Raw genomic sequence first — 142,559 nt, forward strand, 5'->3', positions numbered from 1 at the left:
CTGTTTTAATGGAGTTGCCAGGGCTGGCTTAGACTTGCTGGGGCCCAGGGCCAAAGCCTGAGCCTCACTGCCTGCGATCGAAGTCCGAGGGCTTCAGCCCTGGGTGGCGGGGTTCAGGTTACAGGCCCCCTGCTTGGGGCTGAAGCCCTTGGGCTTCGGCTTTGCCCCCCTCCACCCGGCGTGGTGGGGCTCAGGCTTTGGCTCCCCCCCCCGACCCATGTGGGGCTCAGGCAGTCTCAGGCTTCGGTCCTTGCTCCTGGGGTCATGTCGTAATTTTCGTTGTCAGAAGGGGGACACGACGCAATGAAGTTTGAGAACCCCTGGACTAGATGATCCTTGTGGTCCCTTCTAACCCTGTGGTTCTGAGCACATGCACGCATGTCAGCAGAAAAATCCCAAACCTAGCAAGACCCATCAGAAATAAGGATCTGTTCTCTGCAGAAGAGTTCAGGTTGGGCCCAGCACCCACTGCAGACAGCATGCTGGACCCCATTGCTAGCAAACCCTCTGAACGGGTGTCGAAAACAGCCAGGCTCCAGCTCCAATTGCTGTTTTCAAGTCAAGCTGTTTTCAATACCACTTGAGGAGGGACCCAGTGGTGATTCCGATTGTCAACAATGGGCCATTTTCCTAGTGTTAGGAGGATCCGGAGAGTCTGGCTGTCAGAACGGGACAACAGGTGGGTATGGGGAGGAAGAGCCATGAATGTGAGGGATTCATGAGCCACAGACACATGGTGGCTGTTAGATTCCGAGAGGAGACAGCTGTTTGGGCACCAAGGCAATATAAGGGCCAGCAAAGGGAGGTGGGACATACGGGTTCAGCACCATTTGGCTCTCCGAAGGAAGTTAGGAGATGGGAGTGGGCACCTGAGAGATGGGATACAGGGAGTTACGGTTGAAGAAATGAGCCCTGGAGACTTAGCGTGGGGCTGGGAGAGAGGTTAGCCTGCAAGCGTTTAAGGTGGAAGTGCTATCCCAGGGCATGGGGGGCTAGTGAAGGAATTGGTGGGGGGGCAGGGCAGCTGCAGTGAAAGATCACGCAAAACTTCTAAGGCAGAGTCATCCCAGGCTAAGTCCTGGACAAGTGCCATGTGTGCAGCCCAGCCCAACATCCCCTGACCTCAACAGGAGCTTGAGCAGGCCCAGTGGTAGATACGCTGGAGGGTAGGGATAGGATACAGAGGGACCTAGACAAAGTAGAAGATTGGGCCAAAAGAAATCTGATGAGGTTCAACAAGGACAAGTGCAGAGTCCTGCACTTAGGACGGAAGAATCCCATGCACCGCTACAGACTAGGGACCGAGGGGCTCGGCAGCAGTTCTGCAGAAAAGGACCTAGGGGTTACAGTGGACGAGAAGCTGGTATGAGTCAACAATGTGCCCTTGTTGCCAAGAAGGCCAATGGCATTTGGGCTGTATAAGTAGGGGCATCGCCAGCAGATCGAGGGACGTGATCGTTCCCCTCTCTTCGACATCGGTGAGGCCTCATCTGGAGTACTGTGTCCAGTTTTGGGCCCCACGCTACAAGAAGGATGTGGAAAAATTGGAAAGCGTCCAGCGAAGGGCAACAAAAATGATTAGGGGCCTGGAACACATGATTTATGAGGAGAGGCTGAGGGAACTGGGATTGCTGAGTCTGCGGAAGAGAAGAAGGAGGGGGATTTGATAGCTGCTTTCAACTCCCTGAAAGGGGGTTCCAAAGAGGATGGATCTAGACTGTTCTCAGTGGTAGCAGATGACAGAACGAGGAGTGATGGTCTCAAGTTGCAGTGGGGGAGGTTTAGGTTGGATATTAGGAAAAACTTTTTCACTAGGAGGGTGGTGAAGCACTGGAATGTGTTACCTAAGGAGGTGGTGGAATCTCCTTCCTTTGAGGTTTTTAAGGCCCGGCTTGACAAAGCCCTGGCTGGGATGATTTAGTTGGGGATTGGTCCTGCTTTGAGCAGGGGGTTGGACTAGATGACCTCCTGAGGTCCCTTCCAACCCTGATATTCTATGATTCTAACGGAGCCCAGACCTCGAGGGGCCAAGCCCTGAATGAATTAAAAGAGCTGGGGGCTCAGCAAGAGTCTGGCAGCCACGAGACCCTGCTGAGAGCTGGCCAGAGTGACCAGAGCCATCGCAATAGGCCTTGCCCTGCCCAGCCCCAATGGCCACAACTGGCCATGCCCTGTCCTCCACCCATCCCCTCTCCTCATCCCACAGGGTGGGGCAACCACACTCTCTGCTTCACCCAGCACCTTGCCCCTTCCCCAGACATTTAAATTCCTTCCTTTCCCCAGGCCCCCACCCTTGCTCCAAGCCCTGGGTCGATTTGGGGATATCTGAGTTCCTGGAGCGGAGCCAGCCCTGTCTCTCATAGCACGGAGCATTACAAACACACTGAGTCATGTTTGAATGCTCAGCTGTTGCGTGTTTCTGCATGTGGTGTCAGGCCCGGTCAAGTGGCTGCAAACCTGTGTCTGACCCTATAATCCTGGCCAAGCAACAATACTGTGGCCTGTGTGTGCAGGGAAGAGTCCTGCCCCCTTGGCACCACTCTGGCATTTCTGTCAGGACCCAATGCAGGGGAATCCCAGTCACTCCCAGCTCATCCCCTGCTCCCTTGGAATCGGCCATTCCCCCCACACCTCACCCTTTTCAGCCCCCTCCACTCCCACTCTCCCAGCTCTGGCTTCAAACCTTCACCATAACTGGTTTTGTGCCCCACTCCTCCCTTCAGGGTCCCTGGGCAGACTCAGGGACAGGGCCCACCCCATCACATTCCCTGGCTTCCACTAGGCCCCATCTTCTGTGTCTGGGGCCACACAGCGTCCCCTCTTCCACTCCCCATGGCCTGGATCCTCTCCCCAGATGTAGCCACGACAGAACTGAGGACAAAGGGACAATGATAACCCAGACCAACTGTTTGGAAAACAAATGCGAAGGTGACTGAAAGCTGTCAAGCAGCCAGTGACTAATAAACCAGCTCCTGCCTGGATCCAAGGGGAAGGAAGGACAACCTCTCAGTGCTGAGGACAACAGCGGCTGGACTGCCTCATTCTGCCAGAGACACTGGCCAGCTCAGCATGGAGAGGACCTCTGGAAATCACGGGTGCTCCTGGTTCACACAGGTCCCACACAATGGAACCTCTTACTTGGGTCAGGCAGGCTGGGGCTAGTGACAGAAATCTGGCAGATCAGGGCGAGGCCCCTTCCAGTTGTTGCGGTGGTGTTATAATGTGTCTCTTGGGTGTTCCCCTCAGGACTAATTCCCCGTGCGGTAGAGCGCGCTCAGCAGGTATGTTGAACTCATGCGAAAGTCCTATGGCCGGCGCTATGCGGGAGGTCAGAGATGATCACAATGGTTCCTTCTGGCCTCAGAATCATGAATCTGTCTGAAAACAGGGCAAGGGGGTGTTTACGGAAGGGTTAAGTAATGGCACTCTGATCTCCAACACGACCTCTGTCCCTGGCTTCATCCCATGGCCAGAAGCATTCAGCGTGGGAGACCATACGGGTTGTTGGGGTTCACCTGAGGCCTCTTCCACTTGGCACCTACGTTCCTACACAGGTGAGGCCTGAGGCCCTGAGCTCCTAGGAGAACAATTCAGACAGCAAGTCCATCAGTGCTACTAAATAGCTGAAGGTACATCGGTGAAACCAAGAGAGCTGTGGAGAACCTCAAGTGGCCCAAACACCCAGCCATACAGTCGCTCCCCTTCCTGCTCTAGGAGCTGCTCACCACTTCCCATTCAGCCCAGCTTGTGGCTAGGTGCCACCCTCTGCTCCCACGTCATCCATTGCTTCTCTCCTGGTGTCTAACCTCCTGAGGGCCGTTGGTTTATTTCTCGGCCCTCACTGACCGGTGTGACTTCCCCCAGTCTGCGAATGCCCCCAACACGCTGCTTCGTTCAGAGAGAGATCTATGGCCGACCCTGGCTAGATTAGACACCCTCACACAACCTGCCCCTCTGCTGGTGACTGTGGTCGCAGGGGTTTGCCCTGGTTTCAATAATCCAGTGCCCTAGGGACGAATGGCTGCTGATACAGCCTGTTTGCTGGAAGAAACGCCAGCCTCTTGCCACCATGGGGGGCTGTGCAGAGCGGATTAAGAGCAAAGGAGGGCAGCCGATGTCTGGCTCCTCCCCACCCCTTCCTCAGCTGCTCCTAGGTGTGAGAGTGCAGAGTGGACCAGCTCAGAGGAAGGGAGGTGTACTGCCTGCTTTAACCCTCCCTGGGGGGCTGAGGATGTGCATGACCCATCTCACCGCACCCCACCCTGCCCTCAGGCCCAGGAGGGACAGAGACACCGTGTGGGGGGCAGGCAGGATCCATGGGATACTGGGGGGCAGGTACAGCAGGGGCAGACCTTGGGGAGAGAAACTGGGGGATCTCCCTGAGTTGATGGAAGCTGGGGTTTCCTGGGGGAAAAGCCAAGCCCCTTCTGAGGAAGTGCAGAAGCCTCATGCCGCCATGGGGCAGATGGGCAGTGAGGGGGTACAGGCCCCCCCCCAACAAGAAGACAGCCACATCATGGGGAGGGAGCAGAGGATTGGATCTTCCCCAGGTTCTGGTAAAAGACTTCTCCAAAACCTCTGACTACGGGCAATCACCGACAGTGATTCTGTGCTAACACCAGAGGGCAGCCGCAGCCTAATTATAGGGCTATTGGTCAGTATCTCTGCATTTCAGCCCAATTCATGATTGTCCCAGAGAATCAACCTCCCAGGTTGGGTGTAGTTCTAGCCATGTTGGTCCCAGGATATCAGAGAGACAAGGCGGGTGAGACACTATCAGTCTGGGGGCATTTCCCACCCACTGGGAGCTGGTGTAAATGAACTCCAGGTGCAGGGCAGGGGGAATTAGGCCCTTCTCTTGCCAAGAACTCACTAAGCCCCGTTCAGTCCTGGTGTAAGTGGCTGCACTGGGATCTCCAATAGCCTCGCTGCATCCGGGCCCATTTACACCCTGTTTGGAGAACCGTCAGTGCTGCTACTTCTGAGTTCTCCAGGGTAAAACCATCCCTGGGGTAACCCTGCGTGAATCCACTGATGTCACAACAGGGATGCGTCCGGCCTCGAGGTTTTCAAACCCGAAGGGCTAAACCTTAGTCCCAGCTCATTGTCCATCTCTAGCGCCGACTGACATGGCGGGGTGCTTTTGCTGATTGAGGGCGGAGTACCAGCTGAGATCAGTTTCCGGGGCGTGACTCTCTATAATTAGCATTGCTGTGATCCTTCCATTCCACTCCCCCATGCCCATATTGTCTCTCAAATTTCTTTGGGGGCGGGGGTGTCCCCTGAGGCAGGAGAGGCATTCCGGGATGGGGAGAAGGGGATTTCCAGGAGATCCTTTTCTCTGTGTTTCTTGGCAGCAGATGGGCCATTCTCATTTTTTGGACTCAGCACTAGCTCAGAATCAGTTGTCTGGTCAAACCTTCCTTGCGGGGACCAGAATACAGGACAGGGAGAATGGCATACCAGAGCCTGTCTTCTCCCTGCATTCTCCTGGTGAGCTGGTTTTGCAGGAGTGTCTCGCCGGTGGGGAAAGGCAGAGCGATAACAATGTTTGAAGGGTTTGAAAATGCACCAAGTGGTCTGAGGAACAAAACTCTCTAGCTACACCTCAAAGTAGTGCAGCCTGCCCCAACGTGTGCTGTGAGCACAGTCCTGGGGGTGGGGGGGGGAGGGAGCTGTGCACATCTCTGGGGTCAGGGCCAGGAGGATGAAAGTGGGGTGAGGGTGGGCCCTAGGGCCGTGGGAGGTGGGTGACTTGTTTCTTTCTCTACCAACCCCGGTGCCCTGCCCATTCTAGTGTAAGCAGGGTCTGAATGAACTCATCCCCTGACTCATCCCACTAGCTGGGATGGGGATAGACTTCAGGAGCAAACTGTATTTACATGAACACACCTACTCTGCCTGAATATCCAGCAGATAGTGTTGCTCAAAGTGATGAAGTGCTCAAAGGCTGGTGTTGGGTTACAAATCACTGTAGTACTCAATGCAGGGGGAGTGAAATACTGTTGTCAGTGTTGTTGTCTTTATTGTATGAATAAAGGGGAGCAGAACTGTGCTTAACCAGTCCTAAATGAGGGGGCCACCCTCAGCTTGAAAGGACCCCATTAAGCCAGGGGCTCAAATGCCAGACCCTGTGAAAGTGAGAGGGGTGGGGACAGGTGTCCCTGCCAGGTGGTGTGGACACTCCCTAAGGGTCCCCAGTCTGGTTTAACCTGTTCCTCCCCACTGTTCAAAGATAGAGCTAAACAGGCTTCATTAGGAGCCTTTTTTTATTTTAAATGCTGAAATCACTTCTGGTGGGGCCGTGTTTCTGCTGAGAGCTAAAAATCACAAAAGGACTGACCTATAGAGGTCACAGCAGAGAGGCAGGTGGCAGCAGAAGGTAACTGATGGGTTGCCTGTGGGAGCGGCCAGCAAAAGTGGCGAGCAGTCAGCCAGCGGGAGGAAAGGAACCGCAGCTGGTGGGGCGCCCAGGCAGTGAGGAACAGCGGCTGACAGAGCGGCCACCCAGAGCAAGTGCTCAGATGATGGAGCAAGCCAGGTGTCGTCTTCTTCCCTGGGTGGGAGGTGAACTCACACAGCTGCACCTCTGAACCCTGGGTCCTCACTGACCAAGCACAGCCACCGTGAGTGGGGTGGGATGAGGGGGGATGCCCTACTCCCACAGAACAGGGGTTGAAAGCAGCCCTGGAGAGGAGAAAAAGAGTGAAAGCAATTGAGGGAGTAGCTGACCACAGCTGTGGCCAGCTCAATTAGGGCCCAGCTGGCCCTGATAAGAGGGCTGTGGGCCAGGAGCAGGAGGAGTCTCACTCTAGCCCTGGAATAGGAAGGGCTAGCTCCCTGAAAGCAAGGTACCTGAAGCAGAGCAATGCTGGGGAAGGGTAAAGGGGGCTGGGGAGCTCTAGCCTGGTAAACCTGCAGGCTGCAGGCCTTGCTAAAGACCAGGAAAGATACTGGGGCTACAGAGGTGTAGCCTGGGAATAGGCAGAGGCAGCAGGTCCTAACCCTCTTGCCAATGATGAGTGGCCATTATAGACTGTAGTCTGCCCCAGGGAAAGGGGGCTAGATGATGATGATGACTGGCAGTAGCCACTGAGGCAAGGTGGGTTTAGAGAGTTGGGGGTTCCCCGGGGAGGGGAGACCCAGAGCGTGGGAGTACTGCTGGGGGTAGAACCCTGAGGTAAAGAGGCATTGGGGTCCAGGAGGGACACGGGGCCTGAGGCAGGTGAGACACCGGCCTGCAGAGGACGCTCCGTACGCTGGAAAAGAGCTAATTCCCAGATGACCAGCAGGAGGTGCCGCATCGGTGCGTCGTCCCTTTGCTACAGGCACGGAAAAGGAACTGTTGGTTGCAGAACACGCGGCAGAAGGCTCTGCCCCACACACTGTGGTGTGGACGTCCTCCTCACGGTTTTATGATTATGAATCCTGTGTGTGGCATTTTCCCTAATTAATGTCAGGTGACTTCCCTCCTTTCATTAAATGTTTCTTTTCTACACTCTGTGCTTGTGAGGGGGGAAGTATGGCCTCTCAGAGGCGCCCGGGTGGTGTGTAATTTTCCCAGGTTACTGGGTGGGGGCTGATGCCGGTTCTATGTTGTATTGTTGAAAAGGAACCCCGAGATATTGAACCGGGCCCTGGTTGGTGTTGGCTTCACCTGGCAGAAGGTTACACTAAGGAAAGGGCAAGTTGCTCTCGGCAGCTCCTAGCCCCACAGCTCAGCTGTCAGCCCTCTGCTCCTCGTCCTACACTGGCTGGTGCAGAGAGGGGCAGGAGCCACTGAGTGATGCCCAGAGCCAGCCGGCATAGTTGGGGCTCACACAGGCTCCCCCTGTGATGCGGGAGGAAGACTAAGGAGAGAGAAAGTGGATGAGAATAAGGGTGAGGGGAGGGCTGAGGAGAGAGGCCAGGAGAGGCTGCTGGACACAGCCAGAGCCTGAGGTGCTCCCAGGTTCACAGTTTCCCCCCTCTAAATCCTGGTCTGCCCCTAGCCCTCGTGGGCTGGAGGGCTGAGTATCTGTGGGCAGCAGGCAGAGGCTGGGGCAGCTGGGAGCGAGGGGTGGGTGGGACGTCCCTCGCAGTCGCACGTGGGAGGAGGAGGCCATGGGTAAGAGGCTGAGGATGAATCCAGTCTCGGACAGCAGTTGCTTCTGAGTGCCAGGTGCACTGGCCAGGACTCTGCCTTCAAAGCCGACTCTTTTCTAAAGCCTCAGGAGCTGTTTTAAAATACTGGCCTGGCAGCGCCGGAAATGCCCTGCGTATTCATAGTATCGGCACTGCACAAGCATCCATCCTGCCCCAGTGGGAGCAGCACCTTTGGGACCTGTGGAGGGGGTGGGTGTTAGCCCGCACGCCCTGCCCAACCTCCGCCTCCCTGCTAGGAATGTTACTGAAGATCTGTGCATTGAGATCCCTGCTCCCATGACAGGGTGCAGGTCACTAAAGAACCATCGAGGTGGCCTAGAGATGAACGATGCCGTCTCCCATTACTGATCCTCTCCGCTCGCCTGTCCCCAAGATGATGAGAACTTCAGCCTGGCTGGAGACAGGAGCTCAGGCAGACGGCTTACGGGAAGGACAGCAGCCCCCGCCGTCCCTGCGCTGCTGTATTCCATTAGCCCAAGCTGTGGGATGTGATTCCAGTCTATAGAGATTGTTACCCCTGAATGATGGGCTATGTACCTTTAGCATCCTGTGGGCAAGGTAGAGCATCACCAACCAAGCCATGCTGATGTAGTGGGCGCTGCGTGCTCCTCCCCCCGTTGGCACTTCCGGTTTCCCCTGGTTACAAAGGCCAGAGAGTTTCTCAGAGAAACATGCCAAAATTTTTGTTTCCCCTCTATAATCCCACCCCCACCCCCCCAGTGCAAAAAATTTCCCTAATTATCTTCCAAGCTAGCGGTTTCTCAGCATGAGTGCAGAAGAGACCCAGTTAGCAAGGTTCTGGGAAATGAGCATGTTCCCAGGACGCTCTTGCCCAGTGCTTGTGTCACAGCTGGTCACTTTTGAGTCATTTAGTTAATCGTTGCTTGTGAAGAAATGGCTGATGTGAGCAGAATTTCTTGGCAGCCGAAGGCTCTGTCTCTCAAGACGTCTCGGGGTGAGTTCAGAACCTTGCGCTCCGTATGTGCCAGGAACCATTTCCTACACCCAGCCCACTTGGCAATGTAGCACTTCAGACTGAAACAGGTAACTAACATGCATGTGTTTCGGTAAAGGCCTTCAGGCCACCTCCTTCTGGTAAGACAGAGGCTCACGGTTCATTATCTGGTTTATTGGTAAACGTTCCTTGGAGAGTAAAATCCGGGAATCCGAGGCCCCGGTGGTTGCTCTGCTAATCCCCTGTGGTGCATTGTTAGGCTAAGATAGGACTTGGGAGTTACTGCAGCCACCAGAGTGCAGCTGGGTTTGCCTTTTTTGACAAGGTTAATTCCGTGGAGACGTTCAGTCCAAGTTCCCCCGTTGAAACAGACGCGTCTGGGGTAAGCAGGAGAGCGGCAGGGTTATTGGTCCTTTGGGGTCTACTCTGAGCAAATATAGTTGTGGGGAGAAGTTCAGGACTGACACCGGCAAGGCTAAAGCTCCTTTTTGTCTGTAGAGTCAGCAGCAGAGCGAACGCCCTCCATCCCCTGCCCGGCCTCTGCCCTGAGCTGGAGGGACTGTTTCTGGCAAATACCAAGCAGTTCTATCTCCTGGGAAGGAGCGCTTTGATGGGGCCTAGCCTAGCCTAATGTACAGCTGTCTGCTAGGGAGTGGGTTGAGACCATCCAGGTTTTGTTCACAGTTCTCCTCCACACAGCCAGACATGGGCTACTGCAGAGCTGAGGGAGTTAGCTGGTGATCTACAGGAGAGAGGCCCTGGATGAAGCTTAACTAGCAACCCCTGGGCCATCACATACACCCACTGCATTCGGCAATGGACACACAGAGCATTCTGTGGTATACACGTGTGTGCACACAGCATTCCCTAGTGTGTATATACACACACAGAGCACAAAGTAGTACACAGGCAGATGCGTGCACACACACACAACACACACACGCTCACACACAGCATTTGGTGGTTCTCCTCTTAATCAGACTCCTCCAAGATGCATTTTGAGTAACTGTCCCAGGGCTCCAATGTTGAGACTGAGAATCCCTGGTGCAATGGCCCTGGCCCCAGGCCACACTCAGCCCAAAGACAGTCCCCACCCTCAGAGCAAGGCAACCCACATCCCTTCCTCTCAGCTTTCGCTTTTCCTCAGGGCAATACCGCATCCATAAGCCTGAACAAACTGCCAGCCCCTAACCTGGAGAGGAATGCTGAGGAAGCAGCCCAGGGCAGCAGGTAGGGGAGAGGTGACGTAGGAAAGATGGAGAGCATTGACCTGGCCCTCCCATAATCTCTGTTCAGTTCGCAACTCTGCCACAGCCCTGCTGCATGACCATGGGCAAGTCACTTAAGGTACGTCAACACTGCAAAAAAATCCTGAGGCAGTGAGTCTCAGAGGCTGAGTCAACTGACTCTGGCTCCCACTACGGGGCTCAAACTAGCAGTGTAGACATTCCTGCTTCAGGTCGGAGCCTGGGCTCTGACACCCTTTTGTCTGGCCTGTTGAAGACGGGGAGTCTCTCAAGTGCAGCGTCGCGTGCAATGGGGCCCTGGTCCTGTTTGTGTGCCTGGCTCGGGGACCCACAGGCAGAGGAATACCCTGCAGAGGAGAGCTGTGATGCAGGAACTGCCCAAACTACGGCACCTATTAAAGGGAGGCAGTCCTAAAGCTGTGTGAAAGAGCCATTCAGCCCAGGAACCTGGCTGCGGAGAATGCTGGCATATAGGCAAAGAAATGAAATGGGCCAAACCGAGCAAAACAAAGCTGCTCTCTAATCTCCTTCTGGCTGAGTGACCCCGGGTGCCCTCCAGAACCACAGGAGGTAGAAATGTTCTCAGAGAAGAGAGTTTTAAGCCACCGAATCCTTCTTGAGTTGCCTTTATGGCCTGTCCGTCGTGTGTGCCTGGCTTGGGAACATTGATACGTGGGGCGAGGATCTGGCTTCCTCCACGGGAGCGAGGGCAGCTGAACAATGCACACTTGTGAAATAGGCTTACAACAAAATGGACAGATCTTTCGTGACTATCTTTGCAAGAAACGTGATCCAGTTTTCATCCCTCTCTCTCTGTCATCAACTCCCCTCCAGGGGTGTGCTGTGGAGGCAAGCACTGTAGTACTTCCAGGCCAAGACTGGGGTCTACGGGCCCCCAGAGACGCTCACATATTCTGGGTAACAGAGGATTCCTCTACTGGGTGCCAGCCACTACAAGCTGTGAATGCCCCCCACACAAGGGCTTTGTTACAATAAAACAGCACAACTGTCCCTAGCCCAGCCCAGGGCCCGGCTATAAGGGAACCATATCATAGAATATCAGGGTTGGAAGGGACCTCAGGAGGTCATCCAGTCCAACCCCCTGCTCAAAGCAGGACCAATCCCCAATTAAATCATTCCAGCCAGGGCTTTGTCAAGCCAGGCCTTAAAAACCTCTAAGGAAGGAGATTCCACCACCTCCCTAGGGAACCCATTCCAGTGCTTCACCACCCTCCTCATAAAATAGTGTTTCCTAATATCCAACCTCAACCTCCCCCACTGCAACTTGAAACCATGGCTCCTTGTTCTGTCATCTGCCACCACTGAGAACAGCCAAGCGCCGTCCTCTTTGGAACCCCCTTTCTGGTATCAAATCCCCCCTCACTCTTCTCTTCTGCAGACTAAATAAGCCCAGTTCCCTCAGCCTCCCCTCATAAGTCATGTGCCCCAGCCCCCTGATCATTTTTGTTGCCCTCCGCTGGACTCTCTCCAATTTGTCCACGTCCCTTCTGCAGTGGGGGGACCAAAACTGGACGCAGTACTCCAGATGTGGCCTCACCAGTGCCGAATAGAGGGGAAGAATCACTTCCCTCGATCTGCTGGCAATGCTCCTACTAATGCAGCCCAATATGGTGTTAGCCTTCTTGGCAACAAGGGCACACTGCTGACTCATATCCAGCTTCTTGTCCACTGAAATCCCCCGGTCCTTTTCTGCAGAACTGCTGCTTAGCCAGGCAGTCCCCAGCCTGTAGCGGTGCATGGGATTCTTCCGTCCTGGGTACAGGAATTTGCACTTGTCCTTGTTGAACCTCATCAGATTTCTTTTGGCCTAATCTTCCAATTTCTCTAGGTCCCTCTGTATCCTATCCCTACCCCACAGCTTATCTACCTCTCCCCTCAGCTTAGTGTCCTCTTCAAACTTGCTGAGGGTGCAATCCACACCATCCTCCAGATCATTAATGAAATGTTGGGGGAAAAAAAACAGCCCTAGGACCGACCCCTGGGACACTCTGCATGATACCGGCTGCCAACTAGACATTGAGCCTTTGATCACTACCTGTTGAACCCAATGATCTAGCCAGCTTTCTATCCACTTTATAATCCATTCATTCAGCCCATACTTCTTTAACTTGCTGGCAAGAATACTGTCGGAGACCGTATCAAAAGCTTTGCTAAAGTCAAGGTATATGATGTCCACTGCTTTCCCCTCATCCACAGAGCCAGTTATCTCCTCATAGAAGGCAATCAGGTTGGTCAGGCATGACTTGCCCTTGGTGAATCCATGTTGACTGTTCCTGATCTCCTTCCTCTCCTCCAAGTGCTTCAAAATGGATCCCTTGAGGACCTGCTCCATGATTTTTCTGGGGACTGAGGTGAGGCTGACCTGTCCGCACTTCCCTGGTTTCTCCTTCTTCCCTTTTTTAAAGATGGGCACTATATTTGCCTTTTTCCAACTGTCTAGGACCTCCCCCGGTGGCCACGAGTTTTCAAAAATAATGGCCAATGGCTCTGCAATCACATCAGCCAACTCCCTCAGCACCCTCTGATGCATTCGATCTGGACCCATCGACTTGTGCATGTCCAGCTTTTCTAAATAGTCCTTCACCTGTTCTTTCACCACTGAGGCCTGCTCACCTCGTCCCCGTGCTGTGCTGCCCAGTGCAGTAGTCTGGGAGCTGACCTCATCTGTGAAGACTGAGGCAGAAACAGCGCTGAGTACTCCAGCTTTTTCCACCTCCTCTGTCACTAGATTGCCTCCCCCATTCAGTAAGGGGCCCACCCTTTCCCTGACCACCTTCTTGTTGCTAACATACCTGTAGAAACCCTTCTTGTTACCCTTCACATCCCTTGCTAGCTGCAACTCCAATTGTGTAACCCCACGTAACCTCTCCATAATCGCCCCACCAGTTGGCCACTGCCCTGTTTTGTCCTGCCAGCCACAGGTAATGGGCTGCTTCCTTGTCCAGTTCCCAGCCTGCTGCTCCTGTGTGAGGGCTTCTGCCCTGCCCTGCCCTGAGTCTGGTCCCCTCGGATCCTCCGGATGCTACCACCTGTTCCCATACACTGCGGGCTGTGGATGGATGCTCGGTTTGGTAGCACAACACCCTCTACTGGCCAGATCCTTTCCCTCCAGCTTAGCCCGGGCACAGGGAGATATCCAGGAGGATCCAGCAAGTTTATTCCACTATGCAGCATTTTGTATCATTGCTGGTAAGTTCTGGAGCCCGGCCATTTGCAGGAGCATACGCAAGGGACAAAGTTAATGTACTGTGGGAACTTCAGCACTGAGTGTCTCTGGCTTTTGTGTCATAAAAATGTCCTGTCTTGGAATCCATAACCTCTCAAAACTGCATGACTGCAGCAGAGCTCGGAGTCCTAGCTCTGGAGAAGCTGGCTCTGTAGGGGAAAGGCTAGAGTACCCTTTGGAGCTGGAATCCACTGTTTCAGGTAACTTTGATTCCGAGACATTTTTAGATGCGAAAAGCATCAAAAGCTGAACGTCAACAGCATAAGAAAGGAGGCTCCACGCAAGGGGAGGTTCCTCTGGAAACAACCAGTTCACTCATACCTTTCACTATGCAGCCAGGGTTTGGAAATACCCCGTGATTGTAATAAGGGGAATTAGCCAGGGCCAATGAGAGACTCAATCCCAGACTCAACTTCTTGGCTGCGCAGATATTGCAGAGCTTAGAGGGATTCACAGAGAGCTCTGTTATTAAGAACAGCGTCTCTTTGCTGTAGAATGTCAGTGCGTGAGGACTGGAGAAAGTGCCTTACAGGGAGTGAACCAATGAGCTCAGTCGGTTTCATTTATCAAAAAGCTAATAGGGCTTTTGAGGGAAATGGATCTGTGTCCTCCTCACGCCACCTACTAGTACCTGACAGCAGTCAAGGAAGCTAATGATCCAACCGGCGAGCTCAGCGAAGCCCAGCACTGTCATCACCAACAACCCCAACGTGCAGCCCGGTGACTTCTATGTCGTTGGTCCAGCTCTACGCTTGTTCCAGCTCAGTGTGGAGGGTTTGTCAGCTGCCAAGCGTGATTTACTCAGCGTTCTTGCTCATTGACATACTATTGACATCATTTGCTTGCAAGAGAGACACATAACTGCCGAAGCCGGGCATTCTAGTATCGATGGCTTCAACCTGTTGTGCCATGTGGCACACCCGAAGCACGGCCAAGTCACATACATTTGGTCTGATATTGCAGATACATCAGCTGAATGGTCTACTGAATTCCGTGATAGCATCTGGGTTGGCGATTTCTGGCTAGCAAATGTTCACAAGCCTCCAAGCATCAGCTGGAACCAACAGGTTCCAGCAAGCCTGCCACATCCAGCTGTCTACGTTGGACTTCAACAGCCATCACACAGACTGGGGGTATGAGGCGGTTGACACCAATGGTGAACAACTTGCAGACCGGGCATCTTGAAATGACCTCGCCCTTATTCATGATGCTAAGCAGTAAGGCACATTCCATTCTTCTAGATGGGATTGTGACTACTCTCCTGACTTGTGCTGGGTCAGTTCAGTTCATGGCCATCCTCAGCCAGCAACATGCCAAGTCTTGGACAACTTTCCACACAGTCAACACAAACCGTCGCTGATCCATATTGGGCTACAGCTCCCAGTTGTCAAGAGTTCCAAAAAGAAGCAGTGAAATTTCTGAAAGGCCGACCAGGAAAAATTCCAGGAAGCGCTGGAGAAGAGTGTGGTGACAATGCCAGCCCGGCGTCTCTCTGTAAATGAGACCTACTGTCGCTTCTGTGGTGCTATCTACAAAGCAGCCTGCAGAGCCATCCCACGTGGTTGCCACCCCTCCTACATCCCCCCGTCTCGACGGGGAGAGCGCTGCCTTGCTCAAGCAGTATGAGGCATCTGCTGTCCCAGATGTCACCGAGCATCTGACAGAATCACTGAACACTACTCCCCATGCCAGATGGGAGGAGACGACCGAGAGGATGAGCTTTACCTGCTCCAGCCGCACGTGTTGGAGTCTGCGCCGACGGCTTGGAGCAATGCAGCAGCAACCTGCACTCTGCCGACCCTCAGTGACACCCAGCCAGGTAGCTGGACACCTATTTAAAGTGGTCAGAGCACTTTTGGAGAAACGGGTGCAAAGACAAGTGAGGAACGAATGGCGTGCATTTAAACACGTACACCAGATCAGAAGCTGCCCAGAACCATTCACTGGAACAGACACTGGGTAGCATCAAGTGTGGAACAGCTGTGGGCTATAACACATTTCCTGAAAACCTTGGCCTCTGTGCTCGGCTTTGGCTTGCAAAATTCTTCACCAGGGTCATCAGTGAAGGGAGGCTACCAAAGATATGGCGCACTGCAAAAGTCATTGGCCTCCTAAAGCCCGGAAAGGACCCAAGTCAACCATCAAGCTATCGTCCCGTATAATTATTGTCGGTGTGCTTCAAGGCACTAGAGCGCGTGATCCTAGAGCACATATCACCCGCCATGGAGAGAATTTTGAGCCCTGACCAAGCCGGCTTTCGCCGAGGCCGTAGCACATGCGACCAAGTACTCGCGTGACCACATTTGTTGAAAATGGCTTCCAGAGACGCTTGAAAACAGGGGATGTTTTCATCGATCTAACAGCGGCATACGACACGGCATGGCACACTGGCCTGCTTGTGAAGGTATCACGGGTCCTGCAACCTTGGGTCACAGGCGTTCCTGAACTGTTCCTCCGCGATAGGCAGTCCAGAGTCCATATGGGGGAGAAGACGAGTGCTTGGAGACGACGGAGCAACAGGTTACCCCAGGGCTCTGTTCTTTCTCCCACCCTCTTCAACCTTTACACCAGTGACCTGCCAACAACGGTGTCATGATAGTTCACTTATGCAGATGACATCTGTTGTGGTACCTAGGCCTGGACGTTCCACGAGCTCGATGCCACCTTAAACCGGGACATGGTAAAGTTACCTGATTACTATAAGACTTGGCTCCTCCAGCCAAACGCCATAAAAACAGTCTCTAGTTTGTTCTATCTTCATCACGCCAGCGCAACCCGAGAACTGAATGAATGTTTATCTGAATGGTCAGAAGGCGAAGCTTGAAGTAGAACCGGTCTATCTAGGTGTGATCTTAGACTGCACATGGAGTTACCATGCCCACCTGAAGAAGACCGTAGTTAAAGTGAAAACGTGCAACCGTCGTCTTAGCAAACTGGCAGGTTCGTCATGGGGTGCTCGCGCTCCAACTCTGCGGACGTCCGCTCTTGCCACCTCGTATTCGGTGGTGGAGTCCTGTGCACCGGTGTGGAGTCGATTTGTCACACACCAAACTGGTGGATATGCAGTTACCTGCCGCCATGCGCATAATCTCCGGCACCCTGGGTCCGACTCCACTCCCATGGCTCCCAGTTCTGAGCAATATTGCTCCTCCCCATGTCAGATGAGAGGGTGCCACTGGCAAGTTACTGGAGAAAGTACGCGCCAACCCAAGCCCGCCGTGGCACAATGACCTTTTCCTAAACCGCCAGCTGCATGTTTGCCGTCACGTCGCCCATTATGGTCTCATCTGCCACGCCAGGATGGTAGGGCGGAAACACTCTGGCGAGAGGAATGGATATCTGTTATAATCCCCAACCAGTCCCTTGTCGCCGACCCCACAGTCTGCCCGCCTGGTTTGGACCTGCCCCATTGCCAGTGGTCCCTGTTGGACAGGTTCCGGACCGGGCAAGGTCTCTGTGCAGCCAACCAGTGTCGCTGGGGCCTTCGGGACAGCCCTTTGCGCAGCTGCGGGGTGACACAGACCATGACGCACATTGTCGAGGAATGCCTGCTGACTAGGTTCAGCGGTGGCCTGAAAGAACTGCATCCCACCACTGAAGAGGCCATTGCTTGGCTAGACAACTCTGCACACTCTAAATCAAATACAATCAAAAAGCTTTCAAGATGACCTGATGATGGTGTGTAGGTACCCTCTTGGGGAGAAAACACCATGTGCTAAAAGGCTCTTTAAACTAGTGGAGAAAGGCAGAGCAGAGCAAGAACCAACGGCTGAAAATTTAAAGGCAGATCAATTCAAATTAGAAATGAGGCACATCTTCAACAGGGAGGGTGATTAACAAATTCCCCAGGGAAGCGGTGTATCCTCCATCTCTTGGTGTCTTCAGATCAGGGTTGGAAGCGATGGTGCAGCTTTAGCCAAACCCAGCACGGTGCAGGGGTAATTGGATTAAATTCTCTGGCCTGTGGTATACAGAAGGTCAGACTAGATGATCGAATGGCCCCAACTGGCTTTAAAAGCGGTGAGCCCTGACAAACGTGAAGAGGTCAGTGTGCGTGGAGGACATCAAGGAGAAGCTGCAGAGCACTGGGATGCAACACGCCCTGCTGTATCAATCAGTTGCAGGAGCTTGTACGGCTTCCATTACTGTAATATCCGCACACTGTATTTATTCTCACACTCCTCTATCAGGCAGGGCCGGGCTATTATCCCCATTGGACAGATGGGCAAATGAGGCATGGGGGGGACTAAGTGACTCACCCAAAAAATCTGTAGGTGAGTGGGGACTTCACCTCATGTCTCAAGTCCTAAACTAGTGCCTCCCCATTAGCCCATCCTTCCTCTCTAGCTACATTGTCCTCCTCTCTGCCCAGATCCCCTCCATGTCCTGTACAGAGCACAAAGACCTTTCTGAACCCAAAGAAGTCACCAGTTTCCTCCAATTCACAGCTCTGGCCCCACACAAAGTTGCCTTTGAAGATGCTGGACAAATTTATGAGTGTGGCTGCCTGCCGGGGTCATAGGTGCTGGAGCTAGGGGTGGGGGTGGGGTGCTGCAGCACCCCCTGGCTTGACGTGGTTTCCATCATATCCAGGGTTGACAGTTGGGTTCGGTGGCTCTCAGCACCTCTGCTGTACACATGGTTCCAGTGCCCCTGGCCGGGGTTGCTTGAGACAGTGGGGAGCAGGGCTCGGCTGCCCTGGGGCTCCCTGCCCATTTGTCTTGCATTCCTAAAAGCTCATGCTTCAGGGTTTCAGATGGCCACTGGCAGGGGTCAGGACGGGATTTTTCCCTCTCTAATGAATTCTAGGTTGTTGTTGGTTGTTTTCGTTTTTTTTGGTCTCTTTCCTCTGAAGCATGAGAGATGGCCATGGCTGGAGGTGGGATATTGTTCAAGTTGGGCCAGAGCTTTGAGGTGGCACTCAGCATTTGCTCTCTCAGGTGCTTGGCTTGGCGAGCTCACATGCCATATGTGGGGTCAGGAAGGATTTTCCTCCAGATCAGATTAAGAGGGACTTTGGGGCTTTCTTGCTTTTCTCTGCAACGGGGGGGGTGACTTGCCAGGATTATCTGGGTATATCACACTTAATCATTTCCCTGACATTAGGAAGACTTCACACACTGGTGCACCTCAGTCCCTAGCCTATTCTCTACCTACGGCACACAATAGGCACTATTATGTGGCAACAGGCAGAAAATAGACTAGGGACCTAGGTGCACCAGTGTGTGAAGCCTTCATAATATTTGGGTACTTCATAATACTGTGATAGTTGGGTCTGATTTCAGTTATTGGGCTCAGTGAGCAGGTGCTGGGAGGGACTGGTGGCCTGTGACATACAAGAGATCAGACTGGATGACCTTGTCCCTTCTGACCTTACACTCCATGACTCTATGCCGGTGGAGAATGGTTCCTTTGAAAATCAGGTCACAGAGGAATCCTGCCTTCAGTGTTTTACCTGGCTCCACTCACTGCCCAGAACACAATCAGCCCTTTCAATGAGCTAAACAAATGTGTCACCGGTATGATGAGGATCCTTTGTTCTCTAGACAATAGCCATAATGGAGCCCTGTGTTCTGTTCAGTGTGTTGTTACCGAAAACAGAGCATGGGAACTGGAAAAGTGCAAAGGAGAAGAGGTGTTTTAAATCAACCTGTCTGGATGGCTAGCAGGGTCCTGGCAACGTCACCCGACACCAGATGGCCTGTGTTATGCAGGAGATCAAACTCGATGCTCATTCGTGTTCTCTTCTGCCCTTAAACCCGGTAAAATCTGCAAGCCTCCCAGTCCCGCAAATAACAAACAATGTTGCAATAGGTCGAATATTCCGCCCTGTGTCTGGACTGGGCTGTTTTAAATGTTTGGGTTTTTTTTTCCCTTCTCCTCTGCTGTTTTCAGTTGCAGTTCTTTCATCCCTGCCCTTTCTACCCTGCATCTTCTCTCTTCGCGTCAGCCTGCTTTCTGCCTTGCCCTGCAAAACTCCCCTCTTCCTTTGCGCTTTGCTTGTGCCGCTCTCCAAGAGCTCTGCAAACGTATCGTTTTCCCCATGTGATAAATGCAGAAGCTGAGGCACAGAGGAGGGGCAGCAGCTTGCCCAAGGTCACACAGCAGGGCAATGGCAAAGGTAGGCTCTCTGGGGTCTCCAGATATGTCTACGCTGGAGGTGAGTGGCAGGAGAGGCTGGCTGCCCTGAGAATGATCCCCTCTGAAACCCTGGATAGGTACTCAGGCTCCTAGTCCCTGGCACCACTGCTCTATACTGCCTCTTTAATGTGCTCACTCCATTGGATATTGGGTACGTCTACATAAGCTGGGAATTGAACCTTTCAGCCAATGCAGACATACCCTCAGTCCACTGTGTTGCCCACTAGGCCACACTGCCATGCACAGGGGTGATGGAGGTACGGGTAGAAGACCACCATCATCCATCACTCCCGTACACCAAAGCAACCTGCCCACTCTGTAATTCCCACTGACTTTTTGCTCCTACTTAGCTCCTCTCTTTCTTCCTCTTCCACATGCTCTTATTTAATGATCTTCTTCAAAACACTTAAACAGGCTCTTGGGTCCATTAAGGAAAAAGGTTTTTGCTTATTATGAATCTTCCCTAATAAACATCACGTCATGCGGGCACTCATGCAAAGCCTTTAGTGAGATCTTTTTTATTATTATTTTTTTTTCTTGATGTGATTGGTTCACCTGGGCCTCTTGCACCAGGAAAATTCATCCTTTTCTGGAGTCAAAATCTAGAAGATCCAGAGGCCTCGTCTACACTAGAAAATTAGGTTGGCTTAACGACAGTGCTCAGGGGTGTGAAAAATCCACCCCCTACCCCGAAGGACATAATTAAGCTGACCTATCCCCCCTCCCTTGGGGAAGTAGATTACCGATGCCAACAGGAGAACCCCTCCCCAAGGGAGGGGGATGGGTCCTCTTGACTAAGCGGCTCGGGTATCTACACTCAAGCCCAACAGCTACGCAGATGCAGCGGTTCCGCTATAGCATTTCAAGTGTAGACCAGCACTTCCCTTTACAGAATCGCCTCCCCTGGGGCACGGTGTCTGAACCCGCAGATCTGTCAGCCGCAACGGGGTGACCAGTTTTATGTTCTGTGTTTCTGCAGCTCTCTCCTGCTGGAAGAGACGGGCATAGTCGGGTGGGGGGGAATGATCTTATTTTGTCCTACAAACACCAATGTGCTGTTTTTTTGTTTTTTTTTCCCCAATGGAAACATTTGGCCTGCTCCTGCAATGCCCTGAACATAACTTCATTATAAATGGTTATTAGGAATTGCCCTTGGATTAGCTCCCAGATTGATAGTATTAATGTTAACTCTTTGCAGCGCTGGATTGGGATTAAAATAGGCTCTGTCCATGGAAAAAGTGTTCATGAATGAAAAGAAAAGAAACTCTGTATCTGGATCCTAATGACAAAGTGCTGATGTTCGCCTGTTTCAGGAGACACGCCCTGCTCATCTGGAGCCTGCCAAGCTCAGGGGCGGGTCAGGAATTTGTTCCTTCAGGCAAATCAGATATGCCCGGTACAGCTACTGAGCCTGCCAAAGCTGGCAGAGATGTCATTTCTGGAGCTTTGGAATGCTCCCCTCTTTTCCCTTCCATCAAGTGATGTTTCAGACGTCCTAGGGTGCATCGCGAACAGCTTCTCAGGGGGCACCTTGTAACCTCCTGTTTCTCCCCACTTGGCAGGTACGGTGGTTGAGGCTTGGATTTCTATAAACAAAGCATAAATCCTTGCAAGTCCATGCTCGCTGTGGTATGTTTTGGTACTGTCACTTTAAAATTACAGAGACAAGGTGGGTGAGGGAATATCAACAAGCATGCGGACAAAGGAGATCCAGTGGATAGAGTGTACTTAGATTTTCAGAAAGCCTTTGATAAGGTGTCTCTCACCAAAGGCTCTTAAGCAAAATAAGCAGTCATGGGATAAGAGGGAAGGTTCTGTCATAGATTGGTAACTGGTTAAAAGACAGGAAACAAAGGGTAGGAATAAATGGTCAGTTTTCAAAATGGAGAGAGGTAAATAGTGGTGTCCCCCAGGGATCTGTACTGGGCCCAGTCCTATTTACCTTTTTTTCCAGATCGTTTATGAATATGTTAAACAGTGAGGTGGCAAAATTTGCAGATGATACAAAACTACTCAAGATAATTAAGTCCCAGGCAGGCTGCAAAGAGCTACAAAAGGATCTCACAAAACTGGGTGACTGGGCAACAAAATGGCAGATGAAATTTAATGTTGATAAATGCAAAGTAATGCACATTGGAAAACCATAATCCCAACTATACATATACAATGATGGGGTCTAAATTAGCTGTTACCACTCAAGGAAGAGATCTTGGAGTCATTGTGGCTAGTTCTCTGAAATCATCCACTCAATGCGCAGCGGCAGCCAAAAAAGTGAACAGAATATTGGGAATCGTCAAGAAAGGGGTAGATAATAAGACAGAAAATATCATATTGCCTCTATATAAATTCATGGTATGCCCACATCTTGAATGCTGTGTGCAGATGTGGTCGCCCCATCTCAAAAAAGATATATTAGAATTGGAAAAGGTTCAGGAAAGGACAACAAAAATGATAGGGGTATAGAACGGTTTCTCTATGAGGAGAGTACTAAGACTGGGACTTTTCAGCTTGGAAAAGAGGCAACTAAGGGGGGGATATGCTAGAGGTCTATAAAATCATGAGTGGTATAGAGAAAATAAATAAGGAAGTGTTATTTATTCCTTCTCATAATACAAGAACAAGGGGCCACCAGAAGAAATTGTTTTAAACCTGCTACCTATTAAACACAAGAAAGTATGTTTTCATGCAATGCACTGTTAACCTCTGGAACTCCTTGCCAGAGGGTGTTGTGAAGGCCAATACTATAACGGGGTTCAAAAGGGAGCTAGATAGATTCATGGAGGATAGATCCATCAATGGCTACTAGCCAGGATGGGCAGGAATGGTGTCCCTAGCCTCTGTTTGCCAGAAGCTGGCATTAGGTGGCAGGGCATGGTCACTTGATTACCTGTTCTATTCATTCCTTCTGGGGCACCTGCCATTGGCCACTGTCGGAAGACAGGATACTGGGCTTGATGGACCTTTGGTCTGACCCAGTATGGCCGTTCTTATGACCAACGTCCACTGTGGAAAGAGTCAAGCTCTTCAGAAGCTCTGGGTGGCTTGAAAGCTTGTCTCTCTCACCAGCAGAAGTTGGTCCAATAACAGATATTCCCTCACCCTCCTTGTGTCTCAAATATCCTGGGATTCTCATGGCTATAACGCTGCAACCGTCTTTAAAATTAGTCATGCATCATCACCAGAGGGCTGTGTAAGGGGGTCTCTCGCAGCCCTCCCCTACTATGAGTTAGTCCTCGGAACCAGGGAGCAACACAGTACTGAACAGAAGAGAGACACAAGATTTGTGGCCTTCAGCCCCAGCCTGCCTGCTGCCATGCTTAGGGTCTGCCTACAGTGCCATCAGGGGGTGTGATTGCACCTTTAATCCAGCTAGCTCAGTGACCGAGAGCATGATGGCTGTGTGGAAGCCCAGCTGGGACCCTGGGTAACTGCTCGGGTGGCCAGCCCATGCTGATGTCCATGTTGCTGCCGCTTTATTGCTCTTGGTACTTGCAAGATGTACTCCTGGATGCATCAGGCATGTGCCGCATCACAGACCCGATTGCAATGTAGACATACCCTGAGATTTAGACTAAGCTGTGCCCTAGCTGACTGCAGCCAGTTTCTTGGCAGCCCACACATTTGACCTAGTGGCACAGACGGGTCCTCTCTCGACCACTCAGACTCCTCTCCATACTGAACTTGGGTTCTTTCTCTCTGGAAGACTCTTGCACCAAGGAACCACAAATAGCATTCAGTAAGAAGGAGCTTGTCCTCCCAGATCCCTGGCATGCAGAGAGATCACTGTGCTTATAGGAGGCAGTGTGGCCCACTAGATAGAGCACTGGGCTGGGACCCAGGAGACCTGCATCCTAGTCTTGTCTTTCACACTGGCCTGCTGGATGAGTTTGGGCAAGTCATTTTTCTCTGCGCCTCAGTTTCTCTATCTGTAAAATGGGGAAATGATACTGATTTCCTTTGTAAAGTGCTTCGGGATCTACGGATGAAAAGTGCTAGATAAGAACCAGGTATTATTGTCCCCATTGTATAAATAGGAAAGCCGAGTTCCCAATTCTTGTGATATTTGGTGGTGTTCTTACAGCCTTAGCTCCTGGAGTCATGTGATTATGTGAGAATCTCACTTTTTCTTTTCTTTTTCTTTTATGAAAGCTAAGTTTATAGCCCACATGGCAGAGGAGAAAAGCTTAGAAATGTGACCTGGTGGCTCGGAAAGCTGGCAGCAACTGAAAGAAGCCTGAGCGGTGGACCAAAAAGAAAAAAAGGAAGTCCCACAGCCGGCCAATTAGAGCCAGCCTCTTTCCCAGCTCCCAGCGCAGAGGGCGTGGAGTCAGAGCACTGCTGCCCTGTGGTTCTACTCGGCTGCCCACCACCCCATAGGGGCCTTGGACAGCCTACGCACAAAATGAAACACCCTGAGGGTTGCTCTAACTTACATCAGGAGCTGGCTGGGACCTGAGGACCAGGAGGCACAAAGGTATCCTCGCTTTATCCTGCCCCTCTGCTGAGGGTGTGTCAGGCCCCCCTTCTGTTGCCAGTCAGTGGCGGCTATAAGTCTAGTTTCAGAGTAACAGCCGTGTTAGTCTGTATTCGCAAAAAGAAAAGGAGTACTTGTGGCACCTTAGAGACTAACCAATTTATTTTAGCATGAGCTTTCGTGAGCTATAAGTCTGTCACACAGCTAACAAGGGAGTTTTTAGCAGTTTGTGCTCTTAGCGCTGGAGATCCCTAGTTCAGGCCCTGGTGTGTTGGCCAACATGACCGCCATCATGAATGCAACCCGTTGCCAGTGGAGATTCAGGTCCTGAGGGAGGCCTGATTGCCCTGGGTTGGTTACTGCAATGAATGTATGCAGCTTCTGCAGTATGAGCCGCTCCCCTGGGGGGCTGCTTCCTATCCCCACAGGGCAGCTGACTCTTGGCCCCTGCACAGAGCTTCCTGGGCAGTTTCTAGACAGCAGAGAGATGTGCTACACACCCAGCCCCCATACTTGAAGTGCAGAGTTTGCCATCTTGGAGTTCTGCTGCCCCCCCCGCCCCCACCGTCTGTTTCATGTCAGACGTTCTCAGTATTTTGGGTGGCTCAGAGCTGTTCCGAAGCCCCTCTTCATGTGTCACCCTGGCCCCTCTGTCATGGTCCTGCTTTGAGCAAGAGATGGGACTGGATGACCTCCTGAGGTCTCTTCCAATCCTGATATTCTATGTGAGAGGGCATGGCTAATGCAGTGTCCATATGACATCCTCACCGGGCATCCCAGGGACCCCCATGTGTCCTTGGAGAGGCTGAATTCCTCAAAGGTCACACAACCCCCCACTCAGTAACCGTGGCATGCACTAGCCTGCCCTAGAGGACTGGAGAATGAAAGCCATGCTGCCAACTTTCATGATTTCATCGTGAGTCCAGTGGGTCTTCGAGGGTTCTCATGAATTTCTGATTTCATCTTCCAGTTTGGTGAAGGTCTGCCCTTATCCAAAATGGCTGCCCTCTCTCATTGCGTTTGAATGCCTGGCAGTGGCTAGGGTGACCAGATGTCCCAATTTTATAGGGACAGTCCCGATTATTTGGGGCTTTGTCTTATATAGGTGCCTATTACCCCCCCCACACACACACCCCATGTCCCAGTTTTTTCACAGTAGCTGTCTGGTCACCCTAGCAGTGGCAGTTCTGGCTTTGGACTTTCTCGAACCGTTCTTGCGACAGAACAGCCCAAAAAGGGTGAACTGACCTGAAAAAATGCAGTCATTCACCTGAGAAAATCCTGACCTTCAATCATACCCTGTGATTTCAGTGTAGACCTACCCAGGGGGATGCTACATCACTGCTTCCTGGTCCCATCACACACGGCTCCTGGTGTCACGCACAGAACATGGACATGTAGCAGACAGCTGCAAGAGCATGATCTGGGGTTCCACCTGGGGTCAGTTCGTCACCTATAAGGCTTGCACAAGGCCTGAGTTCAGGCAGTTTTATTTTTCTCTGGTGGAGGTTTCTTCACGTTCATTCCTAAACAGAGGTTCTCCAAAAGGACATTCCCACTCTAATGTGCAGGCGACGAGGCCGGTGCGTTAGCAGATGGCTTCTCCCCAACCTCGTGGGCTGGATTTTCCAAGAGAGCTCAGCACCTAGCAACTCGCATTATTCTCAGGGGGGCTCTCAACAGGAGCTGGGCGCTTTGGAAATGCGGCAGGTGCACTCTGGCCCTCGTGCGAGAAGACACCAACATCAGGGCCCAACTCCATTACGCAGCCCTGGAGTCCCACTTTCAACCCTAGACCTTTAATGAGAGGCTTGCGGCCTGTAATCGCTGTAAACTTCCTCCCACAGGACAACATGGGGATTTCCTTATTCACTTACTTTCCTCCCTCCATGCCCACAGCATCCCCATTGTCCTCTGCTGCCAGAGCAGAGTTTCCCTCTGCTTTAGCTGGGGCTAGGAATGTGATAGCAAATGGCTTTTCTGCCATGGCCATGTCAAAATCCAGTCGCTTCTTCCTTCAGGACAGCTGTGAGATCAGCCGGTCCTCTGTCCACATGGGTAAAACTCTCGTCCAGACCCCTTGTCATCTCACATCTTCACTACTGCGCCCTCACCCCCTTCCCAGGCTGTCTAAATCGCTCCCTGCTGCTGCTTTGGGCTTGCTGCTTTGGCCATATCCCCCCTCTCTGTGTGCCCCCCCCCCACTTCCCTGCCACATCAAATGCTAGCTACTCATCTTCGCTTTTAAGGCTCATCATGGCCTATCACCACCCTCCCTGTTATCTCATACACACTACAGAGATGCCCACGCCTGCCGCCGCTCCTCCAGCACCCGTTGCTCAAATTATCCAGCCAGCACCTCCATGCTTCCTCCCCTGGCGCCCCGCGGGGGGAGCGCTCCATAAACCTCTGCTAGTCACCTGCCTCTTAACACTCCCCTCTGCTGGGATGCAGACAAAGAACTCGACGACAGGGCGGCAGCTGGTGTGCGGAGAGCGCGGCTTGTCAGGCCGCGCAGAGTGGCCTCGTTATTACCTTGCGCCTGCCGCCCGTCTGTGCGTTGTAGTCGCTTGTCATGTACCTACGTACATTGTGAGCTCTTCAGAGAAGGGGCCGTCCTTGTTCTGTTTGTACAGCACCTGGCACAATGGTGCCCTGCTCCCTTACACTACCATAATACCAATAATAAATAATACGGCCACACTGACCTATCGCATTCCGGAGACAGGCTAGCAGTAGTTTTAATTAAGTCCTATTATTTATCTATCAAAACTATAGGCTCTGACTCCATGGGTGCTCCAGGGCTGGAGCACCCACGGGGAAAGAATGGTGGGTGCTGAGCACCCACTGGCAGCCCCCCATTAGTTCTCCCACCTGCCGGCAGGCCCCATGAATCAGCATCCCCCCTCCCTGCTTGTGCCTCCCATGAGGCAAGGGGGGAGAAGGGGGGACAGGGCACGCTCGGGGAGGAGGGGGTGGGACTGGGCGGGAAGGGAAGGGGGAGAGCAGAGGCAGGGCAGGGGTGGGGCCTTGGGGGAAGGGGTGGATCGAGGTGGGGCCTGGGGCAGAGCTGGGGGTCAAAGCCCCCCCCGGCACTTTGGAAATTCGGCATCTGTGATCAAAACCCCACATTTCATTGTCAAGAGATGGTCCCACTGCTCTGGGCTTCACCTGTCTGTCTCGTTGTCTGTATTTTCCTTGGGACATGATCCCGATGTTCTGGGGTAGATCCAGCCAGCAATGGTAAATGATCACGCTAAGATGGTGGTACCCAAATGTTCTAACGCTGTTCTGTATGGGCTTGTTGGTCCATTCTAACGTTAGTTATACTTTTCCTTCCTCATCCAAGTGTCTGCCCACAGCTCTCTGCTCATCCATTTGCCGCTGGATGATAATCAGGGTGCTTTACTATCCTGAGGCATATTTGAAATTCCTCAGACGCAAACGGGGGATCATTATCTGACGTGATCTGGTCAGATGACCTAGAAATGGCAAACATTATGCAATGCGTCACAGGGCCTGGCCAAAGGAGTGTTCTTCGTATGGCCACCTCGTATTAAGCATTAATCACAAATTACTCTTTTCTGCAAAATGAACGTGCAGTCTTTGCCAGAACCCAGTGAAAGCTTTGGCAGACTGGCTAGAAATCCAGAGATATTTTCTCCTTTGATTTGTGCCCTTAGATGGAACTTGGATCTTTCTGCTACAAGGTTAGTTTTGGACATCTCCTGCTTTTTAAGAACCTCTTCCAAGACTTTCTACTGGAAGCCACCTAGTCCCAGTGGAAAACCTAAACGCCGCAAATGCTAGTTGGCCCCACAACATTAGAAAAATGATCTTTTTTTATCAATACCCTTCACAACATTTGCATAAAAATACACTTTGAACCCACAGAAATAAAATCCCCCTTGTTCTTCCTTTTAGTGAAACTGGAAGCAGTCCCATATTTCCATAGTTGGCCTTTTAGCTTTTCTGTTTGTTTGGGTTTTTTTAACCGGGAGGCAGGTTTCTTGCTCTTTCGCAGTCTTGGAGCTCCTCCCTTGGAGGAAGGCTGGCCTGGGGTTAGTGCGCTAGCCTGGGCCTTTGGAGAGCTGGTTCAATTCCCTGCTCTGCCACAGCTGCCCTGCATGACCTCAGACAAGTCATGGAAGGTACGTGCACAGGGCAGCTGAGAGGTCTGATTCCCAGAATGGGTAGCACATGGGCTAGCATCTAAAAACCACAGTCTAGTGGCATGGGCTAGCTGCCTGCTGCGTACATTCCCAGGGGTCAGGGCGAACTGAACTTGGGTGGCTAGCCCAAGGTCGCACCACAGCCACGTTGCTATACTTAGGTGCTAGCATATGTGTCTACCTATGCTGGGAATTACATCTCCGAGCAGCTGTCTACCTTGAGTCCCTCTGAGCTTTAGTTCCTCGTCTGTCCAACTGGGCTAACAGCATTGTCTGCCTAACAGGCGTGTGTGAGGATAAATACATTTAAAACTTTGATGCTCTCAGCTATTCTGAGGGCCAGAGAAGTACCAAAAGATTGTTTCTACCAACCCATCCTTCCTCCTTACAAAGCTTATTGTACTTGCTGTCCACAAAGAGCAAACAGGTCTTCTAAATCAGTGGTTTTCAACCTGGTTTCATCTGCAGACCCCCTAAAAACTTTCACATGGAGATGCAAGTCCCTTTGGAAATCTTAGACATAGTCTGTAGACCCCTAGGGGTGCCTGGACCACCGGTTGAAAAGCACTGTTGTAAATCCAAATGACCTTTCATTTAGGTTTATGAGACCAGCTGAACAAGAAAGAACAAAAGCCAACTCCCCCGAGAGAGCACAGTGGGTATCCCTGCTGAATCCTGGGAACATAATGGTGGCTGAGCTGCGTGAGCTCCACTGTTTAAAGGTTCGGGACACAAAAGTGAAAGGCAGTGCAGTTTCATAGCTACACAGGTCACAGTGGGTGTTTACGCCCTGGTATTTTTGAGACTCTTGCTTGAACTACACCTAATTAATCGAAGACAAATCTAGTTGGGTAAACTTTCTGGTCTCTGCTAATTGTGCATGCTGATTTTAGGACTGTAGGGGCTGGAATTGGTCCAGGCAGGGGCTCATAGTTACTCCACAGCCTTGCAAACACAGACAGTGCATTGCTATTGGGTAATACAAGGGGGGGTGGGGGGGAGAGAAAGACCAGGAAATTCCACAGGTAGCAGGATGGCACCGCTAACCAGCTTCTTCTGTGGCATATGGCACAGGTGTGGCCTTGAATGTTGTTGGCATCTCTTCAAACCCAGCTCTGCCTCCAAACCTAGGCCCTGACCATACTCCCCTAACACGGAATAGTCTCTGAGTCTGTGCCTAGCCCTGCTGATGTCAGAGGAACTCTTAATGGTGCTCCCAAACATAGAACCATAGAAGATCAAGGTTGGAAGGGACCTCAGGAGGTCATCTAGTCCAACCCCCTGCTCAAAGCAGGACCATTCCCCAACTAAATCATCCCAGCCAGGGCTTAGAGGTGTTTAAGGATGGAGATTCCACCACCTCCCTAGGGAACCCATTCCAGTGTTTCACCACCCTCCTAGTGAAATAGTGTTTCCTAATATCCAACCTGAACCTCCCCCACTGCAACTTGAGACCATGGCTCCTTGTTCTGTCATCTGCCACCACTGAGACCAGCCCAGCTCCATCCTCTTTGGACCCCCCTTCAGGTAGTTGAAGGCTGCTATCAAATCCCCCCTCACTCTTCTCTACTGCAGACTAAACAATCCCAGTTCCTTCAGCCTCTCCTCCTAAGTCATGTGCCCCAGCCCCCTGATCATTTCCCCGTTGCCCTTCGCTGGACTCTCTCCAGCATGAATGAGGGGGTCCCAATCTGGCTCCGGTGAATTAAACACAAGTGTGCAGGTGAGGCCATGAGCGCCTCTCCTGCATCGCCTCTGTTCCCAGGCACTTCCAGCCAAGCTGCTTGGGGGCTTGATTTGGAAAGGGCCCAGGCGGCGCTGGGGGAAGTCATCCCCCGATCGCAGGCGGTGTTTACAGGCCGTCCTCCTGGGAGTTCTGCCCGGGCGGACGGTCCCACTCTCGGGCTGCGCCGGGTCCCTTGGCAAAGGGGAGCTGCAGATACTTTCCACCGCGGCAAGGACAGAGGGTGATGCCGGCACAGCCCGTGCCTGGCGCTTCATCCGAGCCCGAGGGCAAGACTCCGCGGTTGGACGCGCTAATCTCTCCCCCGGCAAAGCCAACCCCGCAGCGAGGGGTGAGGCCCGGGTGGGGCTGGGGTGCGGCGGTGCTGGAGGAGGGGGAGCGGGGGGGCGAGCCTGCAGCTCGTGCAGGAAGCTGGCTGTGGGGCGGGGGGGGGCTGAGGCTGGGGCACAGCCCTGCCCTGCAGTCCCTGCTTCCTCTTCGCCCCTCCGGGCGCCGGGGCAGCCGAGCCCCCGGCCGCCGGCCCCCCCTGCCCGGCCGCCGCTAGCTCTTTAAAATGTTGCCGGGCGAGAGCGCGGCGCGGGTGGCCATGTGATTGCCGGGGCGGCCGCAGGCGGCGAGCGGAGCCCGGCTGGTGAGCGCCGCGGCTGCGCCCCAGCCCGGGCGGCCGAGGGCAAGGAGCCGGCTGCAGGCGCGGGGGGCCGGGGGGGCGGGATGGAGGAGACCCCCGTAGCCCCGGCGGCCGCTCGGACGGGCTGAGTCCGCCGCTGCCCCGTCGGGGGCCGGCCGGCTGCACGGTCGGGAGCCGCGGGGCGAGGAGCGCACGGGCGTCCGGGGCGCAGCCACTTCGGAGCCGGGCCGGCGCGGCTGGGAGGCGCCCGCTGCTCCGGGGGGGCAGGGACCTGCCTAGGTGAGGGGGGTGGAAGGTGGACAGGTGAGGGAGGGGGTCCACAGGTGGGAGTTGGTGGTGGGCAGTTGCGGGAGGGGTGGACAGGTGAGAGGAGGTGGGCTGGAGGGGGGGGGTGTACAGGTGGGGGAGGAATGGCCAGAAAGGGGGTGGCCAGGTGACGGGGGGAGTGGGCTGCTGGGGGAGGGGTGGCCAGGTGGGAGGGGGGTGTACAGGTAGGGGAGGGGTGGCCAGGTGACGGGGGGGGGGGAGTGGGCTGCTGAGGAGGGGTGGATAAATGGGAGAGGGGTGGCCAGGTGGGGGGGTGGCCAGGTGGGGGAGGTGTGCCCAGGGTGAGAGAAGGTAGGCTGGATGGGGGGGGTGGACAAGTGGGAGAGGGGGTGGCTGGCTGGAGGGTGGGTGTACAGGTTGGGGAGGGGTGGTCAGCAAGGAGGTGGCCAGTTGGGGGATGGGCCGGCGAGGGAGGTGGCCAGCAAGGGGGCGGACAGGTGGGGGTTGCTGTCCTCACAGCTGCTCTCCAGTTGGTGGATAGGCATAATGCCAGTGCTGGGGGTAACTGTCTTCCCCACGTGTTTGCAGGTGACCAACGAGCCCTGTCACCAGCGGGGACCAGGGCACTATGGCACAGTCCGTCTCTGCCTTCCAGGCTGCCTACATCACCATCGAAGTGCTGATTGCCTTGGTGTCTGTGCCAGGGAACGTCCTGGTGATCTGGGCTGTCAAGAAGAACCAGGCTCTGCAGGACGCCACCTTCAGCTTCATCGTCTCGCTGGCTGTGGCTGACGTGGCAGTGGGCACCCTGGTCATCCCACTTGCCATCGTTATCAACGTCGGGCCGCGGATGGAGTTCTACACCTGCCTGTCGGTGGCCTGCCCCGTCCTCATCCTCACCGAAAGCTCCATCCTGGCTCTGCTGGCCATCGCGGTGGATCGCTACCTGCGTGTGAAGATCCCCCTAAGGTAGGAAAGCCCCTGGGCACAGCAGAGCCTCTGCTGCCACCTGTCAGAGTCACCTTGGGACACAGCCAGGACGCTGCTGCTAACAGCATGAAGACAGGTCCATCTGTAATCCTGGCTGAGATCAGGCACACCCCAGCTCCCTCTGCAGTAGAAGGGCCACTCTCATGTCTCCAACCCCCTCGTGTCTCCATCCCGCTTAGCAGGCTGGATGGCCAAGAGGGTCTGTCCGTCCATCGTGCGGTACACGCCTGCCACGTTGACAGGCCAGCCCGTAGCGATCGTGACAGCAGTGAATGTGTCCAGCTCCACAAGGGGGGCTGGTAGTGCCCGGCTGCCCTCGAGAAGAGCCCCAGAAGCTGTACCTGACACAGAGCTCCTTGCCCTACTCTGGCTTGCCCACACACTTAACGCTTTGCTTCAACACTTCCTCCTGGGAGGTGTTTCTTTAGAATGTGCCTGCGAAATGCGCTCCTTTGCCATGTGCCTTGCGCCATGTGGCTGTGTAACCCCCCCACACTCCCAGGCCAGCACAGAACAAGGAAGCGTGCCCTGGAGTTGAGCACCACTAGAGAGAGGATTAATGGCAGTGGCATGCTTCAGACAGCAGGAATGTGAAGACAGCCCTGGTGTGACTCCTGACTCAGAGCGGGGCATGGAAGCCAAGTGTCTGATTATAATGGCTCTGGGGCATTCAAAGCAGGCAGTGGTCTGGTGCCCGTACTATGCGGGGACTCCTGAGGGTCCAGTGCTGGTGCTGCCTTGGGGCAGAGAAAGAGCCAGTGTTCAAATCAGTGCTTGCCACCTGCCCCCCTCTCCGTCCTGGGACAGAACTGCCTGCCCAGAGGAAGGGCTGCCTAGGGAGATGCTCCAGAAGTTAGGAAATTCTGGAATCCTTATCCTCCTTGCTATTATGTTTATTGACAAAGCCAAGCCCATAGAATGTGAGTCTAATTGCCATCACATTGTACCCGGGCAGAATGCGGGGTATAAATCAGGGAATGCCCTTTGTTTGAACTCTGCAGTGCTGATAGGAAATGTTTAACCCCTTCACTTCTCCGCTGCTGCCCTGGTGCTCCTGGGCTGCCAGGCTCAGTGGCCTTTTCACGGCAGAGACCCTGAAACCCATGGTGGGCCCTGGGTATGCCTGGCAGTGGGGCGGGGGCGGGGGGAAGGGAGCTGCAAGGTTGCTGGATGTGGCGGGGCTGGAGCTGCATGGCTTCTAGATGCATATGTACTGCAGGGAGCTCTCTGAGGTTCCTGCTTTGGTTGCTTCTGCTCCTACTGGCTGGAGTCCCTGGCTGGCTCCCCTCGGCAGTTTTTTCCCAGGGCTCCATGGCAGAAGGAGAGGGGCGGCACCCCCAGACCATGCTGCACGTAGTGATCGTGGGGGTCCCTGAGGAAGGAATAAAACAAACTAGAGAGCGTCTGTGATGAACTGCTCTGCACAGCTACCCTGGGTTCTCAACCCAGCTTCCAGGGCACATCTCTCAACTCCTAGATTCATCATACTGACCCTCCTGAGGGAGCGTCTCTACATTATAATCTTCCGCAAACATCTCTCTGCGTCTTCCCTCTTAAAGAGAAACCAGTTAGCTTTTAAATACATACATATATAAATAAACAGCTAACAACCATCTTATAACATGGACATTAAATACTCAACCCATGTCCAGCACGTTTCCAAACCCAATGTGTCAACTGCCTAGAGAGGAGAGGTTACCAGCACATCTCTCTGGAGTGACTCTTTACCACTCACTTCCCCTTTCCCTTTCTCCAGTCATGGCCTCTATTTTCATTCAACCTCAAATTTCTGTGAAAGGTACAAAATAGTCATGGCTACATTACAAACAAAATTAATGTCTCCTTTCATCCAGAGTATTTACAGGAGAACAGGAAATAGCCATTTCAGGGACAGCAGCTGCCTTTACTGGATGCTGGAGCTTTGCAGACAAAGCCCGTGGCACAATTATTGCATGCAGCTGGGCAACAAGGAGCAACAGCCCTTTTTGCAAGAGGTGCACCTTCAATTTTTGGAGCCAGGAGCCACCTGCAGCACAAGGACAGTCCTGGGGATCCACCGCTCGCTGGGTTGCTGCGGTAGCTGCTCAGTCACACGGAGGATCCGAGGGGAGGCGAGGTTTTTCTCCAGGCAGGTTAGCAAGTCCTCTGAGTCTTTCAGGACGTTTTTATCTCCCTCTCTGGATCTGCCTTTCAATAGTTGTTCTCTTGTTCCTTGCCAGTTTCTCCTTTGACTGTTGATGATTAAGGACTAGTCAGTTTAGAAAGGCCAGAGTCCACATCAACTGTCAATGTGTTAGAACTTTCTGGGATTACTCCTAGATCCCTTTGATTAAAATGTGTCCCCCTTGTCTGTCTGGACTACATAAACCCTTGGAGGCAGCTGTTCTTTAATGGTACCCCTTTGGCCCCAAATATGAGATGTGTGATTCCTCAGGCACGCTCTGTCACCTGGGTTAAGAGATGGGGAGATCCCGGCCCTTTTGTCAAAATAATTCTGCTTCCAATTCTGATTTTCTTTCATCTTCTGCACAGTTTCATTGTCCTGAGATTTCAGCACGTTATCTGTGATTGGTACATTAAATCTGATCCTCCTCCCCTTTACCAACTGAGCTGGAGAAAAGCCGTTCTCCAGGGGCGTACGTTGGTAAACCACTAACGCTTTATACAAATCACCCCCACTGTCAAAAATCTTTTTTCAAAGGGTCCGTTACTGTCCGTATTGGCCTTTCCACAAGCCCATTCAATTGGGGGTAATTTGGGCTTGATGTTTTGTGATGAAAATCCCAGTCTATGGCAAATTGCCTAAATCTGCACTGGCAAATTGTGACCCATTAACACTAAAGATTTCATCTGCCATTCCATGCATGGAGAAGATTCCCTTCATGCTGGCTATCACTGATTTGCTATTAGTACTGTGCAGTGTGCAAATTTCTAGATACAGGGAATAAGAAGCTGTGGCTATTAAAGAATCCTTTGATTGCCAGGTAAATAAGTCTGGGCCAATCTTCTCATAAGGCCTTTGTGGAAGCTGGTGAGGTCTCAGCAGCTCTGCCTGTTGGCATGGCTTGAATTTCAAGCATGAAAAGCAGTTTCCTACCACATTAGTAACGTCGTGGTTGATCCGCGGCCAATACAGCACCTCTCATGCTCGTTGTTTGCACTTTTCAATTCCTAAATGACCCTCGTGGATCTTCTGTGGCATTTCTTTTTGGAGGCTCATTGGAATGACAGCCTTACTGCCCGTGAAAATCGCCCCATCTATCACAGCCAGCTCATGCCTGCAGTTCCAATGGTCTCTTACACTTGGGCAGCAGCTGCTCCTTTCTACAAGCCACCTTTAATGATCGCTTCTTTAAGGATCCCCAATGATTCATCTTTCTCTGTTTTTCCTCTTATTAGTTGCGGTTTCCTTCTCGTTCGGCACTTGTGACAGCAAGTAATGGTCTTGGGGTTCGTTAACCAACAAAGCGGTGAATGAGGAAGGAATAAAACTTTTAATAAAACAAACCAGAGAGCGTCTGTGGTGAACCGCTCTGCTCAGCTCGGCTGGGTTCCCCCCTCCCCCCCCCAAACACACACACACTCTTGCTGGGCACAGCTCTAAACTCCTAGATTCATCATACTGTCCCTTATAAGGGAGCGTCTCTAAATTATAAACTTCCGCAAACCTATCTGTACACTGCATGGACCTGCTGTGGCCACAACCCAGCTGAACAGCCAGAGTTTGCTTTGTCGGACTGTCTAGACAGGGTGTCCTGGCAGGGCTACTGTCCTTCCTGCGAGCAATCCCCCACCCCCCATCTCTTGCGGTGAGCATGATGGCCTGATTAGCCCAGACTGGCCTTCTCCTTTAAGAATATTCTATTTATCTCACAGGGGAAAAAAAATCCATGCCAGTTTGGCCAGGAGTTAAGAATTTAAACACAGCAGCTGGGGAATGCACAGTTGAAATTCCAGCACCAGGCTTGTCCCTGCAGCCTGCCCATCTCCTATCTACCAACCTAAGGCAGTATGCACGCACCCCTCCCACCTGAGAGCTGTACTCCCCCCCTCCACCAAACGGAGCTCTGACTGCTCTTTTGGATCCATGATGATATGACCATTGCTATTCTGTATTATTATTCATTTCTATTGTGGTAGCACTTAGGAACCCCAGTCATGAATCAAGAGTCCGTTGTGCAAGGCACCGCACAAATACGGAACTAAAAGACCATCTCTCCCAGCCCAGGAGTGCCGGAAGGATAGTTGTTCAGAGATCTCTAGGCCTTCTCAAGAGGGTGAATTGAGGGGCCGGAGCCTGCAGGAATCTCACAACTGCATGGGCACAGCTAGTGAGGCAACAAGGGGGTACAGTTAGCCGGGCTCCAGACTGAGAACTGCCTGGTGGTTCCCTTGTTTTACATGCTAAACCTTACATTTTTAACAAGTGTGTTGCTGTGGGAATTTCTTTGCTTTTATGTGTATTTGCCACAGTAAACTAGTAGCAAAGCAGGTCGCATCGCTACGCAGCTTGCTAATGTAGCAGTTAAGGCTGCAGGGATACAATATCGTAGTTCAAGGCTGGGACAGACAATGTTTGTGAAGGATTTTTCCGAGCTATAACCAGTATAATTTTATACCTGGTTTATCACTGTGTAACCACCTCCCCACCCCCGGCCCCATGTGTTAAACTTACTCCAAAAATATTCTTACTGGGTCTGGAGCTTGCAGCTTTAAGCACCGCGTCACTGCACCGTTGATCAGGATGATGCTGAGGCCAGGTTGACCCAGCTACGGCGCTCAGGGTGGGGTGTGATAAATCCACACACCTGAGCAACCCAGTGCAGACAGGATGCGGTCGACAGAAGAATTCTGCTGCCTCTCGGGGCGGTGGAAGAACTCTGCTGACGGGAGAGCCCTTCCCGTCGCTGCAGTGAGCAACTGCGGCTGCCCAGCTTGACAAAGGAGTTGATCACCACACCTGGGTGCTCGGCATTGCTGCAGATCAGGCTGCTTGGGAGAAGTATGGTGATAAAGTGCCGGACCGTGTCCCTGCCCTGCGTAGCCTGGCTCAGACAGCATGCCAGGGATGAGCGGGCTATGACTGGCTGATGGGATAGGGCAGAGGAATAGGTGCCTTCTAAAGGGGTGGTGAGTCAGGAAGGGCCGTTTGGAGACATCCAGGGCGTAAGCCCCATGCCTGTGTGCCCCAGCTGGTGTTCTGGGAAACCCCAGGGCGGGCTGCTAGCCCAGGGTCCTGTATCTGGCAGTTCAGGCACCAAGACACGAGGGAGCAGAGAACCAGGCTGTGATAGGATTCTGGAATCTGTCAGCAACCACAACAGGGCTTTACACAGAGAGAGAGCGAGAGAGACACGCTGCCACCCTGTCACACTGCAGAAGGGGCTCAGCTCTGACCTCTGCACCAGCCGCTTCTCGCCTCTTTCACCTCCGTCCCATTGGGTTGGGGAGGACTCGGGACTGACCGCTCAGAGGCAGTGCAAGCAGGCATGGTCTTCCAGGTGGTCTTCCATGGTCTTCCAGGTGGGGTTTATCAGCCCCCTGTGCCATGATAAACCAGCCCCCACTGGATCATGCTGTTAGCCACAGTCATGCTGTTGGCTGTGCTGGAAGGATGGCCAAGTGGCATGGGAGGTGGTCTGGGAACGTGGGGACCTGGGTTCAATTCTTTGCTGTGCCACAGCCTTCCTGGGTGACCTTGGGAAAGTCACTTAGTTTCTCTCTCTGCCTCACTTCCCCATCTCTACAGTGGGGATAATAGCACCTAATATTGTTCCATGCATGTACATGGTACAAACTGGGTGGGGCTCAGATACTACAGTAGTAGGGGGCATATAAGCAGAGGTGGATTTACAGTAAAACCCATGCTGCCCTGGCACAGGGCCCCCCAATGACAGGGGGCCCCAAGGCCGGGCAGCTGCAGGGGCAGAAGCTTGGTCCTGGGGCTCCTGCTGCAGGCTCCGCACCCACTGGCAGCCAAGCTGCCCCTTCCCCACCTTGTCCACCGAGTGTGCCGTGTTCCCGCCCCTCCCAGCAGTTCCCCCGCCACCAAATAGCTGTTTGCTGGTGCTCTGGGAGGGAATGGAAGAAGCGGGGCCGCAGTGCACTTGGGGGAGGAGGTGGAGAAGAGGCAGGGGTGCGGCCTTGGGGAAGGGGTGGAATCGGGGCAGGGTGGAGCAAAGGCAGGGCCCCCGCACTCCCCCTACTCAGACAGGGTGCCGGGGTGGGGCAGGGAGCTAGGAGCACCCCTGCAACCCCAGCCCACACCCCCATCCCCTGCCCTGACTCCTGCACCCCCCTCACACGCACCCCTGCCCACCCTGACTCCTGCAACCCTCCCCTCCACATCCTCACCTGCACCCCTCGCACCAAATGGGAGCTGCCCCAGGTAAGCGCTCCACACCCCAACCTCCTGCCCCAGCCCTGAGCCCCGTCCCACACCTTAACTCCTGGCCAGACTCTGCACCCCAACCCCCAGCCTGCTCCTGCACCCTAACTCCCTCCCAGACCCTGCACCCCCAGCCCTGAGCCCCCTCCCGCACCCTAACTCCTGGCCAGACCCTGCACTCCAATGTGTTTTTCATTTTTTTTTTTTGTTAACGAAACCCTCTTATCCAAAGCACTTTACAATCATTCGCTAATGGTACAAACAATATTTGGAAAGATCATTAAATGGTCTGCCGAGACCCTCCGCGATTTTCAAGTGGTCTGTGGACAAATAAGTTAAACTACAGAAACAATCAAGGTACCTCCCTTTATTTTAATTTACTTCCTACTACTTATAGGAGGAGGATGAAGAAAAAAATAATGAAAACAGGGGCTGGGGGAAGATAAGAGCGAATGTTCTTTTTCTTGGCTGGGCCCCACGGAGGGGCCCCATAAATGAAGCTGAGCACAGGGCCCCACTAACTCTAAATCAGCCGCTGAAGATAAGTTAAGCAGAGTAGCCCTGAGGAAGGGAAGTTCCCGACATGGACCACAGTCACTGACCGCCCAAGGCAGGATAGTCGCATGGTGGACACCGGTGACAAGGTGGGGCTCTGACAAGTAGCTGCCACCTTGTCTGATGAAGGGCAATAAGGCCAGCCCTTTCGGCTGTTCTGTTTGCTCTTAAATTGTCCCAGAGCCCTGTCTCCGATCAGCAGCTCCCACAGCGAGCACTGACTCTGTGTTTGCTGGCAGGGCAGGTGCGCCGGTAGCAGATGGGGGAATGCTTGTCTGATGCTGCGGGCTCCCTGTGAGTGGAGCAGGAGCAATGCGTCCTTGGCCAGCACCTCAGCTCCATCTTTGTGCAAGCGGCCATGCGGGTCTTCAGCCCAAATCAGCATCCGCCTGAGTTCTGGGGCTTCTGTCTCAGGGTCCTGCTTGTTTTTCAGACCCCAGAGTGGTGGGGTCACTTGGCTTCAGGAGGGCTCTTCACAGTCAGTTATTTACTGGCCACGGGGAAGTTCTGCTCCGGTAGGGACCACTGGCCAGATGAGAGGACAATGTGAGTGGACTGAATTTGGCCCCACGTTTGAACCGTTTGACTTGACCTCCTCAGGCCTCTGTTATCCGCACCTGCAAAATGGGGCTAACGCCCGGCTAGCTCAGAGGGTATGTCACAAAGGCTCCTCCGATGGAAGCCCCACGGCAGGTCAGCATATGATTGCTACCCACGATGACCAATATTGTGTGTTCCGCAGTCTAGTGCTCGCCTACCAGGGCAAGCAGGCTTTGCAGTTACCGCTAGGCAGGCTGGTGCACTAGGAAACGCTTTGTTTTGCATCCTAGCAAGAGACTCCTGAGCGTTAACCCAGGAGCTAAAGCTCCTGCTTCAACTCTGGGTCCCGTCCCCCCATCCCCACCCCTTCCCCCACAGTGCACTTTCCCAGAAACCTGCATGATCAAATTAAGTCCAGTTGCAGAGCAGCAGACGTGAGGGAACCCAGAGTGCTGAGTGCTTTCCTTGCCTGGCTCCCGTTTTTTTGCTGTGTAAGAAGCCACATGTGAAGTGATCCAAAGCAGCTGAGGCATCTGGTTAACATTTGGAACGTTCTGAGCCTCGTGGCTGCAAGACAAACGGGGGATACTCACGGCACGGACGCGCTCTGGGCTGCTGCCAGAGGTGACCCAAGGAGCTGGGAGGCAGATAGCAGCAGCAGCTTGGCTGCCCGGCTTCTGCCTCTGCTTGGCTGGGTGCATGTCTCACTCTGAAGTTCGCATTCACAGATCCAAGGCCAAATCAGCGCGGAGAAGAACTCTTTGCTCGGGAATGGAATGCACGGTTCAGAACAAGGGACTAACCTTCCCTCGTGCTTTTTAAGCACTCACCCGACCGTGATTTTCAATACAGCTCAGGGCAAGGTTCCCAAGCATAGCCAGGGTCAGATGTTCCAAAGAACTCAGCACCCAATGTACACCCAGCGTGCTGAGCTCTTGGCAAGCTCGTCCTGCTTGTAGAGGTGTCTGACTGACTGACAGGCCATCTTGGAAAGTGACTGCCAAGCCATGCTAGTGAGTGCCTGGTTTGGGGAGAGCATGGTGACCCTTTGGATGATGTGTTTAGGCTCTAATGCACAGGACGCTGAGATGCCAGCAGGCCCAGGTGACGTTTTACTTTGTTTTTTTGTGGCAAATAGGAGATTTAGGCTTTTTAGTGACCTTCCTACATTCATCGAGGTTAAGGCCAGAAGGGACCATTATGATAATCCAGCCGCAGCTCCTGTCTAACACCAGCCCTAGGACTCCCCTGAATGAATGTACCTGGTTTTGTCTAAAGCTACATCGGTCTGCATCTACCTTCCTAGTGAAAGAGCTGGTAAACTGCTTAAATACCTGACCCTGTCAGTTAATAAATAAATACATGTCAACAGGCAGAAGAAAAGAAAAATAAAACGGACTGTAAGTGGCTTTCTTTGATGTCCATGCAGAGAGACGGTTGTAGGCTCTTTCGGGCAGTGGCTATCATCACAATACAATAAAGTAATAAGAATCTGAGCACAGCTGGACTGGGTTGGGTCGAGCTGCAGCACCCTGTATATCCCTGTTTCTGAGAACAGCGTATGGGGCATCACCACTGAAAACTGATAGGTACCAAGCCAGGCACCTTCCTCCACTGGGTCACCTCAGAAATAGGGGTGGGGCAGCTGCACTGGGCTCTCTCTCTCTCTCTCTCATGTGCGTGTGTACACACACACACCCTACCTCTGTTCTTGCTGCTCTTTCAGCAGCTTCCCACAACGATCTCGTCTCCGAATCCTTCGTTCCTTTTTAAAAAACCTCTGCTTTCAGTCCTGACTCTCAGCGTCCCCGCTTGCAGGCCAGCTTGAATTAAATCAAGGCCCTTTAAATCAGTGATTTAAATCACGACTTAAATCACCGAGTGGAAAGCCTCAATTTAAATTGTGTGTGTTAATCAACTTCCTCCTTTTGTACGTCAGTTACGTTCTAAGGAACAGTGCCTTTTTATTGCTTGGCGTAACCATTTAAAATGTGTTGATTTACAGCTAAATAAAGCCTTCACACTAGATTTAGTTCATCTTTTTTGCTTCCGAGGGGGGAACGCGGTAACTATATTCATTTATTTAAGCAATTATATAACTTAATATTTTCATATTCTTATTAATTGTACATTTTTAGTATGGCAGAAAATGGCAAATGATACATTGCTTATTTGCTGCTGTTTTGCAATATTTCTAAAGCGTGATCTCAAAAGCTAGATGTTTTGCCTCTGATTCTTTATATAGAAAAGCAGCCTTTAATGCAGAGTTTTTGCTAGAGGCTCACGGATTCAGCATATTCAAAGGAAGTATTTTTTTTCACACAACGCACAGTGAACCTGTGTATCTCCTTGCCAGAGGAGGTTGGAAGGCCAAGACTATGGCAGGGTTCAAAAAAGAACTTGATAAATTCATGGAGGACAGGTCCATCAATGACTATTAGCCAGGATGGGCAGGCATGGTGTCCCTAGCCTCTGTTTGCCAGAAGCTGGAAAAGGGTGACAGGGGATGGATCACTTGATGATGACCTGTTCTGTTCATTCCCTCTGAAGCACCTGGCATTGGCCATTATCAGAAGACAGGATACTGGACTAGATAGACCATTGGTCTGACCCAGTAGGGCCATTCTTATGTTCTCATATTTATTTTTTTATTTAAATATTGTAATAGATTATAATTAGTTTAGCCCTGTTGTATTAATTCAAATGGAATATATGGGCTAAAAGTGTTAACATAACCCATCCGCTGTCCAACAACAGACAGTGTTAAATAAGGCTTGGCATATGGCGACCTCCACCTGCTCAGTACCATGGCAAACACACCATGAAAACTCTATTTAACCTTCTAATAAAGAGACAGAAAAGGAGGAAAAACAGTTAAAGCCTTTGCAGTGTAAATGATTACATCAGGCTTTCATTCTAACAGCATCCCTTGTTTCCTTTTGGGGGAGAGAGTGTTTTGGAAAACGCTTCTCGTCTGACAGTCTTTTAGCTGGAATCCAAGATGATGGTAATTGTCCTTTTGGGGGAAAAAAGGAGACCTTGAGATAGGCTAGAGCAGCTGTTGCTGATGCTGTGGTTAAAATCCGGTCCTGACACCCTAGAAAAGAGCCTTCTATGCAGATGATCTAATATCAGTTTTATCTAACCCAAACATTTTCCTAAAATTAGTTTCTGAAGAAATGAGGACTTTGGGAAAGTGCCTGGATTTATCATAAATGATGCCAAATCTGACACGCTCGGTGTACATTTGCCAGACTCTGAAAAGTCACTCCTCCAGAAAACATTTGAGTACAAACGGGTAACAAATTCTATAAGGTACCTGCAAATTCAAATCTCAAACAACCTAGAAGAGCTCTAAGATGAAATGTCAAACCACTCCGTCAGCCAGTGAACCAAGCTCTGGCGGGCTGGGGGCAACATGCAATTTCCTGGTTGGGAAGAATAGCCACAGTCAAAATGAATATTCTGCTAAGGATCTCTGTCTTGTTTCCAAATCTTTCTGTGATTATCCCAGATAAAACCCTAGCAGAAATACAGAAGCGCTTGTTTAGAATGTATATGGAATTAAAAAAAGACCAAGAGTGAGCGCAGATACTTTGTACAGACCCAGTAAACTGGGTGGACTAACTGCTTCAAATATTCTGTGGTGCTCGCAAGCCAACCCACTCAAAGCAGAAGTGGACTGGGGGCACGGTAACCCAGCCCAACAGTGGGTCCTGTTGAACAAGAAAATTGCTACAGTATAAAACATCACTAGGCTACCATGGATTAATAAAAAAATCACGCCTGCCAGAAATTTACACAAATCCTTTAGCAAAGGCTTCTCTAGGGGTTTGGGATAGAACTAGAGATAAGATCAGTTCTTTCCCCTCACCAGTGACACCCATTGCACATAATCCAGCTCTTAACCCAAATGGCAAACCAGAGAGCTTTAAAGACTGGGACAGCCATGGAATACACACGGTTGTCCAGCTATTCGGTAAAGAAACTTTTCTAACTTACTTAGAGATCACAGCTAACTTTAGCTGGCCCGCTGGCACTGGTGTGATCACTGCTGGAGAACTGTGTCCAGTTCTGGTGCCCGTAATTCAAGAAGGATGTTGATAAATTGGAGAGGGGTCAGAGAAGAGCCACAAGAATGATTGAAGGATTAGAGTGATAGCCTCAAAGAGCTCAATTTATTCATCTTAACAAAGAAAAGGTTAAAGGGAGTCTTGATCACAGTCTACAAGTGTTTACATGGGGAACAAATTTTATAATGGGCTCTTCAGTCTAGCAGAGGAAGGTCTAACATGATCCAATGGCTGGAAGTTGAAGCTAGACAAATTCAGACTGGAAATAAGGCATACATCTTTAACGGTGAGAGCAACCACTGGAACAGTTTATCAAAGTTTGTGGTGGATTCTCCATCACTGATCATTTTTAAATCTAAGATTGGATGTTTTTCTCAAAGCTCTGCTCTAGGAATCATATCGGGGAAGTTTTCTGGCCTGTGCTCAGACTAGATGATCACAATTGTCCCTCCTGATCTTAATATCTATGGATCTATGAACATATGGGCCGAAAGTGTTAGCATAACCAAGTCTCTCTCCAACATTAAATAGTGTTAAACAAGGTTTGGGGTTTGGTATACAGAGACCTCTGCCTACTCGGTACCATGGCAAACACACCATGAAACGGCCTTTTCACCTTTTATTAAAATCACAGAAAAGAAGGAAAAACAGTTAACGTCTTTGCAATGTAAAGTATTAAATAAGGCTTTCATTCCCTTGTTCCCTTTAGCTGGAGAGAGATTTCAGAGGGAAGACCCTCCCTTGTTTGACAGTCTCTTAGCTGGTATCCAAGATGATATAATTGGTGTTTGCGGGCAAAGAGAAGAAGTGAGTTGAGCTGGGCTGGAGCTGTTCTTAAAATCCGATTCCATCTCATCTCAGGTGGTGGTTGGGATCAAGCCGGAGCTGGTAAAGGGGCAGTGTCCTCTGAGTCCCTCTATCTAGCCTGGTTTGTCAGGACATTTCTCAAGATCAGATTAACAAAGGCCTGGGTCTCGGGAAAGGGTGCGGGCAGCAGCGGTGATGGTGAAGTTTTTGTTCTAGTAGCCTCTGTCTGTTCCTCCCTCCCGTCCTTCTCTCTGTTCTTCAGTAAAATTCCTTTCTTTAAAGACCCACAAAGGGGAACGGTGGGTGAAATAGCCCATTCTCTTGTTATTTTGTCCACAATTAGGCCTACTGTCTGACACATCAATTTTGATTCATTAACTTCCGGATTCACCGCACCTGATATTTGTTCAGCCCTGGAATTATAGCTGGAGGCCTTCTCTTGCTGATGTTCTCTTGCACCTGTTGATAACGTTCTTTATTGAAAATAACGTGACCTACTTTCCACGGTAAATTCCTAAGCAGGCAAAAATTACAGACCGCTTGTCACATCTTTTATACGAATGTCAGATTTCATTAGAACAGATTTACTCATTTAAATAACAATCCAAAATCTGATTTAAATAAAAAAAATCCAATTTAATTTCTTTTTTTTTTTCAAAAAAATCATTGATTTTTATCCCGCCCGCTTGCTTGCCGGTCCTAGCACTGCTGAGTGCAATGGCTCAGCTCCTGCCTCCCATGTCCGCCCAACCTCCTCCTCACAGCAGTGGAATGAGGAGCTCAGCTGGTCTGCACCTGAAAATGGAGCTTCCCTCCCTTGTCTGTGCAAGCTGCACCCAGGAGTTGCCAGGTCTGGAAATATCACAGGAAAAGCCTTTTGCAGGCTCCTTGTGCAGGCACCACAAAAGGATTTTAACGAAATGTCTTTGATCTCCGAGCAGGCTCAGCTTGCTGCTGGTTTTAGGGATTTGTGAGGCTTCTTATTTGCTCTGACTTGATACCCACCACCCCTCTCTCTTTCAGAGATTCCTCCCCTATGCACGCTGCCATCTCCACAGCAGGAACCTGCGCGAAACCACCCAATATTGTCTGAAAGTGTGAGGTGTAATTCTGTAAGGGGGAGGTAGGCAGAGCGGCCTGGAGGGTGGAAGCCACGGCTGGAAGCCCCAGACTAGGATTCTGGCCCTGCTTTCAGGCAAGTCACTTCCTCTGTCTGAGTCTTCATTGCCTGTCAAATGGGGTGGTTGATGATGCTCAGTGTGTGTCACGTGTGAGAGGAGGGATGGTCCAGTGGTTGGGTGCCAGCCTAGTTTTTGGGAGAGCTGGGCTTAATTCCCTGCTCTGCCACAGGTGGCTTTATAACCTTGGGCAAGTCCTTTAGTTTCTCTGGGCCTCAGTTCCCCATCTGTACAATGGGGATAATAGCACTGTCCTGCCTTCTGGAGGGTGGGGTGTGAGGGTTAAAATGATAATGACTGAACTGCCCAGATCCTGTTATATGATAAAGGGGGCCAGAGAGATACCATGTGATGTGAGTTTGCTGGAGGAATCTTGCAGGAAAGTCATGATGTTCCTAAAGGTGGGAGATGGGGGGCGGGGGGTAATGTGTCTCCTTCCGCTCCCACACTGTGCCTCGCGCGCCCCAGCAGCATGGAAGCAAAGGTCACTTCAGGAGCCCCATCTGTACCAAGCAGAACAGAGCAAGGACTTTCCCCTGCCCCATCTGCAATGCATACGACTGCTGACACGCAGTCCTGGGCTTCCTGTCCTGCAGCCACGCTCTTGACTCATTGTGCTAACTACTGGGAAGACGGAACAAGTTCAAAGGGGCCGGAAATGAATGAAAGGGAGCATCTGGCAGGAACAGAACCCCGCCGAGGGCCACTTCCACCTATAGGGTCCCATATCCAGGATGCTGGTAGAGATATCAACAGAGAGAATCAGCGGGTGGGACTGGCTCCCTCCTCTGGGTCTTTACCAAAGTCTTAACTTCCCTGCAAGATCCTTGGGGGGAAATCACACAGTGGAGGCAAGCTGTGAAGGCCTGTATGCAGAGAGCCTGCATCTTTGATCTGAGAAACTGCTTCAGGCCGGATGCTTTTATGGCACAACGCCCCAAAGGCAGAGCTCTGAGGCCAGCCAGCTGCCTTAAAGTTGCCCTCCAGGTGAGCACCCAAAGTTGCTGCTGGCCTCTGCCACCTGTTGCACAGTGAGCCTGGATCTGGAGGGGTCAGTGCCCACCAGGGCTGTGACCCATCTGACCCAGCAGGCTGCTGGGGGACGGACTTTCATAAACAACACCAGCAATGGCAATCAGCCTGGGAGGGAGGAGTGGATTAGTGTTGTCTCACTTATTGGAAGATGTTAGGGCTCAGTAGAGACCTGGGAAACCGCTGGAGTGCTGGGATGGTATTAGGGAGTAGAGTCACGGGCAGGCATCGTTTCTTCGCTTAATAGAGAAGTGTCATCCCTCCCCTTCAGCCTGTTGGGAATAAATAAGCCTTGCAGCTGCATAAGAAATGTCGTGGTCCGAAAAAATACCCTTTGTGTAAAAAAAGTGTGATCTCCCCCTCCCGTCTTTCCCAGCTACACAAGCGAGCCCTGGGTCATGGCCCCTTCCTCCCGCCCCTGAGAACCGCTGATTCAGGGAATTTGTAGCGACAAATCACGGGAAAGAAATGTATTTTCAAGGTAAAAATGCCTAACATGCGTAATGCTGTGAACAACAGAAAGGGGTGGGTCTACTAATAGCATGGGCGTTTCTATTACTTAACGGGGGGGTTGCGGGTGTTGTAACGGATTTAGGCATTTACATACTAACTTAAATTTAAAAGGAGCGTGCTGTAATTAATCCAGTGCTTACTGGACAATTGGGTCGAGGGGAACAAGTATCGCAATAAAGAAGCCCGCGCTCAAATCCGCCTCCGGGTCAACCTGCTCCTTTGTCTTCTAACATCACCGTTGGGCTCCCCGACCCATCTGTATCGAGCTGTTATCTCTTGTCTGACACTCGGCGCTTAATTCATGCCTGGCTCGCTCGGGCTACGTCCCAGTACCCTGGCTCGGCAGGTCAGAGCCCCGGCCCCTCTGGGCCTGGCAGGTCAGAGCCCCGGCCCCTCTGGGCTTGCAGCATCGGTTATGAATGTAAAAAAATTGCTTGAGCCCCAGCACCTCTTTCATTACAAATTAAGCCCTGCTGATCCTGTATGTTCCTTGGAGTAAGGATCGTCTTTTGGTTCTGTGTTTGTACAGCCCCTAGCACCGTAGGCCCTGGTCCGTGGCTGGGGCTTCTCGGTGAAACTGCAATGCAAATAGTAAATCGTCATCACCAGCTCTGGATTGGCAAAAAGCTTTCTGGACACTGCTGGCGAGCGAATCCCACCCTTCGCTCAGCAGAGGCCAGTAGAGGTAGTTGAAATGTTTTGGGCGAATAGGAAATTCACCTGGAAATGCAGTTCTGGGGTGACCGAAATTATCTGCAAACATGGCGGATAGGTTCAGCCCAGTAAAAACGAGGACTTTGAAACAGTTCATTCTGATATTTTTTTAAACAAATCGTTTGGCCTTTTGGCTTTCAAAAGGTTGTTTCGAAACAAGGTTTGAAAACGCTCTCTTTGACCCGAACAGAAGCTTCTTGATGGTTTGGTTCTGGCACCAAGAAAACGGAAATTGGCGGGATTTTTCAGTATAACCACGGGACCAAAACCTCAGTGAGTCCCTCAACTCCTGTGTCCACAGCAGCCCCGTAGGACCAGTGCGTGCCAGCCTTTATTCATGCTGAGTACTATCTTCCCCTGCAAGTGGTCCTATTGGTCTTGCTGGGGCTACTCATGGAGGAAGCTGCTCCCCGGCAGAACCTGGTGAATCCTGAGTGAACAGCAAACAAAGCCGCATAGCCAGCGCTGCAGGGTGAAGAACCATTACCCCTCCAGCTCTGGAAAGCCTGAAGGATTTTACTGTTGTCCTACAGGGCCGTCTGTCTATTGGCACTTACAAACCTTGTGCCCCTTTAAATTCTTTCATACCCACTTTACTTTGCTGCTAGCCCCTGTGAGAGACAAGGCCCTGGCCAAAGGGCTCAGGAATCTGGTCTGATCGGGTCTTCCCACCTCCCCCTAAGACTTGCAGTCTGCAGGGATATGCTTGGTGGGGTGGCAGGGTCTGTGAACTACCAGGGACCGGTAACCTTGTTTACAGGGAGAATAAAGCTCCTGTTCTGTGATGAGTGCAAACCTGAGATCTAAATGGTCTGGGTGGGCTTCTGCCAGTAAGACCTGCCATGAGCCCTCTTCTGGATGGCTTCATAGAATCATAGAGTATCAGGGTTGGAAGGGACCTGATGAGGTCATCTAGTCCAACCCCCTGCTCAAAGCAGGACCAATCCCCAACTAAATCATCCCAGGCAGGGCTTTGTCAAGCCAGGCCTTAAAAACCTCTAAGGAAGGAGATTCCACCACCTCCCTAGGGAACCCATTCCCTGTACTTCACCACCCTCCTAGTGAAAAGTTTTTCCTAATATCCAACCTAAACCACCAACACTGCAACTTGAGACCATTGCTCCTTGTTCTTTCAAAAGAGAGGAAAGCCAGAGGCAAGGCTTCGCATCCCTCCTTGCTAACATGCAGAATGTCTTTCTGAAAGTTCTGCTTCATCTTAGCCGTGAGCTCTGGGTTGGATGCAAGAATCCCTGTGGATGGTTCTCTGGCCTGTGCTGTGCAGGAGCTCAGACTGGGTGGTCATGTTGATCCTTTTTTGGTCTGAACATCTCTTGAAATGGACAGAACATTCAAAATGGCTTTAAGGGAACACTTTTTCACATAGTGCATCGTTACCCAGTGGAACTCTCTCCCCCAGGATGTCATGGAGGCTTAGCTTGGTTTAAAAAAGAAATAGACATGTATAGGGGAGGCAGAGTGGCCTAGTAGATAGTGTACTAGAGTGGGACTCAGAAGACCTGAGTTGGATTGCTGGGTCTGCCACTGGCCTGCTGGGTGACTTCAGGCAAGTCACTTATAACTGCCTTGTGCCTCAATTTCCCCCAGCTGTAAAATGGGGATAATGATACGGACATCCTTTGTAAATCACTTTGAGATCTATGGGGGGGGAATTAAAATACTCTATTATTATAATGAGAACATCTCCAATCACACTAGCTAAGGGGAACATAACATATGGGGCGTGAGCCCTTATAAATCAATCACTATGTAACAGAAATTGGAGGAACTTTCCCTTGAGGGCAGGTGATTCCATAATCACCCACTGGGGGCTTTCTTGCGCCTTCCTTTGCAATGTCTAGCACTGGCCATTGTTGGAGATGAGACACTGGACCAGATGGGACTCCCTGCTCCGATGTGACAGGTCAATCTTATAGCATGAGAAAGGGTAACTGGGAGCTCCTGGCTGACTTTTCCCACACCACTCTTTGCATATATTAGTACTTTTATTATTTGTATTCAAGTAGCACCTAGCAGCCCTAGTCCCGGATCAGGACCCCACTGTGCTTGACGCTGTACAAACAGAACAAAACCAGCCCCTCCTTCTGAGAGGTTACAATCCAAGTATAAAACAAGAGACAACAGGTAGACACAGACGGACGGGGGAGCCCAAGGAAGAAAATGAGAGAATATTGGTCAGCATGACAGGCCATGGTCTCAGCACACCAGCAGGCTTACCCTTGCCCATAGTTCATGCAGGCTTCATGACCAAGGGGAGTTTTTGGGCAGGAGTCCAAGCAGGATGAGGAGGTTGTTCTGTATATTGAAGCTGCGTGTGGTGAAGGCTAAGGCTATATTTACTCCTGAGCAGAGGCCGTGCAACATGCAGAGTCAGAGGGAGGCCCCCAGGGGATGCTGCATGGAGGGGAAGCCAAGACGCTACAGTGGGTTTTAACATGGGACAGAGCAGCCCGGGGCCGGTGGTTGAAAAGGCAAAGCGCTGCACATCATTGTTGCTCTGTGAACGTCTCCCCTGGGTGCTTGTTCTCCTAACAGCCAGAGCACGCGGAAGAAGAAAAGACGCATTTGTAGGGAGTCAGACGGGTTCATTCTCCAGAGCCCTGACACACAAACCATTTCCTTCCGGCCTGAAAGTTTGCATCTCACAAGGAGTTTTAGGCTGTGGTTTGGGGCGGGGAGAGGGGGTGAGTGGCAAGGCTTTCGCCATCTAGCCTGTGGTGTAGCGACGGGGTGGCGGGGGGGGGGAACAGTTCACGACTGCCTCAAGCGAGGCTGAAAATTCGCTCGGAGGTGCGAACTGGACAGCCGCTCCGCGGGGAAGAGAAAGGTGTAAATGCCTGCCCGGCTCAGGGAAGGGAGCATGTGGGAGTTGGTGAGACAGGCGCTACGTGACGGATACAAGGGTGGCTACAGAGGAACAGCTCTATGTATGGTAACGCCAGCACCTTTCAGAGGCGTTAGGCTAAGCCTTCCAAGATAAAACAGCTGAGCTAAACCAGGGGCATAAATCTTCCTGATAAGCCCTGTCACGGGCTACAGGGAGGCTTCTGGTCTCCGAGAGCCAGAAGTAGGGAGAATTCCAGACATCCTTCTGACAAGACACCCATAATAGCTGAGGCGTGGGAATGATTCTAGCCAACCAGTCTGTGGCTTTGGGCCAGCAGACCCTATTTGCCTTCAAGGGCAATAAAATATGTGGAGTTGCTTCTGAGCAGTAGCTCCCATGGAGCTCAGGTGAATGAAGAGCGGCCCTGCGACCCCCAAAATCCGGGATAGGCAGGAGAGAGCTGCAGGAGCTGGGGTGGGGTTGATGAGGCTGGAGCTCCCCTTCCTCCCCACCCCTTTTGAGGTGTTATCTGAGACAACCAGGGGAGGTTCTGTAGCCTGCGACGTGCAGGTCAGACTAGATGATCATGATGGTTCCTTCCAGCCTTCAAGTCTATGAGCCTGTGGCAAACTGAGTAGGGTGTGATCAGAGGGCAACGTTGCCGGGAGATGGAAGCAGCACTGAAAACCTCACGTGTTCAAAAATCATGAGTTAGGATCCCCCCAGAATAATGAGATTTAAACAACGAATAATTCTCTGGTTTTCGTTGCTTCCCTCCTGGGTTTTGAAGCTTTAGGAGTCATGTTTTCCAGCTTTTCTCTGCAACTATGAAGGCCAGAAACTGTTGGGGTGTTGTTTTTTCTTTTTTCACATGATAGCTGAGATTCCCCACAATAACATGACTCCAGAAGGTGGGGCTCTAAGAAAAATACCAAATATTGTCAGAGTCGCGATACATTTGCGCAAGTTGACAAGGCTGTATCTAGTTTAGCGTGAGAGAAGGGTCAGTCCAGATATGTGAAGAAAACCGTTTCTTCCATGTTTTCTCCCTCTTTTTTAAATAAATCATTCTTTTAAAAGATGACTACTGTAGTCTGAGGTAATTCTCGCCCCCACAACCATCCTCAGAAAACGAGAACCCCTCAGCTCTCCAAACATGTAGAGAAGGTTAAAAACTTTCTGCAGCTTCAACCTTAACTGGGATTTTGGTCAAATTCTCTGGCCTGGGAGGTGTGTCACCCAGGACAATGGTCAGATGCACACAAGATGAGGCCTAAAGACCAAGGAGGAGATGTGTATTGGTGCAGGTGACAGCAGAACAGGCTGGGTGCGTGGTTGGTGTGGCCACAACACTGCTGATGCCTGCCCCTTTGGGTTAAGGTGTAACCTCATAGTTGAGGCCAGAAGGGACCATTCTGATCTCCTGTATCACACAAGCCAGAGAAGCTTGCCCAGGGACTCCTGCATCCAGCCCATGGCTTGTGGTTGAGCTACAGCAGAGCACATGGAAAGAGACATCTAATTTAAGACAGCCCTGGGGGCACTTGGCAGGAGGAGTTTCACTGCAAGTCCACTGACGGCAAAGGTCGCTGGTTCTCCCGTAGCTGCTCTGGTACTGCACACTCTGTGAGCGCTATCGGACAACCCCAGAACTGTATTTTCACTGAGATGGTAAAGAGGTTCTGAGCCTGGGATTTTGAGCCGAGGCAGGGAAGCCACTGCAGACCCACAGCACAGACTCTATTGGTGTGAACTTGTGTCTTCTCCTCTTGCTACTACGCCATTGTATGGGCACCCAGCCTGGGGAAATCCAGGACAAGAGTGCCTTTTTCTGATTTACCTTAATCCCCTTTGGTCTTAGTCTAGACATGAGAAAGCTGAGGGGCGACATGATAACAGTCTTCGAATATAAAAAGGTTCTTAGAAAGAGGACAGTGATCAGTGGTTCACCATGGCCACCAAGCGTAGACCTGAAGGAATCAGCTTAGTTTATAGAAAGAGAGATTTGGCTGGATTTTTAGGAAAAACTTTCTAACTCTCAGGGTAGTTCAGGGCTGGATCAGGTGACTTAGGGAGGTTGTGGAATCCCCATCACTGGAGGTTTTAAAGAACTGGTTGGACAAACACCTTTCAGGGCTGATCTAGGTTTACTTGGCCCTGGGGAATGGGCTAGATGACCTCTCAAGGGCCCTTCCAGCTCCCCATTTCTTTGATTCTATAAGTGTGTCCACACAGGGACCTATGCCGCAATAGCTATAGCACTGTAAATCCACAGCCTGCCTTATTCTGGAGTAACTTTCCTGTAAGATAGTCACCATCACATGGTGATTTTCCAACACCCCTCTGCCAGTGATGAGCTTGAAGACCAGTGGCGCTCTCACCCCAATTAGCTGTATGTGCATCGACCAGTCTGAGGCTGTGCAAATGGTGGGCATTGGAATGGGCTGTAGCAGGGGAAGAAACTGCCTTCTGCTTTGCTTGACAATCTGAGTGCTGCTTTATTTGTGTCCTGGCCCGCTAGTGCTTTGCACTATGAGTTCTACTGCAGATATTCCAAGTGGTTCACCAAAGCCTGAGAGCCGGGCGTCAGACCAGCTGCGCCATGAACGGGAAGTGTTCTTACAAGGAGGGTAATGCCGTGCTGAGCCCCCGGGTGGATCATCAGCCATATGGATTGAACCTGGGACTTCTGGGTCTTCAAGCATGAGCTTCCACTGCTTGCGGTAAAAAGGCCCGGCTCTGTCAACCAAGAATGTAGCAGGATCATTGATATCTGTAAGTGGCCCAGCCAGCACTAGAGGGGGACAGAGCATCACACTGATGGGGGTGGGTTACACTGACACCTGATATGTATTGCTCCCTGTGATGACAATGCTAAGTGACATCACATCCTGTTGCCAGTGACCAAAAAGCACCATGAACAAGGTCAAAGCCAGCCTGACGGCAGGTGTCAGGACAGTCATTCTTTAGTAGCATTTCCCTTGTGTAACAGCAATTACTCCTGGTCTTTGTAGGGCTGCCCTAGGGGCATGTGCCATTCTAGCTCCTGTTCCAATACACAGCACAAGCTTCTCCTTAGGTAGAAAGAGGCTTATGAATCCGCCTTGAAAAACCATGGATTCAAATAATGGGGGGGAATTCCCCAGGTGGAACTAGTTCTAGGACTCCTGCAGACCCATAAAGTTCTTTGTGAAGTTTGGGAAAGCACAGACACCCAGAGGCCTGGCCATCCTTGCTAGAGAGGTTTGAGACCTGGGTTTGACATGAAGGACGATTCAACCTGGCAGATGCAAGCGATGGTAACGCACCAGAGGAGGAAGCTGTAATGTTCAAAGAGACTGAGGGCAGAGAGGCCGAAGCCAATTAGATGTGAGTTTGCAACGTGATATGGCAGCAAAAGAGACTTGTGGGTTTTTTGCAACACACGTGCAGAAGGATCACATCATGGAGCGAGGGATTAGGGGGTGCTAGTCTCCCCATGGCCCTGAGGAGGCCAAGCCTACAATCCTGCAGTCTGTTCGGAGCACCTCTTCACCAGGAAGAGAAAGATCAAGTGGAAGGAGTTCAGAAAGCAGTGACCAAAATCATTAGTGTCACAATTTCCAGGAGGGCTTGACTCCCAAAGGTAGTGGACAAATTTTCAAAGAGCTGGGCACATAGAATCATAGAAATGTAGGGCAGGAAGGGCCCTCAAGAGATCATCCAGTCCAGCGCCCTGTGCTGAGGCAGGACCAAGTAAACCTAGACCATCCCTGCCAGGTGTTTGTCCAGCCTGGTCTTAAAAACCTCCAGTGCCAGGGGTTCCACAACCTCCCTTGGAAACCTGTTCTACCTCTTAACTATCCTTAGAGTTAGTTTTCCCTAATATCTAACCTAAATCTCCCTGGCTGTAGATTAAGCCCATTACTTCTTATCCTACCTCCAGTGGATGTGTTGGGTGCTGAGTGTGTGGAAATCTGTCTGGGTGATCTTTGGCTCCAAGAGAACAAGTGGGTTGAGTTAGGAAGAGAATTAAAATTAGTAAGTGTGGGTGGCTTGGCTGAGGGGCCCCCTCCCATTTTCACGGCACAGAGAGCGGGTGAGCTGGGCATGGATGCAAGGGGAATTGGAATAACTGTTGTGACAAAAAGAACAGGAGGACTTGTGGCACCTTAGAGACTAACAAATTTATTTGAGCATAAGCTTTTGTGAGCTACAGCTCACTTCATCGGATGCATGCAGTGGAAAATACAGTGGGGAGATTTTATATACACAGAGAGCATGAAACAATGGGTGTTACCATACACGCTGTAATGAGAGTGATCAGGTAAGGTGAGCTATAACCAGCAGGAGAGTGTGTGTGTGCAGGGGGATCCTGCTCTTATTGGCAGCTTTGCTCGCTCAGAGGTTCACGGCAGCCCTCAGTTTGGCCACTTTTGATAGTGGCTCAAACCTGCTGTTCACTCAGCTAACCTCATCATGCCAGCATGGGGAAAAGGAAGGAGAACAATCCCCGCAGACTCTGCTGGTCCACCTAGTGGGTTGGGGGAAAGGCCAGGGACCTTCCCCTCTGGTGGAACCCACAGTCCAGGTCAACTCCTCCTGTATCCAACAGGGAGTTGGGGAGACGGGGGGAACCCGGGCCCACCCTCTACTCCGGGTTCCAGTCCAGGGCCCTGTGGATCACAGCGGTCTATAGTGCTTCGTGTAACACCTGTGTGATAGCTACAACTCCCTGGATTACTTCCCCATGGCCGCCTCCCAACACCTTCTGTATCCTCACCACAGGAGCTTCCTCCTGATGCCAGATAGTGTTTGTACTCCTCAGTCCTCCAGCAGCACACCCTCTCACTCTCAGCTCCTTGCATGCCCCTCCCTGACTGAAGTGAGGTCCTTTTTAAACCAGGTGCCCTAATTAGCCTGCCTTAATTGATTCTAGTAGCTTCTTAAGTGTCTCCAGGTGTCCTAATTAGCCTGGCTGCCTTAAAAAGGGAAAAGGGACCTGCTTAACCTGGGGCTAATATATCTGCCTTCTATCACGCTCCTGTACCCTGTTGTTCATTAGTTGTCCCCTGTAATTATTTGGTTTTTCCAGGTCCTGTGGACCCCCCTCTTAGGCTGGGGGGGATCCTTTAGCAGTGGGCGGGCTTTGCCCACCCACTTCCTGGATCCCAATAAGATCACTCTCCTGTAGCCATCTGGCCCGACCCTTTCACACTGTGTATATCTGAAGGGTGGAACCATCAAGAGAAGTTGGTTAGGGTGGCACAAAGGTTCAGCTAAGAATGAGGGGGCGACATTAAGAAAGGGAACTGTATGTCGAATATGAGGGAAGTCTTCCTTGCAGTGAGCTGTAGCTTGCTGGGAACTCCCCATGGGTACAGCTGGAAGCCTAGACACTGAGGGTATTGACATGTAGGCTGGACAGAGCCCCAGATACCGTGCAAATGCAATTGGGAGCAATTCTGCTCAGCCAATTGAATAAACTACTGAATGGTTCTTTCACTGCTTATTTTTAGTATATGGGTAAAATTGTCAAGAGTGCCCAATGGCCAGATTTGTAAAGGTTTGAAATCAGGGGGAGTTAGGCACCTAAAAACTTTTTAAAATCTGGCCTTAAGCACCTAAATCTCATTTCCAAAAGTGACTTGGGCATTTAGGAGCCTTAATTTCCCTGGAAATCAATGGGACTTAAGATCCTATGTTAATTATGTGCTTTTGAAAAATGTTCCTGATACCATTATTAGACTCTCACACCATTCTTACTGGCATGTGAGCAAAGGCGGGGGAGACTGATTTCCCATGCTGTTTGAAAAGAGGAAAGTGATGAAAACTGGAGGAGTTAGATCCCTCCAGAAATCGCATAGAGCTATATTTCTCCTGCGGTGCAGAGCAAAACCTGCAAAAAAAGAAAGAAAGCAAGCTGCTATGATGAATCCAATTATAAGCCAGGCTGGTATCTAGTTATAGTTCCTGGAGCTTTAGTTGCATGTGTCTGAAAAGGCTGGCTGTACTTCTAAGGAAGATCTCCTTTTTCCAGAGCTGGGGGGCTCTTGTAGAACCTGCTTGCTCTGTCAGTGGGCCTTCCCCCAGAGTAATTTCAGTTTCTTCTCTTGCTGCCCACTGGTGCAGAATTATATTTTTAGCAACCAAGGGTGCCCGGAGGTCACCTTTATTCCCAGGAAATAGGTAGAATCCATTGAAAACTCCATTGTCACCGAGGACAAAGAATAAAAGACCAGGAGATGGATCAAAGTCCAGTATCTGGTTAAGCTGCAGCCAGAAATTTTTGCATCCCTCCAGGTCACATTTTTAAATGCTCCAACTCCAGAGTTTTCAGGTTTCAGCACGTTAGGTGCTTAATCCAGCCACATGTGTCACAACTGGAGACGAGCGATTCTCAGACCCTGGCCCTCAGTGTTTCAAAGCCACGGATGGGCCATTCAGGCACCTACCTCCACAACCCTTTCCATCTTCTGGTGCCCGGGATTTTTAGTCTTCAAGGTGGATAGTGATTTGTGAGCCAGGTGCAGTTTGACGTCAGGGAGACCCGGATATTATTTGTATTGCAGTAATGTCCAGGAGCCAGAGTCCTGGACCGGGACACCGCTAGGCGGGATGCTGCTCAAACAGAACAAAAAGACAGCCCCTGTCCCAACGCACTGACAATTGACGTAAGTACAACCCCTGATGTTTGGGTCCATCCTCAAAGGCTCCGGGTACCAATGTAATTTCTGCAAATCCTGGGAACAAACAAGTTGTCTAGATACCTGGATTGTGAGAGCTCAGTGGGAACTGGGATAATCCACTGTCCCCCGCTAGCCACTGTTGTCAGTTTGCCTGCGTGTGTGTTCTCTCCGTGTGCTGTCTCAGCTCTGAGCAGGTAGCTGGCTCAGCAATCTCGAGGGAACTGCCCAGAAAGACCTGACTTGGTTTGGTGGCAAAGGCACCAGCCCCAGGTTCATCGCCCTCAGCACACAGTGCTAACATCCCATAGACTCTACAGGGCCATGAGTTCGAGTGTGCAGTGCCAAGGACAAGCATAGTTAGCAGCGGGACTTTCTGCTACCCCCTAGGCTGGACAAAGGTGCCCCTCCTAGGATTTCTCCTTTAGACATTGATACATACTGCACTCCTGACATGGGTAGTTACCAACCGCTTGTACCTGCTGGTTCAAACAAAACATCCCCGTTCATCCTGTCCTCCTGTCTTTGTCTTTGCTTGAGGTCGGTACCATTTCCTGGGATTGTGTTTATGCCATATCTCTGTACTGGTGCGTACCTGTACTAGCCTTCTGGAATGTGTTTACATGAATACCCTGTGCCTCATACTTCTTGGGAGGGCCTGTGTTTTAGCAACACCAGCTGTGCTTTTGCAAAATTCATGTAGTGGACAGGGAATTTGCAAACAAGTGCCTGCTTTCTGACAGGGCCTGACTTCTGCTCAGAGCATGGCTTTTGCTAACTTTGGTTCAGGCCTCAGGCTTGCACCTGGCCCAGTGCTCCAGACTCTCTCTTTCTCTCTATTACAGCCACGTCCTTGTCTCCTAGGGTACGTCAACACTGCAGTGTAAACCAAGGGTTCAATCTCAGGCTCAAGCCTAACCCCTCTTCTGTTTACACACAAATCACGCTAACCCAGGGCTCAGACCAGGGTTCCAAGACCTCACCACGCTGAGGGGTCCAAGCCTGAGTCAAGCCAGACCCAGGGTTCAAGCCCTGTTGCTTTGCAGTGTAGACACAATCCCACTGGACTTGTGCTCCAGGAATCAGACAAAAGTATCCCACAATCCCCCAGGCCCGCTTTCTTCGTCCTCTGAACTGTCATGTTTTCCCACACTGCACCACGAACGAAGGGCGAGAGCAGCCACATTTTGGGAGGGAGCTAGGAAATCTGGGGTACTCGGAAGTTTGACTCAGACCCACATAATGCAGTATAGATACTGGAGCCCCATGTCGGGACCCAGGGTTCAATGATTTTCAACCTGGGGTTACAAATGCGTGTAGATGCTCTGCTAACTCGAGTTCTACACCCCCGGGCTTACACTGCAGTGTAGACAGACCCTCTGAGCTTCCCCATGTTAGGCTCACTGTGAGCACACTGTGCTCGGTGGGTGGCACCAGGGAAAAGAAGCTGATTGTATCTCAGTTCAGGAGGCAGGGACGGGACTTGAGGATGAGAGGAGACTCCGAAGCAGAGTTGAGTGAATAATGTAATTTTCAGTACAAGAACTGTTTTGATTCAAACTGAAAACTTGTTATTATTATTTTTCATCAAATCAAAGAGATTTTGTTTCAAATTGACCTGAACATTTTGGGTCGGTTAGCAACAAATATTTTTCAGGTTTTCAATTTGTTCAGAATTGACCAAAACATTTTGGTTGGCTCAAAACAATTTTATGGTCAAGATTTTGGTTAAGATTCAGCCATTTTCAGGTGTGTTTCACCCTCCTTTTGTATTTGGTTTTTGAAAACAAAATAGCTGAAACAAAACGTTGAAAATAAAAAAAAAATCCAATTTTTTTTCAGCCAAAATGATATGCCAAATTCTATGTGACTTCACAAGTAATTTTGGAGCCCTGAAAAAATGCATTTTTCTGGAGAAAAATCTATTCACCCAAATAATGCATCCAACTCTGCTCCCGAGAGTTGAGAAGAAAACTTATTTAGACAGTGTCAGGGTTCCTTCCCCACTCTGAACTCTAGGGCACAGATGTGGAGACCCGCATGAAAGACCCCCTAAGCTTATTCTTACCAGCTTAGGCTAAAAACTTCCCCAAGGTACAAACTTTGCCTTGGCCTTGAACCCTATGCTGCCACCACCAAGCGTGTTAAATAAAGAACAGGGAAAGAGCCCACTTGGAGATGTCTTCCCCCAAAATATCTCCCCAAGCCCTACACCCCCTTTCCTGGGGAAGGCTTGATAAGAATCCTCACCAATTTGTACAGGTGAACACAGACCCAAACCCTTGGATCTTAAGAGCAATGTAAAATCAATCAGGTTCTTAAAAGAAGAATTTTAATTAAAGAAAAGGTGAAGGAATCACCTCTGTAAAATCAGGATGGAAAATACTTTACAGGGTATTCAGATTCAAAACACAGAGGATCCCCCTCTGGGCAAAACTTTAAAGTTACAGAAAACGGGAATAAACCTCCCTCTTAGCACAGGGGAAATTCACATAAAACAAAAGATAAACTAATCCACCTTGCCTGGCTTACTGGTTGCAATTTTGGAGACTTGGATTAGGATGGGTTGGAGAAGATGGATTTCTGTCTGGCCTCTCTCAGTCCCAAGAGAGAACAAACATGTAAACAAAGAGCACAAACAAAAGCCTTTCCCCCACCCAAGATTTGAAAGTATCTTGTTCCCTTATTGGTCCTTTGGGTCAGGTTCCAGCCAGGTTAGCTGAGCTTCTTAACGCTTTCCAGGTAACAGGATATTGCCTCTGGCCAGGAGGGATTTTATAGCACTGTATACAGAAAGGTGGTTACCCTTCCCTTTATTTATGACAGACAGTGTTTGCTCTGAATCAGCATTCAAAGCCCTTTGACAGGACAGGTGTCTTGGGGCCCCAGGTTTGTCTACATGGGTATGGTATTGCCAGTAAATTTCCCTGTATAAACAAGCCCTAAGTGTGGCTAGCGCAATCCAGTCAGGCGTTCCCTAGCTCCGTGTTCATTAAGCCAGAGATCAAAGCTAGCTCTGGGCAGCAGGGGGCTTCCCTTGGCAGGGCAGGCGGAAATCTGGATTACACGGCACATTCTGCTCTCGGAGGGCGCACAGCTGCCGCTCCGCAGCCATGGGTCGTTGGTTGACAATCACATACACAATCAGGTCACTTCAGTAAGCCACGGATCCACCAAGACAGTCAGAAAGGGATTAACCTGGGCTTTAATCAGCGTGTCTGCTGCAGTATCCCTATTGCAAGTGCCTGGATTTCCCATGGCATCAGCAACCCTCCCTGTGATGGAAGCAGGGCGATGGGAGGGGGGGTCCATAAGCCCCCCTCTTCCCCCAGTAGGGCAGGTAACAGGGCACTTCATCCCAGCAATAAGGAGGGGGAAGGGCCCTGAATCTTGCTCATTCGCCAGAAGGGTATAAAGGGGCTTCCTGGCATTTGCGGGAGTGTCGATTCCTGGACTTTTAGGACTAAAATTCCAAGAGGAGGCACAGGAGCTGTGCGAGTGAATCGTGCAGCAGGGCACACTGATTGCACATTGGTACACGACTGTCGTGGCTCTAGAGCCCCGTGCATGAGGTGCTCACAGTGGCCGCAGCCTGTGTGAAGCATCAACAAGGGTTGCAGGATGACAGCGTAACGCAGACGGTGTGCTCAGACGAGAGAGAGCAGACGGGGTTGTAGAAACGAGGCAATTTGCATCACCAGGCGCAGCTTGCCCCCTTGACCTGAGCCACGTACCCACTGACAGAGCGGCTCAGAGCAGTGACTCACCTTACCCAGACTCCTCTTGCTGACAGTGGCTGATCCCACCAGCTGCAGAGGGCGGCGTCAGAAACTCTGCTGAAGCAATTATGGATAAAGTCCACCTAGAGTCATTCTCCTCCTGAGGCCCGCTAGCGGCGGGGGCAGGGGGGAGGCTTACGCCCTTCTGCACATTCAGGGGCATGTGAGTCATTAACAATCTCTCTTTGCACAGTGCTCTGCTCCCCATTCCCCTCAGGTTGGTCGGTGGGGGAAGATTTGATTGGAAAGATTTTCATTGTTTTTGTGGCAGGTGAAGATGCCATCTGATGTGCTGAGATACCACTGAGCCCACCTGCTCTGCCATTCCAGAAGGGGAGGAGGGGTGTCCAGTACCAGGTGACTTGGACCCGTGTCTTTGCAGGGCTGTGGCAGCCATTGCTCGTCGGCTTGTCTCGAGCATCCACAGGAAGACTAAGCTCTTTTACAGACCATTGTCTCTGCTAATGGCCCATTAGCACTGTGTGGCTTTCTCACTGAGTCAACAGTGTGCCCTTGTTGCCAAGAAGGCTAACAGCATTTTGGGCCGTATAAGTAGGGGCATTGCCAGCAGATTGAGGGACGTGATTGTTCCCCTCTATTCGGCATTGGTGAGGCCTCATCTGGAGTACAGTGTCCAGTTTTGGGCCCCACACTACAAGAAGGATGTGGAAAAATTGGAAAGCGTCCAGCGGAGGGCAACAAAACTGATTAGGGGACTGGAACACATGAGTTATGAGGAGAGGCTGAGGGAACTGGGGTTGTTTAGTCTGCGGAAGAGAAGAATGAGGGGGGATTTGATAGCTGCTTTCAACTACCTGAAAGGGGGTTCCAAAGAGGATGGATCTAGACTGTTCTCAGTGGTAGCAGATGCCAGAACAAGGAGCAATGGTCTCAAGTTGCAGTGGGGGAGGTTTAGGTTGGATATTAAGAAACACTGTTTCACTAGGAGGGTGGTGAAGCACTGGAATGCGTTACCTAGGGAGGTGGTGGAATCTCCATCCTGAGAGGTTTTTAAGGTCAGGCTTGACACAGCCCTGGCTGGGATGATTTAATTGGGGATCGGTCCTGCTTTGAGCAGGGGATGGGACTAGATGACCTCCTGAGGTCCCTTCCAACCTTGATATTCTATGATTCTAAGATTGTTGTAGCTGAAGGGCTGGTTAAGGGTGACACCCAAAGTAACCCATTTGAAATACAGATATCTGGCCAATATTCCTCACTTCAGATACAGAAGTGATACAGGCATACAAACTGGATAATCGCATTCAGTAAATCAGAACCTGTCCAATGATATCTTACATGAGCCACCTTGCATAAAGACAGGTTTCAGAGTAACAGCCGTGTTAGTCTGTATTCGCAAAAAGAAAAGGAGGACTTGTGGCACCTTAGAGACTAACCAATTTATTTGAGCATGAGCTTTCGTGAGCTACAGCTCACTTCATCGGATGCATACCGTGGAAACTGCAGCAGACTTTATATATACACAGAGAATATGAAACAATACCTCCTCCCACCCCACTGTCCTGCTGGTCTGCTGCAGTTTCCACGGTATGCATCCGATGAAGTGAGCTGTAGCTCACGAAAGCTCATGCTCAAATAAATTGGTTAGTCTCTAAGGTGCCACAAGTACTCCTTCACCTTGCATAAAGTTCATCTCAGTTTTGTCATATCCATATCATAAGCATATTCCCATAAAGAATATGGAGTGTAACATCAGTTGTGTCTGAAATTTCTGCCAGTTTCTAAGGTTGAAAAGTCACCCCTAAATCCAGGCGAACAGAGAGAGCCATTCCGAAAGAAAGCTGCTCTCAGCATTGCAGCAGGATGGGAATCTGACCTAAGCAGCCCCGTTATAAGAGAAGCATCTCGCTCTCAGCGAGCCACTCGCGTGCACGTATTCAGCTGAAAATGAATGTATGTTGGGAGAGAGCCTGAAATGCCATCATCTCTCCTGGTCCACGCTCCCAGCTCTGCGTGCGTACGTCACGAGGAGTGAGTGAGGCGAGAAGAGGCTTTTCCCTGCTCAGATGGACTCTAGGCCCAATTTCTGGGTGGCGTGAGTGCTCCCCACACGTAGGGGGAAAGGGGTGGGGTGATGAGATGGAAACTCCCCCTCCCCCCCACCCACTGTGAAGGCCAGGAAGGAGTTAATAGACAGACCAGTTACCCACCAGCTGTGACTCAGGGGCAAATTAGCAGCAGCTGGCATAAAGCAGCTTAGACTGAGATGTGAGGCTGCCAGAGAGGCTGAGCGTGGCCTTGAGGAGACAGAAGTCCAGTGTGGGAGTAATGGAGGCTACAGCCCTGTGAGACGCCACAAACAGGAAGGGTAGGAGCAGCCCAGGGAAGGGGTGAGGGAGTATAAGGCGCAGTCCTTAGCTGCCCAACACAGAGTCCTTGGGCTGGGACCCAGGGGAGAGGGCAGACCTGGGTTCTCCGCATGATGGGAAACACAAGCCTCTCCCCTAAAAGAGGCAGAGACTGGCATGTCTGAGCGGGGGGTCCAATGGCGTGACATAAAGGCCATTAGACTTTGGGTTTTTCTGTTTCCCGGGAAGGGACGGAACTGAAAAGTGACCCGCTGGGACGGGAGGATGCGTCTGACAGCTGGGAGTGGTAGACCAGACGTACCCCTGCAATGTCACATCCTGGCATGTGGGCGCACTCTGGCCATGAGGACAAACTGAAACTCCCATCTGTGTGGGGTTAAGGCCCACTGAATTCAATGGGAGCTGGCTCAGGCCCTTAAAGAGGAGTTGGAGGGGGAGAGTGTTCCTTTTTTTAGGTCGAGCCCCACAGAGGCCTCAAAAAGGGAGTTCGCAAAGACAGGATGTCCCTGAGGTGTGTTTGGAAACAGCTGCCACGCTGAGCCCCGGTCCCAATTTCAAAGCTCGAGATGCTGACCCTGCTCGGTAGCAAGGAGGAGCCGAGAGCTAGAGGTGGAATGGAGATTTTCTCAGGAGCACAGGGTCCAGGGTCACCTGTCTGGCAGAGTTCAGAGATGAGAGGTAGATCGGGCATCACTGAATCATTATGCTCCTGATTATGCTGTTTGCAGCAAGAGTCACGTTCTCTGCTTTGACCTGTGAATCCAAATCAGTCCGTCCCAGGGAACAAGCCCTCGTTGTCAGCCTGGTGCGTGAACCGCGAGGACCGAGGGATCATGAAAATTCATTTTTCTGTGCTCATGACAATGCACCGCAAGGTTCGGAGGAAGCTGTAAGACGCCTCAGACAGGAATAGTGTCAGCACCGGCATGGTCGCTCTGGGCCATGGTTTCCAAAGCGCTCAGCAAGTTTGGTGCAGAGCTCACGTGGCAAATCCAGCCCCACACTAAGCGACGGACAGTTGTGAAGCCCTGGTGCTCCTATAAAGAAATGAAGCCACCAAACCCGCAGCCACTGTGTGTGTGACGATTGTTGGGAGGGGAGGTAATGGGCTTTGCAAGGACAAAAGGACAGCGAGGGGGTCACTGTAATTTTGCAGGCGGGAGACACCGGCTCCTAAGAGTTTGTTGAGTAAAACCAGCTGGAAGCTCCTTGGAATTTGGGAAGAGATTGTCCAAGTTCCCACAAGTCTTGTTGTCGGAGTTACTGCGGCGGGGAAAAGGGAAAAGTGATGCAAGAAAACAGGAGGAGTCAGGGACAGCCAAAAGCACAAAGTCCAAGCCACCAAGCCCCTGTTCAAGGGCCTAGAGCCTGGGGCCAGCTTGCCCTGGTAGTTAATCAGATGCAGAAGGAAACAGGTGTTTCCTACAGAGAGCAGGGCCCTCCTTTGGGAGGGAGAACAGGAAGCAGGAGCAGTCATGTGGCCCCTGGGATAGGCTGCCAGGGGGGTGGCAGGGGGAACCTGCTGGGGAAAAGGGCCTTCAGAGCTACAGCTGTGGGCTTGGCTAAAAGAGCTGGGAACAGGAAGGGCTCGGCAGAGCCCAGGAGTTGGTGCAAAGGGCATGTAGTAGGGGTGCTCAGAAAGTGGGGTGACTTTCACGTTGTTGTCGTGTTTAAGAAGGGCTTGGCGTGCCCAGCGTTGAAGGCCGGCTTGCAAGGAGCCTGGCTGGCAGTGGAAGAGTATCTATGATTTTGCAGCTGTTGAACAGTGTCTATCAGGGAGGGAGAGCAGAACCAGCTCAAACCCTTTACAAGGAGCTGGAGACTCCCAGGAAAGCAGTATTGTGTTTGCGTCTCGCTGACTCATCTCTTACGTAACACTTGCCATGGTGTTTGCTCCCAATGGAAGCCGCGGGCACCCCACGACTGTGCTTGTGTGACCTCCGTCCTGGGGCACAGACTGTCCAGCTGCAGAGCCCTTAAGTCTGTCCCATTGACTCCTGACAGAGGAGACTCAGGCACAGTGGGACCACTCATACAAGGAACTGCTCCCCGGCGTAAGTAAGAGTGGCCCAGTCAGACCCAGAAAGGGGACAAATCCCAGAGAAACCCAATGTGAGCCGTACTTTGTCAATGAGACTGGGTTATAAATAGCTCATCGGGCATACTGTGAGATGATAATACCTTGCCACAGTGCTTCCCATCCATAGATCTCCCAAGTGCTCTACAAAGGCGGTCAGTATCATTATCCCCATTTTACAGATTGGGAAACTGAGGCACAGAGATGGGAAGTAACTTGCCCAAGGGCACCCTGCAGGTCAGTGGCAGAGCTGGGACATTTCTGAACGCATTAGCCTGCTTTTGTTATGTTATTAATAATACACAATATTTTCTGCACCTAAGGAAATCTAGGCAGAAATGTAATTTAACATACTCTGCACTGAACTGGCATTTCTCATTAATTTTAATGTTGAAATCAGCCTGTTTTAATAGGTATTAAACAGCAGCCCCCAGAACACTAACCTGCAGAGAGATTGGATCATTCATGCCGGCAGAGTCTGAAGCTTTCTCTGTCGAACCGTTCAGGGTTTTGAAGTCTGATGTAGTTTTAGTTAACATGCTACCCTGAAATCGTTGACTACATGAGTCATCGCCTGAACTCCCAGGCAAGGTCCACTTCCAGAGAGTTCATTCTGCACCAAAGCAGAGAGGAAATTTTTCATTGACTAGTAAATTAACTGGAAAATGCATTTTTCGGCGCACAGAAACTATTTGTGAACTGGGGTTGAATCTGGCAAATAGTTTCAGCAAAACAAATACATATAAAGTCGAAATGTTTTGTTTCAGTTTTTCATTTAGAACCATTTCGTTTCTGCCACTTCAAACGTTTTGATTTTTTGCTTCAAAACAGCATTTCATTTCAAATTTTCATTTTATTTTATTTTATTTTTAAAGTGCACACACCCATACATAGAAAGGTGGAAAAACACCCGGAAAAATGGCCCAAAATAAATCAAAAAATGAAAAGGAGAAAAAAAAATGTTTTGGGGTACACAATATGTTTTGTTTGAGTTGAAATGAAATTTTTCTTCCCCCTCCCCTCTCCCCCGAATTTGGTTATAAAAAATAAACCAGCTTTGGTTTTATTTTCAGAGTTTGTGATTCGGCACTGGAACTGAGAAATCAACGATTCTCTCAGCTCTGTTCTGCACTACTGACATCTGTTAACCCTAAGGGGCAGTAAACTTGTAAGCACAAGTGATTCAAAGTAATCAGCCTGTATATACACATACAAAGCAGAGGGCTTGGATCCCTGCTCTGTTCTGGTCGACACCGATTTTTATGCCGCACTCATCCCCGCAGCTTCTGAGCGTCTTGCCGAGTTTAGGTGCAAAGCGCAGCTCACCCATAACTGTGCAGCCCACAAGAGCTCTTTCCCAGTAACTTTATACTTTATTTTCATACTTTGTTCTATGTGGCATAATAATTTGGCCTGAGCATCCATGAAAGAAGTTTTCAGGGCTCTTTGTTTGAAGGAAGATTGGGAAAGGAGCTGCTGGCAGCTGTTCACGTTGGGCCGTATCCTGGTCCTGAATCCCATTAGGACTGGGTGTGGGCCTGTAGCACAATGGGGGAAAGCAAAGGCAACAGCAGGCCACTGAGGCCTTTGGGACAATCTGTGCTGTGGGAGCACCCCACGGGACAGCGCAATGTGGGTATAAAGTGCTCCACGTCCACAGTTCCCACTCACGTGGGGCAGCATGGGACACGCACTCTGCACATGGCACACCAGCTGAAAGGAAGGTAGCCCAGGGGTTAGGGGGCTAGCCTGGTCTACGGAGACGTGGGTTCAAGTCCCTGCTCTGCCACAGGCTCTCTGTGTGACCTGGGGCAAGTCACTTAGCCTCTCTGGGCCTGGATCCCCAGGGACATTGTGTGGGTAAATACATCACATGGAGGTGCCCAGATCCTGTGGTGATAAGTCCCAAGTATAGTGAGCAGGAGAGAATCAGGCCTGTGGTGTTTTCCAAGAGCCCTCCCTTGCTGGGTCAAATTGACCCTTTGGAATCAGTTGGCAGAATGAAACACTCCTGGGTGTGGAGAAGGAACCAGCCACTGTCTCCTCTGAGCAACCCTTGGAGACTGGGGAAAGGCAGGTGATGCCAGAAACCATAGATCAATCTGTGACTTCAGTTCAATTGAAGTGTTGTTAACCCGAGTGCCCGGAGAGCTTAAATGAGCGTGGACACATGTATAGAGCCCTTTCCATCAGCACAGTGCCACGCATCCATGAATCAGTCCTGCAGCCAAGGCAGCTGGCCAAGAGAGCAGGATCCCCTGGGGTTTTGCCAGCTCCTCCTCTGACGAATTATAGTTTTAAAAGTCTTAGTGCAGCTCACCTGTAAAATAAGGGTGAGGTGAAACCACCACCTGCCTGAGCATGTGGGGAACGAACCCATTGCAGTCACTTCTCTTTAGACATTAGACAATGGGAATTCAAGAAGCATCTTGTTTCTTTCAAAAGCGGTTTGACACCTTGTACAGGTCCCCTGCAGCATCGGGGCTCACCTAGGTTAATGTCAAACAGGGACGGAATCAGTTAAAAGATGAATGCAGCTGTTTAATTATTAAAGGTGTGAAATATAGTAGAACAAAGGCGGTTTCGTGTGGCTGTTAATTACCAGGAGGAACCGACAATGACCCAGGTCATAGAGAGCTGGGAGGGTTCGCAACTAGGGCTGGCCGAAGAGCCAAAGTTTTGTTTTGTGACAAATTTTGAAATTTGTTTTGTCCCTTGTCAGAATGCAGAGAGAGACCCCTCCTGCTTGAATATCCATTAGCCCAGTGGGATGGGGGAGACCCGGGTTCCAGTCCCTATTCCACATAACTGAAGCAGGCAGTGTAGGGACTTGAACCTGTGTTCCCTATCCCAGGGGAGTGTTGTGTCCACTGGGATATTCTGGACATCCCGACTTCCTTTTCCCAACAAAATTTCCATCAAAACCAACATATTCCCGTGAAACAGTTTGGTTTTGATGAAACAGGATTTCCCAACAGGGTAGAAGTTTTGTTGGAAAATTTTAAACTAGCTCTGTTAGCAACTCCTGCAGAAGAGGAAGACTGAGGCAGAAGGAAACTCACTGAGATTAGGATGCTGGTGAGTGATGTTATGCTTATAAGAAGCACATGGGATCATTTTCAGGGGAAAAGGCAATATGCCGCGTTTATTGGAGGTACAGCAATTAGCATATGCATTCAATCACACACACTGTCCCGCCAGTTGATGTTACAGTTACCAGTCCAGAGTCCAGAGCAATCTATTGCCCAGCTAGGTTGATCACGGGTAGGGAGGAGCCGGGTTCGGTTGGTCACGACACGATGCTCCGGGGAAGTCTTGGCAGGACGAACCCAAAGTTTCATGGCAAGGCACCCTGTTTATATAGTGATCTTCCTCCTTTGGGACCAATGAGTTTTGCACCATCATGTTGTAAACAACTGCCGTTTGACGAGTGCTTGTTTTCTTAAATTGTTTTTCTCATCCTTTATTTTGTTCCTTCATCAGTCTCTCGGGGAGTTACCCCATGCTGGTTTTAATCACAGCTATCTTGTCCCAGTTGATAGGTGCCTCCCTCATTTTTAGAGTAGCCAATCTACCCTCCTTTGACATCTCAGTGGGGCGTGTTGCAAAATCCTGGCGTCTTTACGTCGTCTGTCCTTGGTTCCTCCCTAGAACATCTGGTCCGGTGATGGCCTTCACACTTATCTTCTAACATACACATTCCTCATGCACACACAAAACAGGATTGATTTACATAGAACATTTAAACAGGAACATTAAATTGCAATGGAGAAGAAAACAATCCTGGCATTCTTTTACTTATTTCAAAATGCTAATTTTAAACCTACAAGAAAGCGGTGATCCTAAAGGTCTATTACTGCCTTGAAATCAGCTTCAGACACAAGATTCTGGCTGATGCATCTTTACCAATGGCACACGAGGCCATTCCTTTCTGCTTTCAGAAAGGGTGGCTGGCAGAATATGGTCAAATCACTCAATACATTTAATACATGCTACATCATTAGTCTTTATCCTTCATTCTAAAGTCTACAAAATATAGAAAACATAAAATCATAGTACTACAGTGAGCACTAACGCGAGCATCAATGGAGACAAATGCAAAGTGGCTGAAAGTTAGAAATATAACCGGCTGGCTCAACCACAGCACTGCAGGCATGGCCCTGGCATTATGCCCAGAGCAGCAGGAATGGAGTGTGGGTTATGAGAGCAAAAGCAAAAGGCAAAGGATATTGTCACACGCTCAATGGACCGACTCTGATAGGGGCCGCTAGAGAAGAAGTGCCCGCTGTGCCAGTCCAGCCACTAGGGGGTGCCCCAGCAGTGAGCGCGCTCTGTCGGTGCGGCTTATGGAATGGAATCGAAACTCTGCCCTGAGACGTGGAGACAGCCAGAGTGGCTGTATGAGGAAATATAAGGGACAAATGGACAGATCTTGCTGTAAGGCAGCGGTTCTCAAACTTCATTGCACGGCCACCCCCTTCTGACAACAAAAATTACTACGGCTCCGGTGGGGGGAGGTGGGGGCGACAGAAGCCTGAGCCCACCTGAGCCCCACCACCCTGGGCAGGGGGGGCCGAAGCCGAAGCCCAAGGACTTCATCCCCGGCCGGGGGGCCTGTAACCTGGGCCCTTCCGCCCCCAGCCAGTTTAACCCCAGCCCTGGTGACCTCACCAGAATGGGGTCGCAACCCACTTTGGGGTTGCGACCCACAGTTTGAGAACTGCTGATCGAAGGTACACGAGTGTGAACCGAGAGCGGTGGAGTTACTCCTGCTTCACACCAGTATAACTTAGGATCATAGGAATTGCCATAACAGATCAGAGCAACGTATACCGCCTCCAGCTGTGGCCAGGGGAAGGTGCAAGATGAGAACCCCCTAGTGGGCAATTATGGAATAACCTGCCTACAGGGGAAGCGTCTGCCTAATGAAACTTTGCTGTCTGCCTAGAAGCTTGAAGGATTATAGCTTTTCCAGGCTTTATTTTTTTTTAATCTGTCTCTTCAATGCCCAAAGAGCAAATCACGTGTCTGTCACTTTAGTTCAAATTAAGGAAAACCACAGAGAAAGAAAGAACCAGTATAATGTCTTATGGTTGAGAGAGAGGGAGAGAGAGCACAGGGTGATTCACTCTGTAACAATCTGCATCTGAAATAAGCCACAGAATAGCAAAGGAATTTCTCTGCTTTTAAAGGCGCAGTTCACAGGAAGCAGGATGACAGCCACTCTTGTCTGTTGTGTAGATACGTCAGGTAAAAAGACAAATACTGTAACCTTTGAAATCTGATCAGTAAGAAGGAGGAATCCCAGTGGAGAAACATCAAGGCCACTAGACAGGCAGGGAGTGAAAGGCCTGAGCTTTCACCACAGAGGATGCTTGGGGAACCATCGCCCCCAGGGTGACTCATTAGAGGTAGCAAAGAGCAAGCTGTGTTGGAGTGAGAGAGACGATGGGCCAATCTGAGAGATTAAAGAGCACTAAATCCCCAGGAGTGAGTGGCATCTCCAGCGGGAATGACAGCCAGCACAGCTGAGCTGCTACCAACAGTAGCAATTTATCCCTGAAAACAGCTGTTGTCTTTCCCCCGGGGTATCCTGTTGGGGTGACATTTCATCGGATAAATTGGAGGGGAGCAAGGTGGAGAGGATGTGGGTGGGGAGGGGTGCACAGTAGTTGAGGAAGGATGATCGGGAGACCTGCCCTGTACACCCAGGCTGGTTTCTAAGGTACATGGGCTTTTAACTGAATTGAAGTCTTCTTATCACCCGGCCCACTCCCCTCTCTGTGCTCAGAGATGAGCATCACTTGGACCGGAGTTCCAAAGAAGGAAGCTAGCTGGTCTGAAACAAGTGTGCTAATTGTGCAGAGCATCCTCGTTGGGTGCTGGCAGGGAGGGTGACTCCCCCGAGCTGTTCCTGGCCAGCCCCGGGCTCTCACACAAGACACCTGATCACAAGAAAGAACGATTGACAAAGTCCAGAGCAATCACAAAGAGCCACACAGCACTCGGGGTCCCTTCCTAAACAGCTGTGAGCCAAATGCACCATGCTAGCCAGCCAGCCCGTCCACCCCCCTCCTTAGCCTGCTTGGGGGCACGTAGCCGTGTTCAGATACGAGTGCCGGCTTTGAACTGACAGCATCCTGGTTAAAAACAAAATCATCGGCACTGAGCTGAAATGCACTCATAGGAGGTGAAAATCTCCCTTGCGCAGAGACGGTCCACGCATCACTTATGTGTGTGGCTACAGTTTTGGCACAGGACAGCACACGGGCAATAATAAATCACAGATTTATTGGGGCCCGAGCCTGAGCCCTGCTGCCCAGGGCTGAGCTATTGGAATTCTCAAGAAGTCACAGAGTTCTTGTAAAATCACAGAATCCGTGACAGGTTCGTTGCCTTACTTATGTGCCATTTTAGTGGAGGGGACCATAGTGGTGGGCTCTGAGTGGCTTTGGGTGCTGGCCATCGGCATGGGAGTGGGTTTCTCCTTAGAGGTGTATGAAATTGCAACATGTAGGGTGAAATCCTGACTCCATTGAAATCAATGGGACTTTTGCCTTTGGGGTCAGGATCCTTAGTAGTGATGCGAGATGCAGACATCTTGCTGCATCTGTCCTGCCTCCCACCAGCTCTTCCTCTTCGCTTTTCTCTCCCTTAGTTTTTGTTTCCCAGGGAGGGCAGGGAGTGAGCTGTGGAACAAGAGCCCAAATTCCCTCTGCTAACAGAACTGGGGCATGCTGCACCCAGCGCCGGTTTCTTTGTAGCTGGCTGGCACTTTTGATTATTTTAATGAAAATCTTTATGCAAATAGGAGCAGGAGAAGGAGGTGGAAAATTCCCACAGCCCGTGAATCCGTGCTCATTGACATGCCCTGCATTCACCGGTTTGAGAAGCCTCCCTGGCTGCTGCTGCTGACTATTCTTAGTATAACCAAAGCCATCTTCCCCAACCGCATCTCCTGCTGTCAGGCGAAGTTGACTTCCTAGCTGTAAACTGCAAGGTCCAGACTGACGTGTGCTCAGCTACCAAGGGAAGGAGCCTGGTGTGAGACCCTGACTGGAACAGAAAGATACACAGGGCAAATATGTAGCTTGCCTGCACAGTAATGACACTGTCAGTCTGGAGCAAATGGTGCACCTGACCCCGCTGCTGTCTAAGGTACTCAGCTGTCATTTTGTCCAAGCACCTCACAGTCTTCAATGGATTGACCCTCACCACACTGGCATGAGGCCAGGCAGTGCTGTTATCCCTGACTGACACATGGCAGCTGAGCTTTAGGGAGGCTAAGTGACGTGCCCAGGGTCACACAGGAAGTCTGGCAGAGCAGGGACTTGAACACAGGTCTTCCAAATCCTAGGCTAGTGCTCTTGCCACTGGGCAATCTGGCCTGACTACTGGAGACCTCATCTTATCCGTGATCGAGCAGAAAGAGGAAAGGTCTGAGAAGGGCAGCAAAACTTACTAGTGAATGTGACAGGAGGAGAGATGAAAGAAAGAGAGCATTTAGTGTGGGTGGAATTCTCTCCATGCAGAGGGCCAGCAAAAGCCCCCTGCAACGCCCTTCACTAATGCGCAGGCCTTGGCTCAGGGGTGAATTTCACCCGTGTGACTCCAAATCTTGTACACAGAGAGCCTTTCTTTGGCATTACCAGAGCAGATACGAGCTGTTTTGGCAACGGATTGTGATGGTGGGTTGAGTGGGAGCTTTGAAGTCATCCTGGGTAAATGAGCATAGCAGCTACAGAGGTGGTGAAGGAGAAGTGTCCTGCAGGGCTCCCAGCTGGATGCAGCTTCGGTGAGGATTCTCACTGTTGTTTGCATTCTTCTTTGGCGCCTGCGCTGGGGAGAGAATATTTGCCCACGTCAACATCTGCTTTTCCTTCAAGGAGAAACTGTGACTATTTTGTGGGCTGAGCGTTTAAACCAGGAAGATGCTAGTGAGTCACGTAAGATGAATTCTTGTGGTTTGATTCATCTTGATCTGTTGGGTGATCTGGAGCAAAACCTTCCCCAGGCAGAATAGTCCATTGTACCTACCCCTATTGACCCAGCCCTTGCCCTGCCCTGGTGTGACTCACCACCCAAAGCACAGGGCAGAGGAGAAGCGCCTTGTGTCTAAGGCTGGCATGGACCAGAGTGAATGGGGCTTCGAGGGCACTCTTGCCATGCCAGCCCTGCTTCACCAGCCTGAGGAGTGTCCTTGTCTGGCCCACATATGGGGGGCTATCACAGTTCTAGTGCTCAGAGACTGGGCATGATGGGCCAGTCCCCATATCCTTTCCCCATGCTGGTTACCTGTGCAGACCCAATCTGCCCCGATGACAGCTCTCTCTGAGCGGACGCCTCGCTGCCAGAGAGCAGTGCCATAGTGAGACGGAGGAGAGCTGTCCTGGCTCTGTGGAGACTCACCTGTGTCCCTGGGAGTCCCAGCCCTGCCCCGTGCGCTCTCCAAAGCGGACACTTCAGAACCATTTGGGCACTGGTTTTATTTCCGTGGTGTTCGTTTTCTGCTCCGATACCAGCCTGACCGGTGCTGGAGGATCTGCCCGAGGACTTGCTCGCTGCCTTCGGTTTGGATCAACGTTGCCGGTGAATGAGTGGCAGCGTTCAGAGGCAGGTGCCCAGCTGTGCCAGGGGCCGTCGCCTGCTTTCCTCTCTCCTCGGCGTGGTGGCAGCCATGGGAGTGCTTCCACAGCAGGAGGGGTTGAGAATCGGCAGCCCTATTGTCTCCCACGGCGCCTCTTCTCCGTCACTATCTGGACACCTCCGTGGCCCTCCCCCTCTTCCTGCTGCTTCTCCCCACATGTTCCCTTCCCACTGTCCAGAAGCAGCAGTGGGAGGAGCAGCCCTAGCAGGCTTAGGACTGGTCTACACGGGGAAATGCCCTGGCATTACTCTTGCAGGATAACTAGACAGCTTATGGTTATACTTGTATTGCTCCCCCTGGGGTCACTCTTATTCTATAGCTGTATTATTATACCCATGTAGTAATGCTGTGCCATTTCTATCTGTAGACCAGCCCTGCTTCAGGTCTTCTTCTGCCTGCAGCCCTGGCAGCCCTGTGAGCATCACAGGGAAACGTGTGCGACAGCAGCTACATCTCGGAGGAAATCCTTCCCCTGTAGGTCTAGTCCATCCATTGTTCCTTTTGCAGGCCGCAGTGCCAGCGTCACCAACAGGCTGATGGCTGACAGTGAATGACACAACGTTCATTCAATCGCCCATTGCTCTCACCTTGGGGCCTAAGATTCTGCTCTCCGTTATCCAGAGCAATTCCCTTGCAGTCAGTGGGTTTATACTGGGGTAACTCAGAGCACCTGGTCTCACCCCTGGTGTCTAGTATTTCCTGGGCACAGAACTACATTTCCCTTTATTATACAACTGGTTGCTGAAAGTGAGTGGTTGGATTGGCTGATGAGATATGCCCGTATCATTATCTACCAGCTAATCATTACGTGAGAGACAAGGAGCTCCTATATATTAAGCTATGTCATATTGGCATGACTATTATGATCTGGCTAGCAAAGCCATGTTATTGTGTAATGTGGGTGGGTGATTAGAATGTCCTCTATCAATGTAGGGATTTGATTTTATAGGGAAATAGCAACAGGAAGGCCACACAACCAGTTTAGATAAGGGCACCCCAGCACACACTTGAAAGATAGTGTATCAAGGAACCTGTATCTTATCTTCAACAAGCTGCATGCTGGGAGCTTGGAGATCAAAAGGGCACCCCAGGGCTAAAACTGTTATCAGGACTAGAAAGGGGTCAGGGTCAGCTGCTGGCTCGGGAGACAGGCTGACACAGAGGAAGACACTGCAGCAGGAGCGTGTGGGTCTGATCAGTAATACGTTGGGCGAAGAAGGCTGTTTGGTCCCTGCTAGCCACTGGCACTGCTCCGGAAGAAGGGAACGCAACAGCCCAGGTCAGCCCCGGGGAGGTAATTCGGGTTAGGACCAGGGGACTGCCACCCCAGCCAGTCTGAGAGTGGAAGAATCGTGAGTTCACCCGGAGGCACCTCAGAATGAAGGTGCTCTTGGTGAGAGCAGGCGGGGTCGGCGGGGGAGGTCACCCAGGAACTGTGACAGGAATGTTCAGGTTGGAGTTTACCAGACCCCGCACCAGTGTTAAACCTAGAAAATGCAGCCGTACCATTCGCAAACATTCACAATCATGAGTCGCCCTCCCAAAAAATGGTAAAATTGACTTATAAGTCATGAGATTATAAAAATAATAAGAGTTGGGTTCTTGTTCTTCATTTTCTGGGCCCTGAATCATTAGGAGTCACATTTTCCAGCTCTTCTCCACAACCAGGGGGGCTGGGAACTTTCTTTCTTTCTTTCTTAAAGGAAAGCTGAGATTCTTCTCTAATCGCGTGAAGCCAGGAGATGAGGCTTCAAGAAAAGTGCAGTGTATCACGGGCCTCGTGATAAAGCCGTGAGAGCTAGCAACACTGGGATGTTTCTAGTCCCAGATCCTGGTGTCAGGTGGTGGTAACAGAATGTCAGTTTTCGGTTTAAAAATGATGTTTTTAGCCTTCATGGCTGTGACGAAAAGCTTGCCTTGAGTGAGATCATAGGAGAGCCACCTTCCCCAATTCATCCTTAGTACAGATTTTAAAGAAAACATCCCATCTCCGGATTTAATCTAGGAAGGGTGGCTGATCATCGCTATATTGGTCTGTAGTCTCAAAAATGTAAGTAAAATGTGCTATTCTTTACCAAAACAGCAGATGTTCAGTTGTGAGGATGGAAATGGCTTCTATAAACGTCTCGATATTTTCTTTTGTCTTGTAATGCACAAGGGCTTGGTTAGAAAAATCAGTGTAGCCAATTGCTAGTCTCATGATATTTGGTGTTTTACTTAAAGCTCCAGCTCCTGGGGTCATGTTCTTATGTGAGAACCTCAGCTTTCGTTTTAAAGAAATCACGTTTCTAACCCTTGTGGTTGCAGAGAATTGCTTGCAAATGTGACTGGGATGGGACCCAAAGTCTCAGAAAACAAACAAACAAAAACCCCAGCTTTTATTTTTCACTGTCTTAAGCTTTTTAAGCCAATTGCATTGTTTCATGGCTCAGCTATTAGCTGTGAATGCTCCGGGTTGGCAATATCATGAAATTGTCCCTTGCCAAGATCTCGTGGTCTCGGGGCAGAAGAAGCCAGTGCAGCACCCTGAAACTCCAGGGAACAAATGCTGCAGCGTGGAGTGCTCTGACCCAGGCAGGCATTCACTAATGGGCGGGCTCAGCAGAGAGGCCAAGACTAAAAGGGGCCATAAAGACTGAGCTATCTCTGAGGAATCCCCCAGATCAGGGTTGATGCCTGCTGGCAGGGCCATAGGTGTGGGTAGCTTCCACTACAGCTGCCCTGTAGATAAATGGATAATGTATAACACCAGGGATATCAATCCAAGACCTTTCACCTGCCTTAAATCCGTGACACAGTGTTGTAAGACTAAAGTTTATGGTCAGATGCAAACATGCAGTGTATGCATCTATGCAAATTAGATCACTAAAATATTTGCATAGAACAATGACATGGCAGTGACACTGTGTCCCTAGCTGTTTCCCCAGAGGTCTCTTTGGAAGCCATGCGGAGACATCTGCCCAAGTCTGGACAGAGCCTGACATGACAGATCAAACCCGTGGGTTTAGGGACCTCCCGCTGATGCCAAGCCAGCAGCTGGCTTTGGTAGAAGGGGCCCCTGCTGCCTCCTAGCATGGTTTTGCTTGAGTGGATGGGTTCAACAAAAGCTCTTGGAGCCAGGGACCGTCATTTTGCTGTGTGTTGTACAGCGCCTATCACCCCAGAGTCCCGGTCCATAACGGCGGCTCTTTGGAGCGGTGGGACTAAAACAAGGTAATTAGTACTACTAATAATAATCGTGTTGATTGCCAACAGGCTGTTTGAAAAGCACACGGCACTTTCCTGACGCCAGCCGTACGTTTCTGGCCTTCGGGGTTTCCCACCGTCCATGTGGTTAAATAAAAACATTATATCTCGGAGATAATGTCCCCATTCTGTTGGGAACCGCATCTCACAGCACCCGAGTGCTGCGGGTCGGCAACAGGAAGCCCAGCCCTCATGAGGTATCATTGCTTGTATCTTGAGAGTTTATTTTAAACCCATTGGGAACAGAGTGAATGCTACAAATCAAAGAGGGTCAGTCAGTGGGTAAAATATTCACAGAGGATGAGGATCAACTTTGTGTACATTAAATCACTGTTTTTACTGCTTGGCTGAAGGACACTTCATGAAATATGTGAGAATGTGAACACACCACACACTCATCACTGATGAGTTCCATTTCTTTGCCTTCTTTGGACAACATCCATTACATCCTGTGCAATGCCGTGTGGTATGAAGGACGCAGAAGGGGTATGAGGTCGCCATGCATGCCACACATCTTACATAGCGATCCCACCTACTCCTTACTTCTCGCAATCCAGCAGTTATTTCCTAAAGGCCTCGCTAATTTGCAGCACTTCTTCTTTATTCTCTGTTTTCGCTGGTTGGTTCCATTCAGTTGTCATAGGGAGTAGGAAGTTGCCTGTCATGCTAATGTTACTTTGCTGTTTTATTGGATGAGGGCAGGGCACCTACCAGGGGATCTGTAGATTCCTGGAAGTCTGTGGCTTGCTTCCGGGAGGGTGGAATGTGGACCTTTCTTAATAAATTCCTAGATTAAAGCCAAAAGAGTCCATCAGATCGTCTAGTTTGACTTCCTATATATAGGGACCTGCCAAATTCATGGTCCATTTTGGTCAATTTCACAGTCATAGTATTTTTAAAAGAGCAAATTTCATGATTTCAGCTATTTAAATCTGAAATTTCATGTTATTGTAATTGTAGGGGTCCTGACCCAAAAAGGACTTGGGCGGGGGTTGCAAGGTTATTGTGGGGGGGTTGTGGGACTGCTTCCCTAATACTTCTGCACAGCTGCTGGTGGTGGGGCTGCCATCGGAGCTGGGCGGCCGGAGCGCGGCGGCTGCTGGCCGGGAGCTCAGCTCTGAAGGCAGAGCCGCCACTGCCAGCAGCTGTGCAGACGTAAGGACGGCCTGGTCTGGTATCGCCACCCTTACTTCTGCGCGGCTGCCTGCAGAGCTGTCAGCAGCCACCGTTCTCCGGTCGCCCAGCTCTGAAGGTGGCAGTGCAGAAGTAAGAGTGGTAATACTGCGACTCCCCCGCCCCCCCAAATAACCTTGTGACTCCCCCCCGCCCCACAACTCCCTTTTGGGTCAGGACCCCCAGTTTGAGAAACACTGGCCTCCCCTGTGAAATCTAGATGGTAGAGGATAAAAGCCCACAAAGGACCAGATTTCACGGTCCGGGACGCGTTTTTCAAGGCTGTGAATTTGATAGGGCCCTACATATATAACGCCGGCCATAGAATTCCACCCAGTTACTTCCCTACATTGAGCCTTATATCAACTTAGTTAACACGCCCCAATCAGGGTATCGCTGTGACAATTTCTAAGGTCCTGAGGAACAGCAATGTATGAAGGGAGGGCTCTTCAGTTTAGCAGACAAAAGGTATAACAAGTTCCAATGGTTTAGACAAGAAATAAGATGCAGTTTTTAAACTAAGGATAATTAACCATTGGAACAACTTGCCAAGGGCTGAGGTGGATTTGCCATTGCTGGAAAATTTTAAATCAAGATTGGGTGTTTTTCTAGAAGATCTGCTCTAGTTCCAACAGGAATTAACTCAGGGCAGGTCTCTGGCCTGTGCTATACAGGAGGTCAGGCTAGATGATCACACTGGTCCCTTCTGGCCTTGGAATCTATGAAGGTTCTGGGCTAAATGTGTCTTCTACATAATACGCGTTAGAGCTGGCCTGAGCCTACAGTCACAGTGCTTGTGAATGCCCGTTCAGCGTCCAAACAGGTGTGCAGTCTAACTATGCCAGTATTCCTTGTTAGTTCCTATTTGTTGACATCTGAGCTTTTGTTTGCATAGAGTGGTCCCCGATCTGTATTCGCTACTCATTCATTGTCCTAGCGGATCAAACAACTCCAGTTAACCAATCAGGGAGCAGTGTCAACTCTGTATGAGTCCAGTGACTCTGTACACAGGGAGGCCAAGCGTTGTAAAACACCCTCCAGATATCTAGTTGGGCACCTTTCTACCACGCAAGTGTCTGCACCCCCAGTCACAGTGTGGAGAGGAAACCAGGCCAAGCCAGGCCATGGCTGTGGCTACTCTGGACTGGCCAGTTAAACCTGGGCCCTGTCACGCTGCAAGTGGAGTGTGCCCAACTGACAACATGACCTGGCCCCAGAATTTTTTCCCAGACAGTTCTGACCCATTTCTCCCCAGTCCCTGCATTGGGGCTGTGTTGGTGGAACTGGAGTCAGAGGGCTCGTGTTCGCTGGAGGGCCTGTTACTGGGGGAGTGGGGACACCAGATGCACAGGGAACCGGGTGAGTTCGACTGGAAGCAGCTCAGCTACACAGACAAAACAGTGCACAGGGTTTCATACAGTCCCACTGGTTCAGTTTCACCTGCGGGCAGCCTTGCTCTTTGCAAATGACACACTCTGTGCTGTGATAACACTGGGAGCTGCGTTCTCATCCCCTTCATCTTCAAGCCTTAGGCAAATTGATGGAGCGAATGTAGAACAAAGTGAATTCATGCCGATGGTTCCCTGTTTGTTGTCGCTCTCATTTATCTGTCGGGGGAGATCTGTTGGCCTCGAATGATGGGATTCACCTCGATTTGCTTGACCTTGCTCTGCTTGGTCTGGCTTTGAATCAATGCCGTATATCTGTGCGGGCAGCAATGCAAAGACAGCCAAGAGAACTTTCTAAGGTCCGCAGCAAGATCTTCTTTGGCAACAGGCTTGTACAAGGGGCCAGAGTCCCTGCGTTGGTCCCTGTCTCTCTCCGAGCCCAGAGCTGGGCAGGTGTGGGTGTGTAAGGAACAAGGAGAAGGCCTGGCAGGTTCCTCTCCATCCAGGCTATGAGGGCAGTGTGTATGTCCTAATTCCTAGGGCTTCCCACTCTGAGCCGTACAGGGGATGGGGAAATAGGCTTTCTGTATTAAGGACCCTAATACATGGTTCAGTGCTGACTTGAAAGCCTCTGCCTAGAGACTGAAGGTCCTAGAGCAGGTCCAGCTGAGCCTCCCTGGGCAGCTGAGCCTGGGACAACCCTGCCCTGAGCCATATGTCATTGACATCCGTGCAAACGGAATATGAAGTGCACCCAAATCAGAACAGAAAGGTTTGCACCAGTGTGGACATGTCTACACTAGGCAGCCTCACACACGTTCCCAGAACACCGGACATTACTTCCGGAAGCAGCGTGGGCCGGCCCTCGCCGGCGTGACCTCTCATGCACAGGGCGTGCGAGGTCATGCCCCCAAAAGGGATGCCATTTTGAGGAGTGTACTGCCTCACCCCTGCTGGCGTGACTCGCACACACAGTGCGTGTGACAACATGCTGCCGGAGTGGGGCAAAGAGCGCACTGCCCAGCCCCCAGCAGCATGACCTCACACACGATGCTTTCCAGGTCATGCCAGAGGAGAAAGAGTGGCACGCTGTTAAAAATGGTGTCTCCCGTCTAACCCTGGACAAAAGCACTTCTGGTTTTGTCCCAGTACCAGACGGGGGAGAAACTACGTCTCCAGCTCGAAGTGTAAACATACCCTGTAAATGACACACAAGGTGCAAAGCTGGTGAAAAATCAGAACCCTGAAGCCTGAAAGCTGGAGCAGTTTGGGCATGTACCTTAAATATTGTAGGAATGGCTTCTTGTACGGAATATGAGTTCGGAAGTATCCTGTTTTCCTGGATTTTGTGCAAATTTTGGTAGAACACTGGACTATTGGGTATAATGGGACATACAGAGCAATCAACACCAAAAAACTCCTGACCTGGTCCCCCTGTGCTGCCTTTGGTGCAGGACCCAACTCCAGTAGGCTTGCTCTGAGCATGACTGCTGGCTTGGGCCCCACAAGCGAGATAGGTGGGGAACACATAGTTTGAGAATCAGGCCAGGACTACACACAGACATTGTACCAGTGTGTGACTTTTTATCAATATAGTGGCACTGTTACAACCCCTAGTGTTGGCTAGTGTAAATGTGATCGTCCTGTACGGGAATCCTCTACACTGGTGTCAGTTCTTTTATACCCAGATAACTTCATCCGCCCCAGGGAAGCTGTCCAGCTTTTACTGTATAGTTAAAGGGATATAACTTCTATGTGTAGGCAAGATGCTTTTGAAAATGTTACCCATTATACCATCCAATTTACCCTCACTGGGCGCTTTCTGCAAAACTATCATTTTCTTGCTCATCTTATGTTGCCTGCTCTCACTACAGTAGGGACAGATTCACGTACCGATTTATTCTTCAGCTGACTTGGCCCATCTGCCTTCAATTGCTCTATAAATTCTCTCCCTCTCACCCCTGCCTTTTCCTCCTCCCCTGGGCATAGTCATTTTCATACAGGTGTCCTGTCATTCTCCTGCTTTAATTGTCAGGACTAAGCATTTTGCTTTCTCCGGACCCAGCTTCTCCCTCTCACTTTGGCAAGGCTCGAAGCACAGAACCCGTCACATTTCTGCTGATTTTTTATTTTTTGCCATCATTTGTTGTTTATCCAACGTTTAGTGCTTTTCCAACAATGATGCTAGTCAGATCGGACTCCACTCATCGATACACTAAGAAAACACACAATCAGCGAGATGACAAGCGGAAAGGGCACGGTGGACAGGAAAAGTAAGGACTGGTCAATTTCTGCAGCCTAGATTGTTTTTTCCCCCCTTGTAGTCCTCTTCGTCGCTGTCGCTAGGACATTTCCACCAAAACTGGCCATCAGTGACTTCTGGGGCTCCTGAGCACTGCTGCCTGCAAAGCTACCAGTAAAGATCAGAGTGTCTTTGTTAATATAACACGCAGTACTCCTGGCCCTGGACACGCACCAAACTTGGATTGGCTTTGCTAGAATCGGTTTTTAAACAATTTATTTAAACCAGAGTAAACCCAGCGTGGACACACAAAATCCTGGTTTCCAGTGGCCTTCAATTAGTTCAGCTTGTGTCTGTAAAGCCAGTGCGGCATCAGTGGGCAGTGCAGAACTAGGAAGCAGGATGGTGTCCAGGTTTACACTGCAGTTAAAGGTGTGATAGCAGCAATGTGCAGTTGGTGGCTTGTGTACAGAGGGCAGGCTGCTATCGATTTGCTGTGCTCGCGATTCATATTTAGTAGCAACCACAGGGCATTCTTCTCCACTGACCACCCCTGCATGGGTAGATGTACTCGAGCTAGCTTTAATCTGGCTAGTTTGTAGGAGCAGGGAAGCTATGCCAGCCTGGACTAGCCCCTTGAGCACATGCCCAGAGATCCTGAAAGACAGAAGCACTGCTCCCTTGTGCGTAGACAGGGCCCGAGAGCTTTTCTCTGTGGGGATCTCAAAGAGCCTTGCACACTCTGTGCAGCAGAGATGGAGTTAAGGTAAGAGAAACCGGGTGAGGCCTTTCCCCCTCGACTGCTCTGGCTTACATCAGGGAGCAAGATGGGCACTGGACAGCCCACAAATCAAGGAGCTGCAAAGGGACTGAAAGCCACCTTTGCTGCAGCCCCCCTGAGCTGCTGGGGTGCTGGCCAGGGTCAGGGCCTGTGATTTCAGGTTGCTTTTGTTATTGCTCAAATGCCTGAATAAAGCGCTGAAAGGATAGCTTTTGTGTTTAAGATTAAACAGCCAGGAGCCCCTTCATCTCCAACAGAGTGGGGACGGTCAGGCTGACCCTCCTGGCGCCTCTACGGCCTTGTCTATGCTAGTAAGTTGCACTGTGTTAACTCTCGTGGTATAGTTAAAGTAGTACGACCGCCCACCCCCACATCCTCTTGTGGGCTCACGTATAAGAAGCTTTATACTGGTATAGCAGTTCTGCAGGGGAAGGGCACGTGTACTAGGATAAGGCCCTGGTGTAACTGCGTCCACAGTGGACTTGGTCCTGGCATGACAAGTCTGGTCAATAAAATCACACGCTAACTGACAGCGTTCTCCCCGCTGCCCTTTCGAGTGTAAGCCAGGCCTAAGGTACAAAAAAGGCAGGAGAAGAAACATTGTATGTGCGTGTGCAGGGTCCTTTCCTAGCCGCGTCACCCACCGCGATGAAACAAACAAGGGCTCAGACCCAAGTGGCGTTTGAGTGACTTGCCCACGGTCACGCAAGTCGTCTGAGGCTGACATAGAAGCCTGCTGGGCCAACTCCTGGCCAGGTGCTTTAACCACCAGTCGCCCTTTCCCAGCGCTCTCAGGCATGGCGGAGTTCCAGGCACGACAGTATCTGGAATGGCCCTCTTTGTTCATAGCCCTTCAGACCGGCTATTTGGAGCTGCTGGGAATGTGTCAAATTCAGAGGCAAATGTTTTGCTTTGGAGCAGAGAAGCAGTGGCAGCTAGGGGGCTCCTGCACACGGGTGCATTGGGTGGACCCTGGATAGCACCGAAGGTTCCTGGCAGGTGAAGGCTGACGGGAGACTTTCTGTGGAGAAGAGCAGGTTCCGTGACCGGCTAACCCCATCGCTTTTCTATCACAGGTTGCACCGGGAGGTCAGTGCACATTACTGGCCCAACACAAAGACTCCCGTTACCTTCAACGGGCTTTGGATCAGGCCTTGGAAAAAAAGGCACTGTGGCATTTACACAAAAGAAACGACACCTCTAATTGTATCTGTGGATGTTTCTGCTTTCCCCGTGCCGCTGACCTGACTGCCTGGGAGCTATCCACTTAGTTGTGTTGCTCCCACTGCCAGTCACACCACTGAGCCCTGCTCACCACCCTGGATCTTGTGAATCATAGAATCATAGAATATCAGGTTTGGAAGGGACCTCAGGAGGTCATCTAGTCCAAACCCCTGCTCAAAAGCAGGACCCATCCCCAATTAAATCATCCCAGCCAGGGCTTTGTCAAGCCTGACCTTAAAAACTTCTAAGGAAGGAGATTCCACCACCTCCCTAGGCAACGCATTCCAGTGTTTCACCACCCTCCTAGTGAAAAAGTTTTTCCTAATATCCAACCTAAACCTCCCCCACTGCAACTTGAGACCATTACTCCTTGTCCTGTCCTCTTCCACCACTGAGAATAGTCTAGAACCATCCTCTCTGGAACTACCTCTCAGGTAGTTGAAAGCAGCTATCAAATCCCCCCTCATTCTTCTCTTCCGCAGACTAAACAATCCCAGTTCCCTCAGCCTCTCCTCATAAATCATGTGTTCCAGACCCCTAATCATTTTTGTTGCCCTTCGCTGGACTCTCTCCAATTTATCCACATCCTTCTTGTAGTGTGGGGCCCAAAACTGGACACAGTACTCCAGATGAGGCCTCACCAATGTCAAATAGAGGGGGACGATCACGTCCCTCGATCTGCTCGCTATGCCCCTACTTATACATCCCAAAATGCCATTGGCCTTCTTGGCAACAAGGGCACACTGCTGACTCATATCCAGCTTCTTGTCCACTGTCACCCCTAGGTCCTTTTCCGCAGAACTGCTGCCTAGCCATTCGGTCCCTAGTCCGTAGCTGTGCATTGGGTTCTTCCGTCCTAAGTGCAGGACGCTGCACTTATCCTTATTGAACCTCATCAGATTTCTTTTGGCCCAATCCTCCAATTTGTCTAGGTGCCTCTGTATCCTATCCCTGCCCTCCAGCGTATCTACCACTCCTCCCAGGTTAGTATCATCCGCAAATTTGCTGAGAGTGCAATCCACACCATCCTCCAGATCATTTATGAAGATATTGAACAAAACCGGCCCCAGGACCGACCCCTGAGGCACTCCACTTGACACCGGCTGCCAACTAGACATGGAGCCATTGATCACTACCCATTGAGCCTGACAATCTAGCCAACTTTCTACCCACCTTATAGTGCATTCATCCAGCCCATACTTCTTTAACTTGCTGACAAGAATACTGTGGGAGACTGTGTCAAAAGCTTTGCTAAAGTCAAGATACAATACATCCACTGCTTTCCCTTCATCCACAGAACCAGTAATCTCATCATAGAAGGCGATTAGATTAGTCAGGCATGACCTTCCCTTGGTGAATCCATGCTGACTGTTCCTGATCACTTTCCTCTCATGTAAGTGCTTCAGTGTGGACGAGTGTGGATGGACATCCCATGCCTATGGCCAGGAGGAGGCCACCCGCCAGAGCAACAGGTGCTGTCTCAATACCATCCCCTGACCTGAAGCCTGGCAGAGATCCAGGATATTGGCAGTTAGCACTGCAGACTGTTTGCTGGATTTTCAACAAGCTTGCTTAGAAGAGGGAGCCTAGACCCGGGTAGTTTGCAAAGTCTAAGGTGAGGTTTCTGCATGCTGTAGCATAGGTGGTAGATTCCACTCATGGGAGATGTTGACGGTTCTTTAGAGGCAGTGTCCCGGCTGTTCTTTGTTCTCCATACCACGCAGACATGCCTGGGGTCAGCATCACAGCTTGTGGCCTGGGTTGGCATCAGTACATCCAGGACTCATTGCGTGAGCGGCATGAATGCTTCGCAGGAGGGTGCTGTGCATCTGGTCTTGCTCTCGGTGGCCCATGCAGTCCCCGATGTAACAGATCTTCTCTACAAAGTGAGAAGACAGCAGGAGGTGCTGGACTCTGTGGCTGAGTTTATGCAGAGTTCTGTGGGTTGTGTTTTTGCAGCCTGTCTGATGGAGAAGTTGGAACTCTTCCCACCCGTCTTGGCAATGGTGTTGGTTCAGAGACTCTCTGTACCGGACTGTCTTGTCCATCAGTCAAGTTTGAGTTCTTTTCTTTCCTATGTTGTTTGCCATAGGTCTGTAAGGGTGACTCCCTGGTTATAGAGCTCCTTCTGTGTCCGATCTGCAGGGGCTGGGAGTCTGTTACAGTCCCACCTGGTGAGGTAGCCTCTGGAGCTCAAGTTGTAGCAGCTCGTGCTTTTAGCTCTGGCAGTCCTCGGCTGCTAGCCGTGATGAGCTATCTCATGTAGGAGTTTCAGCCGGGATCTGAATGGTTACTGCTCTCAGACATTTGAAATGAATGACCTGGACCCAGAGGAAGTATTGAACTCTCTGGTGGTGTGTGCTGTGTACTCCTCTGTGCCTGACCCAGAGGGTGCGAGTCTGTTACAGCTCTAAGCGAGAGAGCTGGCTCATCAGCTGTGAAGATCCCTGAGTCGATCCCTGGGTCTGGCCAAGATGGCAGCCATCACACGAGCTCTCTAGAGCAGGGGCTGTGGTTTCTGGAGTTACAGAGTTTAAGGCCAGAAGGAACCAGCAGATCATCCAGCATGCCCTCCCGTGCATCACAGGACACCAACCCCACCCAGCACCCACACACTAAACCACACAACTGAAATGAGACCGAAGTCTTACAGCCCACAGGAGATTAGACTATTGTGGGCCACAGGCAGAGGACAGGAGGGTCTGAGGTGCACCAGTGCCCGAAGCCCCCGCAATGGTAGAGAGTAGGGTTGCCAACTTTCTAATCACACAAAACCGAACACCTTTGCCCTGCTCCCTCCCTGCCCCTTCTCTGAGGCCCCGCCTCCACTCACTCCATCCCGCTTCCCTCCGTTGCTTGCTCTCCCCCACCTTCACTCACTTTCACTGGGCTGGGGCAGGGGGTGAGAGAGACCCATATAATCCTGGCAAGATAGGGTTGCCAGGCATCCGGTTTTTGACTAGAAGTCCAGTTGGCGGCGCAGTGGGGCTAAGGCAGGCTCCCTGCCCGGTTCCACACGGCTCCCGGAAGTGGCCGGCATGTCCCTGCGGCCTCTAGGCACAGGGGCAATCAGGGAAGCTCTATGCACTGCCCCTGCCCCGAGTGCTGGCTCCGCAGCTCCCATTGGCCAGGAACCATGGCCAATGGGAGCTGCGGGGACGCCGCCTGCGGGTATGGGCAGTGCGCACTTAACAGAGCCACCTGCCTGTCCCTGCACCGCCGACCGGGAGCCACCTGAGGTAAGTGCCGCCCAGCCAGAGCCTGCACCCCCTCCCACACTCCAAGCCCACCTGAGCTCCCACCCACACCCAAACTTCCTCCCAGAGCCCGCACCCCAACCCCCTGCCTCAGCCCTGAGCCCCCTCCCAGAGCCCGCACCCCAACCTCCTGCCCCGGCCCTGAGCCCCCTCCCAGACCCCGCACCCCAACCCCCTGCCTCAGCCCTGAGCCCCCTCCCAGAGCCCGCACCGCAATCTCCTGCCCCAGCCCTAAGCCCCCTCACAAAGCCCGCACCGCAATCTCCTGCCCCAGCCCTGAGCCCCCTCCCAGAGCCCACACCCCAACCTCCTGCCCCAGCCCTGAGCCCCCTCCCAGAGCCCGCACCCCAACCCCCTGCCTCAGCCCTAAGCCCCCTCACAGAGCCCGCACCCCAACCTCCTGCCCCAGCCCTGAGCCCCCTCCCAGAGCCCGCACCCCAACCTCCTGCCCCAGCCCTAAGCCCCCTCACAGAGCGCGCACCCCAACCTCCTGCCCCAGCCCTGAGCCCCCTCCCAGAGCCTGCACCCCAACCTCCTGCCCCAACCCTGAGCCCCCTCCCAGAGCCCGCACCCCAACCTCCTGCCCCAGCCCTAAGCCCCCTCACAGAGCGCGCACCCCAACCTCCTGCCCCAGCCCTGAGCCCCCTCCCAGAGCCTGCACCCCAACCTCCTGCCCCAGCCCTGAGCCCCCTCCCAGAGCCCGCACCCCAACCCCCTGCCTCAGCCCTGAGCCCCCTCCCAGAGCCCACACCCCAACCTCCTGCCCCGGCCCTGAGCCCCCTCCCAGACCCCGCACCCCAACCCCCTGCCTCAGCCCTGAGCCCCCTCCCAGAGCCCGCACCGCAATCTCCTGCCCCAGCCCTAAGCCCCCTCACAAAGCCCGCACCGCAATCTCCTGCCCCAGCCCTGAGCCCCCTCCCAGAGCCCACACCCCAACCTCCTGCCCCAGCCCTGAGCCCCCTCCCAGAGCCCGCACCCCAACCCCCTGCCTCAGCCCTAAGCCCCCTCACAGAGCCCGCACCCCAACCTCCTGCCCCAGCCCTGAGCCCCCTCCCAGAGCCCGCACCCCAACCTCCTGCCCCAGCCCTAAGCCCCCTCACAGAGCGCGCACCCCAACCTCCTGCCCCAGCCCTGAGCCCCCTCCCAGAGCCTGCACCCCAACCTCCTGCCCCAACCCTGAGCCCCCTCCCAGAGCCCACACCCCAACCTCCTGCCCCAGCCCTGAGCCCCCTCCCAGAGCCCGCACCCCAACCCCCTGCCTCAGCCCTAAGCCCCCTCCCAGAGCCCGCACCCCAACCCCCTGCCTCAGCCCTGAGCCCCCTCACAGAGCCCGCACCCCAACCTCCTGCCCCGGCCCTGAGCCCCCTCCCAGAGCCCGCACCCCAACCTCCTGCCCCAGCCCTAAGCCCCCTCACAAAGCCCGCACCCCAACCTCCTGCCCCAGCCCTAAGCCCCCTCACAGAGCCCGCACCCCAACCTCCTGCCCCAACCCTGAGCCCCCTCCCAGAGCCCACACCCCAACCTCCTGCCCCAGCCCTGAGCCCCCTCCCAGAGCCTGCACCCCAACCTCCTGCCCCAGCCCTGAGCCCCCTCACAGAGCCACACCCCCTCCTACACCCCAACCACCTGCCTCACCCCTGACCCCCCTCCTGCACCCCAAACCCCTCATCCCCGGCCCCACTCCAGAGCTTGAACCCCCAGCCGGAACCCTCACCCCATCCCACATCCCAACCCCCTGCTCCAGCCTGGAGCCCCCTCCTGCATGCTGACCCCCTCGTTTCTGGCCCCACCCCAGAGCCTGCATCCCCAGCTGGAGCCCTCACTCCCTCCTGCACCCCAACCCCCTGCCCCAGCCCAGTGAAAGTGAGTGAAGGTGGGGGAGAGCGAGCAACAGAGGGAAGCGGGATGGAGTGAGTGGAGGCGGGGCCTCGGAGAAGGGGCAGGGAGGGAGCAGGGCAAAGGTGTTCGGTTTTGTGTGATTAGAAATTTTGCAACCCTAGCTGTGGAGGAAGGCAAAAAACCCCAGAGTCCTGGCCAATCTGACCGGGAGGCGGGGGGGTGGGGGAATTTCTTGCCAACGTCACATACGGCAATCAGTTAGACCCGGAGCATGTGAGCAAAAAACAGCCAGCCAAGCACCTCAGAGAGCAACCGCTCAGTGCCACCACAGAGCCCTGGCACGCCTGGTCCTACGTCCCATCTCCAGCTGGGGCCATCCCGGATGCTTCAGAGGAAGGAGATTGAAAAAACCGAAACCAGAACACATTGCGGGGGGCGGGGGGGACATCGCTTTCTGACCCCGGCAAGTGGCTGGTTGAAACCTTGAAGCATGAGCTTGTAGGAACATGAGACACAGCCCTGGGCACGGGGCTCACTTGCAGCGTATGTGGCCTGCACTCAGTAACCTTTTTGGGGGGCTGCCACCATAGAAATAAAGAACAGTGATAAATTAACAACTTTCCATTATGACTCCCTCTGGTGATAAGTGATTATTTTCAGTCAGTGAGCAAGCAGCTGGGAATAAGTACCCAGCTTCAGCCTCATAAAAGTTTATCTTTTTTACAACGTGTCCTTTAAACACTTCCTGGAGAAACAGCTGTTCTTTACAATTCTTCATAGCACTCATTGTCCATGTCTCTGTGCAGCGGCCTTCAGGAGTCTGCAAGATCTGAAGCAAAGATAGACAAGGGAAAAAGGAACAGAAACCTAAACTACCAGAGATCAAAGCTTTTTTGTCAGGGGGATTTCCGTGAGATCAGCAGCCATTCTGGCTTTTATTTCTGTGTAATCATAACTCAGATAAGCTGCATTTCAGTTGTACTTTCTCTTCCCCATGCACTTTGTCCAGCTTCATGTGATTAGCTGAGCCCTGTCTTCATTAGAGAACTTTTCACTGATTTATTTTCCTGGGGATCTTACTGGAATAAGATGTACCATTGTAAGAATTACTTTATTTGAGTCCAGCACACCTGCTTGGGCTACTTGGAAAATTATAGCTATTTTCTACACACAAAAAATCCAAAGAAACCAAGAACATTTGTTTCGTGTGAAAATTTTCTCCAAAATTTTTAATTTTTTGTCAAAACAAAAGGGAAACATTTCATTTTGATTTGAATCTGAATGAATAATTGGGAGGGGCAGTTTTGAGGGTATTTCTCCCCCCATCTCTCCCTCCCCCTCCTTTTTGCACTGGAAAAGGAGGGGGAGGGGCCCAAAATCTGAAAATATTTTGTTTCAAATTAAACCCAAATGAAATTGAAAAATTTCAGATGACCCGGCCGTTTTCTGTAGAAACGTTTGTTTTTGCTGCTCGAAAAACATTTTTTGTAAAAAGAAAAAACTCTTTTGGATGAAAATTACATGTCTTCCGGTGCCATTTGTGGTTTGCCCTGCAGAATGGAATCATTATAGATAATACATGAGTACAAATGTCTCTAATGTGAACAGGGCCACACTCAGCCACCAACTCCGACTTACAATAATAAGAGGCTGCTGCTGGAAATGGAATCAGGCTAAGCTTTAAAGCAGACGTTGTTTTGAAAAAATACTGTAATTGTAACCTGAGTGTTGTGCTGTTCAGTGTGAATCTTCGCTGTCATGGTGATAGGTGGAGCTGAAAACCAAGAAAGAAGAAAAATCCATTAGCACAATGATGAGATACTGAAGGGGGATGTAATAAAAGTGTAAATTCATAGAGTTGGAGGCCAGAAGGGACCATTACATCGGCTAGTCTTGCTTCCTGCATAACACAGGCCATTAAATTTCACCCAGTTATCTCTGCATTGAGTCCAATAACATGTGTCTAGCTAAAGTCTCTCTTCTAGAAAGGCTCCAGTCTGGATCTGAAGACATCAAGAGATGGAGAATCTGCCACTTCCCTGGGGAGTTTGTTCCAAGGGTCAATCATCCTCACAATTAAACATTTGGCCCTGATTTCTAATTTGAATCAGTCTGGTTTTATCTCCCAGCCATCTCTCCTTGTTCTGCCTTTCTCCACTTCTAACCATGAGGCATAACAATAATGAATGTATTTGCTATTAATGTGATTTTTTTGAGCACCTGAACAAGTGCTGGGTACCACATAAACCCACAGTCCTGCCCTGAGGAAGACTAATTTCAGCATGACATAAATGAAGGTAAAAACGGTCCTGGAGATGGATGGAGGACAGAGGAGGATGAGGGTCCATTCACACCCCGATGGTCCCTCACTTCTCATGGGCTCCGTGGCTGGAGTTGAGTGTTGGGTGGGATTTCAGTGAGGTGAGGGACTGGCGTGGAGATGGAAGAAGCATGAAGAAGAAGACGAAAGGGGTACCCAGGGGGCATTGGCAGAGCAGAGAGGGCTTGAGGGGATGACATAAAAGGGGATGACATCTATGTAGCGGTCAGAGTTTTATGCTGCTGCCCATCACCATAGGATCTGGGCACCTTTCCATGTAAAATAGCCAAGTCCCTAGTGGACTTTCTGGAATTTCTGAAGCTTCTCTGTTTTCAGGGTCAATCCTTGGGGTAGGATGTTTGGTTTTGATTTGGTTAGGTGTTATTAATTCCACTATTTAACTTTGTTTATTTATCCGGATAAGTCAGGGGTTCAGTAGAAGGGGGTACCTGGGTGGGGTGTGTCGTTCTTATGGTGCAAAAAACCTGTACTGCCCCCAATCTCACATATTAGTGTCTCCCAAGTGACCTCACACTAGTGCTGTTCTAAGCCCTTCTCGCAGTGTCGCTGACTCCTCCTGCCTCTTCTTGCATGCTCTTCGGGAGGCATGCTCACCATTATCCGTGCTGTAACGTGTCATTCTCGGGCACAAAGCGATAATGGTAACAAAGGGCAGGGAAGCGTGTACAAACACCTACGCACAGGCATGTGCATGCCTAACCACGGCTGACAGTTTTGTATTCCCACCCAATAAGCACTGGACATGGCTGTGGAGAGGAGCTATCTGAGGGTCCCTGAGCCAGGGGTCTCTTCTCCCCCAGTGCAATTTAGGAAGGGGGGGTGCTATATGGCTTGTGAAACCATAGAGTACTGGGAACTGAATTGTGTGCGAGTACAGAGACAGAGGAGCAGGCAGGATGGCAGGTGACATGCAGATGCGTGGCCGTTACAAATGCCCGAGACGGATTGGACGGGTTATGTGGAGAGCTGATGGGGGCTTTAGGGCAGGATATATGTGGGGTGGGGGGGGGTTGAAGGTAGGATTCTGGGAGGGTTGGATGGGGGTAATGATGGGACAATGGGTACACTCTGTGTGTGTGGTCAGGGGAGATGGTGTGCAAGGACTATAAGAGACCTGTGTGAGTGTGGGGGGTGCAGGCAGGAGAAGGTGTATGGTCGGGCGTCTCCCTGGGGCATAGGTGGTATATGTGGCGGGGTCTTTGTGTTGGTGGGGGTGGAGAGGCCGTGTGTGATCTATGTGTCACCAGGTAGGGAGGGCGCTGAGGGTGTCGCCCATGGGATGTGGGATGTGGAGGGGGTTGGTGTAGCAAGCTGGGCATGATGTGGCTGGGCCGTGTGGGGAAGAGGGGCCGGGCGGGCACTGGGAGGGTGTAGTGGAGTACAGGGGGGACCATGGGGCTGTGGTGGGTGTTATTTGCATTACCATAGCCCATAGGAACGCCCTGTCATGGCCCCATCCCCATTGTGCCAGGCGCTGTTCAAATACAGAACAAAACAAAAGCCCCCGTCACAAGGAGCTTCCAGTCTAAGTAGAAGACAAGACACCAGGTGGATACAGACATACTGGGGAGCACAAGGAATGGGGTTTGGTGGCGTTGGGGTGAGAAGGGGTGGGTGTCTGTGCGTGCAGCCAGGGTGCGTGCTGTGCACACCATTACACGGGGGAGTCTAAGGGGGTGGAGGCCCATCACTTCTGGGCAGCGCTGGCTTGCACACACCCTGGAGCTTGGCAGGGTGATTATCATTTCCAGCAAGCTGAAGTGCCCTGGTGCAGGGTGGGGAAGGCAGGTTTCCTGTGGCCCCCGCAACGCCCTCCCTCTTCTGGGATACCATGCCTGCCAGATGGCCACTGGTTAGTGGAAAGAGGGTGTGACACAGCCAGAGCTCCCTTCTGCAGACATGCTCTCTGCTGGGATTCAAATGCACAAGCTGTAAATATCTAGGATCTCAACAGGAGAGGGCAGAGATGCTGTCTGAGCAGCTCGAGCCCAGAAAGGGCTCTTCACCAGGGGCCTCTGGGCACTGGAGACAGATTCCTCAGACCGAGACAGCACCAATCCCTGCTGTAAAATGCAGTACGCGGAGGAGATCGATGCATTGCGCCCTCTGCCCACCCCACCCCCCGGCTCTCTGCACTGGCCCGGCTCCCCAACTACCTCCAGCCCCCCAACGCCCACAGCAGATTCAAGCAGCCCCATTCTCTGAGCTATGAGATACAGCCCCTCCCCACCATTCCCTCCCCGCAAAGTGACGCTGCTCTGAGGGGTCTGCACCAGGGACTGGTACGGAGCCTGCTCTGCTCCCACTCAACTCACCGGGAGCCTGCGCACCCCACTTCCAGCAAATCCACTAACACTCAGAAATGGGAGTTGCAGCCCGTTGGACCGGGGGTTCCCGGTGGCTCGCTCCTAGCTCTGCGGGGGCCGGAGAAAATAGGCTGCCGATGGGCATGGCTTTAGGTAAGTCTTTGTGAGTGGGGTTGAAACCGCTCAGTTATCATTCCCCTTTCCCCTGAGCTTGGCACCACTGGACTCAGGGTGGCGAAGGCACTGGCCTTCACAGGCGGAGGGGTACAAGAAATATTGTACTGCCCAATGGCAGTATTTAAACATCAGTAAAATATGTGGCATATACAGGGCATGTCCCACCCCGCTCCCCCTGAGGGGCTCTCCCTCCCAGCCCCCTCTCTATCCCAGCTTTGCTGCCCCTCCAGTCCACTGCCTTTCCAGGGGCTCCCCATCCTCCAGAGTTCTCTCTAGCCCTGGAGGTTCCTGCCTCCCATCGCTCCGAGTGAGGCATATCCCCCTTTTCCCTGCTCTGTCCAAATTCACAGGACCACCCCGAGTAGAGAGCGATGCCGCCTAAGCTCCCCTGTGCTTGCCACCAGCCAGCCCTTCCTTGCCTCCTCTACTCCCGGTGCCCCTGCCTCGCCGTTCATGCCACATGGCGCCTTTCTCCTGAGTCACCCGCTGCTGCCCAGAGTCTGCTCCCTTTCCGGAGTATAAATCACCGACTCAGAACACGGGCTCTGCTTGCAAAGGGAAGAGCGAGCAATTCTCAGGCCAGCCGTCCTTCCCGTGGGAGCCAGCCTGCCCCTCCGGTTGATGGGAATCATTTCCCAGACGAGAGGTGGTTAGCAGGGGAAATAAAGGGGGACTGACTGCAGCAAACCCTTCTCCGATGGTAGATACACCAGAACACGCTTATGGTTACTGAATAATTTATGCTCAGTGCTCTAATGAGCTTAGCAGCCTTTCCTTCCGCACCTCCTCTCCTCACGCTGCTCTGGGGGGCCATGACACACTCCAGTGGGCTCACTCCACCCTCTGACATCCTGCGTATTAGGACAGCAAAAACCCAGACAGCTGTCATTCAAGGTGACCTGCAATGGGTTTGAGCCCTTACTTTGCTTACTCATGTATAAAACCCCATGAAGTGATTCATAGATATTTAGGTCCGAGGGACCATTATGATCATCTAGTCTGACCTCCTGCACAACGCAGGCCACAGAATTTCACGCACCACTCCTACAAAAAAACCTCTCACCTATATCTGTGCTATTGAAGTCCTCAAATCGTAGTTTAAAGACTTCAAGGAGCAGAGAATCCTCCGGCAAGTGACCCGTGCCCCATGCTACAGAGGAAGGCGAAAAACCTCCAGGGTCTCTTCCAATCTGCCCTGGAGGAAAATTCCTTCCCGACCCCAAATATGGCGATCAGCTAGACCCTGAGCATATGGGGGTGGTACCGTTGCTTTCGGTTTGGTTTTTGCATCAGAGCTACTGAGCTTGTCTCCCCATTTTTTCTTGGGAGACTCGCTGGAGACCTGGCAGGGTTATAATACCACCAGCACCACAGAAGTGAACCCTGAGCAATAGGTGAGGGAGGGAGGTTTAGTCTGACTGCTACATTCCAATTTGTTGGTGTTCACACCTATCTAATTGAAATGCCCAACAAACAGTTGGTAGAACGGCGTTCCTGGTTAAAGTTTCAACACCTCCATCCCTTCAGTTAAGCGTTAATAAAACTTTTGCTCCTCACCTCTACACCCTCCCTAGAGATTTTTTGCAAAAGCAGGGAAGGCAAGACCTGCTGTTCTGATGGTAAAACTTTTGTTGGGGGGTGTGAAATAAAACCTTCCAGGCTTTATTGATTGGTCTTGACGATATTTTTCAAAGGGGAACAACCCCAGAATGTTTGCCTGTGGCAGGTGTGTGCGTTGGAAGGTTGAGCAGTACAGAGCACCACCTAAGACTAGACAATGCTCTGTCTCTCCTGCCCCTCAGCCCAGGCCTCAGAGAAGGTAGGCCTGGTCCTCAGGAACTGACACGTTAGGAAATGAAAAAGTTCTTGTCCAGAAGCTTCTCTTACTGGCAGCGGTGGAGCAGGGAATCGATTTCTCCTCCAGCCACCAGCTGGTACGGGAGGAACCTTTTCGCTGATTTGCTGCCTCTGTGTCAGGACTCTTTTCTGTGGGGCTTCCCAGGCCACTCCACTCCAGCTGAATACAGCCGTACGGAGCTGGAGAGCGCCCTTGGGCAGAGCCCCAGAAAGCCAGAAAGTCATTCTGCTGGGACACCCTGACTTTGCCATGTCAGCGTCCCCCGCTATTTATGCCACACGGCGATGCAAAATAACATCAGGCCATCGTGCTGTGGTGACAGTCCTGGCCCTTTAAAATCCCTCCTGACCGACAGGAAGGGGATAACTTTGTCACAGGATCTCAAGGCCCGGCCCTGCACCTTGTGTGTCATTTGCACGTGTGCAAAGTAAGTGTGAAATGCTCCCACTGGTGGGAGTGGAGTGTTCTGCTTCCAGCCACTGCTAACTTGGCTGGACTGTGAACAGGTAACCTAGAAGTGAATGAGCCATGGCAATTCTCTGACCCCCACCCTCTTTGGGCTTAAAACTGTCTCTGGCCTCTGAGGTCAACGTAAAACTGCTGTAAGACCAGATTCAGTCCCCATCCCTCTCTCTGCCCCCACAAAGTCTCACCCCCTTAGTGCAGGAGCTTTCTCCTCTCCAGCCTCTGACCAGCCTGCCTGTGCCTCTCTGCCTCTCCATTCATCTCAGCTTCTTGATCCGGGCACCCCTCCTGGTGCACCCCCACCACCCTCCTCAGGCATTCACTCTGTGGGTGATGCTGAGGCCAGATTTTCTAAAGAGCTCAGTATCCCACATGCGCCCATCATGGGCTCTTCTGCAGATTGGGCCACTTGTTTGGGTGACTCCGTGGGAGCTGATCTCTCAAAAATCCCCTTTTGCTGCAGGGCATGGAGCTAAGAAGTGACCCAAGCTGCAATTTCACCTGTATCTAACGACACGTGGTGTTTTCTGTCTCCTCCACAGGTACAAGAGTGTAGTGACACCCAAACGAGCAGCTGTGGCCATTGCTTGCTGCTGGATCGTTTCCCTGCTCGTGGGGCTGACCCCCATGTTTGGCTGGAACAACCTGAACAAGATAAGGAGGACTCAGGAGGCGAACGCCAGCCACACGGCGTTCGTCATCAGGTGCCAGTTTGAGAACGTCATCAGCATGGAGTACATGGTCTATTTCAATTTCTTTGTCTGGGTGCTGCCCCCCTTGCTGCTGATGCTCATCATCTACCTGGAGGTCTTCAACCTGATCCGCAAGCAGCTCGACAAGAAGGTCTCGTCCAACTCATCGGATCCTCAGAAATATTACGGGAAAGAGCTGAAGATCGCCAAGTCCTTGGCACTGGTCCTCTTCCTGTTTGCACTGAGCTGGATCCCGCTGCACACGCTCAACTGCATCACCTTGTTTTGCTCGTCCTGCCAGACTCCCAGCATCCTGACATACATCGCTATTTTCCTGACTCACGGCAACTCGGCCATGAACCCCATCGTCTACGCCTTCCGGATCAAAAAATTCAGGACCACGTTCCTGCAAATCTGGCACCAGTACATCTGCTGTGAAACCGACAAGAATGCTAACAACCTGGATAACAACGAGCTGGGCACCTGGCCGCTACAGAGAGCAGGGACCATCCCAGATATGCCGTTCATTGATTTAAAAAGTCCTTTTCATGTCCAAACAGCAAACTTGGCTTCACCCCTTCCACACGCACACAATTGTAAATGACTGGTAGGGAAGGGGGAAGCAACGACCCAGGAGACCTGAGATGGTCAGACCAAGCCAACGTTTACCTGAGCTAGCATAGGGCATTATTTATTCACAGCCATTGTACTGTTCTGATATTGTAGCCTGCACTGTTCTTATCTTTTATTTTTAGGGTGAAGTGTATCTAGGTATTCAAAGGGGAATTGTCCAATCAAGGATGTGATTTATCTTTAACTCAAATAAAAAAGAAAGACAGCAGCTCTGCAGCATTATGGATGGGTTCTCGCTCCCGGGGTCTCACTGCGGTGCTCGCTCTTAGAACTGGGACAGCCAGAGGCTGCTCAAATCTAAAAGCGGTATGAGACAGGAGAGGGGCACAGAGTGGGACAATGGGGAAGTGGCTTGAGGTTGTAAATGTCCCCATGTCCTCTCTCCTACATCTCCCATAAGGATTCCTGTGATGCAGCCCCTCCCCTCACCGAGGGGGGAGAGTCATGCATCATGGGAGATGTAGTCTGACCAGGGAGTCCAGCCTGTTGTGGAGAATGGGAGCATAAGGCACCCAAACTATTACTCCCATGAGGCACCGTGGCAGCATGTTAAATAGAAACATTTCAAAATCTGACCAAATTATTTTGCTGAAAAGTTAATTTTCTGAGGGAAAAAACCCTTATTTTCCAACCAGATTTAGGTTGACGACATGAGGGCTAAGCTGCCCAAGTCTAGCAGGTCGGGCATCTGGATTTTAGCCAGACAGTCCTATTTTTGAAAGGTTTGTCCCTCTCCAGTACTGGTCATGGCTCTGCCCCCGGCAGAATGACCTCATATGCATGGTGCATGCAAGGTCACAATGGCTCATGTCAGGTCATGGCGGTAGGGTATGCCCAGCATTCTGGGGATGTGTCAGAGGCTACCCTGTCGTGCCCGCACTATAGCTTCCACCGGTGGAGTTGGGACACCTGAAACTCCCAGTGCAGATGCTCAGTCGGGGACTCTGGGGATGAGCCCTTGGGGACGACAAATAGGTGGTCTCTCTGTCTACACAGAACCCACAACTTGCTTCCAGACAGGCCTCTGATGTGGAGCCTAGCCCAGACCTTAACCGTGCTTCATAACCAGGCTAAGACAGGGCCTGACGGGACACAGGGCTACTTTTAGCTGCAGCTTCTCTCGCTCGTGCCTTGGCCTGCTTGCGGAGCTGGAGGCCTTCCCGTGGTAAGCAAGGTTGGCTTCCTCAGGTTCATTAGCCTGAGTTGGTTGCTCTGGAAGCTCTGGAGCCAGATGGCGCCTGTATGTAGATGTCACAATGGTGAAAATACACAGACAGCCTTAACCAGCGCTGCCAGGTCAACGACATAGCAGGCCATGATCTGTGGACTGGCAGATATTCAGGCTGCCCTTTAGAGACATTGGCCAGAGCAAAAGCCATCTGCCCCCAGACTCCATTGTGGTAGAAGCTTGTATCATGGGGGCTGCAGCCTCTTTGTTCACATGCTCTGAGTTGTGAGTCACTGATCTGCACTCAGAGCTCCCCTAGAAAGTCTTCCACCTGAGGGAGAGCGCGCACCCCGGAGCTGCAACCTCCCCAGCCGCAGGAAGGCGGGCGGCATGGCCCCAGCTCCCTGGAGCCCAGCAGCCCCGAGGAAGCAGGGCTCTAGGGGGTGGAGTGTGGGCTGGGCCACACCTGGCTGTTTGGGAAGGCTGGGGGAAGTCACTTCCTCCCGGGCTCTGCATCCCCCTAGGGACGGCCCTGTTACCTTACGCTCTGTACTCACCCAAGTTGGGCCTCCCCATCACACTGCTGTTTTTACCAGTGTAGCGTCCTTATCAGCCTTGCCCCGCCGCAGGAAACGATTCACCAGCTTAGCCCGTTCCCGCTGCCTCCCCTCTGCCAGAGCCTTTCACCGGCATGTAGCTACCCACCGCAGCACGGACACAGCTTGCTTGTCACTGAGACGTGCAACCACATGCGCGCTACAGCCGGTGGTGTGTAATGTAGACATGGCCATTGTTGCTTGCGCCCAGCTTACCAGAGGGTCCAGATTGTGCCGTTTGAGTGACATGTCCTTTATCACTTTATCTTGTGCAAATTTTATCACTCATTATATTAAGTTTTCTTCCAGGTCATTGGTAAAGATGTTAAATAGTGTAGGGTCAAGAACCGATCCCTGTGGGACCCCCACTGGAAACAGACCCGCTCAGAGTCTCAGTTACATTTTGAGAGCGAGCTGTGAGTCAGTTTTTAATCCATTTAATATGTGCCATGTTGATTTTGTATCATTCTAGTTTCTTAATTGAAATTGCATTCAGTACCAAGTCAAATGCCTTACAGAAGTCTAACTATATTACATTAACACTATTACCTTTATCAGCAAACTTGTAATCTTATCAGAAAAAAAGATATGCAATTACTTTGACAGGCTCTGTTTTCCGTAAGGCCGTGGTGATTGGTACTAATTATATTCCCCTCCTTTGGTTCTTTATTAATTGACTCCTGTATCAGCCACCCCATTATCTTCCCTGGGATCAATGTCAGACTGACAGGCCTATAATTACGCAGGTTGTCCCATTTATACTTTTTCAACATTGGCACAGCGCTAGCTTTCTTCTACTCCTCCGGAACTTCCCCAGAGTTCCAAGACTAGTTGAAAAAAATCAACATTAACACTACAGCAAAGTCTTCAAACAAGTCTTAAAAGTCTTGGCTGCAAGTTATCCAGACCTGCTGCTTTTTAAATGTCTAACTTTAGTAACCGCTGTTAAACATCCTCCTGAGTTACTGCTGGGATGGAAAGTATTTCATTATCATTATATGGTATGACTATTATATGAGGGGAGGTATAGCTCAGTGGTTTGAGCATTGGCCTGTTAAACCCAGGGTTGTGAGTTCAATCCTTGAGGGGGCCATTTAGGGATCTGGGCCAAAAATTGGGGATTGGTCCTGCTTTGAGCAGGGGGTTGGACTAGATGACCTCCTGAGGTTTCTTCCACCCCTGATATTCTACTCTACTTGAATCTGTCTTTTTCCCAAATGCTTATTGAACACTTAAGCCTTTTCTGCATGATTTTTAACAATTCTACCATTTTCATCTAGTAATGGACCAGTACCATGGTTAGGATTCCTTTTGTTCTTGATATACTTCAAAAACTCCTTATTGTCCTTAACTCCGTTGGCCATAGATTTCTCCTTGTATCTTTTTGCTTCGCTTATCAGTTTTATACAGTTCCTTCCTTCTAATTTATATTCATTGCTAACCTTACACAAACTACAAACATGCTCTCCTTCAGGATAAGTGGGCAAAGTGAGAATTAGAGTTAAACTTGAGGTTGGTTTTACAATCGCTTCATTTTCACGTCTCTTTGTTTGTAAAACACCATGCTGATAATGTTGTTTCAACTCAAGCACTCTTTATTCACTTCTATAACTCTGTCTTCCAAGACTTTAATTTGGCAAAAATGTGGCACGAATGACCTGCCCTCGGTGACGTATTCCCATCAGGCAGCCTCTAGGATGTTTGTAGTTTATTGCTGATATCATTGTAAATCATGGGGCCTCGTTCCCACGTTGAATCATATTCAGCCAAGCAGCCAGGTTCCTGGAATCGACATGTTTAGCTGGGACTTGCAAAGGTGCCCAGAGGCCCTGGGGTGGGAGGCTCATAAATTAAAAGCCACTCTGATGATTGTTCTCAGCAGAGGTCTGCAAAAAATTTTCCACTCTGTGACCTGTGGAGAGAACTCTGTATTTGAGGAGGCAGGTCAGTGCCCTTACCCATGGCTTCACATTGCAGCGAACTCATTTAGTACCAGTTACCCTTCAGAGTCATAGATTCCAAGGCCATAAAGCACCACTCTGATTGTCATCTGACCTCTTCCATAACATAGGCCCGAGAACTTCCCCATAATCATACCTAGAGCAGATCTTTGAGAAAAACAGCTAGTCTTGATTTAAAAATAGTCAGTGATGGAGAATCCACCTCAACCCTTAGTAAATTGTTCCAATGGTTAATTACCCTCCCTGTTAACCATTTACACCTTGTTTCTCTTCTGAACTTGTCTGACTTCAACTTCCAGCCATTGGGTCGTGTTAGACCTTTCTCTGCTAGTCTAAAGAGCCCATTATTAAATATTTGTTCTCCATGTAGGTGCTTATAGACGGTGATCAAGATACCCCTTTACCTTCTCTTTTTTAAACTGAATAGATTGAGCTCCTGGAGTCTATCATGCTGAGGCATGATTTCTAATCCTTTAATCATTCTCCTGGCTTGTCTCTGAATCCTCTCCAATTGATCAATATCCATCTTGAATTGTGGACACCAGAACCGGACATAGGATTCCAGCAGCGGTGGCACGTATTTGAGAGTCTCCCATCATTACCATCAACTTCTCCTTTCTTCCATTTGTACATATTATTTTTTATAACTGTCTTCACTTCCCCTCTAAACCAGGTCATCTTTTTTAAGCCAGTACAACCTTCTTCCTTGATTGTGGGATTGGGGCTTTGGGGGCATCTAGTAAAGTGATCTTAAACAATTTCTAATTATCCTTCATATTTTTCTTATTACATTCCCTCCCCCCCAGATGATTTGGTTCATAAATATTTTCAACTTTCTGCAACTGTCCCTTTAAAATCACTAAATATATATAGATATATATTACTGGTTTGGCCTTTATTCTGTTTGCACATAAATATGAGCAAGTCTTGATCACTCGTACCTAAACTACCACTGATTTTTGGTTCTGTGATCAATTCCTCTTTACTTGTCAAGAGAAGGTCTAATATAAAACCCCCTGGATTGGATGCAACATTGTGTGAGTTAGAAATTTGTCATCTATAATTTTTAGAAATTCCGAGGCTGTTTGAGTACTGATAGCATGTGACCTCCAGCAGATGTCACTCAAATTGAGGTCCCCCACGAAGTCCCCTTTTTTCCCTACACGTTATAGATAGGTGCTTAAGGAGCCAGTTATCCTGATCCCTACTGTGATTTGATGGTCATGTACTGACATCGACTTATATCCCATCTTGTGCTTTAGGACATTGATCCATAAGCGTTCAGGATAATCTTTTTCTGACCTATCAGTGACTCGGAAACAGATAATGCCATTTTTGGCATCCCGTGCCACTTTTGACTGCTCAATCCTTCCTAAATAGGTTACAATCATTGATTTTAAGATACCCATCATAGGAATCATCCCATCAGGTTTCAATCCTAGCAACTAGATCAAATTTATGCTCGTAAAACGTGGTATTGGTCTTTAAAGCAGAATCAGGAAGCAGGGTGGTGCAGTGGATACAGCAGTGAAGTGGGACTCGGGAGTCCTTGATTCTACCCCTGGCTCTGCTGCTGGGTGACCCTGGGCGCATCACTGCCTTCCTCTGTGCCTCAGTTTTCCCATCTGTAAAATGGGGATAATGATACTGCCCTCTTTGGTAAAGTGCTTCAAGAGATACTGATGAAAGGTCCTGTATAAAAGCTAGGGATCATAATGTTCAAAAATCATGAATCAGCCCCTCCCTCCTCAAAAGCACCAGATTGGTTAAAAAAAAATCATGGTATATTAAACACAGTAACAATTGGGGGTTCTTCTTTTGCCTTTCGGGATCACATTTGCCAGCTTTTCTGCCCCCCACCCCCTACTCCCCCTGCAGGCACAAGGGTTAGAAATGTTTTACAACTGAAATCTGAGCCTCCCATGTAATCCCTGACTCCAGGAATGGGGCTTTAATGTCAGGAGACTTGTGCTAAAATCAGTGTGAGAGCCAGCAACGTTACCATGACGGGACACAAAATACGCTGTCACCCAGCTCCTGAACACCTGAGGATGGTGAGGGGGCTTTGGCGGTGGGTGTGATGACAACTAGGGTGACCAGATGTCCCCATTTTATAGGGACAGTCCCGATATTTGGAGCTTTTTTTATATGGGCTCCTATTACCCCCGGCCCGATTTTTCTCACTTACTCTCTGGTGACCCTACACACACACAGCCCTGTACACTCAGCACCATATGCCTCTTTTTTGTGTGAGTGGCAATCCGTGGACACAGCTGTGCCATGGGGAACACTGACCTGTAGCAAAAGTAGTGTAAAGACCTTGGTATAATTACTGGGGTGATTTTACACTGTAAAAACATTGTGTTTAGAACTGGGGGGGGGGGGGGGGCTGGTTTTACTGTTGAATTTCCTGTGCTTGTCTGTGCTGAACAGAAGCCACCCCACTAACAACAAGAGGCCGCAGCCGGAGATGGGGAGCAGCCCGTGGGCAGTGGAGAAGAGAGACCTGGCCCAGGCGAGCTCTAAAAGGGCAGGACGTGAGTTAATCATCTTGCTTTTCCCCGAAAGGAGCTGCGTTCCCGAAGGTGCAACACGGGCACCAGGGGTGGGGCTGGATACGCAGGGCCTTGCTAGTGAGTGGTAGAGCCTTTCCCCTGCAGGGCGCCAGTCTGAATCCAGCACCCCCGTTCCCCTCCGCCCCCCAGCTCTCAATTGCACCATCGGGAATTATCTCATCGAAGAGCTAGTTGGTGGCTCCCATACGAAGTGCTTTGCAGCATCAGGACCTAGCTAAAGATCGATGTGGGTGGCACTGGGTCTGCAAGGAGGCCATCCCCTGAGGATTGCTGGCAGGATGAGCAGGTGAGTTTGGTGGCTCCCAGTTCACATCGCAAACCCACCTCCAGGCTTAGCGCTAGATTTAGGTGACGTCTGCACTGCAGCAAACGTAGCTAGCTGCAGTCTAGCTAGCTGGGGTGCTGAGAGGCCATGGCAGTCCAGGCTAATCAGGTGTCTACAGCCTAGGCTGGAGCAGCTTCCCTGCTATCGGTACCCAAGCGTAGCGAGATTAAAGCTGGCTCAGGGATGTCCACATGGCCTGCCGTCACGCCCCTTGATTGCAGTGTGGCATGACCCTGACTGAAGATGGGTCATTTCATGAGTGCTCCTGCAGTGGGGGGCCGAAATCACCTGGCTCGCTCTACCTGGTGAGAGCTGGTGACACCGTGCTTGGCGGGTGCACACCGTGGGCGAGGGTTCGGGCGACCAGAGGGCAAGTGTGAAAAATTGGGATGGGGGAGGGGTAGGGGGTAATAGGTGCCTATATAAGACAAAGCCCCCAAAATTGGGACTGTCCCTATAAAGTCGGGACATCTGCTCACCCTAGGGAGGGTGAAGGCGGATAAAACACAAACTAACCAGGAGTTCGTTTAAAAACAAAACAGCTCGTGATTTTTCTGCCAGTCCCAGGATATTTGGGGGCCTGATGTTTTGACCTTGCCGGGTTGGTGCCGCTGAACCCGATGGCCATGGCGTGTGGCCGACAAGTGCGGATGGCTACCAAGCCCCTCGCTGTCCTGCCCTGCCCACCTTGGGGACATGGGCTGTGGGGCGCATCTCCCAGAACTGTGTGCTGATGGGCTGGGGAGATTCTCCCCGGCCTGGCTCCCCTGTTCAGCATGGGAGGCCGAGCACAAAGGGCCAAGGGAGAGGAGCGCACTCCATGCCCTTTGGCACTGGGCCCCCGAACGTGCTGCCCTGGTGGCTGCAGCCCCCGGCTCCCCTGGCATGGCTCGCTGGCAGAGTCATCCCCGCTGTTTAATGCACCTGCCTGCAGAGATGGGGGCAGGGAAATTGGTGCAATGGCGCCCTCTGGTGGTGGAAGTAGCGTGAGGGCGCTGCCCGGTGAAAGCTGCTCGGGCATGCAGGGTGGGGCTGGTCAGGGTGATGGGTGCTCGGGCTGGAGGCTGCCTCTGCTAGTGCCCAGCTCCCAGGGTGCCTGTGGACATGGGGAATGGGGCAGCGGGGAGGGAGCAGGAGGCAGGGGCAGCAAAGGTGGGGTCCCCTATATCGGGGGTGGGCTGCAGGGACGATGGGATGGACCACAGGGGTGGGGAGGGGTGTCTTGAACTCTGCCTGGCTGGGGTCCCACGGCGAGCCCTTCCCAGGGCAACAGGGCTATAGGAGTGGAACAGGATTCCCCCTTAGCTGTAAGGTGTGACCCTGTCCTGGCGTGTATCCCAGGGATGCAGCTGGGGCTGAGGAGGCCATGCTCCAGTGGCAGGCCGGGGCAGAGCAGCAGGGTCAGGGCTAGCTGTCCAGCCCAGCAGCCTGGCACCCGAGTGCACTTGCCCCTGGGGAAGGCCCTTGTTCAGACACGTCCTCCAGCTCTTCAAGCTGAGCCTTTCAGCCGTTCCCGCACACCCAGGATTAGAAAGAGCCTGCAGCCCAGTTCCCCAGTGCTCCCGCCGATGCGGGAATTCATCACTGCCACACGGCCCCTTCATGGCAGCTATGCCAGCACCAAGCAGCCCCAAAACAGCTGTCCAGCTGTCCCCGCCCCGGGCGATTCCCCACATGCATGGACCCTCTGCCAGGGTCAGAGCTGATGCCACCTGTCCCTCACATCCCCTGCAGGAGGTGTGCTGGGGACCGGGCAGGGACATGCCTAAATCCCAGCTCCTCTGCAGTGCTGCAGCCTGTAGGGACCACGGCAGCAAGCCTGTAAAGCTGACCTAGCCCGTACAGGGGCAATGTGCCTTGAACGGGTATAAAACTGACCGAGATGGGCGCCAGCCGGGGGTGGGGGGTGAGGGGGGGGGGAGCTGCTTTGTGATTTGTCCCCAGCCTCAGACAGACAGTCTCTACACAGGTGATCTTTGATCTGTTGTCGGCACCATTGCACAAACCTGCTACCAAGACAATCTTTTGGCTGGCAGAAGGAAAACGAATACCCAGCTTGTCTGATGCATGGTGGGGCTTCTGTATGCCAGAACATGTGTAGTGGTCTATAAATGCTGAGTATGACTCCTCTGCTTTGCCACATTATTACCTAATACCCAAGGTTTGCCACAAATTCTGTGTGAACTATCTGAGCCCGTTTGGCCAGCTGACGCTGCTGATTTACACTGAGCAGCCCTGTTCAGGGACCAGGACCCAGGGAACTAGGGGCAATGCAAGCGGATTCCCTCCCTGAGCCTTTAGTTATCCTGAGAAGGCTGAAGGGCCATTGTTTCTGTCTGCTCGCATGCAGTGACTCTCCTGTAAGCAAGATTTCAGAGTAGCAGCCATGTCAGTCTGGAGCCACAAAAAGAACAGGAGGACTTGTGGCACCTTAGAGACTAACAAATTTATTAGAGCATAAGCTTTTGTGAGCTACAGCTCACTTCATCGGAATTCATACTTCGCTGTCTGGGGGATTTGTGTCTGGCACAAGCCATTGTTAACCGGGACTTGACATACAGCCTGCAGGGCTGTGACCACTCTCTTGGCTTGGTTGCTGAGTGACTGACTGGGAACAGAGGCTACTGCATAAAGCGATTAAAGCCCTTTCCCTGCCATCCGGTTACCAGTTGTTTCTTTTTAACCTGATGGATCAGTCTAGGGTTTATGATAATAAACAGCCTCTGACCTGAGTAGTCTCCGCTCTGTAAGTAACGAAGCTTCCTCACTGTTATTGAGTTATTGTTAGTTAAAGGGTTTTATTCCATCTCCCTGTAATGTATTGATGCATTGTCTCATGCCCACATCTTGCGACTGAGAATAGTATGGTAACACCCATTGTTACATGTTCTCTATGTATATAAATCCCCCCACTCTATTTTCCACTGAATGCATCCGATGAAGTGAGCTGTAGCTCATGAAAGCTTATGCTCAAATAAATTTGTTAGTCTCTAAGGTGCCACAAGTCCTCCTGTTCTTTTTGCAGATACAGACCGACACGGCTGCGCCTCTGAAGCCTGAGAGTAGATGGGGCTCGTTAACTCACCAAGGGGCTATGGGCCGCCAGCTGTTGTGTAGAAGGGATATTATTTTTCTTTTATATTCCGTGACTCGCCCTTTTCATCACCGGCTTATTGGACGCTCAGCTGTGGATTTTGTGGTGTCCAAGGTACAGTACATTTGGGCCGCTGCTGTGCATTATTCTAGCCGGGTTCAGGGATTAGCCCAATGGTCTACCACGCAGGCTGCAAGAGCTAACAACTGAGGTGCTTGCAAATATCCTTTTAATACTAGGGAATGCGCAGCGCTCAGATTTCTAGGAGGCAGGACACGTGGCAGGGAAATTCTCTGGGTTCAGGATGAACTTTGCAATCATTTGGGGTGAGTTCCTGGCCCCAGTGATGCTAAAGGCTGAACCCCAGTTAGCTTCTGCAGGGGCACCCTTTGTGGTTCATTCTTCTGGGAATTTTAAAACTAGAAGGAAGCAATTGCAGTTGGTCTGATGAATGTGTCAAGGAGCTAAGGTCTGCTTCGATTGCTTTGGAAAGTCAGCCTGGATCACGTTCAATAGCTTATGTTGCTGAGATCTTTATGAACTAACCCCCCACCACCCCACCTTGCAGCATATTGTGAACCCTGTGCTATTGGGCTACATGGTGCCCCCAAGATCCCGACGTGGAGGATACCCCACCATCACCACCGATTGACCCCCCTGCATGGAAAGAGGGCTCAGGTAAAGTCTGTGGCCGCATTCTCCCTTCCAGGTTTCCTGATGTCCAGCCCTACGGTCGCTCCATAGGTGTCACTGTCTGTGCTGGCTTTCCTTTGCCCTGGGGGCCTGTCTGCTCTAGGGGCGCCATAAAGCAGCCGCCTAGAAATGCTGCTTATCGTATATGAAACTCTAGACCCCAGGGGACGACAGCTCTTCAAGGGAGCAATGCCTCTGCGGTGCATGGGGTACTTGGGTATCCTTCCTCGAGACTCTGGGGGAGCAGCAGCATCTGCTGCCAGGTTCTGGGAGGGAGTGATCATCGTGCGAAGGGGGGGTCAGAGGCAGGAGGCCCTGCAGATCAGTGGAAGTATGGGGGGAAGCTGGCAGAAGGAAGGAGCCTGTGTGAGACCACGCCCTGAGTTACCCAGCTGATATGTCTCGGCTTCCCACGCTTTGTGCCTTTCACGGGTGGGTTGCAGACGTTGGGTGAGTCTCCGAGTTTCCAGAGATGGGTTAGGGGTGTAGAGAGCAGTGTTCAGAATGCCACACTGAGGGCTGGGCTGGGTGCGAGACCCCAGCCAGCGACAGCAAGGCAATGCACCCCTCCATGGTAAGAGGCAGCTGCTGGTTTAAATGCCCAGCAAGGCTATGCCACAGTGCAGGGTAGGACGTGACGACTAACGCTGCAGGCAGTTGGGGTGGGGGGCAGAGCGGGTCGGGGCAGAGGGTGGAGAGGCAGCTGGGCTCTGCAGTGAGACTGCAGGGCTGAGGCAGGGAAAGGGAATTCTCTCTGCAGCAAGGGCGGAGGCGGAAGGGGCGGTTTGGAGGGGAAGGTGGCAATGTCACCAGCCAACAGCCCTGCTGCTGCCAAACAATCCATTTGCAGCAGGCCAAGGCCAGCTTTTCACCAGAGCTCAGTGCAAAGGGTGCCGGCTGGGCGCTGAGTTCTTTGGAAAATCGGGCCCCGGAGGTGGGCCCTGAGTGCCTGAAAACGCGGCCTGAAAGGCTCAGGCCCTCGGCTTCCCAGCTCTGCAGAAGGAAAGCAGCAGCGTGGCCCCGCCCCAGCCCCAGCACGCTGCTGGGGTGTTAGCTTAGTTAAGGAAGAGAGACATCAGCTGAGCCAGCCATGCTGCTTCCTGGGGCACAAGGGGGCTGGATCCCCTACTGTCTTGCAGCCAGGGCTAAGTGGGTGTAAAACGCTGCATTGTACGCTGAGATCTTTAGCAAATCTGCTCCCATGTGCCTATCATAGAAGATCAAGGTTGGAAGAGACCTCAGGAGGTCATCTAGTCCCACCCCCTGGTTAAAGCAGGACCAACCCCTAATTTTTGCCCCAGATCCCTAAATGGCCCCCTCAAGGATTGAACTCACAAACCACTGAGCTATCCCTCCCCCCAGCTATCCCTCCCCGCAGGGGTCAGCAATGTGTCCGTACAAGGACATGAGTGTCTGTGGTAAACATGTCGAGGTCCGCAGTAATGAATGACACAACTCTCCCGCTGTCCGTCACTACGTCCGGGAATTCTGTCAAGCGTCCGTCGCACAACATGGCGGTGCCGACTCCTGGTTCTCCCCACCGCTTTGACTGTCCCCTGTCCACGCCCCATCAGCCTCACGGATCCCATTTCACCCTCTGCCCCGGGGCTTTGCTTACGCCGGCGCTCCCCACCCTGGCCGCCTGCTCGTGCCGCTCCTTGCACGGGGACACAGCCGCAGCTTCTCCCAGGGGAGCGTGACAGCCCTTCCGGGGGCCCACAGGCAGTCTGAGCCCTGCCTGGCCCCACGGGCAGGGTGCCCAGTTCCAGTCGCTAAGGCAGAGCCCCTGCTGCTCAGAAGCGCTGCACCCCCCTCACACAGCTCCTGCCCCCAAACTGCCCCCTTGCAGCTCCAGATGCTCCAGCAGCCATGCATGGGGAAAAGACTCTCATCTCCCCCCTGCACACACACACACACTGCCAGCTTGTGAGGCTGGTCCAGAATCCAAACCTGATCCTCTGGCTCAGCCCAGTGCTAACCCCTCCCTGACCAGCAGGGACCCCTCCTTCCTGGGTGCAGAGCTCCCTTGGGCTCCTGCCCTCTGAGCACCTAAAGGAGCAAGGCCCCAGAAAGCAGCCTAGCCCCTGCCCCAGAGCCTTGCTCTGGCTCAGCCCCCACCCTGCCTCGCCCGCAGAGACCACGCAGCAGTGCCTCGCACGCTCACTGGGAAGCTTTTTATTGTCACAGCTAAAGGCACGTTGGGGGACTGGAGCACCGGAGCAGGGCTGCCGCCACAGGACGCTGCTTCAGCGCAGGACAGAGCTGAAGACGAACACAGATCTGGGGACAGGGCCAAAGCCGGCAGGCTCCAGGGTCCGCTGCATTTCTGCTGCCCACGCTACCAAGTGGCAACTTCACTCCAAGCTGCAGCTTCTGTCTACGGAGCAAAGAGACCAGGCCTGAGCCAGCGGGACAGTGCCGTGCTGAGACCGGAGCCTCTGGGGCTGGGGGGCAAGGAGAGGCTGTGCAGCCCGTCTGTCCAGCTTCAGAGGGGAAAGCCTGGCCCAGAGCTGCTTCCCGACGCCCACACAGCGTCCTCCCATGCTCTGGCCTAGCTCTCTTCCTACAGACGTGTCCTGCCCCTTGCCCCTCCCACTGTATGACCAGGCTCCAGCTCCACTCATCTGTCTCGCCACTGGCCCCGTCCCACTCCCCCTGCATGGGCACCAAGGGCCCAGGCTTGGACCCCCATATACAGATGCTCCCAACCCAGAATCCGACCGATGCTTTGCTCTCCCTGTACATGCCCACCCCCTACCCTCCATGCGTCCGGCTACACTTGTTTCCCTGTTTGTGACCACTGATGTCTCCCAAAGACTCTGTGCTCCCCGACACACCAGAGCTCCCCTCACCCACATGCCCACTAATGACACAGGGCTCTCCACACACCTCCACCGTCACCACCCCTCCTCCCAGGCTCATGCCCAGCACGGCCCCAGGATTGGGAACGGCTTCTCTCGCAGGGCTTGGCTTGTCACCAGACTCACGCAGTGACAGCAAGGCCCGGGTCTGCTCCACATCCCCACCACGCTGCGCTGGCCAGAATACGCCCTACCGTGCAAACAGCCCTCTCTCCACCAGCAGGCAGCCCACAGAGGGCAAGCGGGGATGGTACTGATCACACGACCTAAAATGTAGCAACCGTGTTTGGGTCCTTGGGGCCGGATGCCCCTGCCCCAACTGGCCTGATTATAGCCCCATCTAGACGCCAACCTACCTTGTCCTTCCTCAGACCCGCCACACGGCCCTCACTGGGGTACTGTAAAAAACAATCCCATAGCAGAGTCAGGAAACCACCCCTTGGGCCTTTGCCACTCGTGCTGCAGGACAACGCCGTCCCTCATTCACACCACCGTCTTCTCTGCCCTGCCCCTCAAGCTCTGCCCTCATGGGGGGGGGCCACAAACCCCGCTCTCAGGGAATCCAGTACCCAGACCCACTAGTCTGATGTAGGAATGTTTCCCTGTCCACTCCGCCTTGGCTTCAAGCCACCACCTGTTGTCCTGCCACATTCAGGTCCCTTGCCATCTTCCCAGGCTGGGCGCGCTCCTCCCCTTCCTACTCTTCCCCTAAAGGTATTAGCGGCTGCACTCATGGCCACTCCGCTTTGCTGGACTGCACGCACAGCTCCCATGGCTCCTAGCCATGAACCCAGGTGTCGTCTCCTTGCCTGTTTTTGTGGTGCTCTAGCTTTTCCAGCCTGGGCCAGGGCTCTGGAGGGTGCCATTGTCCCCACCTGAGGGCTTGGCGCCCCTAGGGTCCGTGTGACTCCCCCAGCCTGCAGCGTGCCTATGTCGGCCACTAGCCCTAGCTTCTACAGCCACATCACACTGCAGAAGCGGGTCCGCACCGGCTCAGCCCGCTGGGGTCCTGTCGCTGCGGCTGCATTTACGCCGACAGAATGCGTACCCTTAGCCCAGCCAGGATGCAGCCACAGTGATGCTGAGCCACTATTGTAGACGGGGACTGAGGGGGCCTGAACCGTCCCTCAGCTGTGAGGCCTGCCAGGGCTGGGCCTGTTTGGTATCTCCGCTGAGTCCTCTCAGGGGGGAGCCAGTGAACGACTGGGCATTCGCATCCCTACGCCAGCTGGCAACTGATGGGGACGGGCTCTGTTGTCGTCTCATTGACTGTGGGTGCTGGTGCTGGGCGGGGGATGGCACATGTTTTGAGGTCACCCCAGAGCAGGCAGCAGGGCAAGCTCCAGGGGGCGCTGATGGGCCGTGCCAGCTCGTTCCAGGGAGGGGATATGCCCCCATGGTGGTTCTCCAGCGGAGCCATTTGCAGGCGATAGCAAAGGTGCCTTCTACCATCTTCAACTGGGCCGGGCGCTGTGTCCCTTTTCCCCGCTGACCCCTGCACTGCTGGGTCCTAGGCCCAGCCCCTCCGTGCAGGAGGGTTATGTCGAGCACGTCACTTGGCGCTACCCTGCAGGGCTAGTCAAAAGCTGCAGCTTGTGCAACACAGCTGCCCGAGGTCGGCAGGGCAAGCCAATGTGAACGCCTAACACCTGTGCCCAAGCCCCGCCCAGGCTTCACTCTCGGGTGTGATTCAAGCTGTTAATACTAGAGCCCCTCAGACAGTCTCAGGACGACCTGTCCTCATCGCCTCTCCATTATGAGCAGCTGCAATGTTCTCGCTCACCTCCCGGGAGCACTGGTGAGGTAGCAGGCGTGCAGCCCCGGAACCGCTCCCTCTCGTGGCCCGGCAGAGGCCAAGTTTGGTGACTTCCAGGCTGCAAAGCCAGGCGTGTCTGTCCAGGCTAGCTGCTTAGGGGCCTACTTGTGCAGGGGGCAAGGGGTGTGGCCAGCAGCTGGGCTGCTAGTTTATACGGTGGGGAGAGGGGTGCCTAGAGCGGCGATCTGGCTAACTGGCTAGCAGCTTCCTACTTTCAGCCTTCCCAATGGAGGTGCCCTTGCATGCCACTGTCATTGCCTGGTCACCAGACAGCACTCCTGGTTCCCGGTACACTGTGGGCAGCTCAGCAGATGGGCTCTGGCTGGCTGCACCCCACACTGGCCTGAAGCCCTAGCACAGCTGTTACAAAGCCCACTATAGCCGGTGGCTCTTTGCCACCCCTGGAGCCTAATATCCCAGCTGCAGAGCTCGGCTTAAAGAGATCGCAGTAGGGCAATACGGTGACCCTGCGGCGCTCCAGAGGGAGGGAACACAGGTCACCATGGGACAGTTCCTCATTCCAGCCAGGGGCGTCTGGGGGAGCCAGGCACAAATCGGGCTCATCTAGCCGCAGCCATGGGGCTGTAGCATCTGGGCGCCGGGCCTTGTGCACAGAGGCCACGTGAGATGGAAAAGGGGCGTTCTACTGGAAACCCTGAGGCCTTCCAGCCTGAGCGCACCCCTCTTACCCGCCCCGGGGAGCGAGCTGGGAAGGCTCAGAGAATGGCAATGAGGTCGTGGCCCAGAGAGCCACGACTGGAGAGCCACAACTAGCTGGCAGCTGCTCAGTGAGGGACCTAGGCCCCGCTTTGGTGGACAGCTTTCTGCATCACAACGGTTCTGGCCACATGTTCATGGGGGGTACTGAGCGCTTGGGAAAACCGGGGCACAGCTGAGGATGCTGAGCCCTTGGGAACGGGGCTCTCGCTGGCTCTCCTATTAGCAGTCTCCACCCAGCAGTCTCCACCCGATGGGCTATGGAGGATGCACGCCCCACCCAACCCATCAAGGCGCTTATATGGCCCTCCTCACTCCCAGGTACTAATGAAGGGCCGGCCTGGGACCCCTTCCCTGTGGGCATGGGGTGCTCATCCACCCCCTGTGCTGCATCAAGGGTAGCATCTGTCTCTAGGGCTGTAGAAGGTGCTGGGAATGTCCTAACTAGAACCTGCTGCCTATCACCCTAAATCTGGGGAAGATACAGCCCTTCCCCCATGACACATTCTTGACACCCACTGAGGAGTGGGTGTTACAGGTCCCCCGCTGGGCCAGACTGTTAGAGGGGCAGAGAGGGAGGTTTGACTCTTTAGCTCAAACTGGCACCATTCATGCTTTTCGCTCTGGAGGGCCCCGGTTCAATCCCTGCTATCCCCCAAAATGGCAGCCGTCAGAGCCTCCTACATACAGTGAGGCAGGAGGAGATTCCAATGCAGTGCCGTGGGCTTCAGTAAAACATGCAGGGTTGAGATTTAAAGAAGCCTAATGCCCCAGATCTCAGTAAGACCCAGGCACCGAAGGCTCCTGGACATCTCAGGCTGTGAATTTCAAAGACAAGCAACCCCAGCACTGGGACGAGGAACAGATCCACAAGAGCCGCCAGCCTTACCTTTCACATCAAGCCTACAGTCCACCGAGGCTTCCCCGAGGGGATTGACCGCTTTGCAGGTATAGACGCCTCCGTCAAATGGGCTGGGTTTCCGGATTTCCAGCGAGCAAACCCCCTCGTTGATCACTGCAATGTACTTGGGGTCTTCCCGAATCTCCATCTGGTTTTTCAGCCAGATGATTTTGGGCTGAAAGACAGCGGGTTTCGTTAGCCGTAGAAATGAGCTTGTTTCCCCGAACAGCTGCTCGCGGCAGCTGGAGGCACCTCACTAGCCCAAAGCTTCTTCCTGCAGCCAGTGCTCTGCCTCTGGTCGTCTTCACGGCTTTTCTGCACTGGTCCTGGCAGTGAGACCTTTGAAGAGCCCCTTTGCCGTGGTGAATTAGAAGCCACCCAGCTGGGGTGATCTGTCAGTTTCTGGACAGGACCCTCAGGGCATGCAGCAGGGCCTTTGGGGGAACAGCCGCCCAGGGCCCCATGCCCGTCGCTGACGGGGCCATGGGGTAGCTCCCCGTGTGTGCGTGTAATGGGCCTTTGGTGCAGCAGAGGAGTGGGTTAACCACACAAGTGGCACTGTTCCCTCGGCGGTGGTAAAACGCCCTGATGCCACGGAGAGGGGCACCTCAGATATTAACACGCTTGCTCTCCGCAGCCCCGCGGGGAAACAGGCAAGTATAACTAGCCTCCTTTTAGAGATGGAAAAATTAAGGGTGAGGTGAGGTGACTTGCCTGAGGCTGTAAATAAGCAGCGCCAGCAGGGTTAGAACCCAGGTCCCCCAGCTGCTGGCTCTGCATTCCAGCCACTGCCTCTTCCAGGCCATAGGAAAGTCCATGGGAGGAGGGCGGTGCATGTGGCTGGGGAGCCCGGGCAGAATTTCTGCACCCCCACCCCCCACCCCCCAGGGTTGGCGCACTCCCCTGACCTGCCAAAACGGGGTGCTGCATTCCCAGTGCTCTCAGATAACTCCTCCGGCCCCTTCAGACACCGACCCCACTCATGGAGCAGCCTCTGAGCCCGCCCCTTCCTGCCGGTCGCCTGGTGCCACCCAAGCACCCAGCACAGTCATGCTGCAGGCTCTGGCGGCCGCTCAGGCACCCACCCCATGACAAGACGTGCGAGGGAGGGTGGAGGAAAGGCGGGGTGAGGAGGGGGCGGAGTCTCACCTTGGGGAAGGCCCGGACGCAGCAGAAGAGCTGGGTGTTGTAGCCTCTGGTGGTGGACCTGTCCGCCAAGGGCTGGGTGAATTTGGGAGCTTCGGAGAAGTCCCGGCCCAAGTATTTCTCGGGCTGGTAAACAATTTCTAGGAAACAAACAGCAGGTCACTGCAGCGGCCGCCTGTGCCCCGGTGCTCATGCCAGGCGGCGGTGGGGCTCGGGGCACCCTCAGCAGAGAAGCACGGACTCCTCCAGAACACCCTCCTCCCAGGAACAGAATCAAACCCTGCCAAGAGTGGGTCACTGGAATGTGTCCTCTCCCCGTGCTCTGTACCAGCCCAGGAGAACCCCCACCCCCACGCCGCAACACACTGATGTCCCCTGAGATCCCACCGCAGCCACCCAGCTTGTCTCGGAGGGCCAACATCTCATGCTGGGAGAGCAGCTCTGAGGCCGTGCCACCCCATGCTACCTGGCAGGAGATCACAGGAGAGAAAGCAACAGGTTGGGGGGAAATTACCAGGGAGACCACTCCTCCTGGAAAAAAGGCTATTTTAGGAAGGTTTAAGAGAGTATTTATTGGGACTATTTTTCATATCCTTCCGCCTTTGGAGCTAGGGGCTGAATCCCATGTTAGGGATCCCAAAGAGGTCCACAGAGCCTCCCCAAAGTGCTCTAAGCTAGCTGTGTGCCTTTCACACCGTACCGTCCACTACCGCAGGCTGTTGGGTGGGGTCAGGAACAAGGGCTGTGCTAGGACTCCCCCTGTTCTAACGGGAGAGCGCTCCCGTTTCGAGCCGGGCAGGGCCCGAGCCGTTGGAGCTGAACGCTGCAACCTTTCGACGTCTAGAAAACCCTGGGCCTCCTCCTTTCACTCACATCAGCATTGCTGAGCTGCGGCCGGCTGCAGCTTCCCCAGCCAAGCTGTCTGGCCCCCCCCCGGGATCTGGCTGGAGATCTCCTGCTTCTGCCATTGGCCACCTCTTAGGGAGAGCACCTCCTCCCCGCCCGGCCGCTGCTCTTTGTGGGGCGCCCCCAGCACCCACCTGGTTTCGGGATGTGGGCCAGCTCCGTGGTGACGGCCGCCACGGCGCTGTGCCCGCAGGCGTTCTCCGAGAACACCCGGAAGGAGTAGCTGTTGCCGATGATGAGGTCCGAGACGGTGCAGCTGAGCCGGGAGCAGCGCTCCACCACGGTGAACCATTGCTGGAAGCCAAGGGGAGCCGGGCTGTTAGTGCGGGGACTGGCGGACGCCACCCAGTCCCCGGGGCTCTTCCCGCTGCAAGCCCCAGTGCTGGGAGAGTGGGGTCAACCCCCCCGCCATGGTTACAGCACAGGTTGGCAGGCAGCTCCTCAGCCCAGACCCTGGGGGGAGCCCGGGGCCCTGGCACTCCAGCTATGGGCCCGGGCTCCACCCAGGCACCGAGTCGGTCTTTCCGTGCCCGCATCCCCTCTGCCTTGAGCAGCCGAACCCAGCTTGGCCGAGGCCTCCACCCTCCCGTGAGGCGCCGGGCAGGAGCTGAGATTCCCTAGATGGATGCGCCGCTCGAGCCAGCATGGCAGCCAGCTTCGGCCCCTCCGCCCTCCCCCATCTTTTCTCTCCTTCTCATTAACGGCTCTCTCCCTGCTCCACGGCACTCCCGGCCATCGCCCCGGTCCACCTTCACCCTCTCCTCCAACCCACTCGCACCCACCCCCCACTCAGTGTGAGCCCCCTCCCCTGCCCTCCATCCCACCCTCAGCGAATCCTGCTCGCCCCAGGGCCTGGTGGTGGCCTGGCCCTTCTGCTCTCCTCAGACCTCTGCTGGCCCCTTGACCTCAGCCCCTCCTGACCTGCCCAACACCCTCCATCGGCCCGTCGCTCTCCGCGGGCTCTTCTCTCCCGGATTTTACCATCTCCCCTCTCATAATCCCTCCCTTGAGCCTCCCCGCCTGCCCCTCACAGCCAAGATCCTCAGACACGCAGCCTTGGCAGTCCGGCTTTAACATCTCACCCCAGGCACCCTTCTCCAGCCTCATCTCCCTGGACCTTCCCACCGTCTCTGATCCTGTTGATTGCACCACCCGTCTCAGCTGCCTCTCCCCGGGCATGGCTGGTTCTCCCCCCGCCTCTCTGGCCACTCCCTCCGTGTCTCCTGTGGTGTCTCCCCACACCTCCATCCATGGGTGTCCCTTGGGGCTTCTCCTTGGGGACCCTCCTCTTCCCCCTTTGCCTGAGTGACCTTATGTGCTCTGATGGCTTCAGCTGCCATCTCCCAGACCTTCCTCAAAGCCCCCGCAGCCCATCCGCTCAGTCTCATGTCTGTCCCTGGCTCCGGCACCGCAGCTGGAGGGCGGCATGGCAAAGACCGAGCTCATCGACTTAAAGGCCAGAAGGGTCCATCCTCTTATCTGACCTCCTGCACATCACAGGCCGCAGCCCCTCACCCGCCCACCCCTGCAGTAGTCCCACCACTTCTGGCTGCGTTACGGATGCCCTCAAATCGTGACTAAAGACCTCAAGTTACAAAGAATCCACCACTGACACTAGTTTAAACCTGCAAGTGACCCGTGCCCTGTGCTGCAGAGGAAGGCGAAAACCCCCCACGGTCTCTGCCGATCTGACCCAGGGGGGCGGAATTCCTTCCTGACTCCAAACATGGTGTCATAAATAAAGAGAAGGGTAACCACCTTTCTGTATACAATGCTATAAAATCCCTCCTGGCCAGAGGCAACATCCTGTTACCTGGAAAGGGCTAAGAAGCTCAGCTAACCTGGCTGGCACCTGACCCAAAGGACCAATAAGGGAACAAGATACTTTCAAATCTTGTGGGGGGGAGGCTTTTGTTTGTGCTCTTTGTTTACGTGTTTGTTCTCTCTTGGGACTGAGAGAGGCCAGACAGAAATCCATCTTCTCCAACCCATCCTAATTCAAGTCTCCAAAATTACAACCAGTAGAGATAAGCCAGGCAAGGTGGATTAGTTTATCTTTTGTTTTATGTGAATTTTCCCTGTGTTAAGAGGGAGGTTTATTCCTGTTTTCTGTAACTTTAAGGTTTTGCCCAGAGGGGGGATCCTCTGTGTTTTGAATCTGAATACCCTGTAAAGTATTTTCCATCCTGATCTTACAGAGGTGAATCTTTTACCTTTTCTTTAATTAAAATTCTTCTTTTAAGAACCTGATTGATTTTTCATTGTTCTTAAGATCCAGTGGTTTGGGTCTGTGTTCACCTGTACAAATTGGTGAGGATTCTTCTCAAGCCTTCCCCAGGAAAGGGGGTGTAGGGCTTGGGGGGATATTTTGGGGGAAGATGTCTCCAGGTGGGCTCTTTCCCGGTTCTTTGTTTAACACGCTTGGTGGTGGCAGCGTACAGTTCAAGGCCAAGGCAAAGTTTGTACCTTGGGGAAGTTTTTAACCTAAGCTGGTAAGAATAAGCTTAGGGGGTCTTTCATACGGGTCCCCACATCTGTACCCTAGAGTTCAGAGTGGGGAAGGAACCCTCACACATGGTGAGATGTTAGACCCTGAACATGTGGGCAAGACCCACCAGCCAGACACCTGGGAAGAAATTCTCTGTAGTAACTCAGAGCCTTTCCCATCTGGTGGCCCATCTCCGACCATTGGAGATATTGGCTGCTAGCAGTTGCAGATCAGCTCCGTGCCGGTGTAGCCAGACTCCTCACACCATTCCTGCCAGAAACTTATCAAGTTCAGTCTTGAATCCAGTTAGGGTTTTTTGCCCCCACTGTGCCCCTTGGGAGGCTGCTCCAGAACTTCACTCCTCTGATGGTTAGAAACCTTCGCCTAATTTCAAGCCTAAACTTGTTGATGGCCAGTTTATATCGCCCAGTAGAGAATCCAGGGCCTGTCCCATTACTCAGGCCTTGGGGCCACCCTTACAGCCAAAAATAAGCCATGTAGCCGCAACAGGGAGGGGCTAGCTGCAGTGTAGATACCCCCTAAGAACGGAAAGAGATTCCTCATCTGGGCAACTCTGAAGTGAGTGGACTCTGATACCTTCCCCCTCAACTGTCATTTTAGCCTATTAATTACCCGTAGGGCAGGTGAGAAACAAAAACCAACACAGCTCACAACTCTCATTTCCGCCAGGAGGAGACATGTGGTTGTCTTCTTTGTGCAAACCTCTGATACTCCGATTTGCCTCCCCTTGGGATACCCTCGAGAACGACTTGGGGCCGTTTTGCTGGGCGAGCTGCAGAAAAAGGCACTGACAGTTCTTGATAGCTCAGATCGTTACTGAGATACCAGCCTAATGACTTGCTCTTTGACGTCCTTCTGGTGGAGAATCTTCCCTCAGCTGCGAAAAGTACGAGCCACTGAATGCCCCGAGCAAGACAGACAAGGCATGGCAGCCGGCCCTCAGCCAGGGTGAGCCTTTAATGCGCAGGGTAAGCAATTTGCTCGTGGGGAGGCTGCAGTTGTTGACCCAACAGAGAACAGTTGCCCTTGTGCCTGGCTCAGTGGGTCCTGCCTGCATGACATTCTCCCTTTCGCCTGCACCCAAGCATCATTCAGCAGCGACTGGTCTCTCAACAGGTGCCGGTGGGGGTTGGGCAAGGGGGATCTCACTACTTTAAAGGCTGAAAAGCAAGAGGTGCTGAAACTGGCAGGCCTCCTCTCCTCCCCAGCCCACCCCACCTCTCCGCCTTCCTCTTCCGTATCCCCAGATGCTTCCTCGGGCCAGTCCCTCCCGTGACCACCTCCAGTAGAAGCAGTGGGGGGGTGGGGGGAGCTGCCATGACCCCTACATCTGCCCACTCCCCCCCCGACAATTAATTCCACCCTCCAACTCCCAGATCAATCCTGTCCCCCCATCAACTCTGCCCCTGCATCTGTTCTGTCACATCTCTCCTCCTGCAGCTCCTGGGGTTCTTCACCTCCTTCTCCCAGGCCTCGGGAGGGGCTGCAGCGGGGTCCCCTCTCCAGGCAGGATGTTGCATGCAGGGAGGGGAGGGGCAGAGCAGACCCCGTTGCTCACAAGGGGAAGGACGGGGAGGAAGTGGAGCTGCTGGGGTCTCTCTGCTCTCCCCCCGTCCCCCGCTTGACAAGGTGTCACGTCATTGGGGGGGGGGGACAGAACCCTGTCTACCTCCTGCACAGATCTGATTGGCTGCTCTTCCCCAGGAAGTGGGTAAGTGGGGAAAGCAGCCAATCGGGGGTGGTCCCCGAGTGGTACTAACTATGCGCCCCACAGAGACAGTTTATGGCCCGGGTCTGCGCCCCATTGCACCATGAGGCTTGAGCACTGGGTAGCGAGGGGCCTGGCAGTGACTCTCCGCTCACATCAGAAGGGCACCTGCCTCTTGCTCAGCCCTGGGCCCAGGGCTACTCACTGCTCTCCAGCCTTCAGGGCTCTGCCTCCCGAGGGCAGCAGCCAGCCACCCAATAGGCAGCAGCAGCTGGAAACGAGGTGCCCCGGCTAGAGGCACGGCACCTCAGAGTGCTTCCCCGGGAAAACTCCACTTGACGGACCATCTCCATGGCAGGTGGTTCTGATCACGTCCGTCCCTCGAGCCCCACGCCCCACCACCAGCTCCTCCTCCATGTCATCACACACAAGCTTCTGCTCCTTTCTTTTCAGGTCCTACACAGCTTAGTGCCTCCCTGCTTATCCACACCACACGGCCCTGACTTCCCCCACTCTGCTGCCCCTACAGCGCCAACCTCCACGCCCAAAGCCACCGATGCATCTTCTTCGGAGCATCCCCTGGGGTGGGCAGCGTCCTCCTGGAGCAACCTCTGCCCTCGCCTCTTTCAAGCCCCTCTCGGAGGCTCACTTCACTGGGTCACCTATGGGCGACTCCCAGCTGAGAACGTCGGGTCTGTAGGGACCTTGGACAGACACCTGATTTCTCGCTCGCTTTGTTATTTTTTGGAAATAGCTGATTTCAAACCACCTCACTGTGAACAGAGCTGGCCTGGGTAAAGGCATGGGCCACCCCCCACCCCATTCTTTCCAGCTGCCTGTTACAGCCTCTTGCTTTGTCTTGCCTTCGCCTGCGAGCCCTGGCCGTGCAGCACCCGGCCCAACGGGACCCGGATCCCGACTGGGGCTCTTGTGCAAATAACCGAACACATGCAGAGCTGGGAACCAAACCCTTTCAGAGGCACCCAAGAACGCCCCGTGCAAACCACTCCTGCGCCGCGACGTGAGGACTCTCCTACACTGCGCAAACAGACCTCGGGAGGGGGCTCCATCTCCACAGCGCTGCCTGCTGGGGGAGGTTAGGAGGCTATCGACACCAACCCCCCCGCTGCCATGTCCGCAGCATCTGACTCAGGCCGTACACCCTCCCCAGGTCCCGCTGCTCAGAGGGGTATGCCAGGCAGACGCCGCAGACTCACCCCACTCTTCCTGTCCGATTTCTGGACCGTGTACCCTTTGAGGGCTGCGTTCCCGTTGTCCTTCGGCGGGCTCCACTCCAGCGCCACGTTAAACCCCCACACGTCAACCAGCTTCAGGTTCTCTGGAGGGCCCGGCTGCTCTGCAATGACAACCAGAGGCTCATACCAGCCCCTGAGGCCATCCCCTGGCAGGTATGGGGTGGGCACGGCAGCTCACAGCAGTAGCCAGAGAGCTCACACAGCCACCTGCCTGCGGAGACGGCAGCTGCTTTGCTGAGTCCATGGGTTGCGGCTCTGTGGATCTGTATGGGGTGGGAGTAACTTGGGGAACCCTGGCTGGTCCCTCACCCAGAATCTGCCCCATCCTTACGAATCTATAGTGCCCATCACCATGGTGTCAGAGCAGGGAGAGACCTGCATGTGTGTCTGTCTGATTTCATGGGTTATTCATGTGTGCAGGAGCCTACAGCAGCATCCAGGAGTCTAGCAAGAATATGCACCCTGTCCCCCAGCCCATAATGACCCTCTCTCCGTCCCTACCTTCTATCCATTTTGTACCCTCTTATTCATCCCTTTAGGGCATCTTAGCCTTATGCCCAGAAGCAAGCCCCAAACCCTGCAGTGTTTCTCATGCAGACCTTTCCTCCTGACCACACATAGGGCAGCGGGCAGAGCACCCTGCTCGGGGAGGTGCTGCAGGAGCATCCAGCGTCTCACACATAAGGACAACACACCCACCCACTGCTCCGGACTCTCTCCCCCCATTGCTGGGTGCTGGCCAGCAGGGCGTTTTGCAGGCAACGCCATCCCCAGCCACACCAGGGCTTGGCTAGCCCAGCTGGAGCTGCCATGTGGCAGAAGTGAATTCTAGGGGTCCCGTGCTGCAGGGAATCTTGTTTGATGGCTGCAGGCCCATGAGAGCCGGCAGAGGCCGCAAAACTCCATCCAGGCACCGCCCCGCGCCCAGTGCTTGCTCCGTTCTTACCGACGACGCGGATGTCAATGGTAGCTTTGTCCTCCAGCCTGTCTATCTTGACGCTCAGCTGGTACTGGCCAGAGTCACTGCGCTCTGCCTTGCGAATGAAGAAAATGGTGTCCCTGTCGCCGTTGCGCACCGTCACCCTCTTGGGATCCAGAGGCTGGCCGTCTTTGCTCCAGCTCACCTGGGGCCTCGGCTGTCCCTAGGACAAAGGCGGAGGAGAAAGCTCAGGAGAGCAGTTCAGCTCCATTCCACCGGCCAGCCAGCTCTCTGCCAGTGGTCCCTGTGCGGTCTTCGCTGGCGATGCACAGGATAGGGCAGAGACGTGCCTTCTGAGAGCACCTTTGAGACGTCAGTTTTTTAGGGGGCAGGTGGCTTTGCCTAGTGGGTCAATCTGTGGCTTGGCTGCAATGCCATTTCCAACGCCCGTCTTCTGATCTCCCCTGCAGCTGTGGTATCTGGGAGCAGCCGCTGCTAGTCAACCGCCTCAAGAGGATAATGCCAGCTGGGCCCATGCATGCTAAGACTATGGCTAACGTGTCAGCTGTGACACGAAAATACAGCATCCATCCAAAAGCGGATAGCCTGTGGTCCTGATCCTCCAGTGGGAGCCACAGAGGATCATCTCCATGGCCCCCGCCCCGCTCCGGCCACCCACTCTTACAATCTAGTCTAATTAGCTGCAGCAGTGTCAAATTCTCGTTTTGTCTTGCCTTTGCTAGAGAGACCAGAATATGCAGACAGCGGGGGGCGGTGGGGTTGCTGCTCTGGAGCGCTTAGCGTTTGCATTGAGTGTCACCTACTGAAGGGCACTGACAATTAATTACGGCCGTGCTTTAATTGGCACGATACCCAGATCACAGGACCAGGCACCTGGCTGGAGAATGCACGGCACTTTGCAGGCACCTACTCGCCCGCACGAGCCAGAGCAGGAGGATCGCAGGGTATGCAGAATAGACCTTTGCAGCTGCTTGGTTAGGTAATCAGACAGGGCGGACCCTGGGGCTGGACAGAACACGCAGCCCCCATTGGGGCCCCTAGGCTGTTCACATGGCGTTGGGGCCAACCTCTACCATTGGGGCCAAAGAGAGTTGGAGGATGCCCTGTCCTAGCCAGTCACTGGTGCACGTGGCGTGCAAGGTGAGCGAGGGAAACACAGCCCCAAGCCCCCAAGTCACGCTCCTGGGAGCAGGCAGGAACCCCCTCCTCCACTCTGCAGGGGTCCCACCAACCCCTCTCTCTGCGTTGGGGCAAGGCATGGAGGACAGCCCTGGGGATGCAGCAGCCTTCCTACTCCTGCCGGGTGTGAAGACCCTGATGGTATGGCTCTAGCCCCTCCCACCCAGTCAGTGGGGCAGTAAATATATTCCCAGTGCCCCCCATGTGGTTGGGGGGTAAAATCCCACTGGGGCCTGCCCCCAAGACCTGGTGCCGTGGAGCTGGGAGAGGGGTGAATGGCTTTGACTGAGGGGCGAAAGGGCATTTCCCCATGCCCTGTAATTGGCAGAGCTCCTTTCTCCCTCCAGCCTGTCCCATATCTCAGCCCAGCTCTCTGCCATCTCCCGGGTAGCGTGGGCCCAGCTGACCTCCCAAGGCCACCATCTGGGCTCTCACCCAGGCCTCCTCATCAACCCTCCAGAGCCAGCAGCATCCCATTCTCATCTCTTCTTCCTCCGACATGTGGCCTTCCCGTTCTGTCCCGGGGGCCTAAACTCCCCACCAGGTCTCCTCTGCCTAGACCCCCTCGAGCCATGCCAAGTGCAGCCGCTGACACCTCTCTATGGTGCTTTCCTGGCTCTCCTCACCTCACGCCTCTGAGCACCTGCCAACCTTTACCATACTTGCCCTCACACAGGCCTGAGAGGCAGGGCACTGCTAGCCATTGGCCAGCTGGGGAACTGAGGCACAGAGAGACTAAGGGACGTGCCCAAGGTCGCACAGGGACTCTGTGGCAGAGCCAGGCATTGACCCAGCGGCTCTCGAGTCGCAGCCTAACCACTCTTTTCCCTTTGCTCTCCACATGCCCCTTGGACCCCTCCACTAGCTCCCCGTTTCACCCCACCAAGTTCAAGCTTCCTCTCCCCTCCCCACGTGTCCGCTCCTGTCTGTTCTGCTGGTCTCCCTTGAGCCACCTGCTGCCAGGAAGGAGCCCCCCAGCAGCTCCGCACATGGGAGGGGGTTTGCTGTGTAGACAGAGGCCAAGCCCAAGAGCCATTCACTGGGAACCTCAATCACCTACCTGGAAAGGGATTAGCAGGTTCACCGCCTCCCCCACGGGCCGGATGTACGTCTGCCGCAGGTGGCGTGGCACTCGGATCTTCGGGTGCTCTAGACAAAGCAGACGTCACACACGCCCGTCGTTTTCGGGAAATCACAGCCCCGCGCTCTCAGCGGGAGTTCCTACAGCAGGATCTCGGGCCCCCAGAGCACTTCTTGTCCCAGGTATCCCCAGCCGCTCCCCGCCTGGGCAGCACAGGATTGGCTGACTTGGCACTAAAATGCAGCCACCTCTTGGCTGGAGCGTGGCTGCCAGCTCACACCAGTAACGCAACACAAGGGGATTACGGAGCAAGTGGGGAATTACTTCTCCAGCAGAACCTGGGCAGGCTGCTGTTGGGGCAGAACATCCCGACTCTAATGAACAGGGGCTGCGGAGCTGTCACGGGGTGGTCACGGGGTTGGTATTTTATTGCATCTTCATGGCTGTGGCTCCTGCAACATAGTACTAAATAACGCTGTTGCTGGGCCTGGAACTCGCTCCAGAGAGAGCGCCCCCTGCTGAGCCACCCGTGCCGCTCCCTGCAGCACAGCGCCCCCTAGCATCACACCGGGTCGTTGGGGTCAGTGCTCACCCACTGGAGAGAGCGCCCCCTGCTGAGCCACCCGTGCCGCTCCCTGCAGCACAGCGCCCCCTAGCACCACACCGGGTCTTTGGGGTCAGTGCTCACCCACTGGAGAGAGCGCCCCCTACAGAGTCATCCAGTAGCCCTCCCTGTAGCACAGCGCCTCCTAGCACCACACCGGGTCTTTGGGGTCAGTGCTCACCCACTGGAGAGAGCGCCCCCTACAGAGTCATCCAGCAGCCCTCCCTGTAGCACAGCGCCTCCTAGCACCACACCGGGTCATTGGGGTCAGTGCTCACCCACTGGAGAGAGCGCCCCCTGCTGAGCCACCCGTGCCGCTCCCTGCAGCACAGCGCCCCCTAGCACCACACCGGGTCGTTGGGGTCAGTGCTCACCCACTGGAGAGAGCGCCCCCTACAGAGTCATCCAGTAGCCCTCCCTGTAGCACAGCGCCTCCTAGCACCACACCGGGTCATTGGGGTCAGTGCTCACCCACTGGAGAGAGCGCCCCCTGCTGAGCCACCCGTGCCGCTCCCTGCAGCACAGCGCCCCCTAGCACCACACCGGGTCGTTGGGGTCAGTGCTCACCCACTGGAGAGAGCGCCCCCTGCTGAGCCACCCGTGCCGCTCCCTGCAGCACAGCGCCCCCTAGCACCACACCGGGTCTTTGGGGTCAGTGCTCACCCACTGGAGAGAGCGCCCCCTACAGAGTCATCCAGTAGCCCTCCCTGTAGCACAGCGCCTCCTAGCACCACACCGGGTCATTGGGGTCAGTGCTCACCCACTGGAGAGAGCGCCCCCTGCTGAGCCACCCGTGCCGCTCCCTGCAGCACAGCGCCCCCTAGCACCACACCGGGTCTTTGGGGTCAGTGCTCACCCACTGGAGAGAGCGCCCCCTGCTGAGTCATCCAGCAGCCCTCCCTGTAGCACAGCGCCTCCTAGTGGGGAAATTGGTTCTCTACGGACTCAGGAGACAGAGCACTTCTAAAAGTCATGCAGCACCATTTCCTGCAGAAGCTGGGGTTCCCTGCTTGACTGGGAGCTGAGAGAAGAGTGCAGGCCGGACAGTGAGGGGTACTAACTGGGACCTCTGGTGCTAACACCATGTGCGGAAACTTACTTCTGTGTCCCCTGGGGAACGTAACAGAGGGAAGCAGAAAACGTTTGCGCGTGTATACGGACTTTCTGTCTCCTTTACCAGAGTCAAAATAGCAGCAGGGTAACTATCATGGCTGCATTTGATGGCAGTTCCTTTGGGGGCAAAGGGTTTATGTTAATACATAATAAAAGACACATATGCCTCTCCCAGGATTAAACGTGCAGGGGCTTACCTCTAGGAGGGATATTGTATGGTGGGGGTGTCTAGAATTAAATCTGAGTTGAATGATGCCTAAACAGCTGTGAGAGTAAAACACAGGCAGTGCGGTGCGGGTAGCGAAGGAATGCCTGACATTCCCAGATGGCCTGCCCAACAGCTGAGCTAGCATCCCCTCCTCGCACGCTTCTATTTGGTCCTGGAATTTCTTCCTGATGCCCACGCTTGCCCTTATCAGTCTCGGTGGAACAAAGAAATCTCACACCCCCCAAGAAAAAATGTTAATTCATGTGTATCCGTCTCAGAGCCTATACACACACATCGTCAGGTGTACCTTACCCTGGCAGAGACCTCATGATAATTGTTTCCCCAAGTGTGAAACACTTCTTCCTGCCCTAGTTACATGTGAAATGTGCATTGTGTTGACTGTCCAACAGATACATCACAATTCCCCATTCCTGCTTTTAACTGTCTGTCTAGGGGTCTGCTGCTATTTAAAATCTCTTCTGAGCACTCCACATGATTTGTTGAAACAAGTGAACTGCATCAATAAATAAGTGAAAATGGAAGATAACAGATGGAGCAGAGTGACAGTAGGGTTTAGCAGAACAAACATGCAACATTAATAAGCCATGCACAGTGTTTGTTCCCAGCACAGCGAGGAAAGCAGTGACAGGTACACATTGAGAATGAAATGCAAAAATTAGATTAATGCCACTTTCTGGTTGAGATTTTAGCTTAACAGAAACCAGGAAACTCAAAACTGTAACTTGGCCCCAGGGCATAAGCATGAAGGCATCAAACTGGCCAACGAACCATAGATACAGAAAAATAAAATACCACGCAAGGTGGCCAAGTTACAGTTTGCTCACGAGCAGCGTTCCTTTCTTCATTTCCAATTTTTTCAGTTTGGCGGCTGACCCAAAATATCCCCCCCCCCCCCCCAAAATCTTGTTTCATTCAACCTGAAATAAACGTTTTCATCAAATAACTCGAAAAAGTTTCATTTGGAATCAAAATGTTGGTTGACTCAAAATAAAATTATTATTGTTTAGTTTTTCATTCCAATGTTGGCCTTTTCAGGTGTTTCCCACCCTTTATGTGTGTGTGTGTTTTTTTAAACTGGCAAGATTTAAAACTGAAACACTGTTTTGAATGAACAAAACATTTTAAAACAAAACAGTCGAAATAAAAAATGTCACCTTTTCTGGAAACAATTTCCAGTTGAAACTATTCATCGAATTCAAATTTGGCAAATGTTTCGGACCCTGAAAAATGCATTTTTCAGCAAAAAACAAAGCAAAAGAATTGCTTTATTCACTAACAAAAGTTCACCCTGTACTATTCAGGACCCATCTTTGAATTTCCTGATTCAAACATTTGCCCACGGTAGTGCAGTGTTCTGTATTTAGCATGCGTTTTCAGAAGAGACTGTGTTTTCAGAAAGCAGCTGGGTGATGGTTAGCGGCCTGGGAGATACAGGAGTTCAGACTTGATGTTGATCTCTTCTGACCTTAAACTCTGTGGGCTCGGCTTACTGCGTGGCAAGCCAGGCATGTGACTCCAGAGCGCACCAACATGCTGTGCAATAACTCATCCTTTGCACAATGCTACAGTGCAGTGAAAGTCCCAGAGTGTGGCTTAGTTCACATGGAAACTGGTGCACTATAGAGTCACATGCCTGGCTTCCCACCCAGCATATCACCATGTAGATGAGCCCTGGCATGTCTACATAGGGACACTCAGGAAAATTAATCTGAACTAACTAAAGGTGTGAATTTACAGTGGATTCGTGAAACCACATTAAACTCCTATGTGGACGCTCATTTGGAAATAAATGGCCTTAATTTGATTTAGTTTAATTCACTCGCAGAGTGAACTAAAACTGGCCTCGTCTCCACTAGGACATCCGCTAAAATTACCAGTTGATCTGCTTCTGGGAGTACAGGTGTTGACAAGGTGCTGGTGGCTGCAGGCATATTAAATACCGGTTTGGGTACAATTGCTCTGAGCAGCGTTAGACAACGCTGACTGCAACATCCTGGCAGAGGCCAGAGGCCCTGTGTATGCTAATAACGCACTGGAGCTAAGGTGGCCGTAGCAATCAAAATACATCGAATCAAATACATCAAAGAATCCTTGTGTGAATACCGACACAGTTTGTGCTCCTGCCTGACGGGATTACAAACTGCATTACCTCCGCCGTCAACTGCGTTGCTGGGGAGGGGGCTCATCGAGGGAACGTCGTCCACCAGCACGACAGTGTAATCCTAATCCCTCTTCACAGTGATCATAGAAACCCACGGGAGCTGATGGGATGCACAGTCCTGCTGCTAACGGTGTACAGGGCCTCAGCATTCCACACGGGATACTGCAGGGCAGGCGTAGCAATGGCCATTCAAGTTTTACATCCCTTTTTCAGCTGCTGATAGCTTTATCGGAGTTTTCCTCTGGGGTTATCATTTCTCAGAAGCTATTTATTTTCTTTTGGGGGGGCGGGGGGAGTGTTTAAAGAAAATCCACTGAGCTCTTTGAGTTACAGGAACATGAAAACACACAGGTGAACAATTTCTCAGTCCTGTCTGCTCTCGGCTAGCTGACAAACAGCTTTGTGTTCCCATGTCACGAGTGGCATGTTCGTAGCCCGCCGAGAGGAACAGGAGCCTTGCTGAGTGTGGGGACCATGATTCTTTAGCCAGTTCGAGGTGAGTCACGTTCCCATGTTGCACACAGACAGTGCGTAACTCTTCCGAGCAAAATAAACCGGCATCATTCTAGCACACAGACAGTTGCATACATGTGTGTGAATGTGCAACAACACATGAGTGTGCAAAGGACAAGTGAGCCCCAGATGCTATGAGTGTATAAATAGAGGCGTGTAAGTGCACACACTGAAATAACACAGAAAATGCTTATTTCAATGATTAGAACGTTCAAATGAACGCCTTTTGCTGGCGGTCTGACGATACATGGGCATTCCATGAGCTATCTAGTGGTCTGTCAGGAAGTGTCTAGACACAGGTCAGGGACATCCAAACGGAGTGCCCTGAAATCAATGGAAGTTGCACCCATTTACATCCAGGCTGAATTTGACCCAGTAACTATTATTTGAGAAATAGCAGTTGATCACAATCGAAAGCCATACTGTAATGCATCAGTGGGCAGAGTTAAGGGTTCGTGAGAGTTCAACCTTAGCTGAGCACATACTGACTTGTGTGCGTCTTTGTGCTACCATAATGATGCACCGGTGTCGCCTGTGTATAGGCTGCATGGAGTGAGGACAATACCGTACCGAGTATCTCTCTGATGACGACAGGCTGTTCCAGGACAGCTGGAACACTCATGCCCCCAGCATTCACTGCCTTCACACGAATCTGAAGTCTGTCTCCGGGTGTCAGGTTGCGGATCGTGTACCGGACAGAAAGAAAGAGTTCTTTGTTAGCAGCTTCCCAGTCTTCAGCTGGAGCAAACAAACAAAAGATCTTCCTTAATAAGACAGCAGGTGACAAGCGGAAAAACCTAACTGCCAAATAAAGTAAATGACGGAAGTTAAACGGATTCTGACAACGTTCATAGGCCCAACGTGGGACCAGTTTTGTGGTAGTCCAATGCACCTGTCTACAAAATCTAATCCTCTCCATACGGGAGTTTCCCAAAACCACTTCAGTTCGCCTGTGCCACCGTTCAAATCCCTAACTAGCAAGTTGTCAATTTCATTCCCCGCAGAATGCAACCCAAAACACCTCTGTGCAGCCTCCTCCATCCCCAGCAGAGCTGGCTAAAGAGTGAGTAATGCTGGTTTGGTGAGTTTTGATCAGACTTTCAGTGGGACTCCTCCGCTCACTTACTCTTTCCCTCACTTTTCCTGAGCATTCGTGACTGGGTTAATGTTCCCAGAGAGCAGCTTTCTCAGAGCTAGTGTAAGCGGGGGAATAGTCCCGCTCTTGTGGGGAACTTTCCTGGCTTCTGCACTACCCCAGTGAAGTGGGCTAGCGAAAGAATCTGAGTCCTCGCTCCCAATTCCTTTACCCAGAGGCCTCCCTGCCCTTGAGGACTCCCCTTCCATTCTCCTGTCTGGCAGAGTCCTCGTAACCCCAACAAGGCTGGGCCCAGGATTCCTGGGGGGCTCGACCCCCAACCCTGCTGTGCTCACCTAGGACAGGGGCTAGGGTGTCCCCACTCCGGGGTACTCTCTCTTCACTGGGCACTTCTCTGACCCACTGACCATTACATACAATTTAAAGCAAATGCAAGTTATTTAATCAACAATTAATTTTAAAAAGAATAAGGAAAAATGGGAAAGGTGAAAGGAAACACATCACCCCGCTCTGTGGCAGGGAACATCACAAACAGTGTCTCTGGAACGTCAGGGCAGTTCACAGTCTGTTCCTTGTAAATCCCAGGCCCCTGCTCAGGCCCTGGCTTTGCTGCAGGGATGCTGTGGGTTGGACACTCGCTCTGGTGGTGGCCACACGCTCTCAGGCTCTAAGTGGTGGGACCCTTCTTCCCAGTGTCACCCCCGCCCTGTCGGGGTTACGATCCAAGCCTGGCCTGCAGAGCCCCTTGGCTGAGGCGTCTCCCTGTGCTGGACCTGCTGCCCAGGGTCCCTCTCGCTCTCCCCAGCTGCTCACCGCACCCAGCTCCGGACGGCTCCAGCCCCAGCTCCACCACTCGGTCTCTGCACGGCTGCTGCTCTGCCTCCAGCTCCCTGGGCTGCTTCTCTGGCCCCTCTGGCTCTGGCTGCTGTGGCTCTGCTCCCAGGACAGGTCTGCTCTGCAGGCTGCTTCTGTGACTCTGATCCCAGCGCTGACCTGCTCCCTGGGCTGCTTCTCTGGCCCCTCTGTTCTCTGGTTGCTGCAGCTCTGCTCCCAGGGCAAGTCTGCTCTCTCTGGGCTGTGCCTCTGGCTTTGGGGCTGCAGCTCTGCTCCCAGGACAGGGTCTGCTCTCTCTGGGCTGCTTTTCTGGTCCCTCTGGATCTGGCCCAGCTCTGCTCCCCAGCTCAGCTTGGGCCCCTGCTTTCTCCTCAGCTCGGCCCCACTCTGTCTGACCCAGGCAATTCCAGCTCACATGAAGGATGGGACCTCCCTGGCCTCCTGACTCCCTGATAGCCTGCCGGCCCTGTCATTGAGGCTGACCTAGAGCATTGGCCTCTCCCCATTGTTCCTGGGGACTGTCAGTCTCAGGGTCCTGATTTGCCATAGACCCTTCCCCCTTTTAGTACTGGGAGCTAGCAACCAAAACACCCCCACTGAATGTTAGTAAGGGGCCAACAGTCCCTTTACACTAGGCTCAGAGCCAAATGCCACTGCATTGCAACACCTGCTTTGATTCAGGCAAAGGCAGCAGAAAGTTATAAAGGTCAGGTTATCCAGGCAGGGAACAGAAACAATGCCATGCGGCTAGAGGTGACCATTTGCACAGTGTGACTGTGGAACGGTGAATATCAGATACTCTAAGGAGTGCTCATGCAGGCTGAAATTTACTCACACAAAATATCCATCGAACAATCCGGAATAGCAGACACCTTTCAAACAGGAAAAAGGGGCGAAACTCACTGAATAAATTGCTCGTTCTGAACTGTTCACCCAGCGCTCAGCCCCAGCCAACCAACACTCACCAGCCCCCTCGGATCCACCAACCAACCAGAGCTCGTTAGCCATCCCCACCAGCCAGCTCATTCGTACTTATCAACCTCTCAGAGAGAAAACTGGCGTGCCATCCGGCGTCCCAGTGGGGAAGAGCCTGCAGAAGGGGAATGGCCCACAAGTGGGGAACTTTGCACTTTCAGGAGCTGCACAGAAGCTAGTGCACGGCTGCTTCCCCCTCGGGACCGTACCTCGCGAGCCTCAGGCTCCATCCTGCTCTGCTTTGTGCATTCCCACTGCGCCTCTGGTGAGTCAGTAGCGTAGCAGGCAACACCACGAGTTGCTGGTGAGTTGACAGCCACATAGCAGGGCTTGTCAGCCACCCTAACAAACCAATCTACATGCCCTAGCCTCCCCAAGCCAACTCACTGGGGCTCCCTGACCAGGGCTTGGCAGCTGCACCAAAACAAGCAAGAGGCAGGACTCCTCTACCATCCGCTAAACACTAACTAGGGCTTGCTAGCCAACCTCAGCCAGAGCTAATCAGCTGCCTTCAACCAGCCACAGCTTGGGAGCACAATGCCTCTAACGTGCTAGACAGCCAAGGCTTGGAAGCCTCCAAAAGTCAATCAAAGTAAGGATTGCCAGCCATGCCATCCAACCAGAAACATCCATGCCCTGGAAGAAGTCCTCAAGACCCCCCAGTCCATCCCCCCCAGAGCAGTCCCCCAGAGCTAGCTTGCCTCAGCACCCAAACAAGCGAGGGTCACAAGCCCTCCCTTCCACCCCTAACCACCAGCAAGGTCTGTGCATCAGCCAAAACTTTCCAACCAGCCAAAACTCTCATGCCGGCCCCAACCAACCAACAGTCCAGATCCAACTAGCTAGCCAGGGCACAAGAGCTACCCACTGCCAGATGGCCAGGGCTCCCTCACCAACTAACCAGGCCCTATACAATCAAGGATCATAACAGATTGAATAGTAGCCCAGCTCTGTCCAAACAGGTGCTTGGTTTAGCACCAGACTTGGGAGCGCCAGGTTGGGAAGCACTTTTTCCTCCTTCACTACACAGTTCAGTGTTAGGGGCTGGTGGCGATGTAACCTCCAGTAAGGCAGCTTCCCATCTTACCAAGGCTCATGGGCTACCCCAAGCCAGTCAGTGCCCGTAAACCTCTCTGTATCAGCCAGCTACGGCTAACACTCTGCCCGAAACCCACCAACCAGGCTCTGCTGCAACCAGACATCAGGGACCCCACTATCCAACTGAACAACCAAAGGTTCACATAGCATCCCGCTCACGCAGCCCTGCCAGGCTCAGGAACCGCGCCACACATCCAGCTCTCACCAACAAACCCAGCCACAGCTCCCCAGCATCCTCCAAAACTCAAGCCACCAACAAATGCAAATGGGGAATCCCCAACCATCCCCCAACCACCAGTCTGAAAAACACGATGGAGCAAATCCTGCCACCAGCCAGGGATCAGCCCCAAAGAATCAGCCAGCCGACGCCTGCCAGTGGCCCCAATGAGAACTTGCCAAATGCCACCAGTCGATAAGGTCTCCCTCCCTAGCCTGCCCTATTCCATCAACCAGCAAAGCAACCAGTGGGCTAATCAGAGACCATCAACTTGCCAACCAGAGCCTGCCAGCTGCCACCAGCCCGCCAAGTTTCACTAGCCTCGTCCAATCCAGTTTGCCACCATCCAGCTCACCACCAGTCCTCAACCCAGGAACCAACACCTACAGCTTCAGCCAAGTATGACTTGCCAGCTCTCCCCAACCCTCTCTTCCTAATCCTTACATTTCCTTTCAGATCCATGAGGATTAAATATTTCCCCTCTCCCTGCCCATCTCCACCCCCTCACCAATCATCCTGAGTCTGAAGCCAAAATATATTGCACCTGCTGATCAAACATAACGCCAACACGTTCTAAATTCGGTGCCTCAAATTAGGGATCTGTGTCTATATATAGGCACCTAAATATATGAACTGCTTTTCAGAGGCACTGAACAGCCACAATACCTGCTGATTTCAATAGACCACTGAAAATCAGGTCATTTATTTAGGAGACAAAATAGAGACACAGACCTATATCCTCAAAAGGATTTAGGCACCTAATGTCCATTGAAATCAATGGGAATCAGGTGCCTAAATACTTTTGAGGATCTGGGCCACAGGGCCCTGAAGTGAAGTACACAAGTTTGAAAATATGGGACTGACCTTCTTAGTGCCCCTCCGTTTGGCCCTAGCCCCCCACCCCTTCCTGTTCCTCTGCAAACTTTTTCGTCCTCCTGATGTTTTTACGGCTTTCTGGCATCCAGATCTACATTCATATGTAGTGATTCAGATGTTCAGAGACCCCAACATAGGACAAGGAACCACCCTGCTGTTCCCACCGCAGTCTCCTGACTCCAGTATGCAGCTCAGGAAGAGAGACTTGGGTTCATAGATTCACAGATTCCAAGGCCAGAAGAGACTGCTGTGATCATCCAGTCTGACCTCTGGGTATAATACTGGCCAGAGATCCGCCCCAGTATAATTCCTAGAGCCGAACTTTTAGAAAGACATCCTATCGTGATTTTAAAATGGTCAGCCATGCAGAATCCACCACGACCCACAGTAAATTGTCCCAATGGTTAATTACCCTTGCCATTAAAACTAAACACCTAATTTCCAGATTGAATTTGTCTAGCTTCAACCTCCAGCCATTGGATCGTGTTAGACCTTCCTCTGCTAGACTGAAGAGCCCAGTATTAAAAATATGTTCCCCGTGTAGCTGCTTATCGACATAATCAAGTCCTTTTATCCCATGGGAGCAACGCTTCCACTACAGGTTGTCACTGGACATTAAACCTGTGGCCTTCAGCACCAAAAGCATGGCCCTCTTCCCGTGGAGTTATTGGCGTCAACCCACTCTCTGGCAGCAATAGGAAGCTCCTATCCTCTATAGAGAGCTGGCCAACTTTTACTTATTTGGAACTTTCAAAGCAAAAAGAAATTTTACACAAAAATGTTTTGCTGGTTTTCAACCAGCTCCTCCCCTGTGTGGCCTGTCCATGAGTCAGGGACATGACGCACTCCGCCAGTGTGTCACACCATCTTCCCCATTAACACACAGCTCTTCATGCTTATAAAGGAGTAAAGCTCAAGCCTACTTCCATCTCTGCAGCACTCTACCAGGTATCCATCCAGGCCAGTGGAGCCCGCCTGCTCTGGGGCCTTCCATGTCAGGGACACCGAGTTATCATTCACGTCCTCCACTGCCAGGTGCAATGGGCAGCTGGGCGGCTCTGTAACAAACACAGGCATGTTAGAAAGACACAGAACCCCCACTGACACGACCCCTCTGGCTAGGCCTGTTCGCCATACACAGCCTCTCAATGCATTCCCCAAGGGCCTAACATGCTCCCACCCCAGCCTCCCACCACCACCCCGGGACTCCCACCCCAGCCTCCCCCGCCCACCCCAGCCACCCAGAGATACCCACCCCAGCCACCCACCCCAGCCTCCCCTGGCCCCCCATCCACCCATCGACACCCACCTCAGCCTCCCTCACCCACCCCCCACAAGACACCCACCCTAGCCTCCCCTGCCCATCCCCTGAGAAATCACCCCACCCTCCCTCGCCCACCCCGCACAAGACCCTCATCCCAGCCTCCCTCGTCCACCCCCATCCACCCAAATACACCCACCCCAGTTTCCTCTGCCCAACCCATTCCCTCCTAAATGCACCCACCAGCTTCCCCATGACCCAAAACACACTCAGCCCAGCCCCACACACTCACCCCATTCCTCTCTGCCCCCCCAACCCCCAATACACCCATCTCAGCCCCCTTGCCTACACCCATGCACCCAGACACACACATCCCAGCCTCCCCTGCCCATCCCAGCCTCCCAATACACCCCCATCTTCTCCACCCATCCGATCCCCCAATTCACACTCCCCAGCCTACACTGCCCACCCCCCTACTCCCAGATACCTATCAACGTAAGAGGGGCCATACCAGGTCAGACCAATGGTCTGTCTAGCCCAGTATCCTGTCTCTGACAGACAGGGCCAGGTACTTCAAAGGGAATGTGCAGAACAGGGCAATTAATGAGTGACCCATCCCCGGCTGTCCAGTTGGAGGTTTTGGGACACCCAGAGCATGGAGTGTGTCCCTGACAATCTTGGCTAATAGTCATTGAGGGACCTGTCCTCCATGGACTTATCTAATTCCTTTGGAACCCTGTCATACTTTGGGCACCTCAGCCTCCCGCTGCCTATCCCATACCCTAAATACATCCCCTCCCCCTGCCAGCCTAACCTCCTCCCCTCTTTGTACCCCCAGCCTCCCCCTGCCCACCCCATCCCCTAAATACACACCTCCCCTACCCACCAGACTAACCCTCTCCCCTCTTTACACCCCAGCCTCCCCCTGCCCACCCCATCCCCTAAATACACGCCTCCCCCACCCGCCAAACTAACCCTCTCCCCTCCTTATGCCCCCCAGCCTCCCTCTACCCACCCCATCCCCTAAATACATCCCCTCCCCCTGCCAGCCTAACCTCCTCCCCTCTTTGTACCCCCAGCCTCCCCCTGCCCACCCCATCCCCTAAATACACGCCTCCCCCACCCGCCAGACTAACCCTCTCCCCTCCTTATGCCCCCCAGCCTCCCTCTACCCACCCCATCCCCTAAATACACCCCTCCCCCTGCCAGCCTAACCTCCTCCCCTCTTTGCACCCTCAGCCTCCCCCTGCCCACCCCATCCCCTAAATACACCCCTCCCCCACCCGCCAGACTAACCCTCTCCCCTCCTTATGCCCCCCAGTCTCCCTCTACCCACCCCATCCCCTAAATACACCCCTCCCCCACCCGCTAGACTAACCCTCTCCCCTCCTTATGCCCCCCAGTCTCCCTCTGCCCACCCCATCCCCCTAAATACACCCCTCCCCCACCCGCCAAACTAACCCTCTCCCCTCCTTATGCCCCCCAGCCTCCCTCTGCCCACCCCATCCCCTAAATACACCCCTCCCCCTGCCAGCCTAACCTCCTCCCCTCTTTGCACCCTCAGCCTCCCCCTGCCCACCCCATCCCCTAAATACACCCCTCCCCCACCCGCCAGACTAACCCTCTCCCCTCCTTATGCCCCCCAGTCTCCCTCTACCCACCCCATCCCCTAAATACACCCCTCCCCCACCCGCTAGACTAACCCTCTCCCCTCCTTATGCCCCCCAGTCTCCCTCTGCCCACCCCATCCCCCTAAATACACCCCTCCCCCACCCGCCAAACTAACCCTCTCCCCTCCTTATGCCCCCCAGCCTTCCTCTGCCCACCTCATCCCCTAAATACACCCCTCCCCCACCAGCCTAACCTCCTCCCCTCTTTGCACCCCAGCCTCCCCCTGCCCACCCCGAACCCCGAGGATGGGCTCCCAGGTCCGCCTGGCTCCCCCTGCACAGACGCTCCTCTCTGATCAGATCCCTGTTCCCACCCACCCCCTTCACCTGCTTTAGGCTCCCCGCGCTCCGGAGCAGCGGCCGGGGGCTGGGGCTCAGGCGGCAGGGCGCCCCCTGCTGGCGAGGCGGGAGCCGCTACTGCTGCCGGGGTTTCGGCCGGTTCGGCCGCTGGGGTCGCCTGGGCCAGCTCTGGGTCTGGTTCTTTGCTGGGCATGACCGTAAGGTCTGGGGGCTCCGCTCTAGGCGGGAAGAGGGCTCTGCTCCGGATGGGATCGGGTGTCTGCTCCGGATCCGGGGGCACCGCTCCGGCTGGGACCGGGTCTCTGCTCCGGATCTGGGGGGTCCGCTCCGGCTGGGACCGGGTCTCTGCTTCGGATCCGGAGGCACCGCACCGCCTGGGACCGGGTCTCTGCTCCGGATCCGGGGGCACCGCTCCGGCTGGGACCGGGTCTCTGCTCCGGATCCGGGGGCACCGCACCGCCTGGGACCGGGTCTCTGCTCCGGATCTGGGGGGTCCGCTCCGGCTGGGACCGGGTCTCTGCTCCGGATCTGGGGGGCTCCGCGCGAGGAGACCGGCTCTGTGAGTCGCTGGAGGCTCGGGAATTTTTATAGGCTCCGGCTGCCACCTGTCACCTCCCCGCAGCCCCCCGCCGCGGGTGGGGGCCGCCGCCAGGAATAGCCGCCCGGGAGCTGCGCGTCCCCGACTCTTCCCACCCGGCCACCCCGGCCCGGCCCGGAGCTGCGGGGCTCCTGACTCCGCCCGCCCGGGACCGGCCCAGTGCGCCGCCGCCCCGCAGCGGGCCCCCAGGGCAAGGGACCCGGGGCAGAGCCGGGCGCTCCCCAAACCCCTTGGCCACAGAGTCTCCTAAAGTGAGCAGGCTGTGGGTACCGCTGCCCTGACCCGCATTCCCAGTCACCCCCCCCGACCCCCACTCCCTGAGTCACCCCCCAGGCCCTGACCCCCCTGACCTCCCCTGACCCCCGCTCCCTGAGTCATCCCCCTGATCTACCCTGACCTCCACTCCCTGAGTCACTCCCCTGACCTACCCTGTTAACTATCCTCACACCTTCTTGTCAACTGTCTAAATAGGCCATCTTGATTATCACTACAAAAGTTTTTTTTCTCCTGCTGATAATAGCTCATCTTAATTAATTAGCCTCTTACAGTTTGTATGGCAACTTCCACCTTCTCTGTATGTGTATATATATCTTCTTACTATGTGTTCCATTCTATGCATCCGATGAAGTGGGCTGGGGCCCAGGAAAGCTTATGCTCAAATAAATGGGTTAGTCTCTAAGATGCCACAAGTCCTCCTGTTCTTTTTGTGAATACAGACTAACATGGCTGCTACTCTGAAACCTGAATTCCATGTGTGACTCATCTGCTCCCGCCTGGCACTTCCTGAGTCCCTGGCATCCATATTAGTCATCTTGGGTTGCAAACAGGGTGAGCAGGTGCCCCCTCCTTCCCAACAGGGTCTAGTGGACATGGGAGCAGGGGTTACTCTGTCCAGCTGCCTGTGGGCCAAGAGGGGAGGAGGCTTTGTTCTTTTAACAGAAATAAAGTCCACTCAAGTTATATCAAATTCACCCACAAAGCAAGAATAGCACTGAAGGATTAAGCACTCTTTGTTCTCTCTTTCTCTCTCTCTCCATTTTTACCACACTCATCTCTGCATGCCAGTGCCTAACAGAAGTGTCATCACCACTGAATAAAGGCCCCATGTGGTCTCTTTTCCTCCCTACCTTTCCCTGAGGCATCCAGAAAGTTTTCTCCTCTTTCTCCACATTTGTAGTTGTCTATGTTATGGCCGGGGAAAAGTTTTACGGTGTCTGTTTCCACCCTCCTGGGCCAGCTGCAGAGAAAGCTCTGTCCGCTGCCCTGGTGGGCTTTGCCCTGAGGGCGCACGATTTCATAGTCCCTGAGAAACTTGCCTGCCTAGGGAGATCATGGCTGCAGAGAGGCAGGCTTGGGCCAGTTATCTGGAGGGTATTAAAGCCTGAATCTAAGCCACTCTGGGGTATAGGGAGACCCCTGCAGTGAGCAGTGCACCAGGGTGATGTTCTCGCAGCAGCCCATCTGGCTGAGGAGATGGGCTGCTGCACACTGGACTAATTAAAGCATTTTTAACGTTGGGGGGACTCATTCCTAGGTGGGGTGAGTTGCAGTAATCCAAGAGGGAGGGCATGAAAGCATAGAACACTGCGGCCTAGTCAGCGTCTGCAAGGAGAGCGACAAGCTCTGGGCAGCTGCGCCGTGGAGGAGACATTTTTAGCCACTGTAGTCATCTGAGTATCCAACATCAGCAGCGCAAGGTCCAGAAGGCCCCAGGCTGCACACTGCTCTGACCATCTGAAAGCAGACTCAAGAGAGGGCAAAGTTATAGCGGTGGCCAGATCTTCCGAATGTTTCCCTCTTCAGTCACCAGGTTTAGTTTCAGCCAACCGCCAACCATCCAGGTGCCAATGTCAGCCAGGCACTGGGCCTGCTGAGAGACAGGAGCATTCACAGTGGCAGACGTAAATGATATGTTAAACGACGTGTAATCTGCATGTTGCCGGCACTTGAGACTCAGTCCTTGAGTCCTGCCAAAACCCTCCAGGACGTCGTTCCGATACTTTTATGGGGAGCTAGAACAGCATCTGCTGGTGCTTCCAGTATTTCCAGTATTTGCATTCTCCAGCACAGCGCTCACCTGCCGATGTGTCCGTGATATCTCGTGATCCCGCCGTGGACTCGTGGAGATGTTAAATAGGATGAGGAAAAGCACAGAAACTAGGTGGAACTCCACAAGGTATTCACTGTTTTCTAGGAACTGCAGAAAAAAAGGGTTGGGCCCATCTGGGCACTTTTCTGTTAACTCCTGCTTTAGCTTCACACCAGGAGAGCAATTGATCATGATCATTAGCATCCAAAACCACCGAGAGATCCACTAATACGGATATGGACATTCTGACCACAGTCCAGGGTCATTCGCCCTCGGTCCATTCAGCAGCGTGGCCAGCATTATTGTCACTCCACATCCCAGCCCGGAGGGATCTAGAACACCGGTGTAGCTGTAAATGGCTCTTTGCTGGTTTTTCAATTACTATATTCAAAAGTAAGAAGGATACCAAGCAGTAGCAGGTAATGTCTGTTAAATCAAGAGACGGCTTCTTGGGTACCAGTTGGATACAACATGCACAGACCCGTCTGAAAAGGGGTAGTAGTCCTAGCTGTTGTCAAGTCACTTTCACAAGCTAGGAAGGAAGTGGGTCTGAGGCCCAGATAGATCCTCAAGGGTATTTAGGCTCATAATGTCCATTGAGGCTCTCAGATTTCCTTCAGCATTTCTGCTATTTTTTCCTGTGTTAGATGCAGGCGTGGGTTTAGCCTGGGTTCCTTTCCACCCCCAGAAATCATGAAACCAAGGGTGCCAAACTTGAGTGGCGCTGTGACCCCATGCACCAGGTCAGGACGCCGGGTGCAGGGAGCTAAGCCTAGACCCAATGGACAGGAGCTGCTGCTGTGGGGGGAGTGAGGAGTGGGCTAGCTCTCCAGACCACCACCACCACCCAGGGCCTCCCCTCTCACCAGGCTGGGATTAGGGTTGCGGGGCTGGGACAGAAGGTGCTGTTGAGGGTGGTTAGTGCCCCTCCCTTGACTACAACTCAAAATCACGTCCAAGAAGAGTGCACCCATGTTTATTATGGAACACTAGTAATGCACAAGTTAAAAATAAATGTCTTTGCAAAAACTGCAAAAGCACCTAAAACATGTCTAGTTATGCTAAAGAATTGAAAAATCAGAATAAAAAGCAAAAATTTATTTTATCAAAGGGGGGGAATAAAGAGTGAAAAAACAGGTCATTTTTCTCTCATATGCTGTACCAAAGCACAGCTTGTGTTATAAATGACTTGAGCCGTATTATATTGTAAATAAACTAAATTAATCTGTGTATACACTCGGGTTACTAAAAACAAGGGAAATGTAACACCAGACAAACAAACAAACAAACAATATATCCTGTTAACCAACTTAAGCTATTTAAGGGTACATCCCACAGACCACAAACACCAGGAAATATCAGTACACAGCGGAAAAAACCTGCCCTGTTGAAAATATTTTTTTAAGTGTGTTATAAATAACAGACTGGTCCACTACACTTCTGCTTACTATACATGGACAAACAAGGATGCAATCAACTATAGAAACATTATAAAAACCAATAAACGGGCCAGATCAAACTGTTATTTAAACTGTATATTATTAAGCAAAGTAAGTTCACGGATATACCTGTGGTTTTAAATCTTTCTCACTAAAATATGGCGAAATTTGGTTACTGCGTAAAAACAAATGTATCATTACTGCATATTTCTTGATTAATTAATATGATAGCGTCTTATCAGAAATGAGCACAAAACTCAAGGGCTGGTCAAAAAACT

At 52.5% G+C, this 142,559-nt stretch overlaps 2 protein-coding genes across 2 annotated transcripts; one reads left to right on the forward strand and one right to left on the reverse strand.

The window, feature by feature from the left end:
- The first annotated feature begins 31,648 nt into the window (after positions 1-31,648).
- Positions 31,649-97,746, forward strand: ADORA1 (adenosine A1 receptor). Its single transcript, XM_077839306.1, has 2 exons — positions 31,649-31,989; positions 96,993-97,746. The coding sequence occupies exons 1-2, from the start codon at positions 31,649-31,651 to the stop codon at positions 97,744-97,746; spliced, it is 1,095 nt and encodes a 364-aa protein (XP_077695432.1).
- Positions 97,747-108,089: 10,343 nt separating this feature from the next.
- On the reverse strand, positions 108,090-138,348 carry MYBPH (myosin binding protein H). Its single transcript, XM_077839585.1, has 11 exons — positions 138,183-138,348; positions 135,848-135,982; positions 130,399-130,566; positions 125,188-125,276; positions 122,955-123,150; positions 121,970-122,109; positions 116,670-116,829; positions 115,633-115,769; positions 114,472-114,658; positions 110,353-110,450; positions 108,090-108,152 (listed from the first exon to the last, which is right to left on the reverse strand). The coding sequence occupies exons 1-11, from the start codon at positions 138,346-138,348 to the stop codon at positions 108,090-108,092; spliced, it is 1,539 nt and encodes a 512-aa protein (XP_077695711.1).
- Positions 138,349-142,559: the final 4,211 nt, after the last annotated feature.

This window comes from Eretmochelys imbricata, chromosome 21 (genome assembly GCF_965152235.1).
Source record: "Eretmochelys imbricata isolate rEreImb1 chromosome 21, rEreImb1.hap1, whole genome shotgun sequence".
Classification (NCBI taxonomy): Eukaryota; Metazoa; Chordata; order Testudines; family Cheloniidae; genus Eretmochelys; species Eretmochelys imbricata.

Bases quoted from the DNA above. Each gene is read 5' to 3' on its own strand.
- ADORA1 (XM_077839306.1), top strand. From the start codon at position 31,649: ATGGCACAGTCCGTCTCTGCCTTCCAGGCTGCCTACATCACCATCGAA. The intron at 31,990-96,992 runs GTAGGAAAGCCC...TCTCCTCCACAG, and splicing joins CGTGTGAAGATCCCCCTAAG to GTACAAGAGTGTAGTGACAC.
- MYBPH (XM_077839585.1), bottom strand. From the start codon at position 138,348: ATGCCCAGCAAAGAACCAGACCCAGAGCTGGCCCAGGCGACCCCAGCG. The intron at 125,277-130,398 runs GTACGGTATTGT...TGCTTTGTCTAG, and splicing joins CGTCATCAGAGAGATACTCG to AGCACCCGAAGATCCGAGTG. The intron at 110,451-114,471 runs GTAAGGCTGGCG...GTTCGTCTTCAG, and splicing joins CTGTAGGCTTGATGTGAAAG to CTCTGTCCTGCGCTGAAGCA.